General features: G+C 38.2%; 1 protein-coding gene across 1 annotated transcript; it reads right to left on the bottom strand.

Moving 5' to 3' along the window:
• Positions 1 to 37,132: 37,132 nt before the first annotated feature.
• On the bottom strand, positions 37,133 to 117,792 carry TRPA1 (transient receptor potential cation channel subfamily A member 1). The gene is made up of 27 exons (XM_062189547.1): positions 117,688 to 117,792; positions 110,917 to 111,073; positions 109,005 to 109,180; positions 106,913 to 107,020; positions 104,348 to 104,456; positions 103,665 to 103,810; positions 102,617 to 102,753; positions 102,125 to 102,173; positions 99,735 to 99,834; positions 98,935 to 99,035; positions 96,520 to 96,689; positions 96,268 to 96,432; positions 94,264 to 94,378; positions 93,231 to 93,397; positions 90,522 to 90,615; positions 87,267 to 87,326; positions 86,384 to 86,482; positions 63,288 to 63,358; positions 62,587 to 62,749; positions 61,720 to 61,809; positions 60,261 to 60,430; positions 56,040 to 56,169; positions 54,222 to 54,404; positions 51,010 to 51,078; positions 39,871 to 39,984; positions 38,018 to 38,115; positions 37,133 to 37,337 (listed from the first exon to the last, which is right to left on the bottom strand). Exons 1-27 carry the CDS (start codon positions 117,790 to 117,792, stop codon positions 37,133 to 37,135), a joined length of 3,351 nt encoding a protein of 1,116 aa, XP_062045531.1.
• Positions 117,793 to 144,179: the final 26,387 nt, after the last annotated feature.

The following is a 144,179-nucleotide window of genomic DNA, read 5'->3' as shown; positions in this document are numbered from 1 at the left end:
TTCTCAGGCAGCCCTGTGCTGTCAACCACGTTTCCTGATCTACTCTGATTAGATATATAAACAGCTTCACTAAAACCTAGCCCAAGCTTTGCTGTTAAAAATTTAAGATAAGACTTCCATAAAGATTCATCAACAGCAGAGGCACCATCTGAGTTAGATCTGAGCCCTCAGAGATCATAGTTTCAATTTTTTCTTGGCGGTGTAAGAAGGATCAGTGGGCAAACAACCATGATTTATAATCACATTTTAACAGTGGCTGGTGCACTGGCTAAGGGAGACTTTTGGGGAGAAGAAAGGGTTACAATAATGGAGTGATTTGCAAAGGGGTTTTGCCTTAATGGCCCAGCACAGGACTGATATTACTCAGGGTTCTGTAGTCATTTTGAATCCACTGAGTGGTGTGAAACTTCCCTAGGGTAGGGAAGAGATGCCTGAGATGCAAAACCTTGCGGAGGAAGAACAAGAACCTCCCTAAAACTCAAATGAGCTGGTCACAGAAAGAAGCCATCAAAGCTTGTTTTCCACCTTCCAACCATGATGCATTCTCCCAATACGTGTGTGCCATGAACATGTGTAAGGCAGGAAAGAGGTTCTCTTTCATTATAGACAGGTATGCTTCACTGGCATTTGTTTCAAAATCCTCCTATACCATTTATCCCAAAGATGAAATACATGGTTGGGGGGACGCATTTCTAGCTCCAATTTCTTTGAATGACATTTGCCTTTCCCAGGTCATTTTTAGTATTTATTTTTCAGAAAAAAGATTATCAATATCATTTTTAAAGAGGAAAAAGTTAGGTGAGATAAGAATAGCCTATCCAAAATTACTTCATGGAAAAATATAAGAAGTTACCACTCTGCAGTTTTAATATTAGTACACATTAATATGTTAATGTTTTTAAACCTTTATAATTTCCAAAGGACATTTTGCTCCTATAATTAATTAATTTTTTAAAAAATATTATGTAGGATCTCTGTCTTTAATGTGCTGTACACTGTTATTTAATGCTATAACTAGTACTCCAACAGTATTTTTTTCACTTTGTGTTGCTATATGGGGGCAAACTGTTGAAATCTTTACTTAATATATACTAAACTGATCTTCTGTAATAAAGAGAATTGAAAATGAATCTTGATGTGAATGGAAGGGGAGAGGGAGCAGGAAAGGGGAGAGTTGCGGGTGGGAGGGAAGTTATGGGAGGGGGGAAGCCATTGTAATTCATAAGCTGTACTTTGGAAATTAATATTCATTAAATAAAAGTTTAATAAATGATAAAAAAAAGACTTGAAAACACTTTAAAGATCACTTATAATTTCCATAAACTAATCAGTACATTTCCTACTCAATATAAAAATAATTGCTAACATTTACTGAACATTGCTATGCAAGGACTATTCTAAACATCTTACACAAATTTGTTGAGAACCAAAGCTTCCCCCACTATTAATCTCAGCCTATAAAATTATACATGAGAAACTTTCTTTGAATTAAAAAAAAATCTCCTTTGTCAATAGCTGGTTTGTGAAAAATAACATCAAATATTAGGGTACTTTGAAACATTTGTGGAAAGTAGAATTAAAAGTTGTTTGGGTGAAAAAATTTTTGAAATCCATCCATAGTTTTATCATGGTATATATTTCCATGAATATTTTTGAAGGCCCTGAGATATGCATTTTATTTTCTCAAGATTATTACATTATTTTCTTGGACTGGTGGTTGTAACCAATGGTTCCCATGTCTAGCAGTGCATCAGAATCACAGAAGAAACTTTCTAAGAATCCTGGGCCACATCCTGGACTTCTGAACCTCTGAGGATGGGGCTCAGGAAACTGCATGCCCATCAAGAAAGGTGTTGCTTTTATCCCTTCCATAAGGGAGGTAACCGAGTTTTTTAAAGGCTAAATAACAGCCTGAAGTTATTATGCTGTTAGCAGCAGAAATGGTAACTACAACACTGAATGCTCTATATGGTCTTTTAAATTATATTTTATGTGATCTTATGCTATTTTCACTTCAATAATAAGCATTGTATTTTTTTATACAAGGTAGTCAAATATTAAAATCTTAGGCTGAACTGAAAAATACATTTGGGGAACTTTGCCCATCCCTCTGAGGCTTTCAGAAAAATGTCTGCATGTGGGCTAGCAAATGACTCCAACTATTAGACTGCAGGGAACAGTTTCAGACTGATGTAGGTCTAAAAGCAGAGTGATGAGAATATTGGGGACCCATCAGTGTTTCAAGGGAACAAAGTGTATGTGACCCTAAATCTAGAATTGCCCAAGGGGTGAGTTCTTTACTGGTCACCTCTGGTCTGCTCAGTCTATAGCAAACCCCTTGCCTTCACAGGCATTATCTAATGAGGCTGACTGCTTCCCCCAACATAGTCTCAGAACACAGGGTCAGGGCCAGTGTGTGATGATTCCGTTTCATCTGGGACAAAAAAAGGGAATATCTCAAAGAATATAGAACAGGTTCTTGCCTTTGATTCAGATGAACTCGACTGACACAACATTATCACTTCAAGCTATATATATAGGTGTTGGGAAGGACACAAAGCATTTAGCTTTTCCTCTGCAAAATGAACAGCTCTGCATTATTTTAAACATTCCAGGGAGCAGATGTTTAGTAGTTAAGATGCCTACATTCTGCCAGCGCCGCAGCTCAATAGGCTAATCCTCTGCCTGTGGTGCCGCACCCTGGGTTCTAGTCCCGGTCGGGGCCCCGGATTCTGTCCTGGTTTCTCCTTTTCCAGTCTAGCTCTCTGCTGTGGCCCAGGAGTTCAGTGGAGGATGGCCCAAGTCTTTGGGCCCTGCACCCTCATGGAGACCAGGAGAAGGTGCCTGGCTCCTGGCTTCAGATCAGTGCGGTGCGCCGGCCGAAGCACACCGGCCCCAGCGGCCATTTGGGGGGTGAACTAACAGAAGGAAGACCTTCTCTCTGTCTCTCTCTCATTGTCCACTCTGCCTGTCAAAAAAAAAAAATGCCTACATTCTGCATCAGAGGACCCTGGGTCTTATTCTTGGCTTTGGCTCCTGTCTCCCACTTCTGCTAATGTAGACCCTGGGATGCATCAGTGATGGCTTAAGTAATTGGGTCCCATGTGGGAGACCTGGATTACAACCCTAGCTCTTGGCTTTGGTCCCTGCCCAGCCCTGGCTGTTGCAGGCATTGGAGAGTGAACCAGTGTATGAGATATTTTTCATCTTTCTGTATGTCTCTGTCTCTCAAAATAATAAAAAAATAAAATTTAAAATTGCTTATAATATAGTTCTTCACATTTCCTAACAAAATGCATTTTATATCATAAACATTATTTTCAGAGCTTTTACTGTAACAGTAAATTATTTCCTTCATTTTGCCATAATTCCTAAATATACAAGGCCGAGATAAACAGACATAACTGCTTACTGTTTAGAGTGCTGAAGTATTACTCTGTAAATTCCAGGAGAGTTGCAAACCACAGTGTGCAGTCCAGTAGGGAGCAGAGTTACTCTGTCTTGCAGTGCATTCCATGTTTGCAGTTTCCTGTTTATTTGAGGTAAAGGAGAGTCTTGCTACCCGAGACTAGAATCAGACATCAGCTCTTTGCACCCATGAGAGCTGAGTCCAGAGGATCATCTCTGTTTGTCAAACAAGCTGTGTTTACTTTAACCTCTCTAGGTCTTAGCCCTGCCCATTTCCTTCATCATGTTTATGCTCCATTGCTCTATTTACATATTTCCTCACAAATTGATCCTGTGATTGCAGCTGCACACGCTGTGACCTCTTCCCACTTAAAGGTAACACCTTTTCCTGATCTATCACGTTGTGCCACTGCTACCCTACATCACTGCAGAATCCACTGTCTGTTGATTACACAGTAAAATCTGAAATAAAAGTGAGGTTAACAATGGCTGGATTTATAAGATCAAGAAAAATAGGACAATTCCCTGCAACTCTGATTTTATGAAACATGATTCATGCCATCAAACTAAAGTTCAGTTAAATTGAAAGAAATGCCAGTCCCCTCTACCACAGTATGAGTGACTTAACTAATGAATGTAGCTCCCATGGCCCCTTGCCATTATTAGCACAGTCAGGGGCCCTGCATTGCTGACTCCCTAGCTTTGCACCCTACTTCTTGCTATGATGGCTTTAAGAATGAAATGTGACTGGCGATTAAGTCCTTTGCCTTCAAAGCAATTACCCAAGAAATGCACATTTTCCGTTTTTGACTAATCTTCCCATTTTCAGATATGCTGCTTTGTGAACTTTAAAAAAATATAAAGTAAGGCGATAGTTTAAGAATCAGCAAAAGTCTCTTCATGAGAAATGGAGTTGGTATGGAAGAACTTTGATGTAAATGTCAAAACACTAGGACACATTTTGAGAGTATCTTATAATCTTATAACTAGATATATAAAAAAGCCCAGGCACAGTGTTGGGGGTTGGGTGGGGTGAAATAGGCCAGATTGTCTGGAAATTCTAGAGAACAGTTGAGCAATGACCCTTCTCAGTTTCTGTTTCTGTTCTGATTCAGTTTTAACTCCTGTTATTACAGACTTTGACAGAGACCTGAGTGCTGCTCCTCTAGTCCAGTATTTGTCAATCTTAGGGCTATTGACATTTAAGCTGAATAATTCTTTATTGTGGGAGGCTCCCCTGTACTTTCTAGTATATTTAGCATCAGCCTCAATCTATGCAAGGAGCATTTCCTCCACCCCATTCATAACAGCAAAAATGTCCTTGCCTTCTATTTTTTGCCCCCCATTAAGTACCTCTGCTTTAAATTAGATGTACAAAGACACAGAGGGCAAAGAAGTGCGCAAGCAACATGTCCACCGATGGTGGGCAACAGTATATCCTTCTAGGGGCCACATGTAGACCGTACAGAAGGGGGATGGCCACTTCATATCTTGTCAAGAGTCTTCTGAAGAGGACTTCCAGCCAGGGGTGTGGAAACATAAGGTACAAAAAGTGTTTGATGCAATATTGAGTAGAAAAGCTAGCAGGTGGGGGGTGGGGGGAGTGACTAGCAGCAGAAGAAACAGCCCAAAGCAGAGATTCCAGACAGTACCCTGTCAGGAACCCATAAAATATCCCATGAGAGAGTAAGCTCTGGATGTCTCAGAGGGAGTGCCAGTGTTAGACTGGAGCTGCACAGCTTGAGGAAGACCTCCCCTCTTCTAATCCCCTCCTGGGAAAGTCAGAAGCAGCAGGCTGAGTGTGCAGCAGGGACTGAAGGGGAAAGGAAAGAAGGCAGGTCATGACTCATCCTTGCCTCAAGGCAAGCTGGAGAAGGAAGCATGTTAAATTAGGTGAGACCCTTTGGCTTCCAGACAGGATATTTTACTATTTAAACATGACCAGAAGAGGAATAAGTCCACAGAGTCATCTTCAGGGTTATACTTAAAAGAGAATAAAATTCTTTCAGTCTATAATTTACCAAGTATCCAATAGTATAATAGTCACATGGCCAAATTTGAGGCCTCCAAACTAAATAAAAATGGCAATACATTCTGCATTTAAATTGCCATCATGAGAAAGCCAAGACACTGTGGCAAAAAAAAAAAAATGACCTAAATGAAAGATCTCTGTGACTGAGATCCCAGCGGAAAGAATGGGCCATCAAGGAATGAGGTACCTTTCTCTGAAGGGAGGAGAGAACTTCCACTTTGATTATGGCCTTGTCTAAATAAGATCAGAGTTGTTGAACTCAAAAGGCTTCCATAGCCTTGGTAGCTCATGACAAGAGCCTCGGGTGATCACTGAAGTCATAAATAAGAATGTCAGTTGTTAAATCAACAACAGGAGTCAATGTGCACTTACTCCCCATGTAGGATCTCTGTCCTTAATGTGTTGTACTATGTGAATTAATGGTATGACTAATACTCAAACAGTATTTTACACTTTGTGTTTCTGTGTGGATGCAAACTGTTGAAATATTTACTTAGTATATACTAAATTGATCTTCTGTATATAAAGATAATTGAAAATGAATCTTGATATGAATGGGATGGGAGAGGGAGTGGGAGATAGGATGGTTGTGGATGGGAGGGAGGTTATGGGGGGAAAAAGCTGCTATAATCCAAAAGTTATACTTTGGAAACTTATATTCATTAAATAAAAGTTGAAAAAAAGGAAAAAAAAATTAAAAGATTAAAATAAATAAATAAATAAATAAATTGCCTTATGATATTGAGCAGGAACTCAACAGAAAAACAACATTCTCTATAGTAGAAAAATAGGGCCCAAATATTGTCCCAGCTCCTTCTTTTCTTGGCTTCCTCTCCAATAAATGGTTGGCTTTCCTGGGTATTATATTCTTGCTTATTGTGCTTATTTTTACTAAATATTTTAAAGTAGCTGTAATTTGAGAGACGAAGAGAAAAAAGGCGCGCGCACACACACACACACACACGAGAGAGAGAAAGAGAGATCCAATTCCCATGTGCTGATTCACTCCCCAAATACCTACAAAAGCCACTGGTTGAGGCCAAAGCCAGGAGGCAGGAATTCAATCCAGGTCTCCCACATGGGTAGGAGAAACCCAATCTCTTGAGCCGTCACCACTGCCCCCTGGCATCTACATCATCAGGAAGCTGAATCAGGAGCACAGCCAGGTATTAGACTCACACACACCATTGTTGGACAGTGGTGTCTTAACTAGTGACCTAACTGCTGGTCAATTGTCTGCCTCCACATTTCATTTAATGATTATCCCATACCCCATAGTGCTGAGACACATTACTGCCCCACTTCCCTCTAGACACATTGAGGGAAGAGCCAGAAAGCACCTGCATGGCTTCATCAGAGCCCCTTCAAGGATACATTAATAGGTATGACTGTAACTAAGATGTGAAGAGGTCTAGATAGAATATTTTGTAAAAATGTGCTGGGACAAGTGAGCATGTGTATGTAGAGAAGGGAATGAATGAAATAATAGAATACACAGGAACAAACTTTCGATTTATAAAATTAAAATAGGAAGATTTTTGCACCGAGTAGGCAAGCCAGCTTACAGAAAGATAGTGTAAAATTAAAATATGGAGTAAAGAGCTTTCTGATTTTGCAAGTGAAAATTACTGGATGGCTCACTGTCAGGAAAATACTAGGGGGGATCTTGAATTGGGCGAAAGAGAAAAAAATGGATGAAATTGTCATTGCTGTGGTCAATTCACTTATTGATAGTACTTGGTTTTCCACTGAGCACCTAGATCCACTAGGTCTAGAGCAGCCGTGGATCATGTTCATTACCATCCTCATTGCCAATCCCTTCTTTTTGGCTCTGAGAGAGGCTAGGTCTGTATTGCCCCAGACCAGACCAACCCCTACCCTTAATCCCCAGCTTTAGTCTACACGAGAATGACAGGTAGAACCTCTGAGCACAGGTGATGAATGGGCTCTGCCTGCCCAGTACATCACTGGAAGATGTTGCCTTTCCTCTGCTATCAGATATTGAACAAGAAAATGAACTTGTTTTTATTTATATTCTCCTTTTGGAAGACCAGTCTCTCAATCATGAACTTCAGCACCTGTCTTTCTTCTGCTCAAGCAGACTCTGTTTTGAAAACCTGATGACATCATTGTCATTATTTACTGTGCGCATGACTTTGAAGTCTCTCTGGGTCATCAGTCAGGGAAGTTCACCCTCTGTGCCCACATGCTGCCCCTTGTGATAGGTGCTCATACAATATTTGTTGAATGCATGAATCAATTCACCAACAAAACTTAATTTTATATTTTTGTTTGGGGAAATCAAATTTTTTGTTGCACTTATAGCAACAATAGGATGAAGATACATTTTAAAGTAATGTTTGTCAGTAAATGAGGATTAATCATATACTCATTAGAAGATAACTATGACAGTAGATAATTAGTGTTAGCCTTCAGATTCTACAGAAACAAAATCAGTGGAAGCATATGCTTAGAAAAACACCAAAGTGTATTTGCAACAGAACTTGCCCAGGCTAAACAAATGATACCTCTTTGACTATCTAGTTACAACAGAAGACTAGAAGTTGCAACAGTGCCTGACACACACACATAAGACATGGTCTTTAAAGGTCAGGATCTTAATGAGGAAGATAATGATGGCCACGGCCATGACTGTCATCCCCAGTGAAAACTGGAAGTGGTATTTGGGTAAGACACTATGATGTCAGATCAGGTACAAGGATCCTTCACAGGCATGACCTCCAGGCAGGTCACACTGCCAACTCTTCACCGCTAGTCACCAAGGACATTTGGAGATGATGGTGACAGACACCCTCGATTTTCACAGATTCAGAGTCTGGAACTGACTTCCGCATTTCAGTGCAGCACTGTGGTGCCCCTTTCCTCCTGAAGGCAGAGAGGGTCAAGCACCTGTGCCCACCCTTTGGGGTGATTGCTTTTGTGTCTCCAAGGGCACCTATTGCTGTAATTTACCTGGTGTCCTGCCTCTAATGGTGGTGCACAGATAGCCTGCACAAGACCTCTGTCCATCCCCCTGAGCTGCAAAGCCATGGAAGGCAGTGAGCAGGCTTAATGAGGGTAGGCAGAGAGTTTCCCCAGCCCCACATTCTAGCCTGGAGTGAACCTGATCTTGCACTCAGCACCTTGGTTCTGGGGAGCTTAAACATTTATGAATCCAGTGTGGCCTGCAGGCTCAGATTCTTTGGTTTTATGCCCAACACCAACAGTAATGTGCTTTGTGACCTCAGGCAGCTTATGCCTTAGTTCCTATATGTGAAAACAGGTAGAAGAGAATCATGTGGCTATTCAGTGGGACCTACCAAGATTCTAAAATTCTGCTCCCTGAGGTTGTGAAAACAAAACACAGGAATTTTAAGCACTTTTAGTGAACAAGACTAACATTTGAGAAACAAATGCAACACATGTGTTCACATCTGGCAAAAAACTAATAAAATGCCTATTTAAAAGGTTTAGTATTTGTTAAGGGCCTTTCATGCACAAAACATTTGACAAATCAATGATGATAAAAACTAACTAAATAAAAGGACGGCCCTTAGCTTCTAGGCACCTACATAATGAATGACACATATGTAAAAGACCTTTCCACTAAGGTAACACCAAAATGAGATAGAGAAATTAAGCCTGGAGCAGAAGATTGGGGTAAAACTAAAGTTGCCCTCAGAGAAGTAAAGTAATAACAATAATGGTAATAATAATGGTGACTTTTACATTATATTTGGTTTGTAGCTGCTATGATCTGAATGTGTCTCCCTAAATGCATGTGTTGGGAACTTGATTCCCAAAACAACAGTGTTGGGAAATGTGACCCAGTGGCAGGTGTTTAGGGCCAGAGGGCTCCACCCTCATGAATGGCTTAACTTCAATGAGCAAAAGTCTTGAGGCTGGGAGTCTGAGCACTCTCTTGAATGTTTTCTTGCAGTGTGATGCTTTATCTAGGGGATGACATGGCAAGAAGGCCCTTGATAAATGCAGCTCGTCCATTTTGCATTCTCCAGCCCCCACAACTGTGAGCCAAATAGATTTCTGTTCATTATACATTTTCCAGCCTCAGGAGTTCTATTATAGCACACAAAATGGACTAAAACAATAGCTAAAACATTGAAAAAAGGTAAGACTCTATAAGGTGATTAATTCTTTTCTAAGACTCAGGACATCCCAACTATGTCCATAGTGCCTTATTAATGACACTCAAGGCCTATGGCCAAATAATTATTATCAATCACTGCCATCTAGTGTTAACTAGATGAATGGATTTTTTTCCTATATAATTTTGTTTTCTTCAATTCCTTTCCTAGTGTCTACTTGCTCAAAATTAAATCGTCTCTTCTGAACTTCTCATCTTGTGCTATGACAATTGTGTCCTGACTAGTCTAATGTTCCCTACCCACCCAGGCACAATGGATAGCTCAGGGTCAACTCATTCTCTGTTCACCTTCCCTGATCTACCATCATTGGTACCAGGCCTCTGTCCATGACTTTGTCTTTCAGACACCCACAGTCTCATAGGTCCTAATGCACAAATTTCTGAGCAGAAAGTCTGTGGAAAAAAGAGCAAGTCTGTAACTCCTAAATAAATTAGAGAGATGAGTGGAGAAACTATCTCTCCATTTCTATAAGTCAATTTAAACATTCACTTTTATAGCTTCTTAACTTTGTAGTAAAGAAATACTGAAGTTTCAAAGGCTCTGAGCTTGTTTTCTAAAAACCGCTGAAAGCTATTTAGGTAAACATCCGGTTGCTTTCATATTTGTTTTTTAACTATAGAAAATATGTCTGGACTTACAGAAACAGCCTTGTTTCAAGTGTTGCCAATCACTGAGTTGCTCACACAAAACTATTATTTTAGTTGTTTTTGTAAATTTGTTAAGAAAACAAAATCAACTAAATATTATGTTTAATTCACCTAGAGACAAAATAAAAATAAATGATATATTCTTAATATTCAAATTTAAATCTTCTGCGCTTATAAAACATTTAAATAAATGTAATTTTATCAAGTTTTATTTTTAACAATTGCCTGATCCATTCACAGCAGTGAAATTAAAATTAAGAAAATTCAAAATCACAGTTTCTAAGAGATAAAGATAATTATTGCTTTGCTCCTAGACCTTCAGAAGTAAACTTCTATGAAGAGTGGATCGGGTTCTGCTTTCAGAGTATATGAATAGAAAAATACATCCTATATTTGTTGGAAAGAAATACATACTGTTAATGGAAGATGTGCTTGAGCAGTAAAGCACGTTGTTCTGGTGGCTTTTTTCTCATTTACTTAATTCTACTTCATTTTTAAAAGATTTATTTATTTATTTATAGGGTAAAATGAGAGAGAGAGAGAGAGAGTGAGTGAGTGTGTATGTGTGTGTGAGTGTCAGAGAGAGAAAGAATCTTCTATCTGTTGGTTCACTTACCAAATGCTTGCAACAGCCAGAGCTGAGCCAAGCTGAAGCCAGGTGCCAGGAACTCCATGTTGGTCTCCTGTGTGGATGGCAGGGACTCAAGTACTTGATGCATCATCGACTGCTTCCCAGACGCCGTATCAAGGAGCTGGATCAGAAGCAGAGTGGCCAGGACTTTAACCAGCATGCTAAAGTGGGAGGCTGGTGACCCTACCTGGGACTTTGCCTGCTCCGCCACAACACTTGCCCATGTTTCATCTTCTTGAGAAAGCAATTTTATTCTTTGCTCAAGATGGAAATTTTTATCTACAATGACTTGAATGCTGCAAGTTAATTGTCATGGTAACAGCATTGAAAGGTAGGACTTTAAGTGTCAATAAGGCGTAAGGCCTGTATCCTCATGGATAGGATCAGTGCCATTATAAAATGGTGTGTTTTGTACCGTCTTGTCTTCTGTCTCACTCTCTCACCTTCTGCCATGTGATGATATAGCAACAATACCCTCACCACATGCTGCAACTTTTTCTTTAATATATATTTTATTTAAGTTGTACAACTTTCATGTATTTCCTTTTTACCATTTTAGAAACATACTAGCACTTTCCCTCGCCCTCCCTCAACCTATGCTCCAACCCTTCCTCCCCTCCCCTCTCATATTCCCACTCTTAATTGTTACAATGATCTTTTTTTAGCACATGTAATGCTTTGATAGTTAATGTACCTTAAGTAAAAGAATTCAACAAATAGTATGTAGAGAAAAAAATTAAAACAAAATACTGTTTCTCAACAAAAGAGACAAGGGCTGTGAACCAACATGGATTGTCAAAAATGTCTATTTCACTTCAATATATTATATTTCAGGTACTCTATTCATTACCTCTGATCAGGGAAGACATATGATATCTGTCTTTTTTGGGACTGGCTAATTTCACTCAGCACAATGGTTTCTAGTTGTGACTATCTTGTTGCAAAAGACAGGATTTCATTTCGTTACAACTGAGTAATAATGCATGTATATATACCATAATTTCTTTATCCAGTCATCAGTTGATGGACATCTGGGTTGATTCCATATCTGGACCACTGTAAATTGAGTTGTAGTGAACATGTGGGTACAGATACCTCTTGCATGTAATATTTCATTTTGGTTTGCGTAAATTCCCAGGATTGGGATGCCTGGATCATATGGTAGGTCTATATTCAGATTTCTGAGGTATCTCCATACTGTCTTCCACAGTACTTGCACTAGTCTACATTCCCATCAATAGTGGTCAGGGTACCTTTTTCCCCCACATACTTCCAAGCATCTGTTGATTTCTGTACGTAGGCCATTCTAACTGGAGTGAGGTGAAACCTCATTGTGATTTTGATTTTCATTTCCCTTATGACTAGTGATCTTGAGCATTTTCTCAAGTGTCTGTTGGCCATTTGAATTTCTTCTATTAAAAATGCCTATTCGGGGGCCAGTGCTGTGGCATGGAGGGTGGGGCCACCGCCTGCAGTGCAGGCATCCCATACCATACGGGCACCGGTTCGAGCCTTGGCTGCTCCACTTCTTATCTGGCTCTCTGCTGTGGCCTGGAAGAAGAGTCAATAGCCCTTGTATACACAGACAGTGTCATGGCTGAGAAAGAACTTTTAAGATCAGTCCCATTCACAATAGCTCCAACAAGAATCAAATACCTTGGAATAAATTTAACCAAGGATGTCAAAGATCTTTATGATGAAAATTACAAAACACTAAAGAAAGAAATATGAGTTATGAGTTCCAGTAGTCTCTCAGTAGTTTTTTAGATCCCCTATATAAAGGATCATGTCATATATGGTCTTTAGTTTTCTTTCTCTGTTGCATCTTTTTCTGGCTTAGGAATTAAGGTAATGCAGGCTTCAGAGAAGGAGTTTGGAAGGTTTCCTTCCCTTTCAATTGTTTTGAATAGCTTGAGAAGTATTGGAATTAGTTCTTCTTTAAATATCTGGTAAACGTTATCCAGTCCTGTACTCTTCTTTGTTGGGAGGATCTTTATTACTGATTTAATTTCTGTCTTGGTTATTGGTCTGTTTAGATTTCTTATGTCTTCATGACTTAATTTTGGTAGATCATATATGTCTAGTCATCGGTCCATTTCTTCTAGGTTTCCCATTTTGTTGGCATACAACTCTTCATAGTATTTCCTAATGATTCTTTTTATTTCTGTGGTATCTGTTGTTACATTTCCATTTTCATCTCTCATTTTGTTGATTTGGGTCTTCTCCCTCCTTTTTTTTTTTTTTTTTTTGGTTAGTTGCACCAATGGTGTATCTATTTTGTTTATTTTTTTAAACAACTACCTCTTCATTTCACCGTGTCCAGGGTGTCACCCAAGTTGTGGGTGGTAACTGTCCTCTTATTAACAGAAGAGGGGAATTGTCACATCTGCTGATGTGATCATTTCCTCCCTTCCTCTCCTTCAAGCTGAGCAATGTCGGGATGTTAGTCCCCAGTGTGTTCAACATTCACCTGCATAAATGATCTGGGCAGAGCTCCCTGTGTGCATGGTTCATGCTGCAATGAGCTGCCCTGGCAACCAAGGAGTTCCTAGAGTGCAGTTCTGCACCCAGAGCTTGCCCAGAACCCCAGCTACACTCTTCCCCCTCTCATGCAGTCACAGTGTGTTCACAGTCTCAGCACACAGGACTCCCACAGACAAGGAATGCAAAATATTCTACTTTGCCCCACTAGACTATCCTGTCCACAGAGAGGCTGCGAGGTTCCCAGAGCTACTGCCTGTGTGTGTGTCATCCTGGGCCAATTGAGTCTGGTCCCTCCAGCCAGACTCAGAGTCCATGAGGAACTCAGATTTTTCCCTCTGCTAAAATCCCTGAGTATCAAGCAAGCACAATACCCACTGTCTGCAGTCCTCCTGCTTTCAGAGTTGTGCTGGGTGGGTACAAGAGTCCCCATGGGCAGCACTTCCCTTTGGTGGGGATGGCTCCCCCTCCACTCCCATTGTTACTTGGGCTCAGTGGAGCTGGTGTTGTTGCTCTGAAGACAAGGTGGGTACAGACCCCACCAGTTGATTTCAACTGCTGTGGTTGCCCCTACCAACAGTCCACACAAGCTGCTGGGTGTGCATGGAGAAGCTGGAACCACTGGTCCTGTTTATGTCAGAAATGATGCCAGTCTTCTTCCAGCCAGGTAGCTGCAGGGCACAGGTGTGGTGGGGGAAGAAGTAAAGAGAGGCACACAGCTTTTTTTTTTTTTTCTTTCTTCCCTTCTGGATGAGCAGTCGCCCAGCTCCCCTGAGGGTTTCAGGCTGGACTCAAACTTGGTGCATTCTACTAGGCTCCCACTCCAGATGTATCAATAGTGGCACAGGATGGTGTGGTCTGACTTCACCTTGCTATCTTGAGTGGGCTGCTAGTTCTTTTGTTGTGGTTGTGTTCCTGCTCCATGCTTCATACTTATTGTTGCACATCTGTGCCTTCCCCTTGGTTCTAGGCTGTTTCCATTGCTTTTGCAAGATCTCCCAGAGCAGTTTTCCCTATAACTTTTCCCTGAGAGTGTAATTTCTCCACTTTTTTTTCCTGCTAAGTTCTTGGAGCCTAGAAAAGACCTCCCTTTCATTAAAATGCCATCTTGCCTCCCCCTAGAGTAATCAGAACATGTTTTTTTATTTTTTAAAAAAGATTTATTTATTTATTTGAAAGGCACAAAGTTGAAGAGAGGGGGGGGGGGAGATTTAACAGTCATCTGCTGGTTCATTTCCCAAATGGCTGCAACAGACAGAGCATGGTCAGGCTGAAGCCAGGAGCCAGGACTCCATTCAAGTCTTCTTGGTAGGTAACCAGGGCCCAAGTATTTAGGCAGGATTCCACTGTGTTCCCAGGTGCATTAGCAGACAGCTGAATGGAAAGCAGAGCAGCTGGAAGTCAAACTAGTGCTCTGGTGTGGGAAGACATTGTTATACCATAATGCCAGTCTCCACGCTGATATCTTGATCTCACATTGCTCAGCCTTAAGAATTTCAAGAAATAAATTTCTGTTTATTATAAATTATCCAGTCCATGGAATTCTGGTATAGCCAAAGAAAATGGACTTATGACATCATCTGAACACTATCTTATGGCTTCTGTATTAGAGGACAGACCCAATAGATTAGAGTGATATATAGAAATAGATCTATGGTAAAGAATTGGTACTGTGATTATGGAAGCCAAGGAGGCTCAAGTCCTGCTGTCTATAAGATGGAGGCCCAGGAAAGCAGTTAGAGATGTGCCAGTCCAAACCTAAGTGCCTGAGAACAAGAGAGCTGATGGTGTAAGTCCTGGCCTGAGTCTGACAGACCAATAATTGGGGCTCAATGTCTGCAGGCAGGAAAAAAAAAAGAATGTTCCAGCTCTTTGAACAATTTCATCCTCTCTGCCTTTTTGTCCTATTCAGGCCTTCAGTGGATTAAATAATGTCCATCCCCATTGGTCAGGGCAATCTTACTCACTGTGTCTTTTGATTCAAATGCCAGTGTCCTCTTCACAGACACATCGAGAAATAATGTTTTACAAGCTTTTCAGGCATCTCTTGGTCAGCTCAAGTGGACACAGGATTTACAATTAAAGCTACTTTAGGTTATTCTTCATGCTTCTGATAGCCTTGTAAGTCTGCCTTGGCTCTAGTCACCTGGTTCTGGATTTTGATGCAACTTCTAGAGTCTGTAATGTCATCTATCAATTCTATATGCATTAGTGTGCTGGGTCTTTCCATACTAGCTTAAGAGCTGATGTTAAATCTTCAGGAATTTTATAAGTGTCCACATCTTTCTTCCTGTTTTTCTTCTCTTTCTTTTTCTTCTTGGAGTTGATTCCTGAGGTTATCAGAGCAGGAAGAAAGTTACTAACTCATCGTTTTGAATAAAACATGGTGGTGGCCATGGGCCAGCAGCTCATGGACTCAAGAAGTGAGCAGAGGGTCAAGGAAGAAAAGGTGAGAAAGCTCTTGGAGGGAATGTGTGTGTGATAGACTTCGAAGCTATTAACTCACAGAGGTGAGGCAGTGTCCTTTAAGAAAGAACACTCCATTAGAAATGTGCCAGGGGATTCCAATACAATCCCATCAAGGTGGCATGTACCAATGCCATCTCACTAGTCCAAGTGATCAATTTCAGCTCACAATTGATGGCTCTGATAGGTCTAAGAGTCAAAGGGATCACACAAACAAGACTAGTGTCTGCTAATACTAACTGATAGAATCAAAAAGGGAGAGAATGATCCAACATGGGAAGCAGGATACACAGCAGACTCATAGAATGGCAGATGTCATAAACAACACTCTGGCCTCAGAATCAGCCCTTAAGGCATTCACATCTGGCTGAAGAGCCCATGAGAGTATTGTAGGCATGGAAAGCCAAGATACCATGGAAAAGAAAAAAAAAAAAAGAAGAAGACCTAAATGAAAGATCTCTGCGAGTGAGATCCCAGTGGAAAGAACGGGGCCATCAAAGAAGGAGGTACCTTTCTCTGAAGGGAGGAGAGAACTTCCACTTTGGCTATGACCCTATGGGAATAAGATCAAAGTCAGCAAACTCTAAAGGCTTCCATAGCCCTGGCAACTCATGACTAGAGCCTAGGGAGATTACTGACGCCATAAACAAGAGTGTCAAATCGTTAAGTCAGCAACAGGAGTCACTGTGTACTTACATCTCATGTGGGATCTGTCCTTAATGTGTTGTCTAATGTGCAGTGATGCTATAACTAGTACTGAAACAGTCTTTTTACATTTTGTGTTTCTGTGTGGGTGCAAACTGATGAAATCTTTACTAATTATATACAGAATCGATCTTCTGTATATAAAGATAATTGGAAATGAAAAAAAAAAAACCTCGTCTTAAATTGGAAATGGCATAGAAAATTAATTAATTTTTAAAAAAATATTATGTAGGATCTCTGTCTTTAATGAGCTGTACACTGTTATTTAATGCTATACCTAGTACTCCAACAGTATTTTTTTTTTAATTTTTGACAGGCAGAGTGGACAGTAGAGGGAGACAGAGAGAAAGGTCTTCCTTTTTGCCGTTGGTTCACCCTCCAATGGCCGCCGCGGTAGGCGCGCTGTGGCCGGCGCACCGCGCTGTTCCGATGGCAGGAGCCAGGTGCTTCTCCTGGTCTCCCATGGGGTGCAGGGCCCAAGCACTTGGGCCATCCTTCACTGCACTCCCTGGCCACAGCAGAGAGCTGGCCTGGAAGAGGGGCAACTGGGACAGGATCGTTGCCCCGACCGGGACTAGAACCCGGTGTGCTGGCGCCGCAAGGTGGAGGATTAGCCTACTGAGCCACGGCGCCAGCCCCAACAGTATTTTTTTCACTTTGTGTTGCTATATGGGGGCAAACTGTTGAAATCCTTACTTAATATATACTAAACTGATCTTCTATATATAAAGAGAATTGAAAATGAATCTTAATGTGAATGGAAGGGGAGAGGGAGCGGGAAAGGGGAGGGTTGCTGGTGGGAGGGAAGTTATGGGAGGGGGGAAGCCATTGTAATCCATAAGCTGTACTTTGGAAATTTATATTCATTAAATAAAAGTTTAAAAAAAACATATCCAAATAAAAATTCCGTGAAAGCACACTCCAGACTTTGTAGGTTCCTTCTAGAGAAAGTTCTAATAGTAAGGAAATGAAGCGAGGGACCGCACAATGTCAAATTTGTAATTAGGCTAATTACCATTACCCCTACCTTGTTGGCCTCTTTTGGACTCTATTTCATTGTTTAAATATTCTGATCTAATGTGATAAAAATCCTTTGACTCAGTATCTGGCTCACAGCTAAACCTAGAAAAAAGTGTTCAAAAAGGAACTATAGTTAAAAAAAAGGAACTATAGTATAAATTCTCAAAGAAAAATAAAAAACAAATATAGTATTGTAAAACTTAGTAGTGTGGCATGTAACCAAGTGCCATTTTGGGACTTTCAAATGTAATCCTGTTCACCATGGCTTTCCAGAAAGAAAAGAAAGCTTTGACTGGAATATGTTTTTAACTAGTTTCTATTGTACTTCTGTAAGATTGTTTTTGGGGTGGGTGTTGTGGCACAGCAGCTAAGCCATGACTTGAGATGCCCAGCTCCTGTGTCAGAACACCTAGGTCTATGTTCTGCATTCACTTCTGATTCATTCCTGATAATACACATCTTGGGAGACAGCAGGTGATGGTTCAAGTACTTGGGTCCTTGTGCCTCACGTAGGAGGGCTAGATTGAGTTCTGGGCTCCAAGTTTCGGCCTAACCCCATTTGTTGTGGGCATTTTGGATTAAACAAGTGATCAGAAGATCTTTCTCTGTCTCTGTCTGCCTTTCAAATAAAAATAAAATTAAAAACCAAAGTACTGGTTTCTTCACCACTTGCCTACCCTTGTGGATCCTTGTGCTCTTCAAAGACCAGTTTTGTTCCATCCTCTTTGCCATTTGGCTAAGGCCCACACTCCCCTAGAATGTTTCTAAGATGCAAAATTATAAGATGCAAAAATATGTGATGTAACTGACATTATATGGGCTCCATCAGGAGACCCTGCCTTCTATTCATACATGGTATACATGTCCCCTATTAGCTGCAGAGGGATTGCTGGTTGATTGACAACATCTATTGGCCTACTCCTCTATTTTTAAAATAACAAGTATAGCTGAACACACAGATTCATGGATTTTGAACGATGTTTCCTAACCGCTCTTAAAGCAAAGTGACCATTTTACTAAGTGACAATGACATATAAGGAAAATGCAATGTGCAGATTCCAGGAAACTTCTTTAAGAGACGTGGTTGCTTCCTTTAATCCACAGCCTGGAACCTAGATGCCAGAATTTTTAGTGAGAACAAGGGCCAGATGCTTGGCTGAAGAGGAATTCTGTGGAGCAATCAGTTTTGCAATTTTTTTTAAAATATCAAGGGCAAATATACTTTTTGTTCACAGTCACCAGTTAATGGTTTGCCAAATCTCAGTCTGTCTGGAATGTCAAAGCCAGGGAATTTTGTTATGGCTGTCCTGTGAAAGCACAGCTCTATCACACTGGAGTGTGTTGGCCAAACCCAAAGGTCTAAGTTATTTTACTCTCTACATAGGATATTTCACTGCAGTGGAGCAACAATAACTATCACATCCAAAGTATATCCACCTTCATTGATTCTTCCTGACCATCTGTTTAATTAATATGTGAATTAATGAGGTGGGTTTGCCTGACACTAACCTTAGGACCTACATCACAGCTGTCTTCTTAAGTGCTGAGTCAAAGAGTTCTTGAGTTATGCATCGCTGAGTCCAAATCCTAGCTCTATCATTTACTTATTGTGCGGTCCTGGGAGAGTTATATAATCTTTTTGTGCTTCAGTTTCCTCACCGTGAAATAGGGACTATAAGATTTACTGTCTCATAGGAGAGTTGCAATTTATTTCAAAAGCCACGATGTACTGCATTTTGTTTGTACCACTTTCCAGTAACTCAAAGTGAATATCTTTTCTGATTCTGTAGATTATCTCATCTCTACATCCTGTGACATTATATTGGCAGTTTAAAACGAATTGGCCATGGTAGGAACTTGTGAACAGTGTACATCATGTGGCCAGTTTGCGAGTACACTATCCTGTAGATGACATTAGTGGGTTCTGGATAAATGTTACCATTACTATTATTACCCAACAGATACACCTGCTTCCTGGTAGCTTTGAGAAGACATTTTGATAATTAAATAATGTTGAGTTAAAATAACACTGATGGTATTTCCTTATCAATTTATCACCTCAAGGGAATCTTTGTGTGCACTTACAGTCCATAGATCTTAACCTTTAATTCCACTTGAACTAATTTTTGGCTCTGCATGAAAGTGGTAGATTTTCTCATATATCATAGATTTGGGACAGGGTAGGCACTCATAACATTTAATAAATATATGTATGAAAATTTTTCAAATGTATTTCCAAAGGGCTTTCATACCTTTTTTGTAATTTTCCCAAAAGTGTCCTTTGCCATTTATATGTCCCATTTTATCACCATTGCATAGATGTGAAAACTGAGATGCGAAGAGTTGCCTAATTCATGATTTTCTTTCTTTCATTGTATTATGTTCACAGACCAATATTCCAAAAACATCTCCCAAAGATCATGAATCCTGAAGAATCTCTATAGTTTTTTTAAGTGCTGTGGAAAAATATTTGGAGAATAGTAACATTAAAAAAAGAAAGAAAAGAAAATTGGGGCATTGTGGTGTAATGGGTAAAAGCTGCTGCCTGAAATGCCAGCATTCCATAAAGGAACTTTATTTTTGTCATGAAAATCCAAGTGGAGATGAAAGCCAGGCCCAACATTGGTTCAGACTGTTACTATTTTCTATTAACAAACTCAAATTTCATGGAGTTTGAATGTTTAAAAACCCTTTAATTAGAATTTGATATGAATGGTAGAAATTGAAAGGACAAAATGGAGACTGAGAGAGAGAGAGGCTAACCAGGATCAGATGAGGAAGTAACACTACTAAATGCTGTTAAATGATATTTACGTACCCTACAAACCCTCCTATCTCATGGACACCGAATCTACCTGAACTGTTCTCCTCTGGGAATGCAATTTTGGCACCTGTGTGACTTTAGCAGCTGCTACTCTCTGTGTGCCTAGAAAACTCTTCTCTCTTGGTTCCTTGGCAAGTGTGTTTTAATAACCTTTGCAGGTCACACAATTCATAAGTGTAGAGCTGGGATTAGGCTAATGGAGGTGTGATAAGAGTCCCCCACAATGTATCTACCAATGATTCATTTATACCAATTTATAGCTTAACATTTTTTGATAGCTTACTTTAAACAAAAAGGTTAGTAACTCATGACTTTCTTCTAGATCAAAACCTTTATCAGTGTAAAGCAATAATTTTATATTTTCCCTAGAATTCTTTGGGCTAAGTCTAGTTCATCACTCTTGCTTTTTATAGTTTCTATTTATTTCCTATTTGTTACTGCAATATCAGTTTATATTATCCTCTAGTAATTAAATTTCTTAATGCAAATGATGAACATTGTTTCTTATTGAAGTTTGGATTTTTTTTTCTGAACTGATATTTTATTTGTGTAATTTTGTTTATGTTTCTGAGCTTTTTTGGATCTTGATATTTTCCTGTATTGAATTTTCTTTAACTTTTTTCTATATTGCCTATTTTATTTGTTTTTGTCTGTTGTATTTGTACATGTTGATAGGTAATTCTAGTTTAAATTATAATATAGCATTTATGATTAGGGGCCGGTGCCATGGCTCATTTGGTTAATCCTCCGCCTGTGGCACCGGCATTCCATATGGACACCAGGTTCTAGTCCCAGTTGCTCCTCTTCCAGTCCAGCTCTCTGCTGTGGCCCGGGAATCAGTGGAGGATGGCCCAAGTGCTTGGGAGCCTGGACCCACATGGGAGACCAGGAAGAAGCACCTGGTTCCTGACTTCGGACTGGCACAGCGCTGGCCGTAGCGGCCATCTGAGGAGTGAACCAATGGAAGGAAGATCTTTCTCTCTCTCTCTCTCACTGTCTATAACTCTACCTATCAAATAAAAAAATGCATTTATAATTAAAAGAAATTATATACCACATATTTCCTCAATTTCAAGTATCAGGTATGAAGCAGTATCTTTAACTTTGATTTAGATAGAACTGACTCCTTGCTAAGAAAAATAAGTGATTTAGTATTTACTACCTCCTGTTCACCACCTATAATTGAAATGAAAACAGTTTGACTTTTTTAAATAGTTTTCAGGAATCAATACTGAAGGTATAATCTACAGGTTTAAAGCAGCTGGTTTGGTCATTGCAAATTAAGCAGTGATAATTTATGAATGGGCCAGTCGTTTTCCCATAAACATTTGCCTGTATGTCCTGTGCTATGCATTTCTGATCTCTTGTAGCATTTGTTACAGTGTTTCTTGGTTCATAGTTTGTGTTCAGGCATGGTCAGTTAAAGGTACATTTTAAAATATGATAAAACAACTATCTAATGCCACCACAGAACTGTAGGGAACATTCTGTTGTCCATGTTCCAGCCCTGTGTCATACTGCTCTTGTGTTATTTGGTGGGAATGTCACACATGTCAGATGGTGCTCCTCATTATGGTGAAAAATGAAATAAAAGGTGCTTTTTCCCCATTACCTTGTATCCTGAAATAGCTAAAATATATACACTTGGCTTCAAAAGAACAGGGTGTTTGCCTTTTTTCTCACTTGGTTTGAAAAGTGTGGTGCAGACAGGCTAAATCCAGCTGGGAATTTTGTGTCACAAGCATTATTAGCCATGCAGAGTTGAAACCCCTGTCTAGAGCTAAATATTGGGCATATTTTACGAGTAAGGTTAAGCTGTGAGCCTATTTCTCTTTGTATTGCTTTCGATCTTCTCCTTTGAGGGTTATGGCAGCTGCTTATTGACTAAATGGCTTTTTAAAATCAGTGATACATTTGTTTAATTTGAAAGCATCTGACACTTGTTTTAATCAAAAATTTGAAGTTACACATGTGGAACTCTGTGTATTAACAGCTCAAATGTGTAGTCCTACTTTGCTATTTATCCAAGTGATTCAGATAAGTAATATTATACTCTGCCATTTGTAATATACTCTTTAAATCAGATTTTGACATTTCAAGATTTCTCTTCAGTAGTGACTCTCAGTGTATTTGCTGTGCATAGATTCTAGGATGTTCTTTTTCAGAATGTAAAAATAAATGTATAAATCTTTGTGAACTTAAATTCTGTAGCTAATTATTTTTTATTATATCTAGCATATGTACATGTAATATTTTTCTATGATAATGGTTTCTCAAAATATTTAGCAACTATTAGAGGTGGGCATTTGGTGCAGTGGTTAAGACACTGCTTGGGATACCTGCATCCAATATCATAGTGTCTGGGTTTGAATCCCAGCCCTCGGTCCTGACTCCAGCTTCCTGCTAATGCATAACCAAAGGAGAGAGTGGTGATTGCTCAACTGGTTGAGTCCCTGCGACCCATTTGGGAGACCTGAAGTAAGTTCTCAAAAGCTCTCGGCTTTTGCGTGGCCCAACTCTATATATTGTGGGCAAGGGAAATATTTCTGTGTCTCTTTCAAATAAATAAAATACATAAACATTTTAATGCGACTATTAATAATAAATGAAAACATTTAAATATCTGTACTGCTTTTTGCAATTGCCATTATGAATAGTTTAATAAAAACATTCCATTCTGACGTTTTTCCCACTTGTTTTTCCCAAGCACATAAGAATCTGAATCTCCAGAAACATGTTATCCTTGTTATGCCCACCCTGAAAGACCTACCCCATGTTTGACTCTACTAGCCTGCTTTTCAAGTTAAACATCCTTAACAACTGAAAGAGAGAATAGGATGCCTCGCCTAAGCAATAAGCACTTTGGTCTCTGTTTTATCCAGTGGGTTATATACATTGTGTAATAATCTTGAGGAAAACTAAAAACACACACTCCCCTTGGTGAATCTCCACGTGCAGAGATCAATGAATCCTCCTTGGTTTGACACCTAGAAACAAAGGACTTACCACATTTTGATAATTCTTATAAATGCTTAGACTTGAAATAGCAGTATCAAACATTCCTTAAAATATACAACATTTAGCTCTTCTCATTAGCTTTTCTTTGAAGTTAAAAGAAAAATTGAAACTTTTTAAAATTAAAGTTTTGAATCATTTCACATGGACGATATTCTTCATATCATGATGTTAACATATTCCACTTTTCAAAGATTTGATAAAAGTCTATGGACTATCATTTATTAGTTGATTGGAATTTTCAAAATCTTTGGTCTTCTAGTTGATTATTGTCTTAGTCCATTTTCTTTGACCATCACAAAATGGAGCTTTAGGAAGGAAAAGGTGTATTTGGCTCAGTTTTGGAGGCTGAGAGCACAAGGTCAGACGGCAGCATCTGCTCAGCCTCTGGTGAGGACTTCACGGTTGTGGCCATCATGCTGACTGTGTGTGGAAGAGGCCACATGGCAACATAGGCAGCTAGAGATTCACAGACCAGTCTCTCCGTTTACAGTCACCAACTCTCATTGTAACTAACCAGAATCCCAGGGCTACACTAATTCCTTCCAAACTCCCATGACTCAACTGTCACTTAGTAGCCCCCACCTCTTAATGATTCTATCACCTCTCAACATTTTCATACAGCAGACCAAACTCCCAGCACAGGAAACTTGGGGGAACACACTTAAATCATATCTAAACCACAATAGTCACTTACTGGACTATCATTTACAGGCAGGGTCACATTCATTTCAGGGCATGATGTAACAGCTATAACTATACCACTAAAGGATGTATGAAACCTAAAGCCAGCTCTTGTATATTGTTTGCTAAGTCTACAATAATGCTGATGACAGAAGGGTTGTTCCATCCTCATAGAAACTGAGAAGTGGTGGCAAAACTGAACACTAGAAGGTTATTCTATAATGCTAGTTTTAGAGGAATAACTAGGCTTCAACCCTTTTGAGTATAAAGATAATTTAATATATTTCTCATACTATCTTAATGAACAAATACATATTTTTAAGCAACTTTATAGTTGGTAAAGTTTTCAGTGATGTGGGGTAGTGGCAAGTGCACACAGTTTACAGCTCAATATCACAGTTATCCAAGTCTCTGGTTTCTGCACCACATCCAGCATTCAAAAGGCAACCTTCAAGGTCATCAAGTTGCTTGCTGATCAACCACCAGTGAGAGCGTAGGAGCAACTTTGCCTCCCTTGTCAGAGACGGCAGATTGGCTCATTGATTTCATCCCATAGTAGGACCTACTCTCCATCACATGAATTGAAGACATAATCCAATATAAAATAATATGTAGAACTTCAGGCATATCGGGTTGTTTAAGATTTCACCACCTATGGCTTTCTGAAAGTAAATTTTCTTTAGACAGCTTTGGATCCTTCAAAATCAAAAATTTTATCTGCAAAACCTGTGGATCTTAACTGATTTGTTGAGTTTTTGACATTACCAAATGGGCCTAAGACAGAGAAATAAATGCCTATGTTGAGCCATTAAGTGAGGACTTCAACTCAGGGTTCTGCTTTGACTGGACCATGCCTGCATCAGTTCTTTTTTTTTTTTTTTTTTTTTTAATTCTCCTCCTCCCTCTCCTATTCTCGTTGTTATTTTTTACTAAGATCTATTTTCAATAACTTTATTCACCTAACTTTTAACCTTTTATTTAAGGTATAGAAACTGCATGCACTTCATAAATATAAATTTACTAAGTAAAGAGTTCAACAAATAGTATGAAAAAACTGTTCCTCAACAGTTGAGACAAGGGCTATTTAAAGTCATCCCATCTCAAAGGGTCAATTTCACTTCTATAGATTACCTTTTAGGTACTCTGTTACCACAGATCAGGGGGAACATATAGTACTTGAGATTTGGGGACTGGCTTATTTCATTAAGTATAATATTTTCCATTTGCATCCATTTTGTTGCAAAAAAACAGGATTTAATTTCTTTTTATCACTGAGTACTATTCCATGGTGTACATATCCTATAATTACTTATACCAGTTTTCAATTGATAGACATTTGGATTGATTCCATATCTTACCAACTGTGAATTGAGCTGTAATAAACATGGGGGTATGGTACAGATCTCTCTTTCACATGCTGATTTCATTTCCCTTGGGTAAATTACCAGGAACGGGGTGGCTGGGTCATCTGATATGCTTATATTAAGATTTCTGAGGTATCTCCATGCTGTCTTCCACAGTGGTTGCACCAGTTTACATTCCTACCAAATCCTCACCTGCATTTTTTGTTTGTTGATTTCCTTGTGAAAGCCATTCTAAGGGGCGTGAGGTGAAACCTCTTTGAGGTTTTGATTTGTATTTCCCTAGTGATCCTGAGTATTTTTTAATGCATCTGTTAGCCATTTTGATTTCTTCTTTTTAAAAATTTTAAAACTTTTTTAGAAAACTTTTATTTAATAAATATAAATTTCAGAAGTACAACTTTTGGATTATAGCAGTTTTTTCTCCCCATAGCCACCTTCCCACCCACAAACCATCCCATTTCCTACTCCCTCTCCCATCCCATTTGTCATTAGATTCATTTTTAATTATCTTTATATACAGAAGATCAATTTAGTATATAATAAGTAAAGATTTCAACAGATTGCACCCACACAGAACACAAAGTATAAAGTACTGTTTGAACACTAGTTTTACTATTAATTCGTATAGTACAATACATTAAGGACAGAGATGCTACATGGGGAGTAAGTGCACAGTGACTCCTGTTGTTGATTTAACAACTGACATTCTTATTTATGACTTCAGTAATCACCCGAGAATCTTGTCATGAGCTACCAAGGCTATGGAAGCCTCTTGAGTCCACAAACTCCGACCTTATTTAGACAAGGCCATAGTCAAAGTGGAAGTTCTCTCCTCCCTTCAGAGAGAGGTACCTCCTTCCTTGATGGCCCCTTCTTTCCACCGGGATCTCACTTATGGAGATCTTTCATTTAGGTCATTTTTTTTTTTTTGCCACAGTTTCTTGGCTTTTCATGCCTGAGAAACTCTCATGGGCTTTTTAGCCAGATCTGAATACCATAAGGCTGATTCTGAGGCCAAAGTGCTGTTTAGGGCATTTGCCATTCTATGAATTAGCTGTGTATCCTGCTTCCCATGCTGGGTCATTCGCTCTTTTTTAATTCTTCAATTATTGTTAGCGGACACTGGTCTTATTTATGTGATCCCTTTGTCACTTAATCCTATCTTTATGATAAATTGTGTACTTAAGTACACAACCCTTTAACTAGTAAAATGACATTGGTACATGCCAACTTAATGGGATTTGGAGTCCCATGGCACTTTTGTAGCTCTACCATTAGGGGAAGTCTGAGAGCATCTGCCAAACTGAATATTGCTTCCTTCTCTTATTCCCACTCTTTTTTTTAACAGGGATCAATTTTCAGTTAACTTTAAACACCTAAGAATAATTGTATATTAATTAAAGAGTTCAACCAATGGTATTAGGTAGAAAAAGAAAATACTAAAAAGAATAAAATAGTAAGTTGTTCCTCGACAGTCAGGACAAGGACTGATCAAGTCATTGTTTCTCGTAGTGTCAGTTTCACTTCTACAGGTTTCCTTTTAGGTGCTGTTGTCACAGATCAGGGAGAATATATGATATTTGTCCCTTTGGGACTGGCTTATTTCACTCAGCATGATGTTTTCCAGATTCCTTTATTTTGTTGCAAATGACTAGATTTCCTCTTTTTAACTGCTGTGTAGTATTCTATAGAGTACATATCTCAATTTCTTTTGGATTTCCTCTTTTGAAAAATGACTTTTCACTCTGGCTTCAGAATCAGCCCTTAAGGCATTTGGATCTGGCTGAAGAGCCTGTGAGAGTATTTTAGGCATGGAAAGCCAAGACACGCTGGAAAAAAAAAAAAAAAAGATGAAGAAGAAGATGAAGACCTAAATGAAGGATCTCAGCGAGTGTGATCCCAGTGGAAAGAACGGGGCCATCAAAGTAGGAGGTACGTTTCTCTGAAGGGAGGAGAGAACTTCCACTTTGACTATGGCCTTGTCGGAATAGGATCGAAGTCGGCGAACCCTAAAGGCTTCCATAGCCTCGGCCACTCATGGCTAGAGCCTAGGGAGATTACTGACGCCACAAACAAGAGTGTTAAATTGTTAAATGAACATCAGGAGTCACTGTGTACTTACGTCCCATGTGGGATCTGTCCTTAATAGGTTGTCCAAGGTGAAGTAATGATATAGCTAGTACTGAAACAGTATTTTTACACTTTGTGGTTATGTGTGGGTGCAAACCGATGAAATCTTTACTTAGTATATACTAAAGCGATCTTCTGTATATAAAGATAATTGAAAATGAAAAAAAAAAACCCTTGGTTTTAAATTGGAAATTACATAGAAAAATAATCAATCTTTTTTTAAAAAAAATATCTTGCAGAATCTCTGTCATTAACGTGATGTACACTGTTATTTAATGCTATAACTAGTACTCCAACAGTATTTTTTCACTTTGTGTTGCTATGTGAGGGCAAACTGTTGAAATCTTTATATATACTAAACTGATTTTCTGTATATAAAGAGAATTGAAAATGAATCTTGATGGGAATGGAAGGGGAGAGCGAGTGAGAAAGGGGAGGGTTGTAGGTGGGGGGGGGGAAGTTGTGGGAGGGGAAGCCTTTGTAATCCATAAGCTGTACTTTGGAAACTTATATTCATTAAATTAAAAAAATAAATAAAAGAAAAATGACTTTTTAAGTCTTTTGCCAACTTCTTAACTGGGTTGTTTGTTTTGTTGGTGGTGAGTTTCTTGAGCTCTTTACATATACTAAATATTAATCCTTTATCAGTACCATAGTTTGCAAATGATTTCTGCATTCTGTTGGTTGCCTCTTCACTTTACTGAACGCTTCTTTTGCACTCCAGAAGCTTCTCAATTTGATGTAATCCCCTTTGTCAGTTTTGGTTTTGATTGCCTGTTCCTCTGGGGTCTTTTCCAAGAATTCTTTGCCTATGCCAATATCTTGCAGGGTTTCCCTGATGTTGTCTAATAATTTGATGGCATCACATCATAGATTTAGGTCTTTGATCCACTTTGAGTGGATTTTTGTGTAAGGTATAAGGTAGGGGTCTTGCTTCATACTTCTGCATGTGGAGATCCAGTTTCCTAGCACCATTTGTTGAAGAGACTGTCCTTGTTCCAGAGATTGATTTTAGCTCCTTTGTCAGAGATTAGTTAGTTGTAGATGTATGGATTGATTTCTGGAGTTTCTATTCTGTCCCATTGGTCTATCCATCTGTTTGTGTGCTAGTACCAGACTGATTTGATTATAACCGCCCATAGTATGTCTTCAAATCTGGTATTGTGATGCCTATGGCTTTGTTTTTATTGTATAAGGTTACTTTAGCTCTTTGGGTTCTCTTGTTTTTCCCATATGAATTTCAACATTGTTTTTTTTTTTTTCTAGATCTGAGAAGAATGTCCTGAGAATTTTGATTGGTATCAATGGTATCAAATTGAAACTATAAATTGATTTCAGACATTTTCGTATTGATTATTCCAATCTATGAAGATGGAAGATTTTCCCTTTTTTGTGTCTTCTTCTATTTCTTTGTTTAATGCTTTATAATTCTCATTATAGAGATCTTTGATGTCTTCGGTTAAATTTATCTCAAGGTATTTAATTTTTTTGCAGCTATTTTGAATAGGATTGATCTTAAAAGTTCTTCCTCAGATGTAGCATTTCTGTGCATACAAAGGCTATTGACTTTATATCATGCCACTTTACCTCACTCATTTATGGGTTCCAGTAATCTCTTAGTGGAGTCTTTTGGATCCCTATCAGTTCTTGATGTGGAATTTGAGTTTGAAGAACAGTTATTTCTGTAGAAGATTTGGTTGCCACTCTAATAGACTCTTGAACTTTGATATTGCCTCAAAATGAGATTTTTGCAATGAAAACTTGCTTAGAATGTACAATTGAAGTATTTCTTTCTGGTTGGCTGGTACTGGCATGGTTCTGAGACCCCTTTGTCCATGACCCGCAATTCCTTTCCTCTTCCTCAGCATTTAAAATAAATCTATGACCTAAATACATTTAACAGATCAAAAAGACTCTGGGCGTCAGTTATATGTACTAATATTTACATCTAGTTCTCAAAGTGTTTATTTTATTTTCACCATATTTGTTCAAATCATCATTGCTTGAGATCAGTTATCTGAATAATAAAATGATATTTAGGGGTACAGTGTGTTTCAGTTGAATTAAAAGAAACGGGTTGCTTGTTTGAATTTTTCCAGCTTACACAATATCATTCATGGTCTGGTAGATTGAGGTCGTAACAAGTACATGAATGAATTTATGTTTGAGCAGTTTTGGAAACAAATTGTAAAGAAATTCTGTAATAAGTACAATAGCTGAATTTTTAAGATAATCTTTGGTTCTTATTTTTCTTAATCTGAATACAAAAGGAAAAAGAATCCTTTAAACAATGATTATTCTTTTTTTAAGATTCATTTATTTATCTGAAAGGCAGTTTCAGAGAGGCAAAGGCAGAGAGGGAGAGAGAGAGAGAGAGAAAGTCTTCCATCCACTGGTTCACTCCCTAGATGGTTGCAATGGCTGGAGCTGCACCAATCCAAAGCCAGGAGCCAGGAGCTTCTTCTGGATCTCCTGCACAGGTGCAGGAGTTCAAGGACTTGGGCCATCTTCCACTGCTTTCCTAGGCCATAGCAGAGAGCTGGCTTGGAAGTGGAGCAGTGGAGATTCGAACTGGCGTTCATATGAGATGCTAGCACTACAGGTGGCAGCCTCACCAACTACAGCACAGCACTGGCCCTGTGATTATTCTTCCAGATTCTTCCCTGTAGACTAGTTTTTATTGAGTGCTTAGTGCAGAGTCACTGTTCTAAATATTTTACCGATACTAACTCATTTAATCTTTCACAAAACTTTATGAGGTATATACTCTTATTGTTCCCATTTAACAGTTTTAAATATTTTGTTTAAGGTCACACACCTGGAAACTGGTTAGACTGTCTATGATTCAGGCAGCCTGAACCCTTCCTTTCATTTTATCTGATTTTTATTTGAGGAACAGCATAATTTGAGAAAAGAACACAAGACCCAGAAGCAGACTGCCTTAGTTCACATTTAAGCAGTGTGGTTCTAAACAAGGTGCTCAACCTGGAAGTTTCATGGTTTCTTTCCTAAAACAAGAATGAGAATAATAACTAAACAATAAAAAAATAAACAAATATAATGAAAATAATCAAAGCACCTGCCACATACAAGTTTTGAACCAAATGAGTTAAGGGTTTGGAGCAGTGCCTGATACATAGTAAGCTTTCTTAGTCTTTCTCATGCTATTATCACTATTATTTAATCTTCCCATGTCAAAATATCAAAAATGGTTACAAATAGTCAACGATGATGATTTACTCTAAGAGTGACGTAATGCTCCATCAATGTGTAATTATTTGAGTCTAAGGCAAAAATCAAAGCAGGCATTTGGTCTAATTGTTAGGACATCAATTAGGACACCCACATTGCATATTGCAGTGCCTATGTTCAAACCGTAGCTCAGGTCCCAATTCCTGTTTCCTGCTAATCTGCACCCTGGGAGACAGAAGGTGATGGTTCAAAAACTTGGATCACTATCATCCATGTCTGAGACTTGGATTAAGGTCCTGGTCCCTGGCTTTGGCCTGGCTGTGGCCTGGCTCAGTCCAGACCATTGCAGACATTTGGGGAGTGGACCAACAGATAGGGGCACTCTCTCTATCTCTTTCTCTCTCTCTCTCTTGCTATCTCTCTCTCATCCTGTCCTCTGCTGTCTCTCTCGCTCTTTTTTTTTTTTTTTTTTTTGACAGGCAGAGTGGACAGTGAGAGAGAGAGACAGAGAGAAAGATCTTCCTTTTCTGCTGGTTCACCCCCCAGTGGCCGCTGCAGCCGGCTGCAGTCAGTACACCACGCTGATCCGAAGCCAGGAGCCAGGTGCTTCTCCTGGTCTCCCATGCGGGTGCAGGGCCCAAGCACTTGGGCCATCCTCCACTGCCTTCCTGGGCCACAGCAGAGAGCTGGACTGGAAGAGGAGCAACTGGGACAGAATCCGGCGCCCCAACCAGGACTAGAACCTGGGGTGCCGGCAGAAGATTAGACTATTGAGCCACTGCACCGGCCATCTGTCTCTCTTTCATAAATACATTTTAAAATTTTTTTCAAAAATGATAAAGCTTTGAAAATTACTGACAAAAATTTAATCAGAATTTTCTCTAAATATGAGCATTTGTATTGTACTATATACATTTCAGTATTTGGCTAGTGAGATTCAAAAGTATTTGGGGGCTTAAGCTTCTATGAGGTTGACAATTAACTTCCAAGAAAATCATGTAATTGGTAGCATATAAAAATTTCAGTTCTTTATAATCTATTTTATATTAAGCAAATCAGCTTTCCTTAACATATTTCAAAGCATTTATTGAGTTGGGTATTGAGTGTGCATGATATTGTCTAACACCTGAAGGTATGAATGTGTAATCACCATTTTAGGGATGAAGAAACATCAGAATCATTTAACCAATAGGAATTAGAGTCAGTATTAAGGAAAAAGTTATTTTATTGCAAAGCACAAACTCTGTTGTCCATGGTAATCATAGTTAAAAATCATAAAAAACAACTACCACCCAGATTGAAGCAGTGGAAGAAAATATAGAGTGGTGTTGTAGTGACACTTCCATCACTGAGAGTCAGATCATTCAACTTCTATAGGACACAGAGTGAAAACACAAAATTACATCTCTATAGCAGATTGTACCAGTTTTCTTGCAGTCTCATTAAAGCCTGTGATGCTTACTATTTTCACTGAATTTTGCTGTTTAATTTATGTATGGGCTGGTGCCGCCGTAGCTCAATAGGCTAATCCTCCGCCTGCAGCGCCGGCACCCCGGGGTTCTAGTCCCGGTCAGGGCACCAGATTCTGTCCCGGTTGCTCCTCTTCCTGTCCAGCTCTCTGCTGTGGCCCAGGAAGGCAGTGGAGGATGGCCCAAGTGCTTGGGCCCTGCACCCACATGGGAGACCAGGAGAAGCACCTGGCTCCTGGCTTTGGATCAGCGCAGCGTGCCGCCCACAGCGGCCATTGGGAGGTGAACCAACGGAAAAAAGAAGACCTTTCTCTCTGTCTCTCTCTCTCACTGTCCACTCTGCCTGTCCAAAAAAAAATTATGTATGGCTATTCATTGAGCATCTATTGTGTGTATCACAATATGCCAAGAACTAAACAGGATGAAGAAAGGAGACAGGTTGTAATTCTTTGTATCACTTGGGACTGATGATACAGTGAACATGAACCTCTGAGGGGAAGGAGGTGGTAAGTCACAATGACCACAACAGACAGAAGTACCAGATGATACACACAACTATGTGTGCCAGTTCACAAGAGGCAAAGAGAATTAGAGCATTAGAGAAGACTTCAAAGTGGAGATGCCAACTAAGCTGAGCTTTAAGAGTAGAAGAATGTCATTGATATTTTGAGGGGGGTTGCATTGAATCTGTAGATTGGTCTGAGTTATATAGATATTTTAGGAATAAGCATGAGATGTATTTCCTTTTTGGGGGTGTCCTCCATTATTTCTTTCACCAGTGTTTTATAACTTTTATATACGTGAGGTGAACTATTTTTCATCTGTAAAAAGTGATGAAATCCTGTCATTTGCAGCAACATGAACAGAATTGGAGGACATTAAATTAGATAAAAAAAAGCAGGCACAGAAAGACAAATATCACCACTTGTTCTCACTAATAGTGGAAGCTGAAAAAGTTGATTATATAGAAACAGAGTAGAACAGAAGTCACTAGAGACTTGGAGGTGAAGGGATGGATAGAGAATGCTAATAGGGTCATTAATGGCCATTCCAACAAAGTTAGAGGGAGGAAGTAGTTCTAATGTTTTATAGCACAAGAGCAGAACTATCGTCTGTAATAATTAATGATGTATTTCAAAATAACCAGAGGAAAAAGATCTCAAAGTTTCCCAGCACTTAGAAATTATACTATTTGAGGAGATAGAAATGCTTATTATTCTGATTTGATGATTATACACAGTATACATGCATTGAATTATACTACTGTAACCCATAAATAAGTAAAAATAGAATTTATGAATTAAAAAATAATTTTAAAAAAATGTTGGAGGGGTGAGCATTTGGTAAAGAGGTTAAGAGACCACTTCAGATGTCCACATCTCATATAGGATTCCCAGGATTTGAATCTGAGTTTCACTCCCAGTTCCAGCTTCTTGCTCATGTGCAGCTGTGAGCCAGCAGGTGATGGCTCTAGTATATGTGGAATTCTGCCACCAATGTGGGAAATTCAGATCGGGTTCCCAGCTCCTTGCTTTTATCTGGCCCAACCCCAACTATTGTGGGCATTTGAAGAGTGAACCAGCAGATGGAAGATATCTCTCTTTATCTCTGTCTCACTACCTTTCAAATAAAATAAATAAGCAAATAAAAATTTAAAAAAACAATAAAGCAAAAAAGAGTCGAGAGAAAACATTCAGGGTGCAAGAGAGTATAGTTAGAGGTAAGGCTTGGAAAATCATAAAACGTTTTGATGAAAAATGATCTTATTTGAATGAAGTGCAGAATACCAAACCCAATGACATAAAACTTTACCCCTGTTTTTTTCTTCTAGGATATTTATACCTTTATGTATTATGTTTAAGTCTTTAAAAACCCATTTGAGTTAATTTTTTTATATAAGGTAAGGTCCAACTTCAGTCTTTTGCATGTGGATATCTAGTTTTCCCAGTACCATATTTTGAAGAGGCTCTCCTTTCCTTAATGTGTAGTCTTGGCACCCTTCAAGAAGAATACTAAGGATAAGTTAGATTAAAGAGCCAGAAAATTAGATTTCATATAAATAAAAGGGAAAGCTTTAAAGCCTTTAAGCATGGATATGAGGACTCACAGTTTTATTTTAGGAAGATAAACTTAACAGGGTATGTTAGTTTCAACTCTAGGAGCTGGAGAGAACAAGGTGTCATTGATGGAAAGTAGGAAATTGGGAGGAGTGGACTGCCCCTCCCCCCCACCAAATTTAGATTTATAATATTTAATTTGGAGAAGAATGGAAATGCATATTGGGAGGAGTAGAAGAGATTAGGTCAATTTATCAGCTACCCACGTGATGAAGTCAGGGTGAGAGTGAGATTGCAAAGGGGACTGTGTGAGGGAAAAGGGTCAAGGGCATGCAAGGCAAAAGTAACAGAAAGGAAAAAAGTGGAGAAGCAGGAGATGGCAATGTTCAGGGTAGAGGGAGGAAAAAAATTCAGATAGTGAATAACAACCTATCGAATTGTACTTTTCCTGAGTATAGGTAAGACAACCTGTTTATCTCAATACTCCCCACAATTAGCATGGTACACTATGCCCCACATTCTTGATAGTAGTGCTCACTGGAGATCTGCGTTGCTTAAGACTAGACTAAGTGTGAAAGGTATAAAGTCTGAAACGACCATTTGTTTGTATTCTCAAAAGATGCTTGGTTAATGTTGCTCTTCTGGGAATTTCCAGCCTTTCTGTTTTAAGGAAAACAAAAAACAAAGATCTTCTCCATATTAATAATGAAGGCACAGACAACATTGCTTCTAGGCCATGTGTTCTGTTGTAGCAGGATTGTAACATGTTTGGTTCATAATATGACATATTTTCACTCAACATTCTGCTAGTTTTATGAGAGTGAATATGTTTGAGAATGTCAGAGATAGCAGGAAGACAGAGGCATAGATAGCAAGAAGAATTCCTCTCTAAAATACCTAAGTCCAATGTGGTAGGTGCACCCAATCAACTCAGCTATTGGAGGCCCTGTGTGGTATGGACATCCAGGAGCTGGTGTTGTGACACAGGGATTAAGATGTTGCCTTTAAGGCCAGAAACCCACATTGGAACATCAGTTTGAGTACCAGATACTCTACATCTGCTCCATCTCCCTGCTAATGTGCCCGTGAAAGCAGTGAAAGATGGTCCAAATACGCTAGCCTCTGCAAGGGAGAAGAGACCAAGAAGGAGTTCCAGGTTTCTTGTTTCAGCCTGACCCAGCCTGGCTGTTGTGGCCATGTGGGAAGTAAGTGAAGGAATGGAAGATCTTCTTTCTCTCTCTGCAACTGCCTTTCAAATAAATTTAAAAATTTTTTTAAGTGGACACATGGCAACACAGTTGTATCTTGTAGCCCTAGTAGGAAGAAGTAAGAAACAGAAAAGAGCCATAAAACAATATCTGTGTAGCTACAAGCATTCCAAACATCACTGTTCACATACAACACATATATTACATATATTACTCCTTATCATTAAGCATATGTGTTCTTGAAAATTAGATTTTTATGCATTCATGTAATGAAATTGCCTTTTATTTATGTAAAATCCAACTGGAATATAGCAGCAAAAATTTTCTAATACATGGTGGTTGGCAGAAAAAATATATCTATATATATATGTTCTGCAAACCACCATGTATTGGAAATCAATCAATCAACTTATCTATCTTAGAGAGAATTTCTATTTACATAGACTGCAGGAACAATGATTTCCCATGTAGTAACACAGAGCCAAAGACACATTCATTACAGAAATTCTCCTGTGCAAAGTGAGAATCAGGTTGAAAGAAGAAATAAAATAAAATAAGAGAAGGACCTTGATAAGATCAATGATGAAGTATGTATTTAATTCATACTTTGCACCAGACATCAGAAGAAAAAAGGGTGTATATGATGGAGGCATTTTTGAAAATCTCAAAAAACTAAATGCAACAAAAGGCTTATACAACAAGCACTGAGCAATGAACATATAAAATTTATATTTGTTATGACCATTGGCAAAAAAGACAGAAATAACATATTTTGTAGGATAAAATTCATGCATTCTATGAGGTTTATTAGTTGGGCTTTAACTCATGACTTAACATTATATCAAGTGCGCTAGGGCCAGCAAGGGATGGGGTGTTGCTGTTTATTAGTGGGACCAAAGTACATAGTGTGTCATCCATAGGTTTTTCCAATACACAAGACTTTCCACCTGGGAGCTCTCAATCTAAGACTTGAGACTACTCTATAAGGAACTAAATATTTGAGACTAATGTATCATATATAATTATCAAGCAAGAATCAGGATTATCAATTGTCTTCATTCAATCTTAATAGTTACATATATTACTCCTTATCATTAAGCATATGTATTCTTGAAAATTAGATTTTTATGCATTCATGTAATGAAATTGCCTTTTATTTATGTAAAATCCAACTGGAATATAGCAGCAAAAATTTTCTAATACATGGTGGTTGGCAGAACATATATATATATATATATATATATGTTTATTTTTCAATTCTTCTTCTAGCTCTTCTGAGTGTCAGAAGGTGTAGATACTAGAAGTTTTCTGCATTGGATTAATTGTATTCAGGTTATAGCCTCAATCCTTCCAAGGAATACATATTTTTGAAGTTTAAGTAATTTTCTCAAGTTATACTGTTTATAACATATATATATATATGTTCTGCCAACCACCATGTATTGGAAATCAATCAATCAATTTATCTATCTTAGAGAGAGAGAATTTCTATTTACATAGACTGCAGGAACAATGATTTCCCACGTAGTAACATCAACTAGGTTGCTGCTGCTACTTCACTCTTTCCAAATTGGAAATTAGATCTAGTTAGCCATGCCCCTATAAGTTCTATTGAAAGTCTGGGTAACTAACGCTAAGTGTGGTGCATTTTGGTCTTTACTGCTCTCAACACACAATTCCATTTACTATTCATTTGTTCCAATTGCTCTCTTTTAAACTTGTCTTGAAAAGAACAATGGTTATCTTCATCCTCTGTCTCAGAGATGATCTCCATCTTCTGGATGATGAGTTTAATCAGGTCATGCTGTTTCTCCAAGAGAGAAGTGAGATCCTTCAGCCTAAAAAAACAGACACATTTCAGGGATTTATTTTTCAATTCTTCTTCTAGCTCTTCTGAGTGTCAGAAGGTGTAGATACTAGAAGTTTTCTGCATTGGATTAATTGTATTCAGGTTATAGCCTCAATCCTTCCAAGGAATACATATTTTTGAAGTTTAAGTAATTTTCTCAAGTTATACTGTTTATTTATTACCAGTCTGTTTTTGTTCTCAGTGTGCAGATAAGAAACTATTGCACAGAAAGGTTAATCAAGTTTTCCAGGGTCACAAGGTTAGTAAAGAGTTGAAAAGAAGTTTAAACTCAGGTAAAGTAACTTAATGTCCTCATGTTTAACCACTGTCCACTGCATGGCTTTTCCAGGAATCTTAAAATCTTTCAGAGTTTTGTATTATGAATTCAGACAGTTCATGAAGAATACAGTTGATGATAATGACCCCAAAAAGAAACATATTAGCATTTTCATTTTCATTTATTTAGTCTTAGGAAAGATTAAATAATGATATAGTTAAGTCTAAAATATATCTTATGATTATCAATATGCTAGCAACATCTGTCAATGTAGCATGACTTAATATATGAAAAAATAAACACCAAATACACTGTGAGTATAATCTCATTCCATGCATCATTACTTAACAATTTTAAATTCCTTAAACATAGATAGAAGGAAAACTATATACCGGTATTTCTGCTTCAGCATTTCCATTTCTAAACATGTATCAGTATTTGGCACTTCTTGTCTGGTTTCATTGATGTAAAAAATATATTGAAGTACACGCTGTGGGATAAAACATAATAGTTAAATGGAAGTCAATCAGGAACCATTTCTTGAGCATGTGCCAGAATTCAGCCATTGAGACAGATTATCTAGCACAAATATTCACCAGCCATAGCTCTTAAGAAACTCACAGTCTGCTATGGGAAATAGACATGTGAAAACCATAAAATGAAGTCACACATTTTATAAAATAGTTTTTTAATGTACAAACAATACATAAGCAGTAAAATGGGGTAGGAAATTGTTTAGGAAAGGCTTAAACTGAATGTTTTATAAATTCTCATGAAAAACGCCCATGCTAGGAGGTCACATTCCTTGCAAGGATACTTCTCTAAATATGCTCTGTATCACTATTGAACACAAGTGAACCAATCAACAAATTTCACAGGGGGAAATGTCTGAAGTGTTACTTTAATAAAATCTTGCTTTAATCTAGTATCTTTTAAATCATGGGTGGACTGGGAGAGACCCAAGAGCAGATGTGAAATGATGGAGGAGATAATTCTAGTAGTGAGGGTCAGAGATCATGACTTGCAAAGGCACCCAGGAAATCAAATGGACCAAATACAGGGATTGGATGGGAGCAGGGAGGAGGGATGTCAAGGATGGCTCCTGCGTGCATGGCTTGTAGAGGCAAATGAATGGTGTTGACATGAATTGCAGTGAGGAAGTTCAAAGAAAGATGAGGATTTTTCACTCTCTTCCTATGGGGGATGCAAGGAAGGAGACAAACATGGGAGGAGTAAAGTTCAGTTTTGAACATACTAAATTTAAAGCAATTTGAGATGAGCTAATGAAGATGTCAAGTAGGTACCTGCACATAGACAGGAGCCTGGAACTTAACAATGAGCACTAAGCTAGAGAATTCAACTGTTGCGCATTCTATGCTTAGATAAAGTAATTGCAACTGTGGATATGAATGAACTGGACAGGAAGATATTGAGGAGTTAGAATAAAGCTCAGACTGATAATTAGGTCAACTTTATCATTTTATGAGTACACAAGGGAAAACTGATCTGCCAAGAACTCATGAAGAACAGTCAGAGATGGGGGGTGGGAGCCCATGCATGATTAAGTTTAATATTTAGAACTCTGACTCTTATATGATCTCTTTTCCATTATAATACAATGGCTTGCTGTGTCTTTGGTCACTTTGTATATTTTTAATAGTGGGTACACCCCATGTAATCATGCATATGCATATTTGCCCTTCATTATATGTTCTATATATGCACTTAGATACACATACCTATATGTACATACACACACAAATATATGTAGTATTTTTAAATTTTTCTTTATTTGAAAGACAGAGATACACAGAGATAGGGAGAGGGAGAGGAAGAGAGACAGAGAAATCTTCCATCCTCTGGTTCACTCCCCAGATAGCTGCAACAGTCAAGGCTGGGCTAGGCCAAAGCCAAGAGCCAGGAGCTTCATTCGGGTCTCCCAGGTTTGTGCAAGGGCACAAGCAGTTGGACCATCCTCCCCTGCTTTCCCAGGCCATTAGCAGGGAACTTGATAGGAAGTGTACCGGGAATAAAATCGGTGCCCATATGGGATTCTGGCTCTGCAGGCAGTAGCTTAACCCACAGTGCCACAGTACTGGCCTTTTACTGTTTTTTAATCACAACTATTTCCCATTGGAAGAGTAGACTGAAAGTCTATAAAAGGGCAAACTGAGGAATATACAACCCAACAAATGACTGTCAAGCAATACAACATTTTATGTTTTTATTTGTGAGTTGTACTTACTGATAATGTTCCCTGATATCTGGGTCTGTTGGGATATACAATGGTGGATTCCTGATCCACTTTGCGTAGGAACCAGAGTGGCAGCTTTTTCTCTAAGCTGGTATGAAGTTCCACCTAAAATGCATTTTGGATTTATTGATAGAATCAGTCATTAGTATCTGGGATTCTTATACTACGCAGAGGCAATCATTAGCACACAAAATGAAAACTGATTGCTGTGTCCCGATTTATATACAGCTAGGCTGGTCAGGTTTCCTTAGTCCCTGGCTCAGGCATCTGCCCCTACCTCTCAGAAGCTGTCATCCACTGTAAGAATTCAGTTGAAGTCAGCAAACATTTTTTGTTTAAAGAGGGGGATCAATTTTAAGTTAGCAAGTTTTTACTGTTTGGGGATTGTGATAACATTGGAGATGTAAAACAGAAAAAGTCCATACTCTTAAAGCTTGACATTACTGCAAAATGTGCACCACTGGGAAGGGTGAAGGACATAAACACATACCTAAAGCAGGAGAGAAGAAGGAGCACTCCACTGAGGGAATTCAAAACTAAGCAGAAAAAGAATGAAAACTAGCAAGTCTGAGTATTCAACACAGGGTTCATGCTGGGCTCTCAGGAGCAAACTGATTTTTAGAAAAGATTTATTTATTTGAAAGGCTAAATGACAGAGAAAGAAAGATCTTCCATCCGGTGGTTCACTTCCCTACTTGGCCTCAATAGTGACCGCTGACCAGGCCAAAATAAGTAGCCAGGAATTCTATCCAGGTCTCCTACATAGGTGCAGGAACCTAAGCATGTGGGCCATTGTCCACTGCTTTCCCAGGCACATTAGCAGGGAGCTTGATCAGAAGTGGACAGCTGGGACTTGCACCAGTGTTCATATGGGATGCCAGTGTTGCAGGCAGCAGCTTTACCCACTGCACCACACCACTGACCCCAACCAAATGCAAAATGATTTCACTATGAGAAATGTTGAGCATAATTTTATTCCCAGAGATAAAATACTTATTTCATTTAATGTGATTATACTTAGTTTAATTCTCATATTTTCAGCTATTTTTTTAAGCAACTTTTAGGTTTTTATTTTAATTTTTAGTTTTTTTTTAACTTTTATTTAATGAATATAAATTTCCAGTGTACACCTTATGGATTACAGTGGCTTCCCCCTCCCATAACTTCCTTCCCACCCGCAACCCTCCCCTCTCCCGCTCCCTCTCCCCTTCCATTTGCATCAAGATCCATTTTCAATTCTCTTTATATACAGAAGATCAGTTTAGTATAAAGATTTCAACAGTTTGCACCCACATAGAAACACAAAGTGAAACATACTGTTTGAGTACTAGTTATAGCATTAAATCAAAATGTACAGCACATTAAGGACAGAGATCCCACATGAGGAGCAAGTGCACAGTGGCTCCTGTTGTTGACCCAACAAATTGACACTCTAGTTTATGGCGCCAGTAACCATCCTAGGCTGTCATCATGAGTTGCCAAGGCTATGGAAGCCTTCCAAGTTCCCCGACTCTGATCATATTTAGACAAGGTCATAAAAGACAGAGTGAGGATAGTAACCAATGATCCTAAGAGTGGCATTTACCAGGTTTGAACAATTATACAGCATTAAGTGGGGAAGAGGACCATCAGTACACACAGGTTGGGAGTAGAGCCATTGGTGGTAGAGTAGAGGTTATGATTACAAAGAAATGAGGCCCAAGTGCACTAGACAGGGTCTAGAACAAAGGACAGAGTCATTATTAGAGGAGCTAAGAAAGGTGCTGTCTAAGCTACAATTAGGTTTTCTGATTGAGAGGCAAATAGAACCTGATAGAAGGGGCTTGATAATAATCTGGTGGGCTTTAGGCCTTGTAAGTTAAGAGGCCCAGACCTACCTATCTCTTCACATGGGGTATATCCTAAGGGAGGTGTGAACCTCCTAGGGGAAGGCACTCTGTTGACTTTCATTACTTGGCTGGCCTGGGAGGAGAGCTGGCCAGGTAAAGGCAGGGGGCATCTCTAACAAGAAATTTACAGTTCTGCCTGCAATGTTGCTGACCCTACTTGACCATGCCCTCAGCTGCAGTGGTCACTTTGGAAGTTGGGCTGAGTGAAGGGCTTTTCAGCTTAGAGCCACTAAGATCTGTGGCTCTGACCTGGGCATCCTTCGACTCCAGGGCAGGTCCATTTCCAGTGATCCAACTCTTGGCAGAGCTGCCAGGGCTCTTCACAAGCTGACTTCTGCTGAAGCCCAGGCTTACCACATTGAAAGCCACTGCTGTGGACTGGCCTGTTGGGTCTGCTTGAGGGCAGATCACTGTACAGATCAGCCATTAATAGGCCTGCCACCCATTGCTTCTGATACCGAGCTTTCTTTTCCTCCTGGTTTGCGTTAAAGCAGACCAGAGGATGCAAGTCAAGGGAGTGCCCAAGTCCCATCTCTAATCTTCGGTGGCCTGAACTACAAGTCTATAGTCACAGGCATGTTCTGTAGTAGTTTTTCTAAGGTAGACAATGCCCATGAGGAAAATTATATTCTCACTTTAAAACTTTCTTTCCCTTTGGTCTGAAAGGGAGGTTTTTTCTACTTACTGTATACTTCGCTGATGGCAAAGTGAATCTAGCTATGAGATTATTATTTAAGTTCTTATTTTGGCTATGCTATTGCAGAAAAATGTTAGCCAGCTCTTTTATAAGGTCTAAAGATTAAATTGTGCATCCTACAGATTCCTTCATAATAGAATTAGTTTCCTACCTTGAAGAGAATAGAGAAATGAAAGAACAAGTTGGGCTTAGAATAGAGAAATGAGGGAGCAAGTCCTAGATCGCTTGCTGACAATAGCAATATCACATGAATACTTAGCAAACCGTTTCAACCATTAGATAACAACTTAAGAAAACATTTACCAGAAGGTCCAATGCCTTCTATAAATTTTAAGAGTCCTGTATTTGGAAACACCTCTTAAATATCTAACATGGTGTAGTTTGTTTAGCCAGTAAACTTAAGCACAACCATCTAAAATGTTTTTAGTTTCTTTCTACCAACAAGTCTAAAACATATGATACACAGATTCAGGTCACTCAAATTAAAATGTATCTTTGATTGATTTTAGCAGCTTAAATTTATGGACAATCTTATCTATAAGGCATTTAAAATAAAACTCTTAATAAAATTTCCCCATGTGGACATACAATATGTACACACCTATAACATAGCATAGTAGACCAATATAGCAATTTTAATAATAGCTTTTAAAATCTTTAACTCTTTTTGTAGATTGCCAATTGATTTGAATTGCTTTTTCTTTTTAGTAACCTCAGTTAACCATACTTTCTCTCAGTTGGTACTGTTAATACATTATTGGCTTCATCTGTTTACAGAGCCATCCCAAAGTACTGAGCACAATAGAAGTAGCTGGAAAAAGTCCATAGGAACCTATAGGAGGACAGCTAAACACAGAACGAACAACGCTTTAGTTTTATGAGCAGCAAATCATATATAACTGTGGATGCAAAAGACTCTAAGTCGCCATGTTTAAAATTATAAACTTATCAACCAACAAGAGGCACTTGCTTACTTCACAGTATTTTTGAAAGCACCTGTAGGATTTTACAAGTATTTAACCCTTTAGGCCTCTGGGGCTTTCTCATTAAGATAACTATCATGTCTAGTAACACAAGATCATTAGACTTTTTAATTCTCAAACATTTGTATTAATAGCATTTTCCATTATAGAAACATAAAGTCTGGTACCACATCACATCTTGACAGTCCTTCTAATATAATCCAAATAGACTGATTAGTTGGTGTCTCTATAAGATGAGAGACATAGGTCCTTCGATTTTTTCAGTTGGGCCCAAACTGGAAAAACCAAAGTCCAGGATTTACTGGAAATTTTAGAGACCAGATTGTTTGAAACTTTGATTTTTTGAATGCCTGTCAAGAATGCCAAGAAGGCTCAAAATCCAAAATATCTGGTTGAAATAAGATTCCTTAAAATCATGACATTACATAGACCAAATTTGATCATTGTTACAAGGTGATTATTCAAATTTTTGAAAATAAGCACGTATTTAAATAACCCATAGCTCTTAATAAAAATTCAGCTGTTTTTGAACAATTAGAATTTAACAGACATCAAGAGAACATAATAGATTACTTTAACACATTGCTTTCACAGAGCATCAGAGTTTAATTCTATGTCAAAGAGAAATTGAGCTTCCTGTGATCTTTTGCTGTGAGGTTTCCTTCCTTTACCTTCTTTCATACTGGTGACCATGTTTCTGTGTTTCTGTGTGTAACACATCTTTAAGCATCTTTTGCAGGGCAGGATGAGTGGCAACAAATTCTTTCAGTTTCTGTTTGCTATAAAAAGTCTTAATTTCACCTTCATTCACAAATGAGAGCTTTGCAGGATATAGTATTCTGGGCTGGCAGTTTTTCTCTCTTAGTACCTGGGCTATGTCTCGCCATTCCCTTCTAGCTTGTAGGGTTTCTGATGATAAGTCTGCTGTGAGTCTAATTGGAGATCCTCTAAGAGTAATCTGACATTTCTCTCTTGCACATTTTAGGATCTTTTCTTTATGTTTCACTGTGGTGAGTTTGATTACAACATGTCGTGGTGAGGATCTCTTTTGGTCATGTTTATTAGGGGTTCTATAAGCTTCCTGTACTAAGATGCCTCTGTCCTTCTCCAAACCTGGGAAATTTTCTGCTAGTATCTCACTGAAAATGCCTTCTAATCCTTTCTTCCTCTCCATGCCTTCAGGAACTCCTAGAACCCGAATGTTGGGTTTTTTAATAGTATCCTGTAGATTCCCGACAATATTTTTTAGATTTCTGATTTCTTCTTCTTTTCTTTGGTTTGCCTGTTTCCTTTCCTGTTCTCTGTCTTCTAAGTCTGATATTCTCTCTTCTGCTTCGCCCATTCTGTTTTTAAGGCTCTCTAATGTGTTTGTCATTTGATCTATTGAATTCTTCATTTCATTATGATTTCTCGTCACTATCAGAGTTTCTTGTTCCACTAGTTGTTTCATTTCATTTTGATTCCTCCTTAATATTTCATTTTCACGAGAGAGATTTTCTATCTTGTCCATTAAGGATTTCTGTAGTTCAAGAATTTGTTTTTGAGAACTTCTTAATGTTCTTATCAATTTTTTGAGATCCGCTTCTTGCATTTCTTCGATCTCATCATCTTCATAATCTTGAATTGGGGTGTGTTTTTCATTTGGGGGCGTTGTAGTGTCTTCCTTGTTCTTTTTAGCTTGGTTTTTGTGTTTGTTGTTTGGCATGTTGGAGATATTTGGTTTCTTCACTGTGGTGTTTTTTCTTGTTACACTATGGCTCTATATTAAGTGGACTGTCTGCTTTCAGTGGAGCCTTAGAGGCTTGAGATGAGTGTGGCCTGAGAGCTGTGTTTGGTTCCTCAGGGTTGAGGGTGTGTCAAAGATGACACTCCCAGGTTAGGTGTGGTAAATCTCTCTTTCTTTTTTTGATTCAAAAGGGAAGTAATTCCGCACAGCTGAATGTAATTGGAGGTAGTTAGCAGGCAAATGATATACCCACAGGAGCCAGAGATCAGAAGCTCTTTCCCAAGGACCACACAGGGAATCTGTGCTGCCCTCAGTGTGGGTCCAATTCTCCTGCAGTCTCCCACTGGGTTGCCAAGTTAGATGCTAATCTCCTGTTATTTCACCCCTCCCCCCAGAGTCAGGTTTTTCTGCTAGGCTCAGGGCCGGTGCAGACCTGAGGTCACTCTGCTTATGACATATGTCCAAAATGGCGCCTGCTCTGTCTTGCTCGCCTTTGAGAGGTGAGCGGAGAGAGAGAAACTTGTGTCCGTATCGGTCACTTTTTTTATTTTTTTCCTCTCTCTCTTCTAGTTAGCCTGGTGAACTTTTCCCCACGGAGTTTCAAGCCTTGCTCCCTCTAGCCTCCTCTTTCCGCTTGCCCGCTGGTATCTCGGGCTATTAAGGTTCGGCTCACCTCGTGTTCCAGCGCTGGTGTGTTGATTCTGCCACTGGTGTCCCGAACTTGGGCTTCCATGCTCTCCACGCAGGTCCACTGTGAATCACTAGTTCCGGAAGAGTTTCCTCTGCTGTTTCATCCCCTACTCTTCCTTGACCCTGCAGTATCTCCACTTATATTAAACTTTTTTTGTTTCTGCTGGCTTCATTGATTTTTGACTCTTCTTCTATAGTCCTTTGTGTCTGTTTAGTTATATTTTCATATGATTAAATTTGTGTTCTTTTCCATATGGTAAGTAATAATAGTAAGATTTGCTTTCTAATCTAAGAACTGTATATATGCTTTTCTTTTCTTTTTTTTTTTTTTACAGCCAGGCCGAATTTATTCAGAGGAAATAAATCCGTAGAGGTGGGTGACCAACTGCCTGCGTGTACAAGATGGAGCATGTAGAAGAAGCTCTAATCTAAGAACTGTATATATACTTTTCAAAATATGAGCATATAAATGATTTATAGTCATAACTGGTTAGATGATAAGAGATTCCCTGACCACATTGCTTAGAACTGTATCTCACTGACCCCCATATGACACACTCCCTGCCTGGCTTCCATGCTGTTTTTATAGCACTCACCGCTGCTTAACATACTGTATATTAGTTCCAGTTTCAAAAAAACCTTTGTGTTATTGTACTTTATTAACTATAACAGCTTCATGTTTTCTTTGCTTTTCTGTAATAATTTTCAGATTCCTTTTTTCCCTTAAGTCTTTCCCTTCCCTTCTCCATACATATTTATCAGAGGTCACAAGCTATTACTCATTTACTCAAGCTTGATTGAAAAAGGTTCATTCAAGTCCAATGTTTGCTAACAGATAAAGGGCATCGTGTACCTTAATGCTGTTCATTGTCTACCTAGGAGCCTCCAGATTGCTGGGGGAGGTTGGCAAGAAAAGCCCCAAGTCCAATGCCTTTCTGATGAGACACTGGGAAAGGCAGCATCTTTACCTTTCCTAGCTGGTGCTGTTTCCATGTTGAAGGTAATATGTGCTCTGTGGATTTCCCTTCCTAATCTGTGACAGGGATATAAATTGTGGAATATCTACAGCTTCTGGAAGTATATGACAAAGTACAGATTCCAAGGTAAAAAAACAAACAAACAAAAAAACAGATGACTCCCAACCCCTCAAATAAGCAAACCCCTGTCCTTGATGCACCAGCAGCATTCCTCCTAATGCAGACCCTGGGAGGCAACAAGTGATAGCCCAAGTATCTCGTCTCTGCCACCCATGTGGGAGACTTGGATTGAATTCCTGGCTCCTGGCTTCAGCCTGGCCCAGCCCTAACTGCTGTTATGGAAATGGGGAGAATGAACCAGAAGATGGGAGCTATCTCTATCTGGCTATCTCTCTGTCAAATCAATTAAAAATTTTAAAAGCCGGCTGGCACTGCGGCTCACTAGGCTAATCCTCCGCCTAGCAGCGCCGGCACACCGGGTTCTAGTCCCGGTCAGGGCACCGATCCTGTCCCGGTTGCCCCTCTTCCAGGCCAGCTCTCTGCTGTGGCTAGGGAGTGCAGTGGAGGATGGCCCAAGTGCTTGGGTTCTGCACCCCATGGGAGACCAGGAGAAGCACCTGGCTCCTGCCATCGGATCAGCGCGGTTCGCCGGCCGCAGCGCGCCAACCGCGGCAGCCATTGGAGGGTGAACCAACGGCAAAAGGAAGACCTTTCTCTCTGTCTCTCTCTCACTGTCCACTCTGCCTGTCAAAAATAAAAAAAAAAAATTTAAAAGCAACTTACAGAACAGTAAGAGAATATATTCCTGGTTTCCTAGTCACAATTTTTAAAATATTTATTTTATTTATTTATGGAGAGAAGGATATACATATATATATATATATATATATATATATATATATATATAGAGAGAGAGAGAGAGAGAGAGAGAGAGAGAGAGAGAGAGAAATCTTCCATCCTCTGGTTCACTCCCCAAATGGTTGCAATGGCCAATGTTGGGCCAGGGTGAATCCAGAAGCTTCATCCAGGTCTTCCACATGGGTAGCAAGGGCCCAAGCACTTAGGTCATCTTCCACTGCTTTCCTAGGGGCATTCGTAGGGAGCTGGATCAGAAGTGGAGCAGCTGGGACTCAAACTGGCACCGATATGGGATGCCAGCATTGCAGGTGGTGACTTAATCCTTTTCCACAACACTGGCCCCAACATTGTTCTTGATCCCAAATAAGAACAGATAACTTGGAAATATAAGGTACTAGGTTTGTGCTGTTTGGTTTTAGGAAGCAAACACAATATAGGATCATGTTTTTCAACTCAACTCTAGACATTGTAATTAGTGGCCTTTCCCAAGATTGTTACTGTTGCTTATTTTATTCTATTTCTTTTCCCTGGTATTTTAGAGTGTTATTAAGACAGTTATGAGGCACTGCTGACATGCCCATCAAGAGTTTATAAGTCCACTCTGCGTATCCACCTCTCTGACTGTCCTTTCTTTCAAAGCTAAGTTTTTCATTGTTCTTTTTGAAGAAATCCCTCTAATACTACAGCATCCCTCTAGTATGCTCCATCCATCATGGCAGGGAAGCCTCCTGACAGTGCCTCAGCCACCCCCCGGCTCTGTCTTAGCCCTTTCTTCCCGCTAGATCCTTCCTTCTTTCTGCAAGAGTCTTACTGTCCTTTTAAACCCTTCATCTGTCACACTGACTCATTCTACTTCATCCGTGAAAGCATTCCCTTAATTATTTTTTACATTTATTTTTCAGTACCAGATAACCATTTAATTTCTGTGTTTGTGTTCTCTAAGTCTTCCAGGCTGGCTCTCTAGATAACACAGAGTTAAGTCACAGAACATATAGTTTAAGAATGGTCTACGTTGATATTTGATATTTTATTCTCTGAATGTTCAATAGTTATATTAAATGGATTTATTTTATTTAATAACAGGGAGGATCACATACCTTTATGTTTTTTCTGGGTTCTCATACTATATTGTATTGAATTTTGCACATAACTTGTACTATAACATTGTTTTTTGAAAAATAATTGCTAATGCAAAGCTGAATAAATATCAGAGAAGAAACACTAATAAAAGTAGAGAAAAGAGTGGAGAGAAAAGTATCCTTATAGTGTAGGTTTTTATTTCTCTTGAACTAATCTATTTTTGAAAGCATATATTCACATTGGACAACACATTAAGGACAGAGGTCCTACATGAGGAGTAAGTACACAATGACTTCTGTTGTTGACTTAAAAAACTGACACTCTTGTTTATGGTGTCAGTAATCTCCCTAGGCTCTAGTCATGAGTGGCCAAGGCTATGGAAGCCTTTTGAGTTCACTGACTTTGATCTTATTTAGAAAAGGTCATAGTCAAAGTGGAAGTCCTCTCCTCCCTTCAGAGAAAGGTACCAGGTACCTCCTTCTTTGATGGCCTGTTCTTTCTACTAGGATCTCTCTCACAGAGAGCTTTCATTTAGGTGTTTTATTTTTATTTTTATTTTTAATTTTTTTATTTTTATTTAATGAATATAAATTTCCAGTATACAGCTTATGGATTACATGGCTTCCCCTTCCCATAACTTCCCTCCTACCCGCAACCCTCTCCTCTCCCGCTCCCTCTCCCCTTCCATTCACATCAAGATTCATTTTCAATTCTATTTATATACAGAAGATCAATTTAGTATAAAATACTTCAACATTTTGCACCCACATAGAAACACAAAGTGAAACATACTGTTTGAGTACTAGTTATAGCATTAAATCAAAATTTTTTTTTTTTTTTTTTTTTGCCAGAGTGTCTTGGCTTTCCATGCCTAAAATACTCTCATGGGCTCTTCAGCCAGATCTGAATGCCTTAAGGGTTGATTCTGAGGCCAGAGTGCTGTATAGGACATCTGCCATTCTATGAGTCTGCTGTGTATCCCACTTCCCATGTTGGATCATACTCTCCCTTTTTTATTGTCAGTTAGTATTAGCAGACACTCGTCTTGTTTGTGTGATCCCTTTGACTCTTAGACCTATCAGTATGATCGACTGTGAACTGAAATTGATCACTTGGACTGGTGAGATGGCATTGGTACATGCAACCTTGATGGGATTGTATTGGAATCCCCTGGCACATTTCTAACTCCACCATTTGGGGAAAGTCTGATTGAGCATGTCCCCAATTGTACATCTCCTCCCTCTCTTATTCCCACTCTTATATTTAACAGGGATCACTTTTCAGTTAAAATTTAAACACCTAAGAATAATTGTGTGTTAATTACAGAGTTCAATCAATAGTATGTGAATTAATTCTATAACTAATACTGAAATAGTATTTTACACTTTATCTTCTGTGTGGGTGCAAACTGATGAAATCTTTACTTAATATATACTAAATTGATCTTCTGTATATAAAGATAATTGAAAATGAATCTTGATGTGAATGGAATGGGAGAGGGAGCGGTGCAGGTGGGAGGGAAGTTATGGGGGGGAAAAGCCATTGTAATCCATAAACTGCACTTTGGAAATTTATATTTACTAAATAAAAGTTTTTTTTTAAAAAAAAGAAAGCATATATTCAAATAGTAATCAAATATTCCTGAATCATCAAATATTACCATTTGAATTTGAAATTTAAAGACAACAAAATTAGCAGCATAGGCATAAGTTTGTGTTATAGGACAGGAAATTGCTTAACAAGAGTTAGTAGCCAAAGATATATCCAGGAACCTTTGACAAATTTTATATCAAACTGTCTAAGAAAATGAAAGGTATGTCACAGAAGGATAAAACTTCATAGATTCAGTTAAAATTTCAGTATTAAACAAGCTGTGGGGACTTTAATCACATACTCCAAATGTCAGGAGCTCCTTTGAACAGCCAGGCTATGGCAAGACAGAATGCCTCAATCCAGTGATATTCTTGGTCCAGCAACCAGCTAGCTACCCAGTTGACCACATGTTGATATTTTAAAGAGCCTCTGCTAATTCTCAATGTCTTTGCTGAGCTTGTTCTGGGATATTTTTTCATCATTGTTGATGCTTTGCAACAGGCATACCAGAGATCAGGCAAACAGACATAGGATGTTACTCCCATATTAAATAATTGTATTCTCATAACATTTACTCATTCTTACATGCAAAAAATTAAGGTAGTGTAATTTCAATAGATTTTAAATAAATACTCACCTGCATAGCAATCCTCTTCAGTGATGCATGTTTTTGAACCTCAGCAATGTCACCAACTGCCAAACCTATCTAAAATATGATACAAATCTAATCACTATACTTTAATAGCCCAACTAAAAATGTCAGTACATTTCAGGATACTACTATAACAAAATACCATATACTAAGTAATTTATAAATACCATAAAAGTATTGTTCAGAGTTCTGGAGACTGGAAATCTGAAGTCACAGAAAACAGATCTGGTGTCTGGTGAAGTCTTATTCCTCATATATGATGCCTTTTATGTGATCTCACATGGTAGAGGACAAAAAGGGGCTAACAAGCACCCTCACACCTCTTTTGTACAGTCAGGCATTGCTATGCCTTGGATATCAGTTTAGATATTGATCGTCCCCAAAATCCCATGTGCTAAAGGTGTGGTCCCTAGGGTGGCACCACAGAGAGGTGGTGGAAATGTTAAGGAGGTGTATTGGGCCTAGTGGGAGGTCTTTAGCTTACTGGATACATGCCTTTGAAAGGCAGTTCTCATGAGAGAATTCACATCAAAACCTGATGTGGGGCCTGATCTCTCTATTTTACCATGTGGTCCTTTTGTTCATGCACCATGCAGTTTAGATTCAGAACTTCCAAAACCATGAGACAAAGTAAACTTCTTTTCTTTATCAGGTTGGACTGCCTTAGGTATTTCATTATAGAAATGAAAAGTTGACTAATACAGAAAATTGGTACTGAGGAGTGAGGTTATTACTATAACTGTACCTGAAGATGTTGAAATGCCTTTGGAGTTGGCTTATGGAAAGAATTTGGCATAGTTTGGAGGAGCAAGTTTACAAAAGCCTAGGATGTTGTAGGTGGAGTGTTTGGGGAGATTGTGCTGAGAGCTCAGAAGACCAGAATGCTGATACAAATGTGAATAATAAAGGCCATGCTGGTGAAGTTTCAGTGGGAATAAGAATTCTACATGCAACTGACTAAAGGCCACCTTTGTTCCATCATGGCAAAAAAGAACCTGCTTATTCTATACAGTGTCTCTGCATCCAGATTTTGTAGGAGGCTGAAATTAAGAAAGATAGACTAGATTATTTTCTGGGAGACTTCCAGGCTGCAAAAGCATTTAGGCTGTGGCATGGTGTTACTGGCTGCTTCTATTCAGTTTTACAGTGAGAATTAAGAGCCAAAAGGAATAGGGAGATTTGGAAAATTCATAGCTGGGTGGAGAAAGAGTGAAGAAGAAGCATATTCAGGACATCAGAGTGCATGGGAGAAACCACTAGTTAAAGAGAAAGAGATATTAGATATTCAGCAAGACAATGGGGAAAAAGACCTCGAGGGTATCTCAGAAATCTTCAAGGCTGCCCCTCCCATTATAGGCCCTGAGGCTCAGAAGAGTACTCTCTCCAGGTTTGTTCAAGCTATGGTTCAAGAAAGACCAGGTATGGCTTGGGATGCCAGAAGACCTTGGCACTTTTGACATGATGCTGGTGTTGCAAGTATACAGAATGCAAGAGTTAATGGGGTTGTAGAGATTTCTACCAAGATTCAAAGGAAAGTCTAGGAAGTAAGGCAGAGTTGTGCACTGTTGGAGCTGCTGCATTGAGCTCCTAATGGGCCAATGCTGCTTGGAATTGTGGGTGTGGTGCTGTAGAAGAGACCACAGGAAATAAGAGTGACCAGCAACATGTCGCACCAGGCTTTGAGAGCAGCGGGTGTTTTTGTGAAGCCCATGTTGGCTGCAACTAACAAAGCCTAGGATTGGGGTTACCCAAGTCCTTAGAAACTCATCCCCTACTACTTTGTGCTCTAGATGTCCAACATAGAGCTTTATAATCTAATGTTTGCCTGCTGGGTTTTGGTCTTACTTTTTGAAGGTTCATCTTCCTTTCTTTTCCCTATCTCTCTGCTTTGGAATTGGAATGTTAACCTTGTGCCTGTTCCACCATGGTATCTTAGAAGCAGGTATCTTGCTTTTTGTTTTTGTTTTCCTCTTACAGGAGCTCACAGCTAAGGAAGGTTGCCCTGAGTCTCTAAGTTGTACTTAGAGTCTTGAGCAATACTAAAACATTAAGGCTTAGGGATTCCTGGAGAATACAATTAATGCATTTTGTGTTGTAAGATGGAATGAACCTTTGAGGGCTAGGAGCAGAATGCTATGGTTTGAATGTTATTTTGGATGCTGAATGTTTCCTATAGACCCATATGTTAAATGACTTGGTCCCCAGAGTGACACCATGTGGAGGCGTTAGAAACTGTAGGAAGTAGGATCTACTAGGATAAATAACTTCCAAAACATAAACAATTACAAGAGATGAATGTGGACTTTATGTCATTCTCTATTATTCCTAGCACCATCCTTAATTTTTCAGGTCTTCAAAATAAAACACTGGCATTGTAACTGATAGGTGGATCAAAATATTAAGGCATCTGTGTTATTTTTTTCTTTCCAGAAGCACTTCATAACACAGTCTGGTATGGAGTCAGACTCAGAATAAGTATGTTGAATGTGTGCATGTATGCACAAGGCCCAATATGCTACTAATGGCTCTCAGTGCACCTGGAGCTGGGATGCACTTCTGCTGGTATCAGCCAAGATGCTTCTGACTCTAACAGATTCTTGAAAGAATCCCACATGGAAAGGCACTGTCATGTCTGCTGACTGGGTTAAAGGTGGTATCTGAGTGCTACATGCCGTCTGTATGACATGCTCCTCCTCACTCAAATCCTTGGTTAATGAGAAATTGAGAGAGATGTTACCTCATATAGCTCGCCAAATCACTTCTGATGCCCTTCCCAACCCTAAAGCAAAATGATAATAACACATCTTCATCTTTATTGCCTTACTCAGGTTCCTTGTTCACCAATGCATTTATCACCTCCATGACATTATGCTGTATATATGTTTATTAGCTGGACTCCTAGTTGGTAACCACATAAAGACTGACTATTGGTTTGGTCTGTTACCACTGTTCCCCAGAACTGATATTTAGCATCTAGTGGCTTCTTAGTGTTTGCCGAGTAAGTCCATCTTTGTATCACCTGAGCCTTTTGATGTATTTGTTATACTCCAGTCACTTAAAAAATGTTAAATGAATGGATTTTGTAGTAGCCCCTTCCCCATGCCCCCACAATGGAGAGAGATTCATGAAATAAAGAATGATTATCAATAATAAATGTATCAAATGAACAAATATAAAATGCAATTATAACTACTTACAAGTAAATTCATGAGGACAATTGGGACTAACATAGTGAAGGCAATAAGTTGTGCAAAGGATAGAACTGGATATGCCAATTCATCTCTCAAATATGGTTCTAGGAAGGCATCTCGATAATTGATATCTCCTAATGTCATGCTGAAGGTCTGGATTATAGAAAGCAACGGCGAGCTGAAGGCATCCTGAGAAAAGATGATAAGTTGAAGATGAAATGCAAAATGTGTATCATTGTAAGATGTTTCCTGGAGAGCAAACTATAAAAATTATATTAAGGTTTCATTTTTTAAAGATTTATTTATTTGAAAGTCAGAGTTACAGGGAGAAGGATAGACAGAGAAATCCTCCAGCTGCTGGTTCACTCCGCAGATGGCCACAACATCCATGGCTGGGCCAAGCCAAAGCCAGGAGCCAAGAGCCTTTTCCAGGTCTCCCACATGGCTGGCAGGAGCCTAAACACTTGTACCATGTTCTGGTACTTTTCCAAGGCCATTAACAGGGAGCTGGATTGAAAGTAGAGCAGCTGGAACACGAACCAGTGCTCATATTGGATTCTGGCACCACAGGCAGTGGCTTCACCTACTATGCCACAATGCTGGCTCTAAGAATTCATTTAAAAAGTTGTAGGCATATAGCTGCTGAAATGCAGTAATGTGGCAAATTCATCAAAAAGGTTTATTCTGTGTATATAACAAATCATTTGGGGCCGGTGCCACGGGTCAATAGGCTAATCCTCCGCCTGCGGCGCTGGCATACCGGGTTCTAGTCCCAGTTGGGGCGCTGGATTCTGTCCCGGCTGCTCCTCTTCCAGTCTAGCTCTCTGCTGTGGTCCAGGAGTGCAATGGAGGATGGCCCAAGTGCTTGGGCCCTGCACCCACATGGGAGACCAGGAGAAGCACCTGGCTCCTGGCTTCGGATCAGCGTGGTGTGCTGACTGCAGCACACTGGCCGCAGCGGCCATTGTGGGGTGAACCAACAGAAAAGGAAGAACTTTCTGTCTCTCTGTCTCACTGTTCACTCTGCCTGTCAAAAATAAAAAATCATTTAGCATTATATGAGGGTTATTTCAAAATGTTTCTGAAAAAAATGGAATTGAATTATTCTAATTAACTTTTATGCAAAAACCTTTTGAAATCCATGTAATATTTTTTCACAATATGTATTTTACATACTTTATAGGAAAAGTTTCTACATACACCAAAGTTTTTTGAAGTTTTAAAATGTTTATGTTTTTATCTGAAAGACAAAGTGAGAGAGAAAGAGCTTTCTCACCAGCTGGCTCATTCCCTAACTGCCTACAATGGCCAACACTGGGCCAGGCCAAAGCCAGGAGCCCAGAACTCCACCCAGGTCTCCCACATAGGTGGCAGGGACCCAAGTATTTGAGCCATCATCTGCTGTTTTCCAGTGTGCACACTGCCAGGAAGCTGGATCAAAAAAGGAGAAGCTGGGACTGAAACCCAGGCACTCTGATACGGAATGTGGGCATCCCAAGTGGTGACTTAACCCATTGTGCCACAATGCCTGCCCTTGCACTTCTGATTTTTTGCATCAAAATAAGCTCATACTTTAAATTCCATTTTTCCACACTTTCTGAAGTACACTATTGTACAAACTCTACATAATGGAAAAAGTCATTTGGTAAGACAGTACTTTTTTTCTGTAATAAAATTCATTTAGAAGATATACCAAATGAAAAAACTCAATTATTCAAATATTATTATGCTACTATTAATCACCTAGGCTATTGAAATTTAAATATAAATATATATTTACAATATTAACTATGACAAAATCAATTACTAGTACAACTGCCTCACCTGTGCACTCAGGAGGACGTAAAAACTGAGTCCAAAAGCCAATAGGAGGAAGACAACTACAACCGTAGACCTCAATAAAGTTTTCAGAATTACCTCTAACATAACAATAAAAATTCCACAATATTCAAATCTAGAAAAATAAAATTAGTAAAATAGTTACTTGCTTTTATGGTCAAAATATATTTAATTCAGTGCCAATATTTATCATGCATTAAATCAGGTAATAAGATTCACAGATGAGATAAGGCCAATTATTTTGAAAAAGTATTCATTAATAATCAGGTTTTATTTTCAAGCTGTGCATCAAATTACTTTTTTTCTTTCTTTAGTCTTTACCTTTAATTTTTAAATTTCATTTTAACTGACATATAAAAATGTTATGTATCTATGGTTACTATTTGATGTTTCTATACATATATATACTGCATGATGACCAATCAGGGTAAACATATCTCCTCAAACATTTAACATTTATTTCAGGTGAAAACACTAAAAAAATCCTGCCTTCTAGGTTTTTTAAAGTGAAATATAAAGTATATTATTATTGTGTATGGTCACCTTACTTTGCAATACAAGTTTAGAATTTCTTACTCTTATCTAACTTGGGACCCTTAAGCCAACCGTTGCCCATCCTGCCCTTTCTGTTTCCCAAGCCTCTGGTAACAACCATTCTACTCTTCGTTGGAATCAAGTGTCTGAGATTTCTCATATGAGAGAGATCATGCAGTACTTGGCTTTCTATGCTTGGCTTATTTCACTCAATGTAATGATCTCTAGTCCCATCCATGTTGCTGCAAATGGTAAGAATTCATCCTTTTTGTGGCTGAATACCATTCCATTGGGTATTTGTACCACATTTTCTTTATCCATTCATCAGCTGAGGAAGACTTAGGCTGTTTCCCTTTCTTGACTGTTGTGCCACCCAAAAAAGGTAGATGTCTCTTCAATAGTGATTTCATTTCAGTTACCTAAGATATATATTTAGCAGTATGATTGTTGGATCACATGGTAGTTCTATTTTTAGTTTTTTTAGGAATTGCCATACTCTTTTCCACATGGCTATACTAATTTATACTATCACCAAATGTGAGCTAGAATTGCTGTTCTCCACATTCTTGCCAGCATTTGTTAACTTTTGTCTTATTGATAATAGCCAATCTAACTGATGTGAAGTAGTATCTCATTGTGGTTTTGATTTGCATTTCCCTGATGATTAATGACATTAAGCATTTTTTCATGAACCTGTTGGCCATTTGTAAGTCCACTTTAAGAAATATCTGTTTAAACTAACTGCCTATTTCTTTAAAATTTCTTTTTTATTTTACTGATTTGAAAGGCAGAGAGAGAGACAGACAGAGAGACAAAAATCTCCTATGCACAAGTTCACTCCCCAAATGCCCACAACAGAGCTGGGCCACACCAACCTTGTCTGGTTTCAGTCTCAGGGTAATGTGAGCCTCAAAAGATGAGTTTGAAATAATTCCTTTTTGAAAAAAATCATCAGTATCTGTATATATTTATGGGCTATACTGGGACACATGAATACATTCAACTCAATGTATATCGATCAAATAAGTTTAACCATACTTTCCTTTCTTTGAAGTTATGGTTGTAGCCTAGGAACTCCTTTCTTATGTTTGCTCACAAAATATATAATAGGTTATTGTGAACTATAGTTACTCCACTATGCTGTGTAATACTAAGAATGTGTTCTATCCTTGTAACCCTGATTTCATATCTGTTATCCAAACTCCTCTTTTTAGTTTTTGGACTAATTTAAAAAGTGTCTTTAAATGTTTGGTAGAATTCAGCAGTAAAACTGTCTTGTCCTAGACTTTTCTTTAATGGGAGAATTTTTATTATTGATTCAATCTCATTACTTATTATTGGCCTGTGTGGATATTATATTTCTTCACAATTCAGTCTTAAGTTATATGTGTACAGAAATTTTTCCATTTCTTCTAGGTTATCCAATTTGTTGCTGTATAATTGCTCATAATAACCTCTAATTTCTGTGTCATCAGACATAATGTCTCCCTTTTCATCTATGTTTTTTTTTTTTTGAAACTTTTTTTCATACCAAGTTTAGCTAAGGGTTTGTCAATTCTTTATCTTTTCAAAAATGCATCTCTTCATTTTATTTATTTTTTTATTTTTCTTTCCCTTTCTTTATTTTATTTTATTTTTATTTTTGACAGGCAGAGTTAGGCAGTGAGAAAGAGAAAGAGACAGAGAGAGAGAGAGAGAGAGAAAGGTCTTCCTTCTGTTGGTTCACCCCCCAAATGGCTGTTACGGCCAGTGCGATGCACCCATCCGAAGCCAGGAGCCAGGTGCTTCCTCCTGGTCTCCCACGCTGGTGCAGGGACCCAAGCACTTGGACCATCCTCCACTGCCTTCCCAGGCCACAGCAGAGAGCTAGATTGGAAGAGGAACAACCGGGACTAGAACCCTGGGTGCCAGTGCCACAGGCGGAGGATTAGCCAAGTGAGCTGCGGCACCGGCCCTTTATTTTGGTTTTGATTTGTTCCTGTTTTTCTAATTCCGTAAAGTCTTTATCTGAGACCTTCCTGTTATATTGATGTTAGCATTGATTGCTATGACCTTCCCTTTTAATACAGTTTTTATTCTATCCGAAAGGTCTTTATATGTTCTACTTCCATTTTTACTTATTTCAAGAAATTATTAAGTTTCATTCTTGATCTATTGGTTTTCAGGAGAAGGTTGCTTAATTTCCATATACTTACCAAATATTTACTTGTTAGTAATTTATAGTTTTGGCATCATGTCAGAAAAGATTTTCAATATGAATTCTCTTTTTAAAATTTTGTTGAGATTTGTTTTGTGATCCTGGAGGATGTTCTGAGTGTATTTGAATGTGTATTTGGCAGCTGTTGAAGGAAATGTTCTGTATATGTCTGTTAGGTCCAACAGAAATAGGGTGCAGTTCAAACAGTTCTTACTTGGTTGGTTTCTGTCTGAACAATCTGTCCATTTATGAAAGAGGTGTTAAAATCCCTTACCATTATTATATTGCAGTCTGTCCAGCAATTTTGCCATTTGACCAGTGGACATTACTTCCATCAAAGTAAGAAAGAAAAATCATGGTTTCCCCATATCAAAGAACATGCTATAAAATGCTTAATAAAAGAATTAGAGGAATCAGGATTGGAGTGAGGTATTTCAGGTAGAAGTTGATTAAAAGTGCTCACAAACCTAGAGGTACCTATTGCATGATAATTTGATTTTGTCTACTCTTTCTCTTCTACTAGCTTTATTTCCCATGCAACCTGTGATTCCAATGTGGGTGTTTTAACTCAAAATAAATATTTACCATATAGTATAGGTAAAATAATAATAGCTAATACGTTTTCCCCCATTTACTCCCTACATTTAATCTAGATTTGTCTAGACTAGTGGTCCTTGAACTGGGCTGATTTGGCAATTAGGTGACACTGGCATTCTCTAGCTACATTTTTGGTTGTCACAAGTTATGTGGGATATATGCAACTGGCATCTGGGAGGTAGAAGACAGGGATGCTGCTAAACATTTCTAATACCTAAGGCAGACCCTACTCCTGCCCCACCAAATAAAGGAATTACTTGGCAGAAAATGTCAATAGTGCTAAGGCTAAGAATTTCTGGTCTACACTCTGAATTTCAGAACCCACCATCTTCCTTATTAGAGGATATATAATTCTTCACATTAAAACAATTGGAAAAGGAATAAATCAGTTATAAATCTGTTACTTCTAATAGTTTTTAGTATTAAATATGCTTAAAGGCATTGTGCTTAGTGAAATAAGCCAGTCTCAAAAGGACAAATATCATCTGCATTCTCTGATTTGAAATAACTAATATACAGAATACAAAAAAGTAATGTATATAAGCAAAATTGACATTATGAGACTTGATTGTTGTTTATTTTTTATAGCTCTTGTCTATACACTTAGGGGACAATGATTTTTCTACTTGTTGAATTCTTTATTTAGCGGAAGGTTAAGCTTGTGATTATAAAGTAAATTGAAAGTATGTCATTGTAAAAATTAAAAGAAAAATAATGAAGGAGGAGTCAGAATTGGAGAGAGGCATGGAGGGAAAGTGGAGTGGGAAGTATCATTATGCTCTTCAAACTATGTGTATGAAATACATGAAATTTCCCTTATATAAATAAATGTTCATAAATGCTGAAAAGGATATAGAAATAATTCAAGCTTGTTTTACCTTTGAAGATACAATAAGAAGTTCATCCAATAGAAGAAGATTGCAATTGCTCCACATTGCCACTGCATATAAGCTGGTATGCTAACAAACAAGGGCAGCACAAAAACTATGCTGGTTGTGTAAATAATCCATTCACCCAAGTTACCATAATCCATAAAATAATTCTTTTTCTGGGATTGAAAAGAACAAACAATTACCATGTGTAGAGATCTGACATCTTATGTGTGTGTGTGTGTGTATGTGTGTATTCATATCTCCAGTGACAACATTTTTAGTCTGTACGGCCAACTGGAGACAAGTTTAGGGCCATGGAGCTACCCTCTGCTGTCCTGGATTGACTTCAGTGTCCTTGGAGTATGGATTAGTGTTGCAATTGGCTCAGGGGCATCTTTTAAACTGATGCTATGGGACTCTAATCCACACGAAAATCCTATAAACCTCTGGGATTTCACTGGGGTGTCCATTCCATCTTAAAGAAATTCCTAGAAAATTGCAATCTGTTTTAATAATTCCTGAGACCTATACAAATATTTCAGAGACCTATATAAAGACATGTATATGGACTTCTCAGGATACCTTTTAACTAAAGGTGTTCCTAAAGCAGTTTGAGACCTGAACCAAGGCGTAATTAGGAAATGAGAACAAATCACAATGGTATTCTTAAAGATTTCATGTTTTGGATGTTAGAATTCCCATTGATATTAAATTTGGATACTAACTTAGGATATTAAATTTCCCATAGATATTAAATTTCCCATAGAGTAGTATATTGAAGACTTCATGTTTTGAATATTAAGTTATCACAGGGTAAGCAGTTAAAATATTAATAAGAAATTGTAGCAATCAAATCTGAGAGAGAATTCATTTAACTTTGTAGCTTAATTTAAACTCTAATCAGTAATTTTCATTTTAGGAATTTCCTAAAATTTCATTTTAGGAAAATGAAAATAATGGCCATATAGGTTAAGTTATATTTCTGAATAATTTATGGTAAAAATGGAACAATGCAGTCAAACTCTCAGAATTGTGACAATTATGTATGTATATAAATTATATATGAGTATATTTGTAATATATAATATTAAACAAATACAAATAATTATTCTTACCATTAACATTCTTTAATGAAAATATCCATGTGCACACATAATGTAAATATAATTTACAAACCAGATGAGGTATAAGAAGATATGTCTTATAAAATAATATATATAAATATATATGAAAACATGAATAAGAGAACATCTTTTTACAGGTACATCAAATATGCAGTGACATTATTAAAATCATGTGATTTCTACATTTTGAAAAGTTTCTGCTTCCTGTTTTCAATTTGACTTTAGTCAAGCTATGTGAGCTTACTATAACATAATAATATTATTTCAAGTAATAGTTTATCAGTGTGTGTTCTGCATGTTAAGATATTTAAAATTTTAGAGATGTAAAATGTATTAAGTACCTGTTGGAAAATCTGGGCCACTTCTTTGCAATATCCAAATATACTTGTTAAAAAAACTAAAATCATACAAACTTTTATTGGATATGAGTTCTGAAACAACAAAATAAAACAGCACTTTAATTTCTTCATAATTTCTGCTATTAAATGTTTTTTCTTTTTGCTTTTTTTATGTATGGTCTACACTTAAATTAAACAAAAAATTAAATTAAATTAAAATTAAACAGCTAATATTCACATAACTTAGTAGAAATAATGCATATTTATTCTCTTATGTCCTTATTAAGAGAGGCTCAAAATTTTCCAATTGAATTCTAAATGACTATGGATCCCATACACCTATAAACGTTTTTAATTTAATTTTAATTCCATGTTAAAATTTACATATTTTATATGACATTTACATTGAAAAATTTACAATTCAGTGACATTAAATACATTCACAATGTTATGCAGCCATCACCTATCTAGTTCCACAATTTATTCATCATTCCACACAGATACTCCATACCCACTAACCATCTCTCCCCATTCCATGCTCCCCAAAATACCTAGAAACAAAAAATCTGCTTTTTATAGGCCTATTTTAAAAGTGTTATACTTCAACATTCAAGTTAGGATCTCATTTAATCAATTGCTCCTAATTTAGTTTATAAACTCATGTATGGACTTATTTATTTATATTCCCTTTTAGTCCATAAAATATTTTAGGAGAAATTGGTATAATACACAGATTCTATAGGCTATATATTATTATCCCAATCTGGATATTTCAGATTTATTATCTTGATATTTCAGCTTTATTTATTTATTCCTAAGAAAAAATAATTTTTATATAATTCATTTTAAAAAGTTGAAGTTTGAAAATACCGTGGTGTCTAATATTTCTGAATGATCACTAGTTGCATTGATGATCCCAGTTGAATTGAAAGCCATTCCTGGCTTTATGTTGACAACAAGCAAGGACATGGGTATGAGACCAAGGCAGTAAGATCCTAGGTTCATCATATGGGCTCTAAATCCATAAGCACACCTACAAAAAATAAGCAAGCCATAACTGATCCATTTCAAACAAAAACATTTACTTAAGATATTTGTGAAAAAATTTCAGAACTGTATTTGTTAAATCCACTGAATTTTAGAACCAAGAAAATATTCTAATTGCTTTTTCATTTTCAGAGAAAGAATATCAACTTCTGAGCAAATCCTGACTGAAAGTCACACCAATTAGTGGAAAAGCAGAGATTTTAGCCCTTATGTTCTGACTCAAAGGTGAGTGTTCTTCCTTAGAACACAGTGCCCCCCCCAATTGAATACTAAACTGTAAGCCTGAGGGTACTTTCTTCATGTCTTATACAATGATTCCTTCCCACACCCCACATATTTCATTGAGCGTCAAAGTTATTGCCAGCAGTTATTAATAGCAAAAATTTATTTTGATACATATTTCTTGTTCAAAGTGTAAAACACTACAATAATAAAACCTGAAACATTCAAATATATTTGTTTAGTAGACTTTTAATACATTTAATGGGGATAGCACTAAAAATGAAATACTATGGAATACGTACCATTTCATAAGTAAATATTCTTTACACACAGGATGATTGAGAAGTTCTATACGGTTATGTTGTACCATTACCTGAGAAATAAGAGGAGAGAAATAAAAACACAATCATATTAAGCTACTGTGGTTAAACTAAGGATTTTTCTAGTTTAATAGCTTTATTTTGATATTACAAAAATAATGCTTGCTTTGAGAAATCAAAAATGAAATCAAGATTATAAGTAAAACACAAGCTAAAGGGAACCATTTTATACAGGTAAAATTATCTGATTCAGTCTGTCTCTTTTGATCTTTAAATAGTTTAAATAACAAATTTTTCAATCTCACACAACCTTGTAATAGGAAAGAACACTAAAGATAAATTAGCAAGTATTACGCCTTCATTCTGTCCTTGTAGAAATTAAGGCTTATATTTCCGGAAGGATTTTAAATAATAAAATATACATAAAAATTAACCTATAAATTGTAAATTTTCATGAGCATCATTAGGAATTACTACATATAAAATTAATTTTAGGTATTGAATAAATACATATAGAAACTGATATCAAGAATATAGAATGGGAAACTACAGATATTCTTTTCTTCACAGACTCCAACTTAACAGCAATAAATGGACCTTTTGCCTTTGTGACCAATCCAGAACCCAGTTAAGAGAATGCTTCATCCCAGAGAAATGTGTAACCAAAAGAAACATAACAAAGACAGTCTGAAAATTGATTAAATTTGCTCATCACAGCCTCTCCTTTTGGCATAGCACAGTACCATTGAGAGAAAACTCCCAACTCCTAGCTTCACTATGGGAAGAGAAGATGGAATGTACATTCAAATTCTGACTTTTGGAGGGTGCTTTACACAGCAATGGTTTTGCTCTTGCCTGAATGTAAGCATAGACAAGGAGCAGTTCCAGAAGGGATCACAGAGAATGAAGATCACCAGGGCCTGATTAGCACTCGAAAGGCTGCAGTATCACAGACAGACACTAGGTAGTGCTCTAGTCTCATTGCTTGTTATTGCACCAGAGAGGCTACAGTACCATAGACAAAAACCCAGGTGAGGGCTTGAGTAGAAGAAGCAGGTAAACTTCTTCAACTAGAGTATATGCACAAACCCCAACAAGAAGAATTCCAAGAAAAGACTTGAGAAGTCTGTAGAATTGGAAGCTAGTCTAATTGGAGAAGGTCTCTCCCATACAAAGTCAGATAGTAAAGATTGTGAAATGTGGCCTTTTTTCCCCAAATGCCAAGTTCCAACCAAAGATAACAAGACATGCAAAGAAATTGGGAAACATAGCCTAATCAAAGAAACAAATTAAATATTCAGAAATCAACCTCAAAAGTACAGAAATATATATGAATTACCAAATAATTCAAATATCTACCATAAGGAAGCTCAATGAATTAAAACAGAGAAGAAAAATAACTAAACAAAATAAAAAAGAAGCTATATATGAATAAAATTAGGATATTAACAAAGAAACAAAAACAACGATGAATAACCAAACAGAAATTCTGGAGCCAAAAAATGCAGTAACTGAATTGAAAAATTCACTAGAGGAGTTCAACAGTAAAATTGACTGAGTCATCTTGAAGATACAATATCCAAAATTATCAAATTAGGGGAGCCAAGCAGAAAAAGGGTGAGGAAAGCCTAAAGGACTTATAAGACTCAATCAAGGAGCCAGTGCTGTGGTGCAGCAGGTTAAAACCATGGCCTGAAGTGCCGGCATCCCATATGGGTGCCAGTTCTAGTCCTGGTTGCTCCTCTTCTGATCCAGCTCTCTGCTATGGCCTGGGAAAACAGTAGAAGATGGCCCAAATCCTTGGGCCCCTGCACCCACGTAGGAGACCTGGAAGAAGCTACGGGCTCCTGCCTTCAGATTGGTGCAGCTACCGCTGTTGCAGCCACCTGGGGGAGTGAACCAGCAGATGGAAGACCTGTCTCTCTGGTTCTACCTCTTTCTGTAACTTTGTCTTTCAAATAAGTAAAGTAAATCTTTTAAAAAAGATTCAATCAAGCAGAACAATAAATACATTATGGGAGGCTCTGAAGAAGATGAAAGACAGAAACAAAGATTCTATTTGATAAAACAATGGCTGTAAACTTTCTAAATCTGAGAAGAGAAATGGATGCACACATTCTAGAATCTCAAAGAATTTCAATTAGCATAAATTCAAAGAGACACATTATAATCTGTCAAAAGTTACCAAAAATGAAGTCAGCAAGAGAGAAGAAATTCATCACAAGCAATCGAAACTTAATAAGAATATGAACAAATTTCCCAGCAGTAACCTTGCAACCTACAATGGAGTGTAATAACAATCACATATTCAAAATGTGGAAAGAAAATAAACTGCCTACCCAGAATATTTTTACTGATAAAAATTTCCTTCAAAAGTAAAGGAAAGGGTAGGTGTTTGACACAGTGTTTAAGCCATTGCTTAGAACACCCACATCCTATATTGGAGTGCCTGGGTTTGAGTCTTCTCTCTACTTTCCATTCTAGCTTCATGGTAATGCAATCCCTGGGAGGCAGCAGATAATAACTCAAATAGTTGGGTTCTTGCCACCAATGTGGGAGAACCTGTTTGAGTTCCAGGATCCTGGGTTTGAGCCTGACCCAGCCCTGGTTGTCGCAGGGATTTAGAGAGTGAACCCGTAAATGGGAATTCCCTCTCTTTCTATTTCTCTGTGTCACTCTGTTGCCTTTCATATAAGTTTTAAAAATTAAAAAATAAAAAATAATTAAATTAATAATTAAAAAAAAATATGGGTTTTCTCAATGTCCATTGCCGGCAATGGGCAGGCCTGGTGATACTGGCACTGCATTAACCATACACCTTAATGGCAAGGTGAATAACTTTGAAATAAAGTTTTAGAAAAATAAAAAAAAATAATAAAAATAAATAAATAAATAAAAAATAATACAAAATAAAGTAAAAGCAAATATTTTTTTCAAACAAACAAAAGCAGAAAGAAAGTGAGGGGTGGGGTGGAAATTAACAGACTTAAACAACCAAAGGGTCAGAGAAGAAATAAAAAGTAGTTTAGGGGTTATCTGGAGATAAATGAGAGAATAACGTATCAAAATTTACAGATATAATAAAATTAGTACTAAGTGGGAAGTTTGCAATGTTAAATGCTTACATCAACAAAGAAAAATATTACAAATCACAATCTAATTTTAAAACTCAAATAAGTAAAAATAACCATTTTATATGCTGATGTCATTTCCTTTGTGTAAATTCTCAAGAATGAGATGGCTGAGTCATATGGTAAAACTATTTTCAGATTTTTAAGTAATCTCCATACCATCTTTCATAATTTTTGTACTAGATAAAGAAAATGTGGTATAAATACACTATGGAATACTACTCAGCCATAAAAAAGAATAAAATCTCATCTTTGCAACAAAATGGATGTAATTGTAAACCATTATATTAGTGAAATAAGCCAGTCTCAAAAAGACAAATATCATACTTTTTCTCTGATATATGGTAGTTAATACAGAATACAAAAAAATTGTATAGGAATGAAACAGAGATCTTGTGATTTGTTTATACTCCTGTGGAACTGTGGTCTTTCTTCTTTTTACTGTTGAATATCAGTTCAGTAACCCTGTGATTATAGACTGGGTTGAATTTATATTTTTGCAAAAATAAAAAGAAGGAAGGAAGGCACTTGAGGGTAAGAGAGGGGGAAGGAGAGAAGTATGGTTATTTTCATAGATTTGTACTTAGAAATAAATGAAATCTGTTTTCTTTATATTAATAATTTTTTTAAAAAATTACTTTAACAAAAAAAAACAAAAAACCTCAAGGAAGTGGGTAGGCATTTGGTGCAGTGATTAAGTGGCTGCTTGGAACACTTATATCCTGCATACAGGAGTTCCTGATTCAAGTATTCTTATGCAGCTTCCTGCTAATGTACACTCTGGGAGGCAGAAAATGAGGGCTCAAGTACTTGGGTTCCTACCACCCACATGGTTCCTTCCTTTGGCCAGGAAGGAACCAGCAGATGGAAGACCACTCTCTCTCTCCCTGTCTCTCTGCCTCTCCTTCTCTATAACTATTTCAAATAAATAAACTATTTTTTAAAAAAATAATTTAAGCAGTAATCAAAAAAATCCCTTGACAAAGTAAAGCACAGAATTACATGTTTTCACTGGAGAATTCTTCTCAAATTCTTCTAAAGAATTGAAGAGAAAAGAAAACTTCAAAATTCATTACTTCAGGCTATCACTACCCTGATACCAGATTCAGGCAAAGACATAGGAAAAGAAAAACACAAACCAATATCATTGCTCAATCCTCAACAAATTACTAGTTATCCAAATTCAACAGTACAACCCAAAGATTGTATATATTGAGTAAGGTGGATTTATACCTAGAGTAGAAGGATGACTTAACATTCAAAGATCAGTCAATGACATATACCACATTAGCAGAGTGAAAGACAAAAAAAAAAAAATCCATCACCTTCTCAATACAAAGAAAAAGTTAAAAATTTAATACTTTTAATAATAAGAAACTCAACAAACTAGGAATAGATGCAAACCACCTCAATATTATAAAAGTCATATATGTTAAGCCCATAGATGACATCAAATTCAATAGTGACAGCTTTTCCTCTAATCGGGAACAAGGTAATGCTGTCTACTCTCAAACTTCTATTCAACCTAGTACTGTAAATGCTAGGCAGACATTGACAAAAGAAAAAACTTAAAAGGCATCCAAATTGAAAGGAAGAAGTAAAATTATCTTTTGTCCTAAGTTGCATGACTTTATATCTATTAAACTAAAAATCCCACAAAAAACTACTAAAACTAATGAACAAATTAAGTAAAGTTGTGTTTTTGTATGTTAACAATAACCAAACTAAAAATTAATGAAGAAAAAGATCCCACTGAGAATAGTATCCAAAAGACAAAATACTTAGGAATAAACTTAACCAAGGAGGCAAAAGACTTGTGCACTAAAAACTACATAGCAGTGCTTAAAAATAAAAATAAATACAAATGTAAAGCCACCTTTTTTTTCAAGGACTGGAAAAGTTCTTGTTAAAATCTCCATATTATCCAAAATGATCAATGTAATCTCTTATCAAAATCTCAATTTGTAGTTTTTAAATAGAAAAATGTAGTCCAAAAATTCACATGAAATCTGAATAATGCCAAAACAATCTTGAAAAAGAACAAATTTGGAAGCCTTATACTTCCCGACTACAAAACGCACCAGAAAGCAAAAATAATCAGGATGAATGGTACTGATATTTAAACATATAAATCAATGGAACAGAGAGCCCAGAAATAAACCTTTGCAATTGTGGTCAAATGATCTTTGAGAAGAGTGCCAATCCTGCACATTAATTAAAGGACAATCTCTTCAGCAAATGAATAGCCACACACAAAAGAATGAACTTAGACCTTACATTATACTATATATAAAAATTAGCTCAAAAATGGATTAAAGACCTAAACATATAAATCTCCTAGAAGAAAACATATGGGAAGTTCACAACATTAGATTTGATAATGATTTCTTGAATGTGATACCTAAAGCACAGGCTACAAAAGCAATCACAGACAAATGAGAATATATAAAACTTAAAAACATATATTTCAAAGGAAAAAAAAGTGAAAAGACAGCCTATGGATTGGGAGTAAATATTTGTAAATCCTATATCTTCTAAGGATTTAATATCTAGACTTATGAAGAACCCTTACAATCCAACAACAAAACAACAAATAGCATAACTTAAAAATAGGCCAGGGGACCAGCATTATGGTTCAACTGCTGCCCGAGACACTGGCATACCATATTGGAGCAACAGTTTGAGTCCTGGCAACTTTGTTTCTGGTCCGGCTACATGCTAATACCCCTGAAAATGCAGTGGAATATGGCTCAAGTACCTGGGCCCCTGCTGCCCATGTGGAGAAGCAGGATGATTTTTCTGGCTCCTGGTTGGGAAGTGAACCAACAGATGCAAATCTCTCTCTCTCTCTCTGTCTCTCCCTCTCCATCTGTCACTCTGGCTTTCAAACAAAGGAAATTTTTTAAAAAGCAGACAAAAGATTTACTTTGTGATTCTCCAAAGAAGCCATACAAATGTCTCAGAAGCATATGAAAATAGTCTCATCATTAATCATAAGGGAAATGAAACCTAAAACCATAACATGAAGGTACCACCTCACATTCATTAGAATAGCCATTAGAAGAACAGAAAATGTTTTGTTGCAGTTGTACGATATTGGAACTCCTATGCACAGTTCTAGATACATAGATTGGAACTCCTAGGTACAACCATGTTAAAAAGTATGGAAGTTCTTCAAAAAAAGTTAAAAATACAATTTTCACATGCTCTAGCAATTCCACATCTAGGTAAATATCCAAAGAATTTAAATCAGGATCTTGAAGACCACACCCATATCCACTGCAGCATTGTTCACAATAATGTGCAAGCTACCCAAATATCCATCATCAAAAAGTGAACTGATAAAGCAAATGTGGTACACATATACAATGCAATATTATTCAGCCTTAAAGAAAGGAAATTTTGTCTTATGCTCCAACATGGATGAGTCTTGAGGAAACAATGCTAAATTAAATAAACTGGTCACTAAAGAACAGATACAGAGATTCTAAGATGGTTGAGTAGGAAATGATATACTGTGCTAGACTAGGGACAAATAGTTAAAAAAAAAGTGTAGGAAGTGCAATCTCAGGGGAGAATTAGAGAGAAAACCACACTGGAAATTCTATGAAAGGAAGAGGAATGCTGTGGACCTATGTGGTTGGTGTGGACGCACAGCATGAACACAGACACAACATATAACTGCAGCAGCTGAGAGCTGGAGCAGGTGGTAGCTTGGAGACAGAGTTGAGACCAAACTGCAGCAACCCATGGTGATATAGCCAAAGGGAGAGCATGGTATGAGTCTGGCCTGGAGACCCAGAGGCTAGTGGTTATCCATGGACCAAGCGGAAGTAAAGGGGTACATTTACTTTATACAACCTCCCCACAATGGTGCCTTCTACCCAGTTGATCAAGGGTGGGCACCATTTTGGGCTTCAGTGACAGCTGCAGACGCCTTTATGCATGAGTACAGCAACTGGCTGAGATAGGATGCCATCTTCTCAGCCACACTAGTGGCAGGGAGAGGGCAACATTCAGCCAGTTGCATTTGTGTACATGTGTGATCCAGAGATTATAGTGAAAGGAAAAATCTGCAGTCCCCATTGACTTTGAACCAAGCTGGGAGGACTGACAGGGGTTGGGAACCCCTATAGTACTGTGAGGTGCCCCCAGCCTTACAACATACCACAGACTACAGGGCCCAAGCAGCCTAGGTAGACCTGGCTCAGGGAACATCTGCCAGATAGGCTGGCAGGGCAAACAGGAAACTCTGCACCCAGCAACTGTGGGAACCTTGTGTGCTGTAACTGTGGGACTTGTTGGCTTCACAAGAGGGTGCAAGGTATAGCTGGGTCTCTGGGGAATCACTGGATGTGGTTCCACATGCTCAGAGTTCCTTGGTTGGGTCATTGCAGTGAGGACCATGCTCAAGTGAGAGCTGTGCACATCATTTTTATAGTACATACAGTGGCATGGATGAATGTTGAACCCACTGGGGGTTAACATCCAGACATTGCTCAGCTCGGAGGAGAGGAGGTGAAGGGGTGATCACATCAACAGAGGTGTTCATCCCCACCTTCTGTTAACCAGAGGAGATCTACCACACTCAACTTGGGTATTACCCTGGATATTTGCCCCAAACTGTAGCACTGACCAGAGCTCCCTGGCTGCACCCAGCACACACCTCTTGGTATTCACTGACAATGCAGACATTCCACTAAGCCCCAGAGGCATAGTTCAAAGATAAAAGCAATCAAAGAAAAAAAAATTAACTCTACAAATGCCTAAAAATAAATGCATAAATTCAAGAAACAAGGAAGACATCATGATCCTCCCCAAAGGAACACCAACAACATTCAATATTAGAATATGAAGATTAAAAGATTTATGAGGGGTCAGCACCATGGCTCACTTGGTTAACCCTCTGCCTGTGGCGCCAGAATCCCATATGGGTGCTGGGTTCTAGTCCCGGTTGCTCCTCTTCTAGTCCAGCTCTCTGCTGTGGCCCAGGAGGGCAGTGGAGGATTGTCCAAATGCTTGGGCCCCTGTACCCATATGGGAGACCAGGAGGAAGCACTTGGCTCCTGGCTTTGGATCGGTGCGGCGCCAGCCATAGCAGCCATTGGGGCGTGAACCAATGGAAGAAAGACCTTTCTCTCTGTCTCTCTCTTTCACTGTCTATAACTCTACCTGTCAAATAAATACAATAAATAAATAAATAATAAAAGATTGATGAATTATCAGAAATAGAATTCAAAAGATTAATATGAGATATTATCAAATGACCCAACATATGGGTCTTAGGAGTGCCTGAAGATATGAAAATAGAGAATGGATTAGAAGGCCTTTTTAGTGAAATACTTATATAAAACTTCCCCAATTCGGAGAAAGAAAGGGCCATCCAAGTACAGGAAGCACATAGAACTCCTAATAGACATGACTAGAAAAGATCTTCACCATGACAATTGTAGTCAAACTTTCCACAGTAAAACACAAAGAAAAGATTCTAAATTGTGCATGAGAGATAGGCCAGATTATTTTCAGAGGATATCCTATCAGATTCACAGCTGATTTCTCATCAGAAATTCTGTGGGCTAGGAGAGAATGGCAAGACATAGTCCAAGTCTTAAAAGAAAAAAATCTGTCAAACCAGATTACTGTATCCTGCAAGGCTTCTATTTCTGAATGAAGGTAAAATAAAGACCTTCCATAACAAACAGGAATTGAAAGAATTTATTAGTTGTAAATTCTTACAAAAGAGGCTTAAGGATGTGTTATACACAGAAACACAGAAAGAACCATCATTATGAAAAATGTGAGGGCAGAAAATCTCCCAGTAAAAATACAAAAGAAATCCAAAGTGAATAGAAATATTTGTGGAGGAGTGGCAGGGTCAAGTCATTACTAATCAATAGTCATCTTGAATGTAAATAGCCTCAACTCTCCAGTTAAAAGATACAGACTGACTGAATGGATTTAAAAACAAGACCCATATATTTGCTGCCTACATGAAACACATCTCACCAACAAAGTGAGATGTGAAACTGAAAGTGAAAGGATAGAAAAAGATATTACATGCTAACAGAAAGCCAAAAAAGCACAGATGTAGCCATCCTAATATCAGAAAAAATAGACTTAAACACAAAACTGTTAAAAAAAATAAAGAGCACTATGTTAGGATTAAGATCAATTTAACAGGAAGATATGACTGTAATGTTCACCCCATTACAAGGCAACTGGCTATTTAAAGGAAATATTAATGGATCTAAAGGGAGACATAGGCTCCAATACAATAGTAAGGGGGGACTTCAACACCCAAATTTCATCAATGGACAGATCAACTAGACAGAAAATCATTAAACAACAGAGTTAATCAACATTATAGTCTATTTAATATCTACAGAACCTTTCACCCCCCAGTTGCAGAGTACACAATATTCTCATCAGTACATGGAACTTTCTCTAGGATAGACCCTATGCTAGGCCATAAAGCAAGTATCAGCAAATTTAAAAAAATGAAAATCATACCATGCAACTTCTTTGAACACAAAAGAATGAAGGTGGAAATCAACAGCTCAAGAATCTTTAGATCATATGCAAACACATGGAGACCCAACACTAGGCCCCTGAATGAACAGTGGGTCATAGAAAAAAATCTAAAGAGAAATCAAAAAAATTTTGGAAACAAATAAAGATGACAATATATCATATCAAAACTTATGGCCAGCGCTGTGACTCACTAGGCTAATCCTCCACCTGTGGCACTGGCACCCCAGGTTCTAGTCCTGGTTGGGGTGCTGGATTCTGTCCCCACATGGGAGACCAGGAGGAAGCCACTACATGCCAGCAGTGGCAGTGGCCACTTGGGGGGTAAACCAATGGAAAAAGGAAGACCTTTCTCTCGCTCTCTCTCTCTCTCTCACTAACTCTGCCTGTCAAAAAAGAAAAAAAAAAAACCTTATGGGATATAGCAAAAGCTATAAGAGAGCAGTTTATAGCAATTGGTGCCTACATGAAAAAATTGGAAAGGAACCAAATAAATGAGTTAGAAATGCATTTCAAAGATCTAGAAAAGGGGGCGGAGCCAAGATGGCGGATAGTGAGGACGTGTGCCTTAGTTTGGGAAAATAAACTTTCATAAAAGTGGAATTACTGTAGCCTCAGGAAAAGACTCAAGAAAAAAACTGCAGAGGAAATGCTTCCGGATCTTGTGGATGAGACACAGAGGACTTACAGGGAACCCACCGCGTGGAAAACCAACCGAGAGGAGCCGAGCAGCAGCGGGAGAGGAGCCAGAGCCACAGAATCTCGCCAGCGCGGGAACGGAGGATGGTAAGACAAAGACCTGAGAAGTCCGAGACATTGGGGGGAGGGGGAACAGAGGCCTCTCCCTTCACTCACCAAGCAAAACAAAGAGCACCGCGATTTTACATATGTAAAGCTCAGCCAAACTCAGTATCTTTAGCGAAACTGGAGAACACATTGAGGGCTGCATAAACTCTGTGTATGGTCCCAGGGGTAGATCAAACGAATACTCACAGAGGCCAGATTTCAACTACCCTCAACTCCACTCCCAACTGAGTCAAAAAAAAGAAAAAAAAAGAGAGAGAGAGAGAGAGAGAGAGAGCCAGCAAGGAGCAAGTAATCTGGGAGAGTCGCTCTTTACACAGCCTTAAACCTCAAGAAATAAGCATAGCTCTCTGGCCACACCCAACACAGCCCCTAAGGCTCCAACAAAGCAGACAGCTCACTTAGAGGCATAGTATAACGAGAGAAAAAAACAAAAACAAAAACACCACAAATTATCTCTAACATGCCAAGCAAGAAACATAGAAGCGGAGGTACCAAAAACAATGAAGGCACTATGACGCTCCCAAGTGAACAAGACACGCCAATGCAGGATTATGAAGATGAAGATATAGAGGAAGCAGATTTCAAAAAAGTGATAAGAACATTAAGAAGTTCTCAAAAACAAATTCTTGAACTACAGAAATCCTTAATGGACAAGATAGAAAATCTCTCCCGTGAAAATGAAATATTAAGGAGGAATCAAAATGAAATGAAAAAACTAGTGGAACAGGAATTTGCGATAATGACAAAAAACCACAATGAAATGAAGAACTCAATAGATCAAATGGCAAACACATTAGAGAGCCTTAAAAACAGAATGGGTGAAGCAGAAGAGAGAATATCGGAATTAGAAGACAGAGAACAGGAAAGGAAACAGTCAAATCAAAGAAAAGAAGAAGAAATCAGAAATTTAAAAAATACTGTCAGGAATCTACAGGATACTATTAAAAAACCCAACATTCGGGTCCTAGGAGTTCCTGAAGGCATGGAAAGGGAGAAAGGATTAGAAGGCCTTTTTAGTGAGATACTAGCAGAAAATTTCCCAAGTTTGGAGAAGGACAAAGACATCCTAGTACAGGAAGCTCAGAGAACCCCTAATAAACATGATCAAAAGAGATCCTCACCACGACACGTCGTAATCAAACTCACCACAGTGAAACACAAAGAAAAGATCCTAAAATGTGCAAGAGAGAAACGCCAGATTACTCTCAGAGGATCTCCAATTAGACTTACAGCTGATTTCTCATCAGAAACCCTACAAGCTAGAAGGGAATGGCGAGACATAGCCCAGGAACTAAGAGAGAAAAACTGCCAGCCCAGAATATTATATCCTGCAAAGCTCTCATTTGTGAATGAAGGTGAAATTAAGACCTTTCACAGCAAACAGAAATTGAAAGAATTTGTCGCCACTCGTCCAGCCCTGCAAAAGATGCTTAAAGATGTGTTACATACAGAAACACAGAAAAACGGTCACCAATATGAAAGAAGGTAAAGGAAGGAAAACTCACAGCAAAAGATCACAGGAATCTCAAACCAGATATTAGAAAATATCTTTGGCAAATGGCAGGGCAAAGTTACTCCTTCTCAATAGTCACATTGAATGTCAATGGCTTGAACTGTCCAGTTAAAAGACACCGATTGGCTGATTGGGTTAAGGAACAAAACCCATCCTTTTGCTGCTTACAAGAAACCCATCTATCCAACAATGATCCATACAGGCTGAGAGTGAAAGGCTGGAAAAAGATATACCACGCCAACAGAAATGAAAAGAGAGCGGGCGTAGCCATCTTAATATCAGACAACATAAACTTTACCACAAAAACTGTTAGGAGAGACAAAGAGGGGCACTATATAATGATTAAGGGAACCATTCAACAGGAAGATATAACGATTATCAATGTATATGCACCTAATTACAGGGCACCAGCTTATTTAAAAGACTTGTTAAGGGACTTAAAGGGAGAATTAGACCCCAATACAATAGTACTGGGGGACTTCAATACTCCACTCTCAGAGATAGACAGATCAACAGGACAGAAGATCAACAAGGAGACAGTAGATTTAAATGACACTATAGCCCAAATGGATCTAACAGATATCTACAGAACATTTCATCCTACATCTAAGGACTTTACATTCTTCTCAGCAGTACATGGAACCCTCTCTAGGATTGACCACATACTAGGCCATAAAGCAAGTCTCAGCAAATTCAAAAGAATTAGAATCATACCATGCAGCTTCTCAGACCACAAAGGAATGAAATTGGAAATTGGCAACTCAGGAATCCCTAGAGCACGTGCAAACACATGGAGATTGAACAACATGCTCCTGAATGAACAATGGGTCATAGAAGAAATTAAAAGAGAAATCAAAAATTTTCTGGAAGTAAATGAGGATAACACCACAACATACCAAAACCTATGGGATACAACAAAAGCAGTGTTAAGAGGAAAGTTTATATCAATAGGAGCCTACATCAAGAAATTGGAAAGGCACCAAATAGATGAGCTTTCAAGTCATCTCAAGGATCTAGAAAATCTGCAGCAAGCCAAACCCAAACCCAGTAGGAGAAGAGAAATAATTAAAATCAGAGAAGAAATCAACAGGATTGAATCCAAAAAAACATTACAAAAAATCAGCCAAACGAGGAGCTGGTTTTTTGAAAAAATAAACAAAATTGACACCCCATTGGCCCAACTAACTAAAAAAAGAAGAGAAAAGACCCAAATCAATAGGATCAGAGATGAAATGGGAAACGTAACAACAGACGCCACAGAAATAAAAAGAATCATCAGAAATTACTACAAGGACTTGTATGCCAGCAAACAGGGAAATCTATCAGAAATGGACAGATTCTTGGACACATACAACCTCCCTAAATTGAGCCAGGAAGACATAGAAAACCTAAACAGACCGATAACTGACACAGAAATTGAAACAGTAATAAAGGCCCTCCCAACAAAGAAAAGCCCAGGGCCAGATGGATTCACTGCTGAGTTCTACCAGATATTTAGAGAAGAACTAACTCCAATTCTTCTCAAACTATTCAGAGCAATCGAAAAAGAGGGAATCCTCCCAAATTCTTTCTATGAAGCCACCATCACCTTAATTCCTAAGCCAGAAAGAGATGCAACATTGAAAGAGAATTACAGACCAATATCCCTGATGAACATAGATGCAAAAATCCTCAATAAAATTCTGGCCAATAGAATGCAACAACACATCAGAAAGATCATCCACCCAGACCAAGTGGGATTCATCCCTGGTATGCAGGGATGGTTCGTTCAACATTCGCAAAACAATCAACGTAATACACTACATTAACAGACTGCAGAAGAAAAACCATATGATTCTCTCAATAGACGCAGAGAAAGCATTTGATAAAATACAACACCCTTTCATGATGAAAACTCTAAGCAAACTGGGTATGGAAGGAACATTCCTTAATACAATCAAAGCAATATATGAAAAACCCACGGCCAACATCCTATTGAATGGGGAAAAGTTGGAAGCATTTCCACTGAAATCTGGTACCAGACAGGGATGCCCTCTCTCACCACTGCTATTCAATATAGTTCTGGAAGTTTTGGCCAGAGCTATTAGGCAAGAAAAAGAAATTAAAGGGATACAAATTGGGAAGGACGAACTCAAACTATCCCTCTTTGCAGATGATATGATTCTTTATTTAGGGGACCCAAAGAACTCTACTAAGAGACTGCTGGAACTCATCGAAGAGTTTGGCAAAGTAGCAGGATATAAAATCAATGCACAAAAATCAACAGCCTTTGTATACACAGGCAATGCCACGGCTGAGGAAGAAATTCTAAAATCAATCCCATTCACAATAGCCACAAAAACAATCAAATACCTTGGAATAAACTTAACCAAAGACATTAAAGATCTCTACGATGAAAACTACAAAACCTTACAGAAAGAAATAGAAGAGGATACCAAAAAATGGAGAAATCTTCCATGCGCATGGATTGGAAGAATCAATATCATCAAAATGTCTATTCTCCCAAAAGCAATTTATACATTCAATGCAATACCCATCAAGATCCCGAAGACCTTCTTCTCAGATCTGGAAAAAATGATGCTGAAATTCATATGGAGACACAGAAGACCTCGAATAGCCAAAGCAATCCTGTACAACAAAAACAAAGCCGGAGGCATCACAATACCTGATTTTAGGACATACTACGGGGCAGTTGTTATCAAAACAGCATGGTACTGGTACAGAAACAGATGGATAGACCAATGGAACAGAATAGAAACACCAGAAATCAATCCAAACATCTACAGCCAACTTATATTTGACCAAAGATCCAAATCTAATCCCTGGAATAAGGACAGTCTATTCAATAAATGGTGCTGGGAAAATTGGATTTCCACATGCAGAAGCTTGAAGCAAGACCCATACCTATCACCTTACACAAAAATTCACTCAACATGGATTAAAAACTTAAATCTACGAACTGAAACCATCAAATTATTAGAGAGCATTGGAGAAACCCTGCAAGATATAGGCACAGGCAAAGACTTCCTGGAAAATACTCCAACAGCACAGGCAGTCAAAACCAAAATTAACATTTGGGATTGCATCAAATTGAGAAGTTTCTGCACTTCAAAAGAAACAGTCAGGAAAGTGAAGAGGCAACCAACAGAATGGGAAAAAATATTCGCAAACTATACTACAGATAAAGGATTGATAACCAGAATCTACAAAGAAATCAAGAAAATCCACAACAACAAAACAAACAGCCCACTTAAGAGATGGGCCAAGGACCTCAATAGACATTTTTCGAAAGAGGAAATCCAAATGGCCAACAGACACATGAAAAAATGTTCAAGATCACTAGCAATCAGAGAAATGCAAATTAAAACCACAATGAGGTTCCATCTCACCCCGGTGAGAATGGCTCACATTCAGAAATCTACCAACAACAGATGCTGGAGAGGATGTGGGGAAAAAGGGACACTAACCCACTGTTGGTGGGAATGCAAACTGGTTCAGCCACTATGGAAGTCTGTCTGGAGATTCCTCAGAAACCTGAACATAACCCTACCATACAACCCAGCCATCCCACTCCTCGGAATTTACCCAAAGGAAATTAATTTGGCAAGTAAAAAAGCCATCTGCACATTAATGTTTATTGCAGCTCAATTCACAATAGCTAAGACCTGGAACCAACCCAAATGCCCATCAACAGTAGACTGGATAAAGAAATTATGGGACATGTACTCCATAGAATACTATACAGCAGTAAGAAACAACGAAACCCAGTCATTTGCAACAAGATGGAGCAATCTGGAAAACATCATGCAGAGTGAATTAAGCCAGTCCCAAAGAGAAAAATATCATTTGTTTTCCCTGATCGGTGACAACTGAGCACCAAAGGGGAAACCTGCTAAGTGAAATGGACACTATAAGCAACAATGAACTGATCAGCTCCTGTCCTGACTTTAGATGTACAATGTAATACTTTATCCTTTTTAGTATTTGTTGTTGTTGTTGTTGTTCTAGTACTATTGGTTGAACTCAGTAATTAACACACAATTATTCTTAGGTGTTTAAATTTTAACTGAAAAGTGATCCCTGTTAAATCTAAGAGTGGAAAAAGAGAGGGAGGAGATGAACAATTTGGAACATGCTCAATCGGTCTGGCCGCAAATGGTGGAGTTAGAAATGTGCCAGGGGATTCCAACACAATTCCATCAAGATGGCATGTACCAATGCCATCGCACTAGTCCAAGTGATCAATTTCAGCTCACAATTGATAGCTCTGATAGGTCTAAGAGTCAAAGAGATCACACAAACAAGACAAGTATCTGCTAATACTAACTGATAGAATCAAAAAGGGAGAGAAAGATCCAACATGGGAAGTGGGATACACAGCAGACTCATAGGATGGCAGATGTCCTAAACAACACTCTGGCCTCAGAATCAGCCCTCAAGGCATTCAGATCTGGCTGAAGAGCCCATGAGAGTATAGCAGGCATGGAAAGCCAAGATATCATGGGAAAAAAAAAAAGACCTAAATGAATGATCTCTGTGAGTGAGATCCCAGTGGAAAGAACGGGGCCGTCAAAGAAGGAGGTACCCTTCTCCGAAGGGGGGAGAGAACCTCCACTTTGAGTATGACCCTATCGGAATAAGATCAAAGTCAGCGAACTCTAAAGGCTTCCATAGCCCTGGCAACTCATGACTAGAGCCTAGGGAGATTACTGACACCATGAACAGGAGTGTCAAATTGTTAAGTCAGCAACAGGAGTCACTGTGTACTTACACCCCATGTGGGATCTGTCCCTAATGTGTCGTCTAAAGCCAAGTGATGTTATGACTGGTACTGAAACAGTATTTTTATACTTTGCGTTTCTGTGAGGGCGCAGACTGATGAGGTCTTTGCTAATTATATACTGAATTGATCCACTGTATATAAAGAGAATTGGAAATGGAAAAAAAAAAAAACAACCTGGTGTTAAAATGGAAATGGCATAGAAAATTAATTAATTTGAAAAAAAATTATGTAGGATCTCTGTCTTTAATGCGCTGTACATTGCTATTTAATGCTATAATTAGTAATCCAATGGTAGTTTTTTCACTCGATGTTGCTTTATGGGCAAAATGTTGAAATCTTTACCTAATATACACTAAACTGATCTTCCGTATACAAAGAGAATTGAAAATGAATCTTTACATGAATGGAAGGGGAAAGGGAGTGGGAAAGGGGAGGGTTGCGGGCGGGAGGGAAGTTATGGGAGGGGGGAAGCCATTGTAACCCATAAGCTATATTTTGGAAATTTATATTCATTAAATAAAAGTTTAATAAAAAAAAAGATCTAGAAAAACAATAAACCAAACACTAAATTAGTAGGAGGAAAGAAATAATGAAAATTATATAAGAAATAAATAAAATTGAAACAAAACAATACAAAAGATCAGTGAAAATAAGAGCTGTTTTTTTTGAAAAAAAATAAATAAAATTGATACATCATTAGCCCAACTAACCAAAGAAAGAGGGAGAAGACCCAAGTCAATAACACCAGAGATGAAAAAGGAAATATAACAAAAGATACCACAGGAATAAATAGAACATCAAGAATTATTACAAAGAGCTGTATGCCAACAATTGGAAACCTAGAAAGAAATATATATTCTTTTGGACACATAAAACCCACAAATATTGAGTCATGAAAACACAGAATACCAAATCAGACCAATAACCAGGACAGAGATTGAATTAGTAATAAAGACCCTCCCAACAAAGAAAATCCCAGGACCAGATGGCTTCACTGCTGAATTGTTACAGACATTTAAAGAAGAACTAATTCCACTTCTTCTCAAGGTATTCTAAATGATGGAAGGGAGGGAATCCTCCCAGACTCCTTCTATGAAACCTGCATCACCTTAATTCCTAAACCAGAAAAAGATATAATAGAGAAAGAAAACTGTAGACCAATATCCCTGATGAACATAAAAGCAAAAATCCTCAACAAAATATTAACTAATCAAATCCAACAACACATAAGAAAGATCACTCACCTGACCAAGTGAGATTTATCCCTGGTATGCAGGGATGGTCCAGTATTCACAAATCAATGAAATAGATCACATTAACAAAATGAAGAACAAAAATCATAAGGTGATGTCAATAGATACAGAGAAAAGATCTGATAAAATACAACATTGTTTCATGATGAAAACCTTAAGCAAATTGGGTACAGAAGGAACCTTCCTAAACACAATCAAGGCAATTTATGACAAACCCATGGCCAGTATCCTTTTGAATGGGGAAAAGCTGTAAGCATTCCCCCTAAGATCAAGGACCACACAAAGATGCCCATTATCACCACTGCTATTTAATGTAGTCCTGGAGTAATAAGACAAGAAAACATGATCAAAAGGATACAAATTGGAAAGGAGAAACTCAAATTATCCCCATTTGCAGATGACATGATTCTATATAAAAGGGATCATAAAGACTCCCTTGAGAGTCTATTGAAACTCATAAAAGAGTTTAATAAATTGGCAGGATATAAAATCAACACACAATAATCAATAGATTTTGTATACATAGACAATGTCATAGCTGAGAAAGAACTTTTTTGGTCAATCCCATTTACTATAGCTACAAAAAATTAAGTAGTGTGGAATAGATTTAACCAAGGATGTAAAATATATATATATATATATATATATATATATAATGAAAATTACAAAACAGTAAAGAAGCAAAAGAAGACATAGAAAAAATAGAAAAATCTTCCATATTCATGGTTGGAAGAATCAATATCATCAAAATGCCCATAATACCATATGCAATCTACAGATTGAATGTGATCCCAATAAAAATACCAAGGATATTCTTCTCAAATATAGAAAAAATGATGTTGAAATTTATATGGAAACACAAGAGTCCTTGAATAGCTAAAGCTATCTTATACAACAAAAACAAAACCAGGCATCACAATACCAGATTTCAATGGTAGTTGTAATCAAAGCAGCCTAGTACTATAAAATACAGATGTGTAGATCAATGGAACAGACTAAAAACTCCAGAAACCAATCTACACATCTACAACCAATATATTTTTGACAAAAGAGCTAAAATCAATCCCTGGAGAAAGGGCCATCTCTTCAACAAATAATGCTGGAGAACTGGATCTCCACATGCAGAAGTATGACACCAGACCACCACCTTACATCTTATACAAAAAACCCACTCAAAATGGATCAAAGACCTACATCTACAACCCTATACCATCAAACTACTAGAGAACACTGGAGAACTCTGCAAGACATTGGCATAGGCAAAGAATTCTTGGAAAAGACCCCAGAGGCACAGGCAATCAAAACCAAAGTTGACAAATGTGATTACACCAGACTGAGAAGCTTCTGCACTGCAAAAGAATCACTCAGGAAAGTGAAGAGGCAACTGACAGAATAGGAGAAAATATTTGCAAGCTATGCAACTGATGAAGGGTTAATATCCAGAATCTATAAATAGCTTAAGAAACTCAACAACAATATAAAAAACAATCCAAACAATTAAGAAATGAGCAAAGGACTTGCAAGTATTTTTCAAAAGAGTAAATTCAAATGGCCAATGGACACTTGAAAAAATGCTTAGGATCACTATCATCAGGGAAATGCAAATCAAACCTACAATGAGGTTTCACCTCACTCCAGTTAGAATGGCTCTCATACAGAAATTAACAAACAACAAATGCTGGTGAGGATGTTGGGAAAAAGGTACCCTAACCCACTGTTGGTAGGAATGTAAACTCGCGCATCCTCCATGGAAGACAGTATGTAGATACCCCAGAAATCTGAATATGGATATGACCCAGCTATCCCACTGCTGGAAATTTACTCAAACCAAAAGAAATCAGCTTCTTAAAGAGTTATCTCTATCTCCATGTTCATTGCAGCTTAATTCACAATAGCTAAGATATGGAATTAACCCAGATGCCCATCAACTATTGACTAGATAAATATTATGGTATATATACACAACTGAATATTACTCAGCTGTTAAAAAAAATAAATCCTGTCATTTGCAGCAAAATGGATGCAATTGGAAATCATTATACTTAGTGAACTAAGCCAGTCACAAAAAAGCAGATATCATATGTTTTCCCTGACCCAAGATAACCAATAGTGTACCTAAAATGTAATGTATTGGAGTGAAATGGACATTTTGAGAGTCAATGATTATTTAAAGGCCTTGTCTCTTCTGTTGAGGAACCGTGTTTTATTTTCTTCATACCACTTGTTGAACTCTTTTACTTAGTGTAGGGTTAGTTTTATGATCCATAAGTAAACTGAAAGTAGATCTTTGTAAATATTAAGAGTGGATATGGGACAGGGAGGAAAAAGAAGGAATGGATTGTGGGCAGGAGGGAGGGTAGCATGGGAAGTATTACTATGTTCCTAAATCTGTGTATATGAACTATATGAAAATTTTATAACTTAAATCAAATTTTAGGCCAGCACTACGGCTCACTTGGCTAATCCTCTACCTGTGGCACCAGCACCACAGGTTCTAGTCCCGGTTGGGGTGCCTGATTCTGTCCAGGTTGCTCCTCTTCCAGTCCAGCTCTCTGCTGTGGCCCAGGAAGGCAGTGGAGGATTGCCCAAGTGCTTGGTCCTTGCACACGTATGGGAGACCAGGAGGAAGCACCTGGCTCCTGGCTTCAAACTGACGCAGTGCGCCAGCCGTAGCAGCCATTGTGGGGTAAACCAATGGAAGGAAGACCTTTCTCTCTGTCTCTCTGTCTCTCACTAACTCTGCCTGTCAAAAAAAATTTTAAAAACTTATAAAAAAGAAACAGATACTGTATTACTCCACTCATATGAAGTGCCCATAAGCAGTCAAAATCATAGTAACAAAATGCAGACAGGTGCTTACTAAAGGACGGGGGAAAGGTGACAAGAATTCATGTTTAATGAATGTGAGTGTCCATTTTTGAAGATGAAAGAGAACTTGAGATCTCTTGAGCAACTGTGTGAATATACTGAACAATATTCGACTGTGAACTTAAAAAAATGGTTATGACAATTAAATTTAATATTCTGTGTTTTCTTACCACAACTAAAATAAATATATAAATAAACTATCTTCTAAAATACTAAAATAATGGGATATGACTATAGCTCTCATTGCCCTAAGCCCCATAGCCATGGCCCCACTCCGTCTCACCAGGAATATCATCATCAGTAATTTGTGCATTCTCCAAAATCTTTTCATAAACATATATGCACAAAAACTCATATAACTGTAGGATAAAGTATAACTATTTGGTAAATGTGTTTGACTCAATTTATGTCTTCAATATGCTTTTTTAAAAAAAATCCAACAGCACAGTGCAAAAATGTTGAATTAATGTTAATTAAATATTTATCAAGAACATTATTCCATTATGTAATTATAGATTTGACAGTTTATTTAGACTTTCTCTTGATAGACATCGCTACTCTTTCTCACAGGAAAATTTTTAATCTGATGAGTCATATCTTTCATTTCTAGAAAATTCTCAGTAATTATATTTAATTTTTTCCCTATCATCTCTCTGGAAATCTTTTATATAAAAAGTTGGAATTTTTAGTTTTAATTTCCTTAATTCAACAGAAATGTTTGTACTTTCCAAAAGTATTCAAATAACCTCTACCTTTTTGGTCTGAATACTCACCCACATTTTCAAAAATCTTCTGTTGGTTTTTGCCAGCACCAATTTTAGTATTCATATAAATTTCTGAGAATCTTCTTTGAAAATTTTGATTCCTGTGATCACCTCCAACACTTATGAGTCAGTAGGTCTAAGATGTGCCTCAGACGTGTTCACTTTAACAGGTACTAATGTAATTCTGACATTATTTTAAGAAATACTGGATTTCAGTTTTAAGAAATACTATTGTGGCACTAGCAAATGGTATTCTAGGTTAATTGTCTTTTTTTCAATATATTTCCATCTTAACTATTTGAAAAGCAAATTGAGATACATGTATATTCTGAGAAAATTAAGAGTCCTTATAGCAAATGTTTATTACATGCTGTAAGCCCAGTTGGACACACAAAGCAACATGACTAGCTATTCTTGGAAAATGAAAGCACAGGCATGACCTATTGTTTTGGAGACCTCATTTAAACTTCAACGTAGATGTGAACTTTTTTCCATTTAAAATTAAATTAAATCTGTGCTTCCCAGTATGGGAAATATGAACCAAATAGGTTACTGAACACTTGAAATGTGGCTAGTACAACTGAAGAAATGAATTCTCAATTTTATTTAATTTCAATTAAAGTTGTCACATTTGCCTAGTGGTGATCACATTGAATAGCACAGATCTATATAAAAATTTTCTATTGTAATCCTCTAACATGAATTATTTCCCATGCACACGATGTTAATTTGTTGCAAATATTCACACAACCTTCAGTTGCTATTGCCACATGGCAACAATTATTTTTGAAATTAACAGCCACTGTCCATTTAATTAGGTACCTATGTTATTCATCTGTACTTGTTTTCTCTGCAGTCATTTGGCTTTGAGACCCTTGGTTAAGACTGTAGTGGATCATATGCATGAACTTCATTGCTTCATTAGCTGTAAATGTAAAAGTATTCTTTGGAATAAGAGCTGGTTTGGGCAAATCTCCTGGGAAATCAAAATCCATGCTGTTTAGAGCCTGCTTCCTATATAATACATTTCTCTGGAAGTATCTGAGAGTCCCTAAAAGATCAGCCTTAGAACTGCAGCTGTAAAATGACACCCTGTACATTTTCCTGTGATTTGCACCGAAGAAAACTCTTGAAAGTATAGGTGGATAGAGGCGGAGAGCAAGCACTGATTGTGCTTCCCCTGGTTGATTCCAATCTGGATTAAAGCAGGTTTCACATGACCACGTAGACAGAAGTGTTGACCTTTAAGAGGACACAATTACAGCAATGGTGGAAAGTGATTGCTTTGCTGTCACTCTGGCAGACATAGATACGGACTATAAGACTGGAATTCTTGCCAGGCTCCTTCTCGCGTCAACAAGAGTGGGCCTTTGTATCAAAACATTTTAGAACCTGAGTAGAAACTCTGGATGAAGAAAACACTGGACTTACATTTAGGATAGGAAGAGGTTCATATGTAACATCCTGTACAGGTGCATATTTTTTAGTGAATGATAATGGACACCGAAGATACTTAAAATTATACTCGATCTGTAGAAAACAGAAAATTTTTAAATTTATAGTTAGTCTAGTATAAGATGCAAGCAGTTTGTGGCAAATCAGTTATGCAAACCTACAACAGAAAATAAATATCCTGGATGGTGTTATTTGATTACTTCATAACTCATAGTCCTGGAAAAAGAGGCATTCCAAAAAGATTATTTAGACCTTTTAGATTTCCATTCTTCATGCTTAACTACCCATGAAAACATAAAAGCTGGCCAGCGCCGTGGCTCACTTGGCTAATCCTCTGCCTGCGGCATCAGCACCCCAGGTTCTATTCCCTGTTGGGGCTCCGGGTACTAGTCCTGGTTGCTCCTCTTCCAGTCCAGCTCTCTGCTGTGGCCTGGGAGGGCAGTGGAGGATGGCCCAAGTGCTTGGGTCCCTGCATCCGCATGGGAGACCCAGAGAAGCACCTGGCTCCTGACTTCAGATCAGCGGGGGGTGAGCTGGCCGCAGTGCGCCAGCTGTACAGGCCATTTGAGGGGTAAACCAATGGAAGGAAGACCTTTTTCTCTGTCTCTCTCTCACTGTCTAACTCTGCCTAGAAAAAAAAAAAAAGAAAAGAAAACATAAGAACTAAGACAACACTAAATAAAATTTCAGAGGAAAACACAGGAAGTAAGGGGGTAATCTCGCAGGTATATAATACAATATGACAAATGAAAGCTATACCTTCTACAATAGATTGTAAAATTATAGTGACACAATTTTAATATTCTTCAAAAAATTGTAATAAAATACACTTCAAACTTTCATGATAAAATAAACTTACATGGTAATCTCGGCAGGATTTGTCTCCTGTGGAAGGCACTATGCAGAAATCTAACAGTACCTTCAAGAGAGAAAAAAAACAGCTGTTATTAAGTCAGCAAACCACATATGAGAAAGAATTGTCATATTTCTAAAATAATACACAAAATAATTCCTGTTTTGTTTTGTACCTCAAGGATAAATTATAATCCATGTTTTTCAGTAACAAAGGCTAAAAGATAATTGTATTACAAACACATCTGTATGCATCAGAAATACCAGGTGGGGATCCAGCGCCTTGGCGCAGTAGGTTAATCTTCTGCCTGCAGTGCCGGCATCTCATATGGGTGCTGGTTCTAATCCTGACTGCTCCTCTTCCAATTCAGCTCTCTGCTGTGGCCTGGGAACACAGTGGAAGATGGCCCAAGTCCTTGGGCCACTGCACCCGCATGGGAGACCAGGAAGAAGCACCTGGCTCCTGGCTTCGGATTGGCGCAGCTCCAGCCATTGTGGCCATTGGGGAGTGAACCAACGGACAGAAGACCTTTCTCTCTGTCTCTCCCTTTCACTGTCTGACACTCTACCTCTCAAATAAATAAATAAATAAATAAATCTTAAAAAAAAAAAAAGAAGTACCAGGTGGTTCAGAAAAACACCATTTGCTTGAGAATGAAACTGCGTTTATTAATATTGGCTGAGATATAGCCCACTGGTTAACATAGTATTTGATGTCTTTCTTGGCTTCTAGAGATTATATACTTTGTTCAGGATTTCTTTGCTCAGTATCTTACAGTGACAACTGAGTGTCCCTCATTGAAACATTTCATCCTGTCTTTTTATGGTCTTTCTATGGGTTAGGTCCCATCTTCTGTAGAGCTCCAGCCTGGGGTACTGTGTTTGCTTCTGAGCCTCACTTGTGGAGCATCAGGGAGAGTCCAGAGGGAGTGGACAACTAAGGAGGTGATAGATGTTGTAATGAGAAATGGTTGAAGACCCTTTAGATGCCTAACTCAGGGAAAGAACCCTTATCAGGTCATCAGAGCCCCTTCTAGGGCATGTCCTCAAGGAGGACTTCTGGTGCCCAGATGGCAGTGCGGGGTTCTTTACAGAGGGTCTTAGTAGATATCATGGTAAATGAAGACAAGTAGCAGCCAGTAGTGTTGTGCAAGGCAGAAACAAAGAGGTAGGTCTGGATGCTACATTTTGAAATTTTTGTACTTATTGGCAAAGGCAAAATTAAGGATGAGCTGTCTTAGGGAATTGGATGGGAGTTATAAAAAGCAACTTTTCAGAAAAGCATGTATGAAATTCAAATGTGTTTTTGTGAGACTAAATGTAAATATCCTAGCTTATTGAAAAAATTCACAATACAAAATACAAAAATAAGTCATTATAGAAAACATAGTGGTATAAAGGAAAACCAATCATCATCCCCCAACAGATAATTCTTAAGATTTTGATGTAATATTTTCAGTTGTTTACTGTTTAATATGTGAATATTTCTAGTATTTCTTGCCATTAAAAATAATGCTAAATGAAATGTTCTATATAAATATCTGTATCTGATTATCTATTAGGATATATTCTAACTACTGCAATTGCTGAGTAAGAGTCTATTGTTTTTCAATTCTGAAAATCAATGTGCTCTTTGATACGATGCATGCATCTAAAAAGTTAATTTACATGCCATTTATGCAATGAACTGACTCTAATTTCCATTTGATGTTATAAAGAAAAAATGTACATTTAGCATTTAACACAGATTAAGAGTTTTTTGAATAAATAAAAATAATACATTAATAACACTAATATCTACATGAGCAATATAAAAATTTTGAGGTATATTATCTGCCAACTGTTATCCTTAACATTTTATGTATTTAATCTGATTTAATGCCTTGCAAGATGCATGTCAACATCACTGTTTCAGAGATAAAGAGTACAGAAAATGACGCTGAGAGAGATAAAATAACTTACCTAAGATAGCATAGCAAGAGGCAAAGCCAGGATTAAATCCCAGGGACTCTAGGTTCCAGATCTTGTCTTTTAGCCTCTCTGTCACTATGTCTTACTGCCTCCTCGCACATTTGAACATATTTTTCCCTTTGAATGACATTTGAAATAATTCTGCTTTTCTTGATTATTCTGTGTCTGTCATAGTCCTTAAATCTCAACGTTTCCAAGGAGATATTTGATTTACAACATTTAACACTCTTGTTTTCAACAATGTACACATGTTTTTCTTCTAACAGGCATCAAGTCATGTATGTGCATTTAACCTAGCATAGAAAGTCATCCGTTCAAAAACCCACAGAGGCAGGGCATGTACAATCACGAGCCATATAATGATTTTTTGATCAATGATGGATATACAATTGTGGTCCCATAAGATTATATCACCTGGTTATGTTGTAGCAATCTTAGTATATATAAATACGGTCTATCATGTGTATACAATGAAATCATGACGTTAATGATGTATTTATCAGAACTGATTCTGTCATTGACACATGACTAATATAAATGAATGAACCATGTCAGGTATAATATGGACTGCTTGCCGTTGTTCTTGAAGCATTAGCTATTGCCCCTGCTTCTATCTTCAGTTTGGATAGAAGCACACATGAAGAAATCTGTCTCTACCAAAAAGAAAGCAATTACACAAGAATGTCAATGCAGGATGGCTAACATTAGTCATTGGAGCTGAGTATACAAAAGGGAGGGTTGGGACATGTAAAATGGGAGAGCTCATGTCCCATTCAAAGGAAGCAGCTGCTGCTTGTCCAGCAATTTCCCACCTTACAAGAAGGCAGGCCTACATCATCACGTTTTTATAGAAAGACAGATATCTAGATCCTTAAGGAAACCATCCTGGTTTTGAATGATAGCAATGGATGAAATAATAACATGTGTGTAGAACAAAACACCTCTAAGAGGCTTTATTCAGCTAGCAATTACCATTCTATAGTGTCTGCTCTAAACTTGGACTGTTTGAATAAGAAATGTTTACCATATTTTCCTATGTTACACAATAAGTAACTTGATACTTTGGTCTAAGTAGAAACTCATTACATACTTCTGGGTTAGCCTCTCTTATAGCCTATGGAAACTAGAAACTTTATTTACAAATGGAAATCAATATTATTACTATGGAAACTAGAAACTTTATTTACAAATGGAAATCAATATTATTAGATTATAATTATAATGACACATCCTCACATCATAATAAATGCCAAGCATATAGCCGTTAGTAGTTCTGTCTTGGAGAGCTTACTTTCATGCATTCAGGAAGATATTCTACCATTTCCATGATTGGACATTTATTGCTTGGAGAATAATGACTAAAAACCTTTAAACATTCATCCCATCTGTAAAATAAAAATAAATAAGATAAATACAAATCTTCATGCTTCTGGTCTGCAACATTTGAAACTCAGCAAGATTTTATCTTTAGGAAAAACTGAAATTTGAGTTTATTCATGAAATGTAAAGCTCCCATATTGGTTGTAATGGAAGAAATATGTGAATCAAGATGAATACATTGGTGCCAGCGGGTAAAGCCACCACCTGCAGTGCCGGCATCCCACGTGGGCACCAGTTTGAGTCCCGGCTGCTACTCTTCCGATCCAGCTCTCTGCTATGGCCTGAGAAAGCAGTGGATGATGGTCCAAGACCTTGGGTCCCTGCACCTGTGTGAGACCTGGAGGAGGCTCCTGGCTCCTGTTTCAGATAGGCACAGCTCCAGCCATTGCAGACAATTGGGGAGTGAACCAGTGGATGGAAGACCTCCCTCTCTCTCTCTCTCTCTCTCTCTCTCTCTCTCTGCTTCTCCTTTCTCTTCGTAACTCTGACTTTCAAAATAAATAAATAAATCTTTTAAAAAAAGATGAGCCACCGCCACGGCTCAATAGGCTAATCCTCCGCCTGCCTCGCTGGCACACCGGGTTCTAGTCCTGGTCAGGGCGCCAGATTCTGTCCCCGTTGCCCCTCTTCCAGTCCAGCTCTCTGCTATGGTCTGGGAGTGCAGTGGAGGATGGCCCAAGTCCTTGGGCCCTGCACCCACATGGGAGACCAGGAGAAGTACCTGGCTCCTGGCTTTGGATCAGCGCGATGCGCCGGCTGCAGCGCGCCAGCCACGGCGGCCATTGGAGGGTGAACCAATGGCAAAAGGAAGACTTTTCTCTCTGTCTCTCTCTCTCTCTCACTGTCCACTCTGCCTATCAAAAAAAAAAAAAGATGAACACATTAACAGGTTCTATGTCCATCAGTGAAAATTAGGAATGTAGACAAAATCCATGTTGGCTGTTATAATTACTGTTCCATCTCTTTCTATGAACGCCTTCCAAAGAAGTTAGACCTTTATTATCTCTTTCTCCTGCAATCATGAAATTTTGAGTGCTTTCAAAACTGATCATGTTGGCTGGCGCCGTGACTTAATAGGCTAATCCTCCGCCTTGCAGCGCCGGCACACCGGGTTCTAGTCCCGGTCGGGGCGCCGGATTCTATCCCGGTTGCCCCTCTTCCAGGCCAGCTCTCTGCTATGGCCCGGGAAGGCAGTGGAGGATGGCCCAAGTTCTTGGGCCCTGCACCTGCATGGGAGACCAGGAGAAGCACCTGGCTCCTGGCTTTGGATCAGTGAGATGCGCCAGCCGCAGAGGCCATTGGAGGGTGAACCAACGGCAAAAGGAAGACCTTTCTCTCTGTCTCTCTCTCTCTCACTATCCATTCTGCCTGTCAAAAAAAAAAAAAAAAAACTGATCATGTTGGGTAGAGATACCCACATATTCTCTTTCTCTCTCTCTCTCTCTCTCTCTCTCTCTCTCTCTCTCACACACACACACACACACACACACCATTGGGCCCATATTTAATAGTTATTTCATGAATACAGTATGATTGAATTAAACTACAAAATAAATAACTTTAATAAGCATAGATCCTGCCAAAATATTACAGAGTTTATCCCAGTTGGATGAGATAAGAAGATGATTACAATAACAAAGAAGAACTAAATGTATAACAGAAAGCAAAGAAGAATTCCTTTTATCCGAGATCTTACCTAATGATTGCACTTTGGTTCTAATCACAAACCAGACAAATTCTCTTAACATTATCAGTAAAATCCATCTAGAATATCTACATTGTCAGAAGAAAACTTCTGGTTACACACTTTCAACAAGTCATTTTTCAAAGTAATGAGTTTCTTGAGAGTGCCCATGGTAAGGAACTCAGTCTTGATCTGCCTGGAGTATGAGATTGTTCACCTCTGTATCCAGTACTGGGTGGCCCTGGGACCTTGTGCATATTTGTCTGTGATTGTATAAAAAAGTTTACATGTATGAAATTGAAAAAATAACCCTCTTTCTCCATCATTAAAGCCTTTTGGAGTATAGTTGAAATACCTACCCTGCAAAAAGATCATGTGCTAAGGGAAATTGCATTACGTGGTCCTGCTAACAACATGGATTTGCCTTACAGAATATTCTCAGCATCATCTGTTTGTGAGCCTTCTGTTGGCAAGGGTGTGTAGGGCAAGTTCAGGAAAGGAGGGAAGAGTTTGCTCAACAATCATCTCAGTGCCAGATACTACTGGGGGTACTTCAAAATATTCATGGAAAAAATAGAATTGAAACATAAGTTCATTTTGGTGCAAAAAATTTGAAATACATGCAGTGTTCTCATAATACTCATTTCCTTGAGCTTTTTCAAGACCTCTTATATACATGAACTTCAATAAGTTTCTGAAACCAAATAAACTTATCTTTGAATTCAATTTACCTCTTTCTGAAAACTGAAGGTGGCAGAGGTGAAGTAACATACCTGTTGTCACTCAAAAAGTCCATTAAAATTTTTTGTAACCAACTGACATTTAAACACATTGAATTAAGGCTACTTGTTCTTCTCTTTCTTGTTCCTCTCAGGCTGTGAATCACTGCTAACATTAGAGGATAACTAAATGACAGTGAATGGGAAGGCAGTGTACCTTTTGTTCCTGATGGCTGTGAGAACCACCTCCTTCCTCTTATTGTGAAGTGCCACGTGCAGAAAGGAGGCCTGCTGCTTGTTCAGGACGATGTTGGCATCGTAGCTCAGAAGCAGCGCCACAGCTTTGGCATGGCCCTCCCTCGCAGCAAAGTGAAGCGCAGTATTCTTTTACAGGAAGCAAAATACAGAAGATGTAGGGGCAATGGTTAATAGGCCTTTGGTCATTTGCCTGCCTTGTTTCATGGATGAACTGCTTAAAAGACATTATAACATAGCTAACTATTAAGTCCAAAAATGTATAAAATTTAAAACTGATGTTCAGACGCAAGTTCCAAAGCAATGAGCTTAAGGTTCAAATATGGTGGGGATAGCAAGTCTCTGTGTGTAGGTGTAAATTTTGCAGGAAGTTGATTCCACAAGGACAAAGTTCCAGATAACGGTGTTGTAGCAAACAGAAAAAAAACACTCCTGCGAGCAGTGGTTCCCATCTTTAAGATTTTTCACGAGCTCATAGTTTTTTTTAAAGAAGAGAAACTGTTCTAAAGTTGCCAATTTTTTCATTTTGCCATAAAAATACTTTTTTTTTAACAGAAAGCAACAGCAAGCTTCTCTCTATCATTTTATGGGCAAATGTACATCCCTCCTTCAAACAAGGAGGAAGGCCGTAATAGCACAAGAAAGGACAGCCCCTCAGACCAACACACTTCAAAATAATGTGCTGAGGGCTGTGAACGCTCATCCCTGTCCTCTTCCTTTTCTGCGCTCACCAGGGAGAGGTGAAAACTTTCTCATGGAACCACAGTGCCCCTGGGCAGGCCCCTGTGAGACTGGAGTGGTGTCCTCCACATGCACCCAGTTCTTCCTGTTTCATTCTTCCTCCCTCCTAGAGGCTGCATGATTAAAAACCCCAAAAATGTCTGGGAGTAGGGCAAGGAAATGAGGAGCATGGCTAAGAAGAAGGCACTCCTGCAATTTTGGAAATTTTTGCCTCACAGAGATTTTTAGGGGGGTCTGAAGCATACAGTACATACCCCTTCTTCATCTAGCCGATCTGTGCACTTCAAATTAGTATCAAGAATGACCTTCATGGTCTGAGTGTATCCACCCAAGGAAGCATGATGCAAGGCAGTCCAGCCATTGTGGTCACTGTTAAAGAGTTAAGAAAAGATAGATGCTTTACAGAAGAAATGTGGGAAGGAACACCCCCCACTGGCTCATTGCAAGTGGGTCTGATGACTGAAGAAAGAAAAACCTGTAATTGTGATATGGCAACTAAAGATTCCTTCTATATTTATAATAAATGAGCTAACTTCAAGCTCAATTGTCTTAAATTATTTAGCTGTAATATGATATACATATATATTTTATTAGTGAATTAAAATATACCATGATATAAACAACTTTCCAAACACTTCCACATGGAGGAAACTAGTTAGCAAATTTATGCAACATACATTTTTATCAAAACTATTTTATATTTTAAAGCTTATTTTACTCTTTTATTGACAACTTTGCCAAAAAAATTATGATGATGCTATTAGGCTTCACAGTAAATAGTTATTGTTAATGCAAGTTGTGCATTCCTACCTAAAAATCTGACATCTGAAATTTTCTGAAATCCACAAGCTTTTGAGTAGTTAAATCTATGTGAATATTGAAAAATCCATAAAACTGTGAAACATGAAACACTTTTGGAAAAAGTATATTCAACCTGTAGTGTTACTAATCACAATAGTATAGTGCATGGTTATGTTTGGATTAATGTAACTTACTCTTCAAAAAGGTCATGTCTGAAAAAGTTTTCTTCTTGTTCTCTCAAAGAAGCTAACTAGGCTTTCATTCTCTTTGAGAAATGTTTATGCCTTCTCACAGAAACTCAAGATGCTAACACAATGAGAGCTTGTCATAACAAAAATACTTTTCCAAGTTAGACATAGAAAAAGAATTCTGACACAATGCAATTTCTTTGCCAGTGAGCATCTGTTTAGGTTGTTAAGTGAGCATCTGTTTTAGGTTGTTTTAGGTTGCTAGATCACTTGTGATGTGATTAAGCAACAACTGACCTGGATCCACTGGGTCCCTCTCATAGTCCTGCTGCATGGTGTTCCTGTAGAAGCCTGAAGGAACTGGACAGATCATTAGTTCACAGCTACCTCACTAACTTGCTGCTATCAGTCTACTCTACTTGAAAAAAGGTCCTTTTCAATGTTAGCTGTATCACCTCAGTGAAATTAGAATAAACCTCAATATAACTTCATAAAATACTTCCAGATTTCTTTTGCTTTTCATAATGATGTGATTTAATTATGCCACATGTTAAAATGCTTACATATTTTTGACTTGGTTCTGTTCCTTGAGTTAAATTTCCTCTAAATATGAGGAGAGTTGAAAAAGTTTGTGGAAAAATGAAATTAAAAGTAAGTTTATTTTCATGCAAAATTTTTGAAATCTATGCATTCTTTTCATAATATACATATTCCATGAACTTTCTGAGGACCCTCCAGATAATGAAGTTCAGGAATTTTTAATGTCTCCTATTAATGGAAAAATATCGCTTTTCTTTATCAGATTGAATGAAAAGTGGTATCTTTGAACTTGAATGATCTTGTACACCCCAGTTTTGTGTCTGCACAAGAAGATAGCAGCATGATGAGGTAAAATATGAGGAACTGTATTTCACAGGTTCTGGAAACATGCTGTGCAAAGTCCCCTATTTTGTGACATTGAACGAGGTCTTCAACTCTATAAACTCCTATGTTTTCATTTGTCAGTTGGGAATAATATTTAATTCCCTTTCACTATGTGAGAAGTCATGTATGTTTTGAGGATTAACTCCTATGTTTTCATTTGTCAGTTGGGAATAATATTTAATTCCCTTTCAATATGTGAGAAGTCATGTATGTTTTGAGGAGTAATCAAGATAGATAAAAGAACTTAATTAAGAACATAAAATTACATATCAAAATTTTAATACAAGATGAAGCCTGAAAATTGTCAACAAAATGGTCAACAACGCTCCAGTCATGCATTCTCACCTGATAAACAGTGCGCCCTTTTTCAGAAGAAGCTGCACTACTTTGTCATGTCCATTTTTTGCTGCCAGGTGTAGAGGAGTCATCCCATGAAGGTCACCTTCATTCAAAAGCCTCGTATCACTTATGTCTCGGAGGAGCCTCTGACAGGTGTTGATACGTCCATAACTTGAAAAATAATTAGATTTCTTATTTTCAAAGTAAATATTCAACAGAAAGAAGACATGCATCTATGTTGCAAAGACTAACTCTTACCTGGCTGCAAAGTGCAGGGGTGATTTCTTATCTTTGCTCTTGGAATGAATGGACACATTAAAGCCAAGTAGGTTATTTACAGAGACAGGGACTCCCTGTCTGCAAGCATAATGTAGAGGAGTACATCCATCATTGTCTTCATCCATTACCAGCTCTTTAATACATTGCATCTATGGGGAAAAAAATCCTACATAAAACTTTGCTATTTTGCTACTATACTGTCTTTCAAATTGTTTAACAAGACAGCTTTATTTTCCAGCAAGGATCAACATGTTTTCCTTGAAGGAAAAACTGTAAACAACCTAATGGGTAGTAGAATAAAACAAATATGAATGAAGTTCCATGCTGTAGCCCCCAATCTAGTGCCTATAATATACATTACCATATAAGAGGCTGCAAGGAGAAAAACATACTTAATATTTTTAATCCAGCAATTCCCAGAGAAATTTGACCAAACATCCCCCTAAGCCCTTCTCCTCATTTTTCCCCTTTGAGACCTAAGAACTTAATGCTAAGGTATTCCAATAGGTAAAAGGGTTAAGATAAATATAAAAAATGATGGTAAATGGGTAACTTAATCCATTAATAAACATTAGTTATTTTAAAAATATTCCAATAAGCATATATTTTATTATTATTATATTTTTGATTAAAATATGTTTATTTTTTCTGAGTGTTTATTTTTTCATGTTAATGTTATTTTTTTTTGACAGGCAGAGTGGACAATGAGAGAGAGAGAGACAGAGAAAGGTCTTCCTTTTCCGTTGGTTCACCCCCCAAATGGCCGCTACGGCTATCGCGCTGCACCAATCTGAAAACAGGATCCAGGTGCCTCCTCCTGGTCTCCCATGCAGGTGCAGGGCCCAAGCATTTGGGCCATCCTCCACTGCCTTCCCGGGCAGTGAGCTGGCCTGGAAGAGGGGCAACTGGGATAGAATCCGGCGCCCCAACCGGGACTAGAACCCGGTGTGCCGGTGCTGCAAGGTGGAGGATTAGCCTGTTAAGCCACGGCGCCGGCCTTCTGTCTCTCCCTCTCACTATCCACTCTGCCTGTCCAAAAAAATAATAATAATAATAATCACAGATCATTAAAGCTATCGTAGTTTAGAAGCTGGCATTGTAGCTTAGTGGATTAAGCTGCCACTTGTTTTGCTGGCATTCCATATGGGAACCAGTTTGTGTCTTGGCTGCTCTACTTCTAATCCACTTCCCTGCTAACGTGCCTGGGAAGCAGCAGAAGATGACCCAAGTGCTTGGGCCCCTGCCACCCATGTGGGAGACCCATAAGAAGCTCCAGGTTTCTGGCTTCAGCCTGATGCAGCCCTGAGCATTGTGACCATTTGGCAGGTCAACCTTAAATGGAAGATCTTTCTCATCCCTCTCTCTCTGTAACTTGGCCTTTCAAATAAATAAATCTCAAAAAAAAAAAACATAGTAGTTTAACATTCATAACTATTGGTATATATGTTTTTCTCTGGCTTATTTCACTCAACATGATGTCTTCCAGTTGCATCTGTTTTGATGCAAATGGTAGAATTTCATTCGTTTTTTAATAGCTGAATAATATTTTCTTTATCCATTTATCTGATGATGGACACTTTTGACTATTGTGAACAATCCAGCTACTAACATGGTGGTGCAGATATCTCTTATACAACACGTTCATTTCTTTTGGGTATAAACCCAGTAGTGGGATTGCTGGATCCAATTGTAAGTCTACTTCTAGTTTTTTTTTTTTTTTTTTTTTTTTTGCTTTTTGTTTTTTTTTTTAAGAAATCTCCATACCATTTTCCACAGTGGTAGCACTAATCCACCATTCCTGTCAACAGTTTGTAAATGTTCCCCTTTCTTCACATTCTCACCAACATTTGTTACTCTCTCTCCTTTGGATAATAGCCATTGTGATTGGGATGAAATGCTATCTCATTAAGGTTTTACAAAAATATGGTACACTTCATATGCACCTAGAAGTCAATCAAAAAGTACTAGCTAGTGAAATAAATATGATGATAATACTTTCAACATGCCATCAACAAGTCAAGTATATTGAGTTTTCTTTTTAAGTGATGGTGAAATATTGTTAATTGATTCAAGCACTTGGCTTTTCCACTGATACACAAACTGTAACAGTGAAAAAGTGAAGGAAATCAAATTGTTTAAGGATATATCCATATTATATATGAGGGCATATGGAAAATCCCTATAATTTAGAAACTCAAACCCAATGCAATTAATTATCATCATCACAATCACCACTATCAAGCTGTAAACATTCAAATATGACACCTTTATTTTAAAATATTTTAAAAATTCCAGAGTCAGTCTTCACAATAGTAAAAAATTTGTTAAAAAAAAAAATCAGTTTACTCTATGTTAAACACAATTTAGTTTATGGAATCCATGGACATAAATTACCTGCATAAATTCAGGATGCAAATTTTTTAACCCATAAGGTTGCTGCACAGTCAAATGTAAAAAATTACGTCCAAGATGATCTTTTATATCTACATGAGCACCTAAAAAACACAATACCAATATAAATTCTACTCATTTGTTTAATGCATGGCCAATAATGGATTTTCAACTTAATAAGAGATTTTTGACTTAAAAACTTTGCCAAGCTTTAGTGCACAAGAAAACTTATTTAGATGGGAAAACTAAACACATTTAAAAATAAGTTACCTTACTGTTTGTATGTAAGGGGGAGCAGAGAATATATGATGCATTATATAAAATATAAATATTGGGAGATTAGAGATCAATAAAAAAGAAGAGGGATAGTGCTGTTCTCATTATATATATAATATATATTATAATATTATATTAATTATATATTTTATATTATTATAATATAATTATATATTTAATTATGTATTTTATATTATTATATTATAATATATAATATTAATATATAATATATATTATATATATAATGATATATATATATCATTACTATACCTAAACCACATAGGACTAATTCTTTGAGCGAAAGTTGATAAAATGCTTGGCAATATGCAAATACCTTATAAATGTTATTTATTATCATTCTAAAAGTATCTCTTTAAAGTATAGTCCACACTGGACTAAAAAGCTTCCGGACATGGAAAGTGTTCTGTTTATCTTTGAATACATGCCATATGATAGATAGTTAATAAATATTTATCTAACGAAATTGAGTAGAAGTTCCAAGGGCTTGGCTTGCTCCCTCTTCATACCTTTAGAAAGCAGTAAATTTACAGTGCTCCATGATGCAGAAGCAGTTGCTAACATAAGTGGAGAGCGTCCTTCAGCATCAGTGATATTAATGTCAGCTCCCTAAAATAAAACGAGTCATTGAACAAAGAGTTTATGAGCAGACAATGGTTTACATACATTGCCATCTCCAAATAATGTTAATTCACTGGGGTAGAGTATCCTTTATGAATAGCACTAAAGCATATAACTGTCATATTGCTTGAAATGCCCATATAATTCATATATTTTAACATCAGAAATCAAGGCATTGTTTCATTATTTCAACAATGAAATTATTCTCGCATGTTAGGCTTATGATTTACATAAGACAATAAGAGCTCTATTACTACCTAGCCCATAAAAATAAAATCCTTGGACTTATAGCAATAACTTAGTTCTCACTGTAAAAAATGATTTTTAAAGGTCTATCATTTAAAGTATATTCCAAATGTATCACATATGTGATTTTTAAAACAATTCCCAAGTAACTGTTTACTTTTTAAAAAATCTACTTCATCTGAAATAAATGAACTGAAATAACTGAATTTAAATCACTCAAATCATAAAGTAAAATTGTATCCAGACATTTATTAGAGAAAATTTGAATTTGAAAATCACTATATATATATATGTGTGTGTGTACATACATACATACATATGTAAGAACAGTCCTTTTTTTACATTTCTTTTTTGATTAACTTATTTGAGAGAAAAAGTGTGCACTTCCATGCTCCTGGTTCACTCTTCAAGCACCTGCAACAGCCAAGGTTAGCCCAGGGCCCAGGAGTCAGGAACCACATCTGGGTAGCAGGGATGCATATACTTCAGCCATCATTGCTGCCTCCTGGGGTACTAGTGAATTGAAAGCTGGAGTCAGGAGCCAGAGCCAGATACCAAATCCAGGTATACAAAGTCAGATGTAGGTGTCTTAGCCTAAGCTGGCCTCTTAACCAGTAGGAGGCTCTCTCTTTCTCTCTCTCTCTGTATATATATATATATATATATATATATATATATATATATATATACACACACACACACACACACACATTTTAAACACACCAATATTTGTTGCTAGTGTTATTTTTATATATTTGATTTGAGAAAAAGCAAAAGCCTTTTATAATTTCACAGAAAGGATTCTATAATTACGCTAGGTTAATACAAATAGCTTAAAGTTTGATCACGACATTTCCCTTTTCTCTTGTGATCCTCTGGATACACTGACGGTGAAAGCAGTATCCCTTTGAATGCTGGAAAGTTCTGCTGCAGTTCTCTTGCTGGGTAAAGAGTGACTACATTTGTGGGAAACCATGCATGGCATGAAACCATGATATATAGTGTGTATTCCCAGGATGCTTCTACGTAAATACACAACTTCAATAGTTGCTGTTGAAATCCCCATACATCCTAAATACTAAAAAGGGACTATATTCACTGCTGATATAGTTGGGGTTGAAATAAATCCACCATACATACATTCATGCAAACATCTCATTAAAACTTAACCCAAAATGTGCCTGATTCCAGTACTTAAGGGTAACAAAAATCACATGCTTTCAACTATAACAAATCTTTAACAATACTTTTCAATTTCTCTGTTCCAATGATGTCATTGAGGTAGCTTATGATGGAAGGCAAAGGCTACATATGGATACTGTTGTGCCTTCTGCCTCAAAGCCATCAGCACTGAAGAAGTGTCAGCAGAGTGGCTCAAGCCTAATCCGCCCTGATGACCAGCTTGCAGTCCATCATAAGGGCTTTCCTTGGTGCAGGCATTTGGCTTCACAGTGAAGTTGCTGCTCAGGAAGCCTGCACTCTACATTGGAGTGCCTGGTCTGAGGCCCAGTTCCTCTCTTCTGATCCAGCTTACTGCCAATGAGCACCCTGGAAGGCAGCAAATGATGGCTAAAGTTCTTGGGACCCTGTCCCCTAAGTGGAGGACCCAGATGGAGTTCCACGCTCTTGACTACAGCCTGGCCCAGGCCTGGCTGTTACAGGCATTTGGGGAGTGAACCAGCAGATGTAAGATCTCTCTGTCTCTTTCTGCCTTTCAAATAAAATGAAAATAAATAAGTAAAAATAGTTTCAGCAGAGTTTCCTTTGTGTTATACCCACAGACTCCTCACACGAAGAAAGTCCTACAGCAGAAACCACCGATTGATATTTCCAAAATCATGGTAATAATGTTTGGCCACTGTACAGTCATACATAATAAACTCTATTTGGCAAATTGACAATAATCCATTGGTAAACTTTTTTTGTAAAGCAAGAAATTAAAATTTAGTTTATATTTGAAAAATCCATATTATGCAATTATATTATTTTTCAACTGTAAACAGTAGTAAAATACTGTGAGTTGAATACTTACCACTGATATTAAGTATTCAGCTAGCTCATGGTGATCAAATAATGAGGCTCTGCAAAAAGAAAAAAGAATTAAGGTACTACTGATATAAAGATATAAAATAAGAATTAAATACAACTCTAGTCTTTATAAATTACTCATGAAAGTTACAGCAGCAGAACAGAGAATTAGACACATGGGAAAGGTGAAACATTCACCCTTATCTTCTCCATTATCTTCATTAAAACTGGGATTAAGACAAGAAGAATTAGAACAGATTAGAAAGGTCTTGAGGATTAATCTTGAGTCTGTATCCACTGAGTTGAAGAACAATCCAGAATATGCTACTGGAGATTTTGTTCTGTGAAAAGCTAGTTCACATTCTACTGTGATCCCCAGAGGGACACAGAGATTCCTGTTAACCCTGTTGGTTACTTTGCTAGCATGCTTGCTAAGTTTTTCCAGCAACATATAATTTAACAGGTGAGAACCAAAAACAATAGGCAGAAAGCTTGCCTGTGAAGCAGGGTCTCGTGATTTCCATCGACTGCATTAACGATATCACTACTACCAGAATAGGAAGATATCATCAGTTTAACAATCTCAGTGGCTCCCTGAGTGGCAGCAAAGTGAAGCGGCATGCACTTCCCATTCTGTAAAGAGTTTTGACATCAAATCAATGTTTACATCTCAATTTAAAAACACAACATATTCAGCTGTGAGTTTCTTCTTCCCAGGTCAATAAAATTTAAGATGATGAGTAGTGATTAGCTTTGTCCATTGACAAGCACCCACATGAAAGTTACAATTAACAACTACACTTCTTTACAGTGTGATAGCCTGTAGCATAGAATTCTGCTGTCATTATAATTCTCATTATTAGTCCTCAAGGACCAACAGGACTATGTCCCATTCACTGTTGTAAGCACACAGTGTATGCAGTGATTATATATCAACAGTGGCTGCTCTTCACTTCTGTAGTGAAAGGATTTAGGGACAGTGTCTAGAAGCCACATGAGATTAAAATCCATTCTTGCCTTCCTCTAGAAAGAATAGGCCTCTGAGGTACCTGTCAAGGGAGAATGTTGTCACCCAAAATCCAAGACACTGAAAGGAAGAGGGCTTGACCCTGGTAGTTTTAGTCAGAGATGCCTGGCATAAGTTCAGAATCCAGGCTCAGTGACATTCATATCCTTCGAAATTAATTAAGGGGTCCTTAGTTTAACAGAACCATAATCATAGACATGAATGATGGATCTTTAATGTTCCTGGCTAACATTAATTTATATATTATTGTCTTCTGAGGTAGGCCTTAATTATTTAATGGCAATGCAACTAGACATAGGCTTTACTCTATCTGCGTCTATACCTGTTTGTGTAGCTCCCAGAAGTGTTTACAGAGATTGAAATCTGGGCTATTCTGCTTCTGTATAAACAGAAGGAAATATCTCTACCACAGTATCTGTTCTCAGTGTAAACAGGCTGTAGAAGAGCTACAAAGCCTTTTGGAAAATATTTTATGACAATTCTAAAAGAAACGTATCATGGAGAACTTAACAACCACCTCCTTCAGGTCTATGCGTGCACCATTGTCCAGGCACAATTTAATCATTTCCAAGTCACCACTCTGAACTGCGAAGTGTAGCGGGCTGGCTTTCCCAGTGTTCACAAAGTTTATCTGAGACTCTCTGCGGTACCCGCGTTTCTCACCTTTAGAATAAAAAAAAAAAATTCAAACCAAATATTTAGAATAAATAATATATTTTTAAAGCAAAGATATTTAGACTTATACAAAAGCCTGGTGTAAATTCTGTTAAATACTTTTCAAAGTAATAGCATCTGCCACAATAAACTTCTTTACCATGAAGAAAGTAGAAAAGCCTCTACTCAAGGCCAGTGTTGTGGCATAGTAGGTTAGGCAGCAGCCTGTGATGCAACATCCCATGTGAGTGCTGGTTTGAGTCCTGGTTGTTCCACTTTTAATGAAGTTCCTTGCTAATGTTCCTGGGAAAGCAGCAGAAGATGACTCAAGTGCTTGGGCCCCTGTACGCATGTGATGGACCCAGATGAATTTCCTGGCTCCTGGCTTCTGCCTGCCCCAGCCCCAGCCATTGGGGCCATTTGGGGAGTGAATCAGCAAATGGAGGATCTCTCTCTCTCTCTCTCTCTCTCTCTCCTCATTCTCTGTACCTCTGTCTTTCAAATAACTAAATCTTTAAAAAAACAAAAAGAAAAGCTTCTACTCACCAAACTCCAATATTAATTCCATGCATTTTTTAGCACCTGAAAATGCAGCGAGGTGAACAGGAAAACATCTCCATTTATTTGATTTGCATAGTTTTGCACCCTTTTGTAACTGGAGGGAAAAAGAAAGAAAATAGCAAAAAAAGTCAAATGATACAAATTTAAAGCACAAATCACAATGGCCATTTCACTAGTCTGTGCCTGTTTAAAAATACATAGAAAACTTAAAATGATATGAAATTGTTGCAAGAAGATAATTTTAGAACTAGGCTAAGATAGTGAAATGGAAATATATTACATCTTCCAAACAGGAAGTTACACCAGAGTCACAAAATACCAATCATTATATTCCAGTAATCTAAAATCAACACATTTTCAATGGGATTAATGAGATTTCTGAAAACATTATTATGGTTTCCACATTCCTTCTCAATTCCTTACAATAATAAAGTAATAATATTTTCCAGACTCCTTTCTCTTTGTTTATATAAGGCACATTAGAAATAAATTAAAAGACAAAATAAAACACCATCACTCTCATTAAACAATGAAAATCAGGGACTTTCATTACTAAGGAAGATTCTTACTAAAAAGATGTTAGAAGAACTAAATCTTACATTATTTATTTATTTGGTCAGAGTAAACTATTTTTAACTACAATTTTCTATAAATGACTGGACTTCAGTTTTATTTTAAATATCTTTCATCATTAGAAAAGATTTGGGGGATCAAAATCATGATGCAATAGGTTGAACTGCCGCCTGTGACACCAGCATCCCATATGATCACCAGTTCTAGTACTGTCTGTTCCACTTCTGACCTAACTCCCTGCTAATGCACCTGGGAAAACAGCAGAAGATGGCCTCAGCCACCCATGTGGCAGAGCTGGATGGAATTCCAGCCTCCCGGCTTCAGGCTGACCCAGCCCCGGCCATTTGAGCAGTGAACTAATGAATGGAAGATCTCTTTATCTTTCCTTCCTTCTCTTTGTTACTTCTCCCTCTCGTTCTGTCACTCTGCCTTGCAAATAAATCTTTTTAAAAACAGAAAATTTTTGAAAAAATAGAAAGGTATGACTGTTACTACCTGTAATCTTGTCATCTACAGTCATCAGTTTACCGGCATAGCCGGTAAAGCCACCCCCTGAAGTGCTGGCATCTATATGGATACCAGTTTGAATCCTGGCTGCTCCACTTCCAATCCAGATCTCTGTGATGGCCTGGGAAAGCAGTAGAAGATGCTCTAAGTCCTTGGGCCCCTGAACCCACGTGGGAGACTCAGAAGCTCCTGGCTCCTGGCTTCAGGTTGGTACAGCTCTGGCCATTGTGGTCATCTGGGGAGTGAACCAGTGGATGGAAGATACCCCCCCACCTCTGCCTCTCTGTAACTCTGCTTTTCAAATAAATAAATAAATCTAAAAAATAAATAAATATATGAATAGTTTTGTGTACCTGAAAACTGATGTATTTCACAAAATCCTATTGTTAAAGAATAGTGTTAAGTAAAAATTTTCTAATGAGACAATCATACAGTATATGCAAAAAAAATTAAATCTCAAAGAAATAAGACGCAAAAATCTCTAAAGTGTTTTAAACTTCATTATTTTTCATTCCAATTTTCTTTTGGTATATTTAAGCCTCATTTTCTAAATTCTAAGTTGGAATGTTAATTTTTATTTTTTCTATTTTATCCTCTTTTTGGTCCAAACAGGACAGCTTATGGGCTGTAAATTTGCCTGTAAGTATAGCTAGCAAATATGTTTAAGCCTATTTTAGGTTTTTAAAGTATCAGGCAAATATTTTTGGAATTTTTTTACTTAATTTTCCTACTCTCTGAGACAGTATAGAGGGAAAATCAGTAACAAAAATATATAATGTGGCCCAGAAAACTGTTAGTGGCTAAGGAACATGGAAAGAAAGCTGTTTACTGGGATTTCAGAAGCATATTCAGGAGGGGCGCCACTGGAGCAGGATAAATCCCTGAGCCCGGAACCTCCAGTATTCACTCAGCCACCCCAGGAAAACGTCCCAGACAGAAGGTTGGCTCTCTGGTCTTAGGGATGTTTCTAAAGACCACTAGTCATTAAACCACATGACTCATTTTTGAGAATTCACTGCAAAAGTTTCATTTCTTCTGATCTTGGGAATAGCAGTTTTGCTTTTGACTTTTATTTTACAGGCACAGTAAGTCTGCAATTGACTACATTCATCCTGTTTGTATTTAGAAGCTCAGAGTCAAATGCATGACCTGTCTTTATTAATGTAGAATTTATTACACATTTGTATTCTTTATCTTGACCACAAGCTTAATCTTAAATTTTTCCTGCCTATACTTCAATTTTCTCACATTTTCCTTCACGCTATATTGTTAGTCTTCCGTGAGCAATCTCAGCTCCATTTAGGATTTAAGGGATGTGTACACCTACAAAACATATAGAAACATTTTTTCTAACCTATTCTCTACATATTTTATTTTCCTAAGGAGAGAAACTGAAGAGATGTTATAAATAAGAATAATTCAGGTTGAATTCATAAGAAGACAAAGAAAAAGCATGACCAGTAAACTAACCAAGATTTGTAATGCTTCACTGTTATCTTTGGAGCATGCAGTTATCAGAGCTGTGTTTCCATTTTCTCCTTCCAAATTAATATCAATTCCACTGTGCTCAGTCAACACCTACAAAAAAGGTGAGGGGATAATTATCAAAAAGCCAATATGCAGGGGTCCAGTGTTACAGCATAGCAGGTAAGCTACTGCCTGTGATGTCAGGATCCCACATGAGCATGGGTTCAAGTCCCATCTGCTTTACTCTGCATCACTTCTAGTCCCAGCTGCTCTGCCTCCAATTCAGCTCCCTGTAAAGTGCCCGAGAAAGCAGCAGAAGATGGCATTCCAGGCTCCTGGCTTCGGCCTGGCCCGGCTGTGGGCAGGCCACTTGGGGAGTGAACCAGCAGATGGATGATCTTTTTCTCTATCACTCTGTCTTTCAAATAAATAAAAATTAATCTTTACAAAAAACTAATATGCAGATTTTGAAATGAGTTCCTTATCTTCTACTAGATTATAACCTGTCAGTTGCTAGGGACCATGTCTTCTTTGTCTTTTCTCATCCCTCTCCCACACAATTGGCACAAACCTTGCACACAGTGGGTACAAAATACATTTATCAAGAGAAGGAATTAATGATTTTAATAACACATCAATTAAGGCAATATTGACTTTTGAAATTGTAAATAAACCAGAAATACAGATAATTATTAACATATAGTCTTTCTCACTTTTACAGAGTGAACTACCTCAACTAATATCTTCAAGAAAAATTTTGGAGCCATTTGGAATTTAGAGAAATGGAATGAAAGGAGAGAAGAAGGTGGAGAGAGGAGGAGGAGGAAATTATTGCCACAAGCCTTTCTAATGACCTCTTCAGAAACCTTCCCGAGGCCTCTTTGCTGATACTAATACCTCTGCTCTTCTCTTCTTCAGCCAAAACATCCACTTACTCATTCATTCATTCAATAGCTAAAAGTTACCAGCACTGTGCTGAAACTGGACATATTCAGCTTAGGAAGACGAGGTCCCTCCCTCAAAGATAACCAGCCAGAGGGTAAAGAAAAGCACATGAACATTTGGTGACAAAATCACGCACTCAGAATTATGACCGAGCTGTCAACAAGGCACAATGGATTCCCTCACTGCTTCTGTGCCAGATTTCAAGGAGCCAAGCTGTCAGGGACCTGAAAGGGTTTCCAGCTAAGGAGAGCCTAGAGCCCATGGGTCTCTTTGATCACTTACAGATAATTAGATTTTGTCGTGGCTGAACCCAGTAGTCAAATCATCATCCTCAATAATATTTCTACAGGAAAATTGAAGTTCAAATAGTCTACCTGGGAAATGAACTTCTGGCACATGACCCATTTGTAAACTGCAATCCTGTGTAAGGAGTTGAATTTGCTTTCTAGTGGGCCCCTGAGACTCTGAGACATTGTTTTAAAACCATGGCCTACATCTTACTCTTATGGCATTTATCAGTGTTCCCTGGATTTGAGCAAACTCCCTCTTTGGCACTGAAAAACAGTGATGGTTCTCAATAGTAAATGTCGAATGTCTTCTGCTAACTGATCATGGTGTCAAGTCACTCAGGCTAACAAAAACTTCAAATCACGATTATTTTACTGTTTTCATCAAGGCATTCATCACCCTCCACCTTTAAGTCATTAAATCAGGTACTGATGTGGTAGGGCCTGAACTTGAGAACATCAAGATGGGAACAAAGTTACTAATTCTTGTTTTCACCAGATACAGGACATGAACCAAATTATTTTATTCTCTCTATGTCTCAGTTTTCTCAGCTATAAAATAATAGTCTTACTAAATACAATATATAGTCTTATTAGTTTTTTTTTCAATGAATATTCTTAATGAACTAAAACACAAAGCTCTTGGAAGAATTCTTGGTAGATAGGCACTATCTGATAGAGGCAGAGCTGCCATCATCATCATCATCATCACCACTTGGTGGGAAGTCATGCACGTGTTGTCATCGTCACATTCCATTTGTCCTGGGTACTTAGGATGGCTATGCTGGCCCAAGCAAAGAGAGCCAGATTGGAGAGTTGGCCCTGCTCAGATGGCCAGCACTGGAAACTGCCGGCAGCCTCACCTTCACCACCTCATTGTGCATGCTCTGCACCGCTATGTGAAGAGGCGCCATCATGCTGCTGTTTCGAAGATTAGGGTTTGCTCCTTTGCTGAGAAGAAACTTAACGCTTTCAACCTGGTTTTTTTCTGTGGCCCAGTGTAGAGGGGTATTTCCATAATCATCCATCACATTCAGCACTAGAAAAAGATGCCAAAATGTGGATTAAATTTTTGCTTGGCCTGTATTCAACACTTCTTGAGTACCTAGTCACAGTGCCAACTACTGCTATCATTGGCTGCATCTTTGTGAAAACTAAAACTAGAGCTTCAGTTCTCACAAAATATTGAATAGAAGTATGGCACTGACTTTGTCTATTTGTTAAATTTCCATCTATAGCTTACAGAAGAAGTAGGTTCTCGTTACTACATGTTTTTATTTGCATATGAATTGCAGAATTGTGGTAAAATATTGAGATTAAACAAAATCAAGAATTATATGCCAGGTACTCTACTAGTTTCCACATGGCAATTATTTCACACAAGCCTTCAATATATCACCATGACCAATTCACCGAAAGATGACATGTTGGGGCTGCAGGAACAAAAAGTCTTACCAACATCACACAGCTAGGAAGGTATTGTGTAAGTTACTATGATCTGCATCCTACTTGATCTCTTTGTGGCAACTGATCCTTCTAACTCATCTGACTCAATAGCTTCTCCATGGGATATGTGTGTATCATCACTGTCTCAACCATCACCCTCTTTATCCTTTCTCTAGCTTTTCCTCTTGACATGCATCTCTTAACGTTGTTGCCCTACTTCTACCTAACTTGGCTAGCATTGTCTCCTAAAGCATTTTATGGCACTTCCATAATCTCATCTACTTTCAATACAGTGATGGCTCTCAAGGGATGGATCCTTTCCTTCTGTGTTTCTAGTTATGTTCTGGATATTTTCAGATAGATATTCCTTGGATTTTTTAAATGCAGTATGTCCAAATCTCATCACATCCTGTTACTCATGTTTTTATCTGTTTTCTTCTATGTAGCCTTTTTGGAAGATGGTTATAATACTAGCATTTTCTCCTAGACTAGAAATCTTAAAGTCCAACTCCTTGATATTTTTTCACCTTTATTCTGCCTTCAAACCCTGTTTGCAACTACATTCAAATATCTCTTGAATCTCTTTCTGCTTTCTAACTTCACAACCCTGGTGAATTCTCATCTTCTCTTTATTTGTAAAATATATTTCCGATGAGTCTTCCACTTTAAATCCATCTTCCGCAATATTGAAGAATTAAAGGTCAGTCTCTCTCTCTCTCTTTCTCTCCGAGAGAAACTGTTTAAGTCTTAAGTCTCTATGGCATCCACTTCTCTCATCATCTACAAATTACAAATGAATTTTTCAAACAAATCTGGATGTACAGGACTGAGAGGGTGGATGGAAACTGTGATAAAACATTGCGATTATATAAAAGCAAGTACTATATGTCAGGTACTCTGTTAGGTTCCATATGACTACTGTTTCACTCAAGCTTCCACGAGTCCACATGGTATCATCATGACTACTTTTCAGAAAGATGAAGTGTCAAATATATTCAATGATAAGCAATTTAAATGTAGAGTAACATCAATGGAAATAGTGTAGAAGAATACACTAAAAGCTTATGAATTTTTATGACCTATCTAAAAATTCAGTGAAAGTCGGTGCTTGCTGTGGGGTATCCCAGATCTCTGCACAGCCTTTGCAATATTTAAGTGGAAAACATTGAGGTGTACCCATATATAGGGAAATTTATATTCCTCAGTGAGATATTTAGGCTCTTCATCATCTGGCACTAATCTGCCCTATAGATTCACTTCATACTCCTCTTACCAAGGAAACTGAAGGGATGATAGACTTACAGAGAACTCATTGTGATATTTTGTTACCTTCACAAGAGGAGTCACTGATAATCATCTTCATCAGTTCAACCTGACCTTCTGCTGCGGCATGATGCAGAGGAGAGACATTCTCGTCATCTTCGCTTACTTTCTTTCGGTTCTTGGTAGACCGTTGGAATCCCCATGCATTGCCTTCAAAATCCACCTGAAGGTATATAGAAAAAAGAAAACTCACACCTTAGGGCAGGTGTTTCAGTTCAGCTGGTTAATTTTGTGCAAACCATGCCAGCATTCCATATCAGACTGCCAGTCCAAGTCTTGGCTTCTCCATTTCCAATCCAGCTAATGCTCCTAGACAGGCAGGCGATGATGGCCCAAGCACTTGTACCTATAACACCCATGTGGGAGACCCAGATGGAGTTCCTGGTTCTTGGCTTTAGCCTGTGTTCAACCTGGCCCAGCTTCAAATGTTGTGACCATTTGAGGAGCAAACCAGCGGATGGAAGTGTCCTCCCTCCTCTCTCCTTCCCTCCCTCCCACTCTCCCTCTTTTCCTGCCTCCCTCTCTCTCATGCCACTCTCTGTACCTCTGCCATTCAAATAAATAAATCTTTATAAAAAATCGTTACCTTATAAAAGGTTACGCAGAACTTACCAAGAGAGTCATTTTATAGCCCTAAAAATTCATCATTGGGGCCCACATTGAGGCACAGTGGTATAAGCCACCGCCTGGGTCACCTATTCAAGCAATGGTTCATGTCCCAGCCACTCCACTTCTAATCCAGCTGTTTGCTGGATCCAGCCTGTTTCTTATCCAGCTGTTTCTGACCCAGCCTGAGTAAGGAACAGAAGATGCCCCAGATCCTTGGGTCCCTGATATCCACATGAGAGAGACATGATGGAGTTCCAAGTTCCTGCTTTTGGCCTAGCCAAGCTCTTGCCACTGTGGCCATTGCAGAGTGAACCAGCAGATGGAAGATCTTTCTTTCTTTCTTTCTTTCTTTCTTTCCGACTCTCCCTCTCTCTGCATAACTCTGCCTTTCAAATAAATAAAATAAATAATTTTTTAAAATGTATCATAATTCAAACCAGTTTATCAAGCTTACAATATGATAGCTTTTCTTAAAGAATACAAAATGCTTACATACATAAAAACAAATTCATAACCATTGACAAGTGCATTAAGTAAAAGTTTTGATATTCTGATCATACTGTGCTATAGAAGAAATAAAGATGTTCAGAAAACTTCAAAATAAACGTAAGGGTTGCAATCTGAGAACCAAGTAAATACTTAGAGCAATTTGCTTTGCTTGGTAAAAGAATACTTAAATGCATGAGGGGCTTGGGTTAGATGGACAGGTTTTCATGAATGTAAGGATTATTAGCATCAAGGAATCTAAATCCTGCCCCTCCATGGCCTTCCTGTCTCCAGTCAGTCCCATTCAGTGTTCCCACATATATCAAAGCTTGAATCCCTCTGAGACACTGCTTAGTCAGTAATCTAGAACAACTGTCCATTCACCCCAGCAATGAATAGTAACCCCTCTTCTGACTACTGGGACGCTGTACCAGGCCAAGTTGAGGCATAATAAGCACTTCCTTGCTGTCTGCACATAGGAAAGGCTAGCAGTATAGTGTACACACCTTAGGCCAACAGTCAGGCCATGACAGGTTGAATCACTCACCCAAGGGTATGCTCTTAATGGCAAAATAAAAATTTGAACACCAGGTACATGAAATAAATATATATATATATATATATACATACATACAGCCTATATATATATATATAGGCTGTATGATGAATGGTAAAAATTCAACATGCAGTAAAAGCAGAAGCTAAGGTCAAAAACCACCCTCATGGAATGAACTGTGCAATTTTGTACAACAAAAACAAAGCCGGAGGCATCACAATACCAGATTTCAGGACATACTACAGGGCAGCTGTTAAAAAACAGCATGGTACTGGTACAGAAACTGATGGATAGACCAATGGAACAGAATAGAAACACCAGAAATCAATCCAAACATCTACAGCCAACTTATATTTGATCAAGAATCCAAAACCAATCCCTGGAGTAAGGACAGTCTAGTCAATAAATGGTGCTGGGAAAATTGGATTTCCATGTGCAGAAACATGAAGCAAGACCCCTACCTTTCACCTTACACAAAAATTCACTCAACATGGATTAAAGACTTAAATCTACGACCCGACACCATCAAATTATTAGAGAACATTGTAGAAACCCTGCAAGATATAGGCACAGGCAAAGACTTCTTGGAAAAGACCCCAGGAGCACAGGCAGTCAAAACCAAAATTAACATTTGGGATTGCATCAAATTGAGAAGTTTCTGTACTTCAAAAGAAACAGTCAGGAAAGTGAAGAGGCAACCAACAGAATGGGAAAAATCTTTGCAAACTATGCAACAGATAAAGGGTTGATAACCAGAATCTACAAAGAAATCAAGAAACTCCACAACATCAAAACAAACAACCCACTTAAGAGATGGGCCAAGGACCTCAATAGACATTTTTTGAAAGAGGAAATCCAAATGGCCAACAGACACATGAAAAAATGTTCAAGATCACTAGCAATCAGGGAAATGCAAATCAAAACCACAATGAGGTTTCACCTCACCCTGGTTAGAATGGCTCACATTCAGAAATCTACCAATAATAGATGCTGGAGAGGACGTGGGGAAAAAGGGACACTAACCCACTGTTGGTGGGAATGCAAACTGGTTAAGCCACTATGGAAGTCAGTCTGGAGATTCCTCAGAAACCTGAATATAACCCTACCATACAACCTAGCCATACCACCCTTTGGAATTTACCCAAAGGAAATTAAACTGGCAAACAAAAAAGCTGTCTGCACATTAATGTTTATTGCAGCTCAATTCACAATAGCTAAGACCTAGAACCAACCCAAATGCCCACCAACAGTAGACTGGATAAGGAAATTATGGGACATGTACTCTATAGAATATTATTCAGCAGTCAAAAACAATGAAATCCAGTCATTTGCAACAAGATGGAGGAATCTGGAAAACATCATGCTGAGTGAATTAAGCCAGTCCCAAAGGGACAAATATCATATGTTCTCACTGATCAGTGACAACTAACTGAGCACCAAAAAGGAAACCTGTTGAAGTGAAATGGACACTATGAGAAAAGGTGACTTGATCAGCCCTTGTCCTGACTGTTGATGTACAATGTAATACTTTATCCCTTTTAGTATTTTTTTTGTTCTAGTACTATTGGTTGAACTCTGTAATTAACACACAATTATTCTTAGGTGTTTAAATTTTAACTGAAAAGTGATCCCTGTTAAATATAAGAGTGGGAATAAGAGAGGGAGAAGATATACAATTTGGGACATGCTAAATCGGACTTGCCCCAAATGGTGGAGTTAGAAACATGCCAGGGCATTCCAATTCAATCCCAGCAAGGTGGCATGTACCAATGCCATCTCACCAGTCCAAGTGATCAATTTCAGTTCACAATTGATCACACTAATAGGTCTAAGAGTCAAAGGGATCACACAAACAAGACTAGTGTCTGCTAATACTAACTGATAGAATAAAAAAGGGAGAGAAAGTTTTACAAAGTTATTTCTTATCAAATACTTCAGCACATGGACCAGAAGCAAAATGTTGTGCAAGACAATAGATTTTCATGTAGCCTACTGTAAAAGTACAACATTCTGAAAATGCAGAAATTAATTCTACATTTAACTATGACCGGTCACATTTGATACATGATAATATTATGTCAAAACTCTAATTTCTTTTAAATTAATCAGGGCATTTCTCACTACTGAACAGAAAAGCTATTCTTACATATTTTAATGTAGTTAATAAAGAATCCATATTATTTTTATTTAGCATATTCATTTAGTAACTGCCACTTTGAAATAAAAAAATTGGGGGCTTTTAAAAATTTGAGCTTTGACTTTTGCTTCTGAAAAGTGCCTATGGAATAGTGCCTATAAAATTACTCTTCTCTGGTAGTCTCTTAAATAAACATATATAACTTATCAACCAAAAGACTGAATTCTATATAAGATATATTTAATTTTAGTGACTGAGGGATATTACAGTGAGCATCCAACCATTTCCAAATTTACACATCTTTGAGATTAAATGTAAATGCGGCTTCTTGCTTAAATAGGCTCCTTCTTTTCATTTTGCCTTATCAAAGAAAGCATTTAGCTAATTCCCATTGGAATCATATTATCCCTTTAATTTGACATATGCTTTAGGTGATAATCACAAGATTATATTTACCACCTCAGTACCTGAAAGATCAATTAATGAGTCAGTTGATCAATGTGCTATCAACATAAATCCAATTTCCCACTCTCAGAAAACATTGGAATCTCAGATGCTCACAAGGTACAGTTGAAGTCACAATGACAAAACATTGTCTCGACACTTTACATGAACACACCAGATATGCTAAATAGCCTCAATTCAGTGCCTGGCATGTCATCAGGCTCTGAAAACATTTCTTACAGAAAGTCCTGAAGGTAAGCCAACAATACCATTTAGACAAATTATTAAATATTCACTCAATATAGTTGCCTGTTGTACCAGCAACACTTCATATTCTTTAGAATTCTGAACTATATGACTAGATTCAAAACACAATAGACTAGACCACTTTTGGAGAAGTTAATTTTAAGACCTTGAAAACAGAACTATCAAATGCATCTGTTTTAGGTTGCTTTAATGAAATACATGTAAGCAATCATAGGGCAAAAAGATAAACTAAGGTCAGATATGATAACAAATGAGAAGCTAAATGTTGAACTACTATACCACTCTTGAATGAAACAAGCGAAAAAGTCTAAAGTAAAGGCATAAGTTTGAAGGTTCTTTTTTCACATTTTTCATCTTGTAAGTTTTCTATGATCCTTCCATCCTGTTGGCATTCTTGAAACCTTGCGTGTGTGTGTGTGTGTGTGTTTTCATGTTTTCTGAAGCAAATTTATACTGTAACTTTAAAACCAGGAATACATCAACAAAGCCCCAGAGTTCAAAACTCTTCCAATGGTATACATGCTGCTTTATAAGAGTCCAGACCCTGAGAATTTTATGGAATGTTTTGGAAATCTTGCTGTATAAAATGAAACATCTGATGTTCTTTGCCTACAAGCCCTTACATAATTTCTAAAAGCTTTATATAACACAAATGGCTTTACATGACTAGGCAATAAAACCAAAGGCAAATAAACAAAAACATGGAGAACCATGTTTGTGGTATGGAAATACTTCTGTAAATATCTCCAAAAAGCAAAACCACATGGGTGATTTTCAAAATTTCGAAATTTTTTCCTATCTCATATTAATTACAAAGGCAGTATCCTGCTGTTGCAATCCATTCATGACTTGGTTCTCTGGAGTAAGCCACACGCCCACACTTCGATCAGGGAAGAGGCCAAAATCAGTGTTCAACCTGGATGTGTGAAGACTCACCTGGTTTGTTTTGTCGATGTGAGTGAATTATGTATCTGACTCACACACATGACTGGCAATGATGTCAATCTGTGTAACTTTTGCATAGCAATTTGCCATTTTCTGCCTAAACTTGTACATATCTCTTGAAGGGATCAGTGGACAGAGAAACCACATGCCCATTCACAAACATACACAATCATGTATGTAATAGCCAAAGAAAACAAAACCAAAACCCACCAAGGTGCCCCCGCAGTGCAGGACTGGTTAAATAAATCCTGATACATCCGTACAATGAAACTGTAATAAAGACTGAGGTGAATAACAAAGTGCTGATGTGAAAAGTATCTTCTGGGATATATTTCAGGAATAAATTAAAGTACAAATCTATGACTTCATATGTTTGTAAATAAAAGAAAGGTAGATGAATATCTGTGTATGCTTGTCCCACAATTTTCCTTTGGAAGTACATAAGGTGCTGGTAACACGGTTTTGCTGTGGAAACGGGTGTGGGTTTGGAAAGTCACTGTTATTGATGCCCTAGCGGTTAAGAAGTGACACTTTTTCTCCTGCTGATCATCAGAGGAAATGCGGTGGTGGGTTTTCTGAGCCCCAGACAGCATCTGGTTCTTAGACGTAGGGTTGGATACCATCAGTGGGGTGCTAACTCAGAAGGCTCTGAGACTTAATAGGAAAAAAGAAGCCACATCCCAATCCTTAGCCACGCCGGGAAGCTAGTCACCCACTGATCTTCAACAGCCCTCCTCCTCCAGTCTTTCCTATCGCCCCCATTCCTGGAGGACAGTCCCTGTCCCTCCTGCTTCCTGGAGCCAGTCTCTGCCTTTATTTTTTCCCCCTGTTTCATTCTGTTAAACAAGTATGCTCAGCCTCGGGGCACCTCTGAAGCAGCAATCAGACCCCCAGATCCAGCCCTTTGACAAGCAGACTGGAAATCTATAAAAGAGTCCAAGGAACACAGGACATACTCCAAACACGTCCTGCACTTAGGCAGTCGCCTGATTCTGCCACTGCCAAGGGTTCTTTGGGGTGGGTCTCTCCCGACTGCAGCTGCCCATCCTCTGGCAAGAACAGAATGGAGAAATAAACAGGACAACATGAGCCTGGCGGCGGGTTCCGAGCTTGGTCCCGGAGGCCCTCAAACTATTGAGGATGTCTCCTTTTGTTTGTTTGCTTGTTTTGTTTTTTTGTACCCAGCACACACCCCGAAGCGAGGCATAGCCCCATAGGCTTGCCGCTTCTGGTCCTCCTAGAAGGACCTGCGCTGCCCACAGGGAGACCTTGAGCCAGATCCCCGCCCTGACTTTGGAACCTGTCCCTCCCGACCTCTGCGTGCCCAAGGTACCTCAAAGTTTTTGGAGTCGTCCTTGTTGTCCTCCACGTCCTGGTAGTCAACGCCCTGGGGCGACTTCTCCCCAGCCCGCAGCATCTTCCTCAGGCTGCGCTTCATTGACCCCACCTGGGACACCACCTGGTACAGGTGTTCCTCACCTGCTTGGGCACCTGCGGCAAGAAAGCGCGGTCAATGGCGCCGTCTGCCGGTTACCTGCGCGCCGGGTCCGCGCCGGGTCCCTGCCAGACCTCTCGGGCCCTGCGCGGTTTCCCGGCTGGCTGCGAAACGCTTGCTCTTCGGGATGCCAGAGGGAACTTCTGGAAGGAGTTCTCGGGCTGGGGCTGCTTGTACTGCAGGATGCAGGCAGGGCGCTGCGAGGAGGCAGAAACGCGGCGGCCCTCTTATCCGTATGGGCAAGGAGGCGGTGACGCCGCTACTGCTGGGCCTCGCCCCTTTGTATGGACGCGCAGCTTGCTTGTCCTGCTGCCTGCAGCTGCAGCCATGGAAACCTGGGACCTGCTCAGAGCGAGTCCAGCGAATCTGTTACAGTTAAAAAGCACTAGACGCCTCCTTGCCCTGCCACCAGCCACGTGTGTGTGTGAAAGAGAGAGAGAGAGAGAGAGAGAGAGAGAGAGAGAGAGAGAGAGAGAGAGAGACTGGGTACATTGGGAAGATTTTTAGTTATTAAAGTTGTTTTTCCAACTCAAACTGTTGAACCTGCATTTTGTATGTATGTAATTGAGAGAATTATAGAGAGGGGGAAACACAGAGAAGGTCTTCCATCCTGTGGTTCTCTCCCCAAATGGCCAATCCAAAACCAGGAGCCAAGAGCTTGTTCCGGGTCTCCCACATGGGTTCAGAGGTCCAAGGACTTGGACCATCTTCTACTGCTTTTCCAGGCCATTAGCAGGGAGCTGGATGGGAAGAGGAGCAGCCGGGATTTGAACAGGTGCACATATGGGATGCTGGCCGGGCTTAGCACACAGCCCAGGCCCCTGGACCAGCTTTTCCTATCCCACCTTCTTTTGGGGACTTCTTTGATTTGGAAATAATGTTTCCAGATGCTTTGGAAGAATGGATAAATCCTAATTCTGACTTGAAGACATAGGATGAAGTCTTTTTAAATCTCAGGTCTTGTGTGCTGTGGATAACAGTATTAATCGCACTCATGCTTTAGTGTTTAGGATTAGTTAATAAATATGACAGGTTAAACATAAGCCACAATTGACTGCTCTAAGCTTCTGTGCCCTCAGCTTTGTTTGAGGGGCTTATCTTCAAAGACCAGGGCTGCATTTGTTGATCAATAGCATAGGTGAAAATTGTGTGCAATGGAGGGTGTGGGTTGCACACAATTGCACAATGGTTGAGGCTTTTTTATGTTTACATACAGATAAGAGAGCTGCTAAAGCTGCTCTCCCTGTGTTTAGGTCACAAGGTTAGTAAGTAAAAACAAGACAAAACAAAAACATTGGTTTCTGGGCTTTTAGCTTAATTGGTTAAGACATTCATGTCCCATACAGGAAAACCTGGGTTTGTTTCCCAGCTCCTGATTCCAGCTTTTTGCTAATGCAGATCCTTGGACACAGTGGTGATGGTTCAAATTAGATTCTTGCTACCCACGTTGGGAACCTGAGTGGCATTTCCACTGCAGGCAATTGGGGAGCAGAACAGCCAATGAAAACTGTCTCTCCTTCCCGACCTCTAACCCTCCCCAGTCCTCACCCCCAAAATAAGTAACATCTAAAAACAAACAAAATCACTTATTTTCAAACTTAATACTATTATGCACAGGGCAACCTTTAGCACTGACAATCTTCCTTTGACCAACTATTCTTTCAAGGCTCTGACTTATCACATTCACCTGATTGTCTCCAACACAAGACCCAACCGTGTAGATGTAAAACCTGACAGAGGCAGTACTCAATATAAGTTTGTGGTCGGAGCTTGGGCTGAATTTAAAGGTAAGTAGAGTGGCTATGATGATATTAAGAAACAACAGAAAGGTCTCTCAAAGCCTTTCAGTTGAGATACCAAGTTCTCATCAATTCTAGCCCTGCAGTGGGATTCCTTGGAAGGAAAACATTGAATTTATCATCAGTCCTCAATCCTTGTGTGTGGCTTGCTGAAAGATTGGTGAAGGATACAGATGTTCCATTTCATCACTTGCACAAAGATGCATATTTGTGGGATCAGCTGCATAACTTGCTATGATTGAGTTAAATTAGATGATACAATTAGAAAAACCCAAAAAGAAAGAATGAGAAGGATGGATAAAAGAGAGTAACTTTTGCTGAACCCTTTGTCTATGCCAAGCATTTTAGGTACATTAATCCTGCTTTTTAAAGCCTTTTGTTGGGCCAGCGCTGTGGCTTAGCAGGTTAAGCAGCTATCTGTGGTGCTTGCATCCCATACGGGCGCTGGTTCAAGATCTGGCTGCTCTGCTTCCAATCCAGATCTCTGCTACGGCCTGGGAAAGCAGTGGAAAATGGCCCAAGTCCTTGGGCCCCTAAACCTGCATGGAGGACCCAGAGGAAGCTCATGGCTTTGGATTGGCACAGCTCCGCCCATTGAAGCCAGTTGGGGAATGAGGCAGCAAATGGAAGACCTCTCTCTTTCTCTCTCTCTCACTGTAACTCTGACTCACAAATAAATAAATCTTTAAAAAAAATTTGTTTAAACTTTTCATTTACTTATTTGAGAAGGGGAAAGAGAGAACATGCCCCTATCCTCTGATTCACTTCAAAATGCCCACAGTATCCTGTACTGTGCAAGGCCAAAGTGGAGAACCAGGAACTCAATCCTGGTCTCCCACGTAGGTGGGAAGGACTCAACTGCTTGAGCCATCACCACTGCCTCCCAGGGTCCACATTAGCAGGAAGCAGGATTCAGGAACACAGCCATAATTCAAAATCAGGGCACTTTGATATGGGATGTAGGCATCCCAGCCAACTTTTTTCTTTTAAGATTTATTTATTTATTTATTTATTTATTTATTTATTTATTTATTTGAAAGTCAGAGTTACACAGAGAAAGAAGGAGAGGCAGAGAGAGAGAGGGGTCTTCCATCCACTGGTTCACTCCCCAATTGGCCACAATGGCCAGAGCTGAGCCAATCCAAAGCCAGGAGCCAGGAGTTCTTCTGGGTCTCCCATGCTGGTGCAGGGGCCCAAGGACTTGGGCCATCTTCTACTGCTTTCCCAGGCCATGGCAGAGAGCTGGATTGGAAGTGGAGCAGCCAGGTCTTGAACTAGTGCCTATATGGGATGCTGGCACTGTAGGTGGCAGTTTTAACTGCTATGCCACAGCGGCTGCTCCAAACCCAGCAACTTACTAGCTCTACCAAATACCTGCCCCTCACTTTTTTTTTTTCTTAAGGAAATGCCTTATAGGAAGTTTTGACTTTTTATTTGTTAACATGAGTTACTTTGATCAATTGCTCTTTTCCCAACACTTAGCCAAAAACAGTCACTAAGATAGGAAATAAAGGTAGTTTCAAGGCCTCAGTTTTGGAAGCTGGAGCAGAGGCTATGTCACAGTAGCCAGCATCAGTCAGCTGTGTTGGCCAAAGGGATGCTGGGCCAGAGAATCCACCCCTGGATGGGGAGCTTGGAGACTGGTTACTAGAGGCCAACACTCCTTCTTTGTAAAATCTCCTGGTGTCAGTGGCCAGCAGCTAATCTCTACAGAATGATGCTGTCTGTGTCCTTGCTCCTGCTTCCCAGTTGCAGTGGGAGGACTTCTGTAATTCTTCCTAAGTGTTTGATAGGGCAGCCCTTTAAGCCTGGGCTTTTGATTTTTCCTTCTGGCAAGATACTGAATTACCAATTCAATTTTCTTATTTTTTATGAAACTTTCGAGTTTGTAATTTTGCTTGAGTTAAATTTTGGTAATTTGTGGTTTTGAGAAATTTTTCTGTTTCATTATTGTCTATTTGTTCACATAAAATTATTCATGAAATTTCCTTACAATCTATTGAATTTTTGTAAGTTCTGTAACAATGTCTCCTCTTTGATTCCTGTTTTTGTAATTTGTGTCATTTAATTTATAAATGATAGCTTATCAATTTTGTTCATCTTCCAAAGAACCAATTTTCTATTTTATTGATTTTTCTATATTGTTTTTCTACTTTTGGTGTAACTGTTTCCAATGACTTTCTTTCAGATTTTTCTTTCCAATTACTTTGGATTTGATTTGCTCTCTTTCTATACCTCTTGAGGTGAAACATTATGTTGTCAGCTTTAGATCTTTTTCCCCTCCAATTTAATCATTTAAAGCTACAAAATATTTGAAAATGCTTTGCATAAGCTGCATCCTATAAAGTTGTGGTTTATTCTTTCACTCACATTTTACTTTAGGAAGTGTTTTGTTTAATTTCCAAGTATGTGGGCTTTTTTCCAAATTTCTTTTTGTTGTTGGTTTCCTGTGCAATATGGTTATGGTCAGAAAACATACTTTTTATGATGACAATTGATATAAGTTGAGGTATGGACTTACAGAATTTTGTTTTATGACTAGTACATGGGCTATCTTGGAGATTGCCGTATATACACTTGAAAAGATTATGTGTTCTGCTATTGTTTGATAAAGTTTTGGAATATGTTATAGGCCCAGTTGTGTAAAATTGTTTCTATATTTTAGAGATTTTCTATTTTGTTATCAGTTACTGAGAGAGGAATATTATCATAATTGCAATTCACAATTGATCATAGTAATAGGTCTAAGAATCAAAGGGATCACACAAACAAGACTAGGGTCTGCTAATACTAACTGATAGAATAAAAAAGGGAGAAAACGATCCAACACGGGAAGCGGGATACATAGCAGACTCATAGAATTGCAGTTGTCCTAAACAGTACTCTGGCACAGAATCGGCCCTTGAGGCATTCGGATCTGGCTGAAGAGCCCAGGAGAGTATTTTAGGCATGGAAAGCCAAGATACCTGGAAAAAAAAAAAACACCAAAAACGACCTAAATTAAAGATCTCTGCGAGTGAGATCCCAATGGAAAGAATGGGCCACCAAAGAAAGAGGTGCCTTTCTCTGAAGGGAGGAGTGAACTTCCACTTTGACTATGACCTTGTCTAAATAAGGTCGATGTCCATGAACTCAAAAGGCTTCCATAGCTTTGGCAACTCATGACTAGAGCCTAGGGAGATTACTGATGCCATAACAAGAGTGTCAATTTTTTAAGTCAACAACAGGAGTCACTGTGCACTTACTTCCCATGCAGGATCTCTGTCCTTAATGTGTTGTTCAATGTGAAGTAATGCTATAACTAGTACTCAAACAGTATTTTACACTTTATGTTCTGTGTGGGTGCAAACTGTTGAAATCTTTACTTAATATATACTAAATCGATCTTCTGTATATAAAGAGAATTGAAAATGAATCTTGATGTGAATGGAATGGGAGAAGGAGCGGGAGATGGGAAGGTTGCGGGTGGGAGGGAAGTTATAGGGGGAAAAAGCCATTGTAATCCATAAGCTGTATTTTTTTACTAAATAAAAGTTTAAAAAAAATAAAAAATCATAATTGTTCAATTATCCATTTCTTCTCTCATCTCTGTCAGGATTCACTTCTTAGGTCAGGGAGTGGGCTCTATTCTTAGGTACATTTTTTACAGCTATTTTTACAATAGCTGTCCTTCTTTTGTTTTCCTCTTTCATCACCATGAACCTTTCTTTCTTACCTTCATTAATAATTATTGTTTTAAAGTCTATTTTGTCTGATTTAGCTGCTCTGGATCCCTTATCTTTACTGTTTGCATGGAAAACCTTTTTCAATCCTTTATTTTTTTTAAAAAAATGTATTTTTTTATTTGAAAGGCATGGTTACAGACAGAGAGAGAGAGAGAGGGAGAGACAAAGAGAGAGAAGGGTGTGAGATCTTCCATCCACTGGTTCATTCCCCAAATGGCCACAAAGCAGCTGGCCTGATCTGAAATCAAGAGCCAGGAGCTTCCCCAGGTCTCTCATTAGGTGCAGGGGCCCAAGCTCTTGGGCTGTCTACTGCTGCTTTCCCAGGTGCATTAGCAGGGAGCTGGATTGGAAGTGGAGCAGCCAGGATATACGGGATGCTGGCTTTACCAGCTATGCTGCAGCACTGGCCCCTTTCCATACATTTATATTTAATCTATTTGTAACTTTAGGGTGCATTTCTCATACATAAATCTTGTTCTTTTATTAACCTAACTGTATCTCTTTTTTGATTACAGCATTTGCACACTGAATTATTACTATTTAATATAATTATTGATATGATGCTGCCATTTTATTATTTGTATTTTGTCTCATAGATTTTTCTATCACTCTGTTCCTGCCTTTGTAGTCAGTATTTTTTCATCATACTATTTTAATTCATTGGAAGGCTTCTTTTTAGATATCTTAAAGTTATTTTCAAAGTGTAGTTATTGCAATGTTCATTTTTCACTTATTACTACCTACTTCAGACTAGTGTTTATTTAATTCCAGTAAACTATGATAGCTTTATATCAATATGCCTCCATTTCTCAGCTTCCTATTTTATGTTATTATTGTCATTGTGATATATTTATACAAGTATATTGCATCTGTGCATGGTATACACTCCAAAATGTAATTATTGCCATAAACAATTTTACATTTTTACATTTTTAAATGGAAAAAAAGAAAATACACACTCACACCCACAGTTTTATATTTGTAATATAGTTACCATTCCTAGTGTTCTTCATTTTTTCTCAATAGTTTGAGTTACTATGTGATGTCACTTCCTTTCAATCCGCAGGATTTCCTTTAGAATTTCTTGCAAGATGAATCTCCTGGAAAAAATGTTAAAATATGCTTGAGATCATTCCTGTATCCTTATAACCACTGACTTTTGTGTCTAGAGCTTCCCTGTCATTTTTTCCAGTACAGTATTATTTTCTCTGTGACTTTCCCTCATTTAACTAACTCTGTAGATGTGATCCTGTCCACTGCCTATCTTTCTGGAATCTTGAATATTTCTACTCTGTTGCTGATATTCTACTTTACTACCTTGTTTTGGATTTAATCTTTCTTTTTGAAATAGCTCTATTTTTTTCCATTTGTAGGGTTTCACATGGAAAGGAAGGGGAAACTAATGCTCACCAAGCCATGTCCTTCATTTGATGACAACTGAGACCCAGAAGGAAAAGTACTTAATAAGATAAATGTTGAAATAAATCATACACATACACACTTCACTGGGACACCTATGAAGTAAATTTTTCTTTCTACCAGGGAATGAGAGAAATGCACTTTACTTCCCTGCAGAGAAAATTGAAGGAAATCTTGTCTTTTATCTCTCCCAGAAGACCAACTGATTCTCATACGTTATCCAAACCAGCACCATTCCCGGGCCCTCAGCAACTGTGGTCTAGGGTGATTATTGTAACAGCCAATAAAAATTCAATCTGATAAGATTATTTGCAATGTGATATATTTAAAAATTTAACTAAGTTGACCCCCAGACAAGGAAAATCTTGTTGAGTCAATTTTATCACAGAAACTTTATTTCAAATTTTAGAATAAAATATGATCTATATGTATTTTATTTATATTAAATTCTTGTAAACTACACATATTGAATTAGAAACTTGACTGGATGGTGGGATTATTCCTTCTGTTATAAATTTCTTTTTCTTAACTATTTAAACTATAGCAATAACCAACATTTAAAATGTGTTTCCCTAGTATCTGCTGGTGAATGAGAGACCTGGCAGATTTCTCATAGGTCCAGTGTTACTTCATAGGATTGGGAATTACAATTGAAGCCATGTATTGATCATAAAAATCCTCTGAGTACAATTGTACACATTCTGTTATTTATACCCAGATTGCTTCAGATTCAGACAGTAAGAATGCAAAGGAAAGCTATGTTCTAAGCACGTCTGCTATTTATGTTAATAACTATTACATTTGTAGTTTTCAGAACACAGAGTTATTTTAAATTATCATATGGAAATATTTTATTGTGTTTCTTCTAAGTAGCTAACACAATAATATATGTAGTTCAAAGTCTGTCTTCAATACGAAGAGACAAACTTGTTTGATTATTTCGAAGATACATTAATTTAGTCCATTCTGTAAAGAGAAATCCTTTGTAGGATTCCATTTCATATATCTTTAAGTGAATTCTGGACAATCAACACTCAAACAATTCAAATAGAACTAGATTTACAATAAAGATTTTATCTCATACAATTCGTGATACAAGCTAGGGTCATATTGAAACTAAATACTATCAAATATAATATGAAAATCTCCACTCTTTACAGTTGAAACCCAAACTGGCATTCATTAATATGATATATGTATGATCAATATATAATCACATGCATAGAGCAACTACACTTATTTCATATATCAGAACTTTGACTCATCTAATATCTGAAATACATGCGTTACTCTTTAAATAAGAAAATTACATTGAATATAATTATAAATTATGTTCAAATTATTGAATAAAAGTTAGTCTTACCTTTATTCATGAAAATTGACATTCTATTTCTAATGTTACACAGGCATAAATAACCACAATGGAGAACTGTTCCTTTTCTCACATAGTCAATAGATTGCAGCCACTTTTATAGTCCACTATAATCATACAAGGGGTGGTTCATTCTAAGAGTAAATATTATGTCTCTTAATTAGACTGTCATATAAATAGTATGTGGACACTATGTATTCATAATTTGAGCTTTGAAATTTGATTACTGCCTACTCAAAGCCAATCGGCTAATTTAATTATTGCTTGTAAGTTTTCCTCATGTACTGTGACTCCTTTATAATGTAATACTACAAATCAAAGTAGTCTACAGTAATAAAAGCCATAGGAGATTACCTAACTTTTGCAGGAAACTGGTTACCAACCTCCTATTAAATATATAACAGATTACAAAAATAATAAATAAAATGTTACAGCATTGTTGTTCACTTGTTCAAATCTGTTAAGTACAATAAATTGGGGACAAAACTGAGCTATCCAAAAAAGCAGTATTCTATGTCTCCTAGAGATATGATTTTAGGGAAAGTAAACTTCCAGAAAGAGTAACTAGCAAATTACCTTCTGAAAATGGTACTGTTTTGTTACATCAAGGTGATTTTAGACATCAAATACAACTTAATTGAAACCATCCCATTGAAACATTCTCCATTTCTGTCACAAGAGCATTTCTATTCACTCATTCATTTATTAATTCAGAAACATTTATATGAACCTATATACAAGATGGGGTGTTAGGATCTTCCATAGAGCTGTTAGTTGAATAAAAAGAAAGAGAACAATAGAGTTTGCAGAGCACATGGTATCTCAATTATGCAAAATCCAAAACAGGTTATTCTTAATCAACCAGAAAATTTTCTTCAAGCAGTGGTTCAGAGACTAAGCATCCTACCCTACATTGGCTCTGCTCATCAGCTCATGACTTCCGATATTTCCACATTTGTTTGTGTTGAGTCCTGGAAGAGGAGACAGCAAAGAGCAGCTCTAGGAGCATTGTCCTGGGTTGGATCTGTTGTGATCACATAACTGTAATAACTGCATAGGAGTCCTGAAAGTATAGTGCCAAGGAGGAAGAAGAACCACATGTGTCAGTAATGCCCTCCACAGGCATTGTGGGCATATAGCCATGGGGGAGAGGCTGCTTAGGGAAGACTCTCTGAAGGAAGCAAAGCCTCTGCTGGCTCGTATTTAATGTAAAGCAGCCAACCAGGAGAAAATTGGGATGGTAAAGGAAGACTAATGAAAGCAAGATGATTATAGGCAAAAGGAAGAGTGTATACAAATCATAGAAAGAGAGAGGATGGTGAAATTCAGGAATTTTAATGTGGGTTCTCATGAAGGAGTAGGAGGAAAGGAGCACATGAAGGCCCATAGATGCTTCTTAACGGGGTTGTTCACATGGAGGGTTTAGAATGCCTTAGTTTTGTAGGAGATGTTGCAAGTAAGTCACAAGGCAGGTCAGTAAACTCAAGAAGGATGCTAAGGTCAGAAAGGATGATGTTTGCAACCGTGGCAATAGAAATGAAGAGGACAACATGAGTCATGAGACCCCTGGAACACATTCACTTCTGCAGTTGGAGGACAAGTTAAGGGTGTGATGAGTCAACATAGAGACTAGAATGACTGGGAGTTTCCTGACTTCCTGGGGACGACAGATTAAGAAAACTGTGGGGGTGTGTTCAGAGAAGGGAGGAACAAAAGACTGTCATCCAGAAATCCATTTAGATGAGACTTTTTAAATAATGGAAAACCTTAACTGCACAATCTGCAAAAAGGCAAAGAATGAGGACCCAAAAAAACTTGGTTTTAAATTGGAAATTGCAAAGTAATCTTTTCAATGTGGAAATGAGAATTTCACTGGTGACCTTACTAAGAGCAGCTTAAAATTTAAATATACCATGGATAAAAAGCACTTAAATGACATTGGAAATATTAAAATATCACCGTGTTTCCAAATATTTATGATTAATAATAGAACACCATTGTGGTTTTGTTTTTCTGTCAACTCATCAGGGATTATGTGACTACAATACCTCTATGTTTGAAAGTAAGATAAACTGTAGACCTACACAGAGAACATTACAAAAGTTGGTCTCATTCCCCAGCAAATCCATAGTCAAATTACTTAGCTATCCAGAGCAGACCCTACCTATGCTATGCTAGACCCGACTTTTCCATGTCAAGAGAACAAAAGGCCAGGCCATGACATGTAATTTGAAAGAAGACCAAATTTCGAGTCCCAACTTGATGTTAGGCAGTTTAAAAATCTTAGATTGTTTGTTTGATTTCTGATCCTTTTTGCCCCACATGGGAATAACACAACCATTCTCATGAAGGTTGTTATAAACAGATTAGACAATGTATAAGGAAGCGCTTATTATCCTGTAAAATGCTATAATTGCTTGAAGTTTAAAGCAGCAACATTATAAAACATTCATTTATTATGCTGATAATTTTTTTTCAGCAATCTGAAAAAGCATTAGATGCACAGGTCAAGATAGACCACTTATGAATCTTTCAGGTGGAGACACATTAAATCTTAGACTCTTCTAAAGTCCAATGTGCTTTATTGTGGTTCTTGGGAATAAGATAAATCTTAGGGTAAATGACCAGAGAACAATTTTTTTAATTGAGTTACTGTAATAAAAGGGAAAATAATGTTTTCTTCTTCCTCAGAACTTCATTACAGAGTCACCAGATATTTACAGTAATTAGTGAAAATGTAATAGTCATATTTATTGAATGGTCACAATGAACCAGATTTAACTTTATGTAAGGGCTTTATGTTTATCATCTAACTGAATTCTCACAACTTATTACATAACTCCTTTACTTTCACCACTGCACAAGGCATAGAATGGTGGAGTAACTTGCCCAAAGGCAATGCATATGTCTTCAAAGGGTTTTTAAAGGTTCTATAGACTTTTGGCTGCATATATAAACCAGTTGCATCATCTACTCCCTCCACTGCAATACTAACGTAATTAGTATTTTCATCTGTAAACATTGCGCCTTGATTGTCTGATTCATCGTGAGTGTTCTCAACAAATGCTTCCAGACAAATTGACTGTCCATGAAGAAATCCTTCCAGATATAAATTTCCTGTTGCAGCTAAAGAAAATGAAACAAAGTAAAATTACTCACTTGCTCACTAAAGTTGAAAACTTATCCAAATTAAAGTTAATATTTGATGAGTTGTTTATTGTCATCATTGGGAAATACCAAGCACAGATCCAGTGAAATTACTGGTTAATCTCTAGCAAAAGCTAAATAAGGCTCCAGTGAACATAATCACCCTCTATTCGTTAAATAGTACTTCATTCTTATTGAGGACATTGAGAACAATATCACAGTTTAATATCTAAAAACACATAAAATAAACTCTGCTGTACAATTTGAAATAAAAATTTGAATGAACACATGGTTATACATTAATCTCGCATTTTAAATTATAAATTCATTCAAGTAACATTTACTGAAGACCTTCTGCAGACTGGATGCTGGAGATATAAAAAGGAAGATGCAGTTTCTAGCCTGAATACCTTCTCCTAGAGGAAGAGCCCTGAGGCATGCTTACAGGAGTCAAGCAATGGTGGAAAAGGCATTCTGGGGAGAAGAAATAGCATAGGTGAAGGCTGGAGGGCCTGAAGGAGTGATAATTTTTCAACCCCCTTAGAGCATAAAGCCAGGGGGTGAGAGGCTGTGTAGGTAAGCAGAAGCAAGATTATTAAAACTTTCTCATATTGCAGGTTGTGCGTGGCAGCAAAAAAGTAAGTAGAGAGTCAATCCACCTCTTAAAATATCAATTTGGTGCTGCTCTGTGGAATGGATTAGAAGCCACAAGAGCTAAAGACATGGTGGCTACTTAGAAGGGCCTAATGGGCAGGTGATGATGAAAACTTAGTGGAGGCAGTACAAGTGGGACCACTGAGACCTGGTCATTGCAAAAGACTGTGAGGAGGAATAGTAAGAGATTCAGTGAGGGATATCACAAGGGTCTCCCTTCTGAGGTTACTTTGTGTCTGGGTAGTGGGTAGTGTTATTCATCTGAGAATCAAGAGACATCTGAGCGCAAAAAGAGTTGAAGCTATTGTAATAAAAGAGATCCACCAAAGTAAATCACTACAGGGGAGATTGCAAGCCAGGAAAGTATAACAAATGAATAGGGGTTGACAGAGGGAGAGGAAATATTACTGGGTAAGCAAGTTACATCAAGAGGGTAGAAAGTTAGCGAACCATGCCCTGTCTAAAGCCTGCTGCTCCAAGTGTAGGCCACAGGCCATCAATTTTAACAACATTTGAGAGCTTGCTAGAAATGCAGAGTGTCAGGCCTAGCACCTGAATCTGAATATTTATTTTAACAAGACTTCCAATTGAACCTCACGTACACTCAAGTTTGGGAAGCACTGATCTGAAGGATGCAATTGCTTTCCTGCTCTAGGTAATAGTTTGCATGTGGAAATGTCAAGTCTTTTTATTTTTTAAAGGATAGTGTTCCGGTTTTAGGATGTAGCATTTATTTGGTCAGGATCCCAGAAGGGAGCAGAATGACCCTTCGATGATTTAAATGTGAGGATTTAAATACAGAGCCTTCTTAGAGTCTGGCTAGGGTTAACACACACACATTCTCTCTCTCTCTCTCTCTCTCTCTCTCTCTCTCTCTCTCACACACACACACACACACACACACACACACACACGGGATGCTGAGACCTCCAATGACTAGCAACAGTGCAGTGGGGAGCAGTATAGTTGTCAGGGGCTGAAGAAGAAGCTGAGTCATCAGAGCCCCCTTGGAAGTAGGAACGCTGCCTTGGGGGCATCATCCAGACACACAGCACCACAGGAAAGAGCCAACAGGAAAAGGCCACCTGAAATCTCTCTCCTGTTACCCCCACCCAGGTTTCTGATTTTTGCTTTGGCCCAACCCACCTGACACCCAACTGTGAGGGAGACCATAGAAGTCACCTCTCAGAGCAACTGAGCAAGACAAAAACAGTTATAAAAAGAAGAAATAATATGCAAGCCAAATCCAGACCCCTTTGTGTTGTATCCAAAATAAAAAGAAGTTGTAACTTGTAGAAACAGAATAGAATGGCAGTTACCAGGAGCCAGGAGGATGATAAAATGGGTTGATACTGATCACAGGTACAAAAGTTCAGTTATGCAAGATGAGTAGATGCTGGAAATCTGGGTACAACAATGTGATTATAACTAACAGCAAGTATTATGTGCTGGAAATTTACTAGGAGACAAGATCTGTTTTAATGATGTATTTATGGGGCCAGTGCTGTGGTATAACAGGTAAAGCTGCCGCCTTCAGTGCTGGCATCCCATATGGGCACCTGTTCGAGTCCCAGCTGCTCCACTTCCGATCCAGCTCTCTGCTATAGCCTGGGAAAGCAGTAGAAGATGGCCCAAGTCCTTGAGCCCCTGCACCCATGTGGGAGACCCGGAAGAAGCTCATGGCTTCAGATTGGTGCAGATCCAGCCGTTGCAGCCTATTGGAGAGTGAATCAGAGAGTGGAACACCTCTCTCTCTCTCTGCCTCTCCTTCTCTCTCTCTGCATAACTCTGACTTTCAAGTAAATAAACAAATCTTTAAAAATTTTTTTATTCGTTTATTTATTTGAAAGGCACTGTGACAGGGAAAGAATGGGGAGATCTTCCATGCTAGATCACTCCCCAAATGCCAGCAACAGACAGGGCTGAGCCATACAAAAGTCAAAAGTCAGGACTCCATCCAGGTCTCTCACATGGGTGGCAGGGACTCAAGTACTTAGGCCATCTGCTGCTTCCTTCCCAGGTCCATTAGCAGAGAGCTGGGTGGGAAGTGCAGAGTTGCCAGACTTGAGGTGGTGCTTTAATATAGGATGCAGACATCCCAAATGGGATTCATTCCAGTGGGCTACAAAGCCTTCCTTGAGATTAGATCTTAAATATTCTCACCGCACACACTCACGCACATGCACACACACACATATGTAACTATGTGAGATGATGAATATGTCAATTGGCTTGATTGCGGTAAACATTTTATAATGTACTTGTATAGGTATATCAAAGATCACATTATAAATTTCAAATATGTCCACTTTTTAATTACCAATTGTACCTCAATAAAGTTAGGGGGGAGAGGAATGATAGAGCCAAAAAGGAATGTCTGGGCCTATTCCGTGGAGCGGCAAGATGGCGGAATAGGAAGGGAGCACTCCGGGGGAGAGACAGGTTAATAAAAGTGGAGATACTGCAGGGTCAAGGAAGAGTAGGGGAAGAAACAGCAGAGGAAACTCTTCTGGAACTAGTGATTCACAGTGGACCTGCGTGGAGAGCGTGGGAGCCCAAGTTCGGGACACCAGCGGCAGACTCAACACACCAGCGCTGGAACGCGAGGTGAGCCGAACCTCAATAGCCCGAGAAACCAGTGGGAAAGTGGAAAGAGGAGGCTAGAGGGAACGAGGCTTGAAACTCCGTGGGGAAAAGTTCACCAGGCTAACTAGAAGAGAGAGAGGAAAAAAAAAAAGTGACCAATACGGACACGAATTTTTCTCTCTCCGCTCACCCCTCAAAGGTGAGCAAGACAAAGAGCAGGCGCCATTTTGACATACGTTATAAGCAGGGCGACCTCAGGTCTGCACCGGCCCTGAGCCTAGCAGAAAAACCTGACTCTGGGGGGAGGGGTGAAATAACAGAAGATTAGCATCTAACTTGGCAACCCAGTGGGAGACTGCAGGAGAATTGGAGCCCACACTGAGGGCAGCAGAGATTCCCTGTGTGGTCCTTGGGAAAGAGCTTCCAATCTCTGGCTGCTGTGGGTATATCATTTGCCTAACTACCTCCAATTACATTCAGCTGTGCGGAATTACTTCCCTTTTGAATCAAAAAAAGAGAGATTTACCACACCTAACCTGGGAGTGTCATCTTTGACACACCCTCAGCCCTGAGGAACCAAACACTGCTCTCAGTCCACACTCCTCTCAAGCCTCTAAGGCTCCACTGAAAGCAGACAGTCCACTTAATATAGAGCTATAGTGTAACAAGAAAAAACACCACAGTGAAGAAACCAAATATCTCCAACATGCCAAACAACAAACACAAAAACCGAGGTAACAAGAACAAGGAAGACACTATGATGCCCCCAAATGAAAAAGACAGCCCACTGCAAGATTATGAAGATGATGAGATAGAAGAAATGCAAGAAGCGGATCTCAAAAAATTGATAAGAACATTAAGAAGTTCTCAAAAACAAATTCTTGAACTACAGAAATCCTTAATGGACAAGATAGAAAATCTCTCTCGTGAAAATGAAATATTAAGGAGGAATCAAAATGAAATGAAACAACTAGTAGAACAAGAAACTATGATAGTGACGACGAATCATAATGAAATGAAGAATTCAATAGATCAAATGACAAACACATTAGAGAGCCTTAAAAACAGAATGGGCGAAGCAGAAGAGAGAATATCAGACTTAGAAGACAGAGAACAGGAAAGGAAACAGGCAAACCAAAGAAAAGAAGAAGAAATCAGAAATCTAAAAAATATTGTCGGGAATCTACAGGATACTATTAAAAAAAAAACAACATTCGCGTTCTAGGAGTTCCTGAAGGCATGGAGAGGGAGAAAGGATTAGAAGGCATTTTCAGTGAGATACAAGCAGAAAATTTCCTAGGATTGGAGAAGGACAGAGGCATCTTAGTACAGGAAGCTTATAGAACCCCTAATAAACATGACCAAAAGAGATCCTCACCACAACATGTTGTAATCAAACTCACCACAGTGAAACATAAAGAAAAGATCCTAAAATGTGCAAGAGAGAAACGTCAGATTACTCTTAGAGGATCTCCAATTAGACTCACAGCAGACTTCTCATCAGAAACCCTACAAGCTAGAAGGGAATGGCGAGACATTAGCCCAGGTACTAAGAGAGAAAAACTGCCAGCCCAGAATATTATATCCTGCAAAGCTCTCATTTGTGAATGAAGGTGAAATTAAGACTTTTCATAGCAAACAGAAACTGAAAGAATTTGTTGCCACTCATCCTGCCCTGCAAAAGATGCACACAGAAACACAGAAACATGGTCATCAATATGAAAGAAGGTAAAGGAAGGAAACCTCACAGCAAAAGATCACAGGAAGCTCAATTTCTCTTTGACATAGAATTAAACTCTGATGCCCTGTTAAAGCAATGTGTTAAAGTAATCTATTATGTTCTCTTGATGTCTGTTAAGTTCTAATTGTTCAAAAACAGCTGAATTTTTATTAAGAGCTATGGGTTATTTAAATATGTGCTTATTTTCAAAGATTTGAATAATCACCTGTAACAATGATCAAATTTGGTCTATATTATGTCATGATTCTAAGGGATCTTATTTCAACCAGATATTTTGGATTTTGAGCCTTCTTGGCATTCTTGACAAGCATTCAAAAAATCAAAGTTTCAAACAATCTGGTCTCTAAAATTTCCAGTAAATCCTGGACTTTGGTTTTTCCAGTTTGGGCCCAACTGAAAAAATCGAAGGACCTATGTCTCTCATTTTATAGAGACACCAACTAATCAGGCTATTTGGATTAGATTAGAAGTACTGTCAAGATGTGATGTGGTACCAAACTTTAAGTTTCTATAATGGAAAATGCTATTAATACAAATGTTTGAGAATTAAAAAGTCTAATGATCTTGTGTTACTAGACATGATAGTTATCTTAATGAGAAAGCCACAGAGGCCCAAAGGGTTAAATACTTGTAAAATCCTACAGGTGCTTTCAAAAATACTGTGAAGTAAGCAAGTGCCTCTTGTTGGTTGATGAGTTTATAATTTTAAACATGGCGACTTAAAGTCTTTTGTCATCCACAGTTATATATGATTTGCTGCTCATAAAACTAAAGCGTTGTTGGTTCTGTGTTTAGCTGTCCTCCTATAGGTTCCTATGGACTTTTTCCAGCCACTTCTATTGTATTCAGTACTTTGGGATGGCTCTGTAAACAGATGAAGCCAATAATGTATTAATAGTACCAACTGAGGCCAGCGCCGTGGCTCAACAGGCTAATCCTCCGCCTTGCGGCGCCGGCACACGAGGTTCTAGTCCCGGTCGGGGCACCGATCCTGTCCCGGTTGCCCCTCTTCCAGGCCAGCTCTCTGCTGTGGCCAGGGAGTGCAGTGGAGGATGGCCCAAGTGTTTGGGCTCTGCACCCCATGGGAGACCAGGAGAAGCACCTGGCTCCTGCCTTCGGAACAGCGCGGTGCGCCGGCCGCAGCGCGCTACCGCGGCGGCCATTAGAGGGTGAACCAACGGCAAAGGAAGACCTTTCTCTCTGTCTCTCTCTCTCACTGTCCACTCTGCCTGTCAAAAATAAAAAAAAAAATAGTACCAACTGAGAGAAAGTATGGTTAACTGAGGTTACTAAAAACAAAAAGCAATTCAAATCAATTGGCAATCTACAAAAAGAGATAAAGATTTTATAAGCTATTATTAAAATTGCTATATTGGTCTATTATGCTATGTTATATGTGTGTACATATTGTATGTCCACATGGGGAAATTTTATTAAGAGTTTTATTTTAAATGGCTTATAGATAAGATTGTCCATAAATTTAAGCTGCTAAAATCAATCAAAGATACATTTTAATTTGTGGGACCTGAATCTGTGTATCATATGTTTTAAACTGGTTGGTAGAAAGAAACGAAAAACATTTTATATGGTTGTGCTTAAGTTTACTGGTTAAACAAACTACACCATGTTAGATATTTAAGAGGTGTTTTCAAATACATGATTCTTAAAATTTATAGAAGGCATTGGACCTTCTGGTAAATGTTTTCTTAAGTTGTTATCTAATGGTTGAAACTGTTTGCTAAGTATTCATGTGATATTGCTATTGTCAGCAAGCGATCTAGGACTTGCTCCCTCATTTCTCTATTCTAAGCCCAACTTGTTCTTTCATTTCTCTATTCTCTTCAAGGTAGGAAACTAATTCTATTATGAAGGAATCTGTAGGATGCACAATTTAATCTTTAGACCTTATAAAAGAGATGGCTAACATTTTTCTGTAATAGCATAGCCAAAATAAGAACTTAAATAATAATCTCATAGCGAAGTATACAGTAAGTAGAAAAAACCTCCCTTTCAGACCAAAGGGGAAGAAAGTTTCAAAGTGAGAATATAATTTTCCTCATGGGCATTGTCTACCTTAGAAAAACTACTACAGAACATGCCTGTGACTATAGACTTGTAGTTCAGGCCACCGAAGATTAGAGATGGGACTTGGGCACTCCCTTGACTTGCATCCTCTGGTCTGCTTTAACACAAACCAGGAGGAAAAGAAAGCTCGGCATCAGAAGCAATGGGTGGCAGGCCTATTAATGGCTGATCTGTACAGTGATCTGCCCTCAAGGAGACCCAACAGGCCAGTCCACTGCAGTGGCTTTCAATGTGGTAAGCCTGGGCTTCAACAGAAGTCAGCTTGTGAAGAGCCCTGGCAGCTCTGCCAAGAGTTGGATCACTGGAAATGGACCTGCCCTGGAGTCGAAGGATGCCCAGGTCAGAGCCACAGATCTTAGTGGCTCTAAGCTGAAAAGCCCTTCACTCAGCCCAACTTCCAAAGTGACCACTGCAGCTGAGGGGATGGTCAAGTAGGGTCAGCAACATTGCAGGCAGAACTGTAAATTTCTTGGTAGAGATGCCCCCTGCCTTTACCTGGCAAGCTCTCCTCCCAGGCCAGATAAGTAATGAAAGTCAACAGAGTGCCTTCCCCTAGGAGGTTCACACCTCCCTTAGGATATACCCCATGTGAAGAGATAGGTAGGTCTGGGCCTCTTAACTTACAAGGCCTAAAGCCCACCAGATTATTATCAAGCCCCTTCTATCAGGTTCTATTTGCCTCTCAGTCAGAAAACTTAATTGTAGCTTAGACAGCACCTTTCTTAGCTCCTCTAATAATGACTCTGTCCTTTGTTCTAGACCCTGTCTAGCATACTTGAGCCTCATTCCTTTGTAATCATAACCTCTACTCTACCACCATTGGCTCTACTCCCAACCTGTGTGTACTGATGGTCCTCTTCCCCACATAATGCTGTATAATTGTTCAAACCTGGTAAATGCCACTCTTAGGATCATTGGTTACTATCCTCACCCTGTCTTTTATGACATTGTCTAAATATGATCAGAGTCGGCAAACTTGGAAGGCTTCCATAGCCTTGGCAACTCATGACAACAGCCTAGGGTGGTTACTGGCGCCATAAACTAGAGTGTCAATTTGTTGGGTCAACAACAGGAGTCACTGTGCACTTGCTCCTCATTTGGGATCTCTGTCCTTAATGTGCTGTACATTGTGATTTAATGCTATAACTAGTACTCAAACAGTATGTTTCACTTTGTGTTTCTATGTGGGTGCAAACTGTTGAAATCTTTATACTAAATTGATCTTCTGTATACACAGAGAATTGAAAATGGATCTTGATGCAAATGGAAGGGAGGAGGGAGCGGGAGAGGGGAGGGTTGCGGGTGGGAGGGAAGTTATGGGAGTGGGAAGCCATTGTAATCCATAAGCTGTACACTGGAAATTTATATACATTAAATAAAAGTTAAAAAAAAAAGAATATCTGGGAAATAGTACCTGGACCACACCACAGGGTGTGAGATACTGCTCTATAAAGTGGTGTCACTTTGAATTAGGAGAAAGAATGTGGCATAAAGGAAAAACTCAGGCTAGGTAGGAAGTTGAAAAAGCCATCTAAGAATCTCTGCAAGGTGGAACTACCATCTTCCCTCTATCATTTGATTGCTTTCAAATACTATCTGCCTTCCACTTGCAATTTTCATACAAATCCTACATTTCCAGATTGTAGTATTTTCTCTTGTATGAGCTTCCCTTCTCAAGATTCCAGTCCCTTTCATGGGAACAATCCGATCTAATTACATCCATCTGTTCAAACAATGAAAGTCTGCACTCTTTGTCAGCCACAGTCCCACAAGATGCTGGCCAACCTGGAAGTTGCTGTGAGTTCAAGGGTACAATGGATTCACTGCACACCTCAGACTTTGTTGCATACTGTTTAAACAGATGACTTTCATTCCACACAGCTGTAAATCTTCCCTTATGATCCACAGATCAAGTGCTTATCCATATGCCAAGTGTTGCTGGTGAAGTTGCCTCATCACTATTCTCCAGTGATCTTGCCTAGTCACAAAGGTGTCTAACCATATGAAAAATCTGAAACATCAGGACAGCTATATTAGCAAATGAAATAAATATTTGGGGAAAAGATTAAACTCAGATATGTTTGTGCCAGAATTGTAACTATGATATAATCTCCATCTTCATTTGTTGATTTTTCCATTCTACATTGAATTTCAGTGCTATCTTTTGGGGTTGCTTGAAACATTTTTACAGTGTGGTCTTTAGTAAATAACTTGGCTGTATTTGGCATAAAGATGAATTATTATCAGAATTACATATGCTTTTAATTACTTTTGCACAATGAGGATGAACTTGTATTCATCTATTCCTTCTTTGTATCTCTTAACATTATTGTTCAAATATTATCCTCATCTTAACTTATTTATTTAGCTACAGCAAGTTTACATTCCAAAGTGTGACCTGACTTACAAATTTCCCATTAAAATATAAATATTTAAATAGCATGCTAATTACCCTGATTAGATCATTACACATTGTATATATGAAATGCAAATCAAATGAACCCCTTCAATGTACCCAACTGTTATGAGTAAATCAAAAATACATTTCTAAAAATATATATAGATAATTATTTCTGTGCACTAAAATATGAAGAGCTTTTAGGTTTTTGTTTTTCTTTTCTTTTTTGCTTTTTATTTGACTTCTGTTGACCTACATCTGGTGTTTAACACACGTTAGGGAATGCAGTATTGGAATATCCATGTGAGGAGTTGTGTTCAGAATGGTGGGTGATAGACACAGCTCTGCCTGTGAGAGGTTCCTTGCCAACCTAATACTGTTATCACTTTTATTTTGATAAGATTGTTTTGTGGCCGGCGCCGTGGCTTAACAGGCTAATCCTCCACCTTGTGGCGCTGGCACACTGGGTTCTAGTCCCGGTTGGGGCGCCGGATTCTATCCCAGTTGCCCCTCTTCCAGGCCAGCTCTCTGCTATGGCCCGGGAAGGCAGTGGAGGATGGCCCAAGTCCCTGGGCCCTGCACCCGCATGGGAGACCAGGAGAAGCACCTGGCTCCTGGCTTTGGATCAGCACGATGTGCTGGCCGCAGCGGCCATTGGAGGGTGAACCAACGGCAAAAAGGAAGACCTTTCTCTCTGTCTCTCTCTCTCTTACTATCCACTCTGTCTGTCAAAAAAATAAAAATAATAAAAAAAGACTGTTTTGTTTGATTAGCTCCAGGGAGAAAAGCCATAAATGGTCTAAATTAATTCTGGTAATCCTATTTCACTTTGTCAAGAATTGGTCTGGGTGCAAACATCTAAATCTTGAAACTTAAGGACATTGACTGGAGAGCTGGAGGCTTCATAAAGGAGGGAACCACACGATAAAAGGTCATTTTCCTCCTGCACGTACTTTCTTTAGCTTCTGACATTGTCATGTGAGGGCTTAATGCCTGGATCTATAGCAACTGTTTTATGACACAAAGCCAATAGCAGGAGATTGAAAGCTGTCATGCTAAGAAGGGTAGTCCCAGAAATGAACAGATTTGGGGACTGTGAGACTATTGATGAGCTACAAAAACAAATCTGGAACTGTTTTTTCTCTATGATCTTTGATAATGAAATAATAAAGACTTTTCCTTGAAGTAAAAAAACAAAACAAAACAAAAAAAAAACACTTTTTCTAATACATAGTGCCTCCCAAGATGACACAGAAAAATACCAGTTGCTTATAACAAAAAGCCATTATCATTACCCATTGCCTTTATTCAAAATGACATCAATTTGAAAGATGTTTCTTGGGTGCTAGAAGAAAAGAGATGACTCAAAATTAAGCAGGGATTTTATTCTCCCCAAGTTTTGACTTAATTTTTATTGAGAGTAAAAGAACTCATTCCTCAAATTTTGAAGAAGAAAGTCAACTAGCAGGAATTTTTTGCATGTCTTGCTTATCTGTTACTAAAACCAGTTAAAACAAGAGAAGAATCTGTATTGGTAACTTTGCCAATGTATTCCTCCACTTTCATCACCATAAACATATATTACTTGAAAACTTATCTTAAAAACACCATAGTATTGCAAGGGCTCAGACCAACTTCCTGAAGAATGACTCAAGGCTTCTCGCATTAAGACATGTTCAGTAAATATAGGTCATACTAATACAAATTCCTTTTACCATCATATCCAAGGTTTAAACATCCTGTTTCAAGAGCACTGTATTTATTTTATGTCAGTATCCAAATCACAGCCATAAATATGGCCAGTGTGGTATTATTATTTTAAATGTTTACTTATTTATTTTTAATTACTTGAAAGACAGAGGGACAAAAACAGAGAGAGACACAGGGAAATCAAATGTCCACACAGGTAAGACTGGGCCAAGGCAAAGCCAAGAGCCCAGAATTCCATCTGGGTCTCATGTGTGGGTGACAGGAACTCAAGTGCTGGAACAATTATCTGCTGACCCCCAAGGTGTGCAATAACAGAAAGATGGACTTGAGACAATTCTTGATTCCAAGAACTCTAATATGGGATGCTGGCATTCCATGTACCTGCTATGCTACAATGCCATGTGCAACACAGCCTGTGTATTAGTATGTAACCTACATCTACAGAGCTATGGTTGACTACAGAAAGATAAACTCTCATTTTTCTACCTTTCCAATCATCTTGCAACTCTTCTTACTCAGAAATTTTCAGTATCAATGGAGACTGATTACAGGAAACTCTGCAGATTAAAAAAAATCCATAGGCTCTTGAGTTCCTTCTGTAAAATCATGTCATATTTGCATGTAACCTGCACATTCTCTCATATAATTAAATCATATTTATATTACTAATATTACCTAATACAATATAAATGATATGTAAATAGTTATACTGTACTATTTGGAGAATAATGACATGAAAAAAATCTGTACATATTCAGTACAGTTGCAATTTTTTTCTGAATATTTTCTATCCACAGTTGTGTGAATCCACAAATGTAGAACCCATGGATAGAAAAGGATGATTGAAATTGCAAAAATTCAAGTATTGATTTTTAAAAAGTAATATCACCAAGTATATAATAAGCTCCACCCCAAAAATGGAACATATTGGTTTAAAACACTCAACAAAACTAGAGGGGCTGGCATGTGGTGCAGTGGATTAAGCCACTGCTTTTGACACCATCATCCCATTTCAAGTGCTGGTTTGAGTCCTGGATTCTGCAATCCTGATCTAGCTCCATGCTAATGCACCTGGGAAGGCAGGATTAGGTAGCCCCAAAACTTGGGCCCCTGCTACCCATGTGAGAGACCAGGATGGGGTTGGTGGCTCCTGGCGTCAGCCTAGCCCAGACTTGGCTATTGCAGTTATTTGGGGAGTGAATCAGCAGGTGTAAGCCCATTTTATTTCTGTGTGTCTCTCTCTTTCTCTCTCTCTCTCTTTCTCCCATTTGCTTTCTCCTTCTCACTCTGTCACTCTGCCTTTCAAATAAATAATAAATTAAAAAATCTTAAAAAAAAAAAACTAGAATCCTTTGTTCCAGAGGTCCCAAGAAAGGGAGGAGGGGAGAAATGTTAGGTTGTTAAGTCTGCAAGAATGAGTATAGTCACATCCCCAGCAACCACATTCGTGGAGGAACAGCAGCAGCAGCAGCAACCACAGCAAAGGCAAAAAAAGAAGCCAAATGCTTAAGAGGGCAAAATTAACCAATGGAAATGCAAAGGTAACACAAAGCCGTGTCTCTTGACATACAATGTGCTCCAGCAAATCAAAGAGCAATGTCTTCTGGACAAAGTTTGTCTTGCTGTAAAACACAGAGTCAAGTTATTGAAGACAAAGCACTTACGATTCATCGAGTGGCATGTTGGAGAGTGTGGGTTGCAAAGAATCTAAATTTACTTAAGCCAAAAGGCAATGGAAGAGTTTGGGCAATAGAAAAGTGAAGCTGGTTTCAGGTGTGAACTAACAATGGTGGGGAGTAGATTCTCAAAAAGTTTGGACAGCCCTTTAAAGGAGGAGTGTGAATGGGGGAAAGATACTCAAAAAGTGTACCTCAAAATATGGGGAAGACTAAAGACTAAAGTGGCCTTTCGTTTTTTGCCTGAAGCCATGGATTCCCTTCATAATTCAATAAGTGCATGCAATTTCTTTAGAAAAAAATTACACATAAATACATGAGTGAAATCGTACCATTTTAGGTAGCTCCAAGACTGTTTGAAATCCATGGGACAATAACCCCCCAAATTATATAACAAAGGGAATGAAGAAACTATCATGGGTAATTATTTCACCATCTTTGATGCCTATAATATGTGTAGTATTAAATTATCTCCTAGGAATTTTAGACTTTTTTTCTTTCAAGATAATTCTATTTATATTGTGTGGGAGAAAGAATCAAATTTAAATTACTCACTGCATAAAAAAATCTATAGTAATTTTCCTACATTTTCTCATATTAAATATTCGTGATATATGTATTCAGATGTTTTACAATAAAAATTATATAATAAAACTGGTAACACTTTTAGGAAACAATGAAACACAATTTATAGTCCTACCGTTACAGCATTCTTCTAATGTACCAGTAAAAATTTTTATTTGAGAGGCAGATAGAGAGAGAGAGAGGGAGGAAAGGAGACAGAGAGATGCTATTTGCTGATTCACTCCCTTAAATGCCTACAGTAGCCAAGGGACCAAAGCAGGAGTCAGAAATTGAATCCAGGTCACTCACATTGGGTAGTAGGAACCCAACCACTTGAGCCATTACCACTGACTCACAATATTGGATAAGCAGGAAACTGGATTTCAGAGCCAGAGAGAGGAATCAAACCCAGGCGCTCCAATGTGATACACAGATGTCTTAACCACTAAGCCCAATACCTACCCCCTCACTAAAATTGTTGAATGAAAAATATCTCACTCAGATCAGCACTGTGGTGCAACGGGTTAAGGCCCTGGTCTGCAGCCCTGGCATCCCATATGGGCCCTGTTTGAGTCCAGCTGCTCCACTTCCGATCCAGCTCCCTGCTAATGCTCCTAGGAAAGTAGGGAGGATGGCCCAAGTTCTTGGGCATCTTTACCCATGTAGGAGACTCAGATGCAGCTCCTGGCTCCTGGCTTTGGATTGGCACAGCTCCTTCTGCTGCGGCCATTTGGGAAGTGAGCCAATGGGTGGAATACTTCTCTCTCTCTGTGTCTTTACTTCTCTGTGTAACTCCGTGTTTCAAATAAATAAAATAAATCTTTAAAAAAATCTCCTTTTCCAAGGTTTCTGTAATGTCATTATGTTAATTTTGCTAAAGAATTTTTGATACACAGTTTTTCCCTTTTTTGATCTCCCGAAAATACTTAGTGTACTAAGAGGACATAGTTGTCAGATCTGCTGACTTATACATTAAAGTTATTACTCATGTTGAGAAAGCACAATTTCACACACATGTAGGATATCTGATACATCCTGAGTACTTTCAACACAGCCAAGGTTTGCCCTTTTTATGCCCTCTGCAGTTACACTGTATTGGACTTGAAAATAGAATTCAAAAGCAATGAAATAATATGCTCAATGAGGAAAGAAAATGACTGTGTTTATCATGTGACTTTCTATAAAATGTGTTTTTAGTAATACTAAAACATAAACTATTGAACAGTACATGCTGAAAACAAACCAAAACAAAAAAAAAAGACATTTAGTGTAAAATCCTAAAGTAAAATCTAGGAAACCATATCAGTGGGTGAGAGATTTGATTTAGCCATGTGAGGTTATTGAAAAACAAAGATAAGAAAAGGGAAACTAGGAAAAGCAAAGGCTACCGAAAGGTCTTCAAATATTTTCTTTTAAAGTCAACTCTCATCCTTCAAACAGAAGTTCACTCAGAA

The sequence above is a fragment of the Lepus europaeus genome, chromosome 4, assembly GCF_033115175.1.
Source record: "Lepus europaeus isolate LE1 chromosome 4, mLepTim1.pri, whole genome shotgun sequence".
NCBI lineage: Eukaryota > Metazoa > Chordata > Mammalia > Lagomorpha > Leporidae > Lepus > Lepus europaeus.
Note: the sequence above shows the minus strand (reverse complement) of the source record. Positions and strands in the feature narration are given on the sequence as shown.

What these genes read in the sequence shown, in the direction of transcription:
- TRPA1 (XM_062189547.1), bottom strand. Translation starts at nt 117,792, where the DNA reads ATGAAGCGCAGCCTGAGGAAGATGCTGCGGGCTGGGGAGAAGTCGCCC. An exon ending in AACCTCTTCCTATCCTAAAT is followed by an intron (nt 63,359 to 86,383) that starts GTAAGTCCAGTG and finishes CTTATTTCTCAG; the next exon opens with GTAATGGTACAACATAACCG. An exon ending in TTGTCCTCATGAATTTACTT is followed by an intron (nt 51,079 to 54,221) that starts GTAAGTAGTTAT and finishes ATCATATTTTAG; the next exon opens with ATAGGTTTGGCAGTTGGTGA.